Source organism: Lissotriton vulgaris, chromosome 1_1, assembly GCF_964263255.1.
Source record: "Lissotriton vulgaris chromosome 1_1, aLisVul1.2, whole genome shotgun sequence".
NCBI lineage: Eukaryota > Metazoa > Chordata > Amphibia > Caudata > Salamandridae > Lissotriton > Lissotriton vulgaris.
The window spans coordinates 1,638,597,523-1,638,741,701 of NC_141685.1; the positions used below are offsets into that span (position 1 = coordinate 1,638,597,523).

At 48.6% G+C, this 144,179-nt stretch overlaps 1 protein-coding gene across 1 annotated transcript; it reads left to right on the forward strand.

The window, feature by feature from the left end:
* Positions 1-5,950: 5,950 nt before the first annotated feature.
* On the forward strand, positions 5,951-94,057 carry LOC147750970 (transmembrane protein 53-like). Its single transcript, XM_086918871.1, has 4 exons — positions 5,951-6,161; positions 74,513-75,017; positions 90,682-92,723; positions 93,072-94,057. The coding sequence occupies exons 1-3, from the start codon at positions 6,024-6,026 to the stop codon at positions 91,044-91,046; spliced, it is 1,008 nt and encodes a 335-aa protein (XP_086774997.1). The 5' UTR covers positions 5,951-6,023; the 3' UTR covers positions 91,047-92,723; positions 93,072-94,057.
* Positions 94,058-144,179: the final 50,122 nt, after the last annotated feature.

Consider the following 144,179-nt stretch of genomic DNA (forward strand, 5'->3'; position numbering starts at 1 on the left):
CTCACTCCAGTCGCGAGTCCAGACGGTCCAGGTGGGATCGCCGATCCCCCTCAAGAGAGTCCCGATCCTCCTCATCCAGGCGATCGTTCTACACCACCGAGTATGTCAACATCGCTGACAACGATCAGCTCAAGCGATACCCCCGGCTCGACATCATGGTGGGCAACCATGCAGCGAAATTCGTCATGGACAGCGGTGCCTCCCTCAATTATATCTCTGTTGCTGAGCACGAGCGCATGGCTCCCAAGCCTCACCTGCGCTTCGCACCTGTTCGAGTGTACACATGGATGGCGAGAAAACCACTCCCATGCCTGGGGAAGTTCGACACCACTCTCACACATGGCAATATCACCATCCCCGCCGTCATTCACGTCATCAAGGGACCTGATGCCGACTGCCTGCTAAGCCTTCCGACCGCGGAGCGCCTACGCCTCGTCCACATCCTCTTCAACATAAATGACAGCTCCAACTACGCGGTGAAATACCCGGCCCTATTCAAGGGCCTAGGCAAACTAAAAGGCCGGCAAGTACACCTACACATCAACGAGCAAATCAAGCCCACTGCTCAACATCCACGGCGAGTACCGTTTCACCTACAACCTGCGGTGGCTCAAGAGCTGCAAGACCTCCTGGATGCCGACATCATCGAGCGCACCGAAGGACCCACTCCCTGGGTGTCCCCGGTAGTCGTGGTGCCAAAAAAGGGGACTCCCGACAAGGTCCGTCTCTGTGTGGACATGCGCCTGCCGAACACGGCCATCGAAAGGGAAAGGCACCCCGGCCCACACCTGAGCGATATGATTACAGCCCTCAATGGAGCCACGGTCTTTTCCAAACTAGACCTCAACAAGGGCTATCACCAGCTCGAGCTAGATGACAGCTCCCGCTCCATCACCACGTTCGCCACGCACCTCGGTCTCTTCCGGTACAAGCGCCTCAGCTTTGGTGTGTCCTCAGCAGCTGAAATTTTCCAAGAGACAATTCGACTAATCATCCACCACATTCCAAATTCTCTCAACTACAGTGATGACATTCTGGTGTATGGCACGGACCTCCGAGAACACGACATCGCCCTTGACCGCGTCTGCCGAGCTCTGCTAGACGCCAACCTGACTCTTAACAAGGACAAGTGCGAGTTCCATCAATCGACACTGAAATTCTTTGGACACGTCTTCTCATCCAGCGGCATGAAGCCAGATCCAGACAAAGTGGCTGTGCTCAACAATACCAAAAGCCCTGAGGACGTGAACGATCTGCGCTCCTTCCTTGGGATGGCGAGCTACTGTGCTCGCTACATCCGCGACTATGCCACGATAAGTCATCCGCTGAGGCTCCTCACGAAATCCAACCAGCCCTTTGAGTGGACCTCAGACTGCGAGCGCGCCTTCAGAGACATCAAACGGGCGGTTGAGTCGTCTGACTGCCTGTCCTACTTCAACCCCAAACGGAAAACAGAGATCACGGTAGACGCCAGTCCCGTAGGCCTGGGTGCGATCCTGGCCCAATATGACGACGACTCGGACCAACGGAGAATCATCGCCTACGCCAGCCGCAGCCTCACTGACCCGGAAAAGAAATACTCTCAGCCTGAGAAGGAGAGCCTGGCGGTCGTATGGGCGTGCGAGCACTTCCACATCTTCATCTATGGGAAGCACTTCACGCTCATTACTGACCATCAGGCGCTCGTGACGATATACGGAAACCCGAAGAGCAAGATGCCTCCCAGGATTGAGCGATGGGGCCTCCGGCTGCAGGAGTACACCTTTTCAATCATCCACAAACCGGGGAAGGGTGAAAACCCTGCTGACTATATGTCTCGCCACCCCCGAGACTCTCCAGTGTCAACTGCATCTATAGCGGAGGAATACATCCACTTCGTGTCAAGCCATGCTCGCCCTCCAGCTATACCACTGGACACCATCCGCGAAGCAACCACTAAAGACGCCGTTCTGCAAATCGTGATGCAGCGAATACTGTCCAACAGGTGGAGACATCATCCGCAAGACGACGAGGAAAACCCTGATGTTATAAGTGAACTCCAAGCGTTCCGGCACGTCGCCGATGAACTTTCAATTACTGATGATGGCCTTCTCCTAAGAGACCACCGGATAGTCATCCCGACCACCCTCAGACAAGGTGTAGTCGATCTAGCTCATGAAGGTCATCGTGGGGTCGTCTCCACCAAGAGGGCGCTCAGAGAGCGCGTCTGGTTCCCTGCTCTGGACCAATTAGTCGAAACCACTCTGAAGGACTGTCATCCCTGTCAATTAACTGGCCCCAGCACGCCGCCGGCACCGCTCCAAATGACCCCGCTACCGGACGGCGTATGGCAAGAAGTTGCAATGGATTTCTACGGGCCCTTGCAGTCAGGGAAATATGTGATCGCCATTGTGGATGAATATTCCCGGTTTCCAGTGGCTCAATTCATCCCGTCCACAAATGCCACCTGTACTCTCAAAGTACTCGAGGAGGTTTTTTGCAATCTGGGGCGTTCCCAGAATCATCAAAACGGACAATGGGCCCCCGTTCAACGGACACGAATTCAGTGACTTTGCGAAACAGATGGACTTCCAACACCGCAAGGTCACCCCGCTCTGGCCACAGGCCAATGGAACTGTTGAGCGTTTCATGTCCACCATCAAGAAAACCTTCCAACAGGCCACCGCCGAGAAAAAGGACTTGCAAGCAGCACTGAATGAGGTTCTCTGTGCATACCGGACCACGCCCCACTCCACGACGGGTGTCTGCCCTGCCACTCTCATGCTTGGGAGGACACCGAGAACTCGGATCCCAACTTGGGAAGGTGCGCTGAGGAAGCCCCTCTCAGATCATCAGATCAAAGACATGGCTGCCACCGATCGATATCACAAGGAAAAGATGAAGGAACATGCTGATCTCAAACGGAGGGCCCGATCCCCCTCCCTCAAGGAGGGCGACAGAGTCCTTGTCAAACAAGAACAGCGCCAGAAAACTGACTGTTGCTTCAAAGACGAGCCCCTCACAGTCGTGCAGCAGAAAGGCACAATGGTGACCGCGGAGTCAGAGAACAGGCGGGTCACCCGGAACGCATCCCACTTTAAGAAGTGCCCTCCTGAGAGGCGTGACTGCACGCCCGCTGCCTCCGTGCAGGAGAGCCCTAGCCGCCCAGAACCTGGTGCACCAGACTCTGCACCCGACTTGGAACCAGAACCTGTGGTCGAGAACACTGTGTCTACCCCAGTTCGCCCACGACGCCAGGTACAACCTCCAAAGAGACTGATTGTTGAAATGGACTAATTTCATTTTGCTGTTTTGTTAAGAAAGGGGGAGATGTTGTAATGTTGACTGTCTAGTAGTTGGGGTGGGAGGAGCTAGGTGGGCTGAGGGGAAGAGGTGGGGTCAGGAACAGGAAAGGGCAGTTAGTGTAGGGACGGGGACCGAGCTAGAAGTACAATAAAGAGCTCGTGAATAAGAAGGTCGTGTCCACGTGTCTATGTGGGTTGGGACACGACACTCAGGAATGGGAAGAAGCCTACAAAGAGGACGACGACTTGGAAGCCATCAAGGGATATGTAATCCATGGGTGGCCGGAAAAGAGGCACCTCAGGGAGGACCTCAGGAGATTCTGGGAAGTAAGGGAGGAACTGTCGTTGGCAGAGAACCCGATATTCTTATTGCGAGGTGACAAAGTGGTTCCACCACGAGGCATTCTGAATCATCTGATGGCCTTAATGCATGAAGGACACCAGGGCATCACAAAGACTAAGGCCCTTGCTAGACAAGCGTACTGGTGGCCGGCCATCGATGCTCAATTAGAACGATATGTGCGGCAGTGCGAATCTTGTGCCAAGGCGGACAAATCACAGAGCATGCTGTGGCCACCCTTGGGAAGGTTCCCAGTCCCGGATGGTCCTTGGGAAATGTTGTCGGTGGACATTATGGGCCCCATCCTCAATAGTGCAGGTACACAGAAGTACGTCATAGTTCTCATTGATAGATTTTCCAAGTGGCCAGAGGTGGAGGTGACGGAGAACGTTGACACGGAAGCAGTAGTGAATTTCTTGCGCTCCACGTTTGTTAGGGAAGGAATTCCGAAGGTAATCACGAGCGATAATGGACCGCAATTCACCTCAGCCAAATGGGAGGCCTTCATCGCCAGGAATGGGATAGAGGTCAAACACACACCCATCTACCACCCGGCAGGTAACGGCCAGGTAGAGCGTTTCAATTGAGTGATCATGGGCACCATTCAAGCGGCGATCAATGATGGGTTGGACTGGGAGAAAGAACTGGAGAAAATGATCTGGGCCTATCGAATCACCCCAGGGAGCACGGGCTACAGCCCATTTAAAGTTCTAAGAGGAAGAGAAGCATTCACTAGAGACAACTTAGCATGGAGAAACTAGTGGTGCAGAGCAAATGGTCACCTGCAGTGGTCAGAAGAAATCTGGAAAAGGCTCAAGAAACGTACACTACACACTTCAACAAGAAACGCAACGTACAAAGTGCAGTGCTGGAGAAGGGCGATTGGGTAAGGGTAAAACTAGCCGTTCTCAAGAAGAAGGGAGAGAGCAAATTCTCACCGCCCTTGCAGGTACTGGAACCCTACGCACGTTCGGCCTTGCTCAGTGACGGGAAAGTGTGGTCACAGGACAGAATGGCAAGGTGTAGCAATATCATCAAATGGAGTAACGAGGAAGAAGAAGGCGCTGAGTATGTAGGAGAAGAGGGCGAAGAAGGATGTGACAGAAGGCGAAATGAGGAGGTCGAAGAAGGAATGCAGCAAGTGAAAGATAGTGAAGGTGAAGGAGGATCGAACGAGGGAACGAGGAGCTGGTGCAAAGTAGAATGCAGTGAGGAAGTGATTGAAAGAGAGGGAGAAAGTGATGGAGGAAGTCTGAACAGGAAGGAACCGGGAGAAGGTGGTATTGAAGGGGTGAGAACCAGAGCGGGAAGGACTGTAAAGGTACCGGAGAAGTTCAAGGACTTTGATATGAACTGGAAGTAAGGACTTTATGTTACATTGTTTGTATTGGTTAAAAGGGGGGGATATGTGGTAGCGCTCTAGTTGTTCCGTAGCCGGAACAGGAAGGGGAGCGGGAGGAAGCGGAAGGCGGCCATCTTGGTTAGAGGCGCCGACCGCTGGAAGAGAGGTCGCAATTCCCGGCGCTCCGGCAATAAAGAAATTTTCTAACTAATAACGAAGTCTTGGTGTATAAATCCAAATACCACAAAAACACGAACAGGGAGAAAGCCTACAGCAGTGCGCCAATAAGAGACAAGCAAATAAGTGTTGCAATGAGCCAACCAATGGGGGGCCTCTGAGCCCACTGTTTAGACAACAATATGTCTCGCAATAGATCTTTCTCGAGACATAAAAAGGCAATCGGTTGAATAAGCAAGGAAATGAGTCACAAGAGACACTGTAGGCGAGACCTAAAAATGGTTCAGTAGGGGATAACCTTATTGGAAACGTTATGCACAATATCATACTTTTAAATGTATCACAAAAATGCCTTTGACTTCAAGTCATTCTTGAAAACAATCTGACTAATTCGAAATATAAATAATAACTTTAAAAACACACAGTTTCCTACGCATTCCTTAATTAATGCTTAATTTAAAGTGTCCATTAATGCTTAATTTAAAGTGTCCTTCAGCAGACAGGCTTCTCTGGGAGGAGGGCTTCTCTCTGAAACGGGAGCATACATGGCTTGGTTAAGTAACCGTGTGCTAGACTTTCCGGCGAAACGGCTTAAAAACATAAAAATTTGATTTGAAAATACCGTGACGAGGGTGTAGCACAGGGGTCAGACCTCGGACACCTAAGTGGTTACTTTACACTTTGACTATTTCACATTTTGACGCTCCCCAGGCAGCAGCCCTACGCCCCGCCCTCTCCCCCGAGTGGGTCGGGCAGTGGGCGGGCCCTGAAGGGCGTCACCTTCCTCCTCCTCCGTGGCTTCCTCTGTTATTCCCGTCCCGTGCACAAACACGCAGTGTAGTGCCCCTGCTCGTTCCCGGGTTGTGCTTGGACATTGCACATGATCTCTCGGCTGGCGCGGACGGCTTGGTGCCGGGGGATGGCAGGCTTCTTGCCGAGGACACCCCGGGGATATATGGGGGCCCAGGACCCGGGTGTGGTACATCTCTTGCGAGCGCTGAACAGCGGCAGCAACAGGGTGAGTAGCGTGGAACTCGGCGTCTGTTCGTAAATGGGTAAGCCTGGGGCGGTATTTATTGTTTTGTCGCGTACAGTAACCACAATTTCTCTGTCATTTCCTTCTACGGAAGACATGGGGCTTCGACCGTGAATTTCTGAATGATCTTGTCAAAGTGCTGGTTGGCAATGCTTTACGTGGAATGTAAAAGTTGGTGGTCTTTAAAAGGGCCGTGGCCAACAAAGCATAATTACATTTGCCACATATGCGCCCATCGCTCCGCAGAGAGGCCACGATTTGGATGGGCATGCAGTATGTACACCTCTGTGACCCACTGACTGGTACTATGAGAATTGTCAGCTGCCCGAGCGCTCTCAATCGTGCACCATTATATAAACACCCATGCTAACCTGAAATGACTCAGACACGTGTCGACTCAGTACAGTATGCCCTATGCCAGAGTCATGTGTAGCGTGAACAAATATAGGAACACATCTTGGGGAAAAAAGCAAATACTCTTAGGGAAATCAAGAAGAAACAAAACGTGAAATGTGAACGGAACCGGTGATGTGGAGTCCCGCATATTTTTAGGTCTCGCCTTTACCATTCCGCAGGAATGGGAAATGGGGAGAATTCAAGTCGGCAAAATCCACTTCAAACCACGGCTTTCAGCCGCGGTTTTCTTCAAGTTCACGTGAATCACGTGATTAAACATGCACGAGCATCGGCAGCATTTCTCCTGCAGGCTCGCAAAAGGCCCTCCTCCCTCCCCACATCAAAGGCATCAATCACCCTCCCACAGGCTTCCCCAGCGCTGCCCCGCCCCCTGCTTCACAGCCAGGCCATCTGTTCCCTGCCAGACCTCTCACACCTCCGTCACAGCATGCCTGTGTACTTCAAAGGCTTATCACTTCACACGGCCGCCCGCAGTTGGTGTGCAGCCCCCCTCCCAGCACTGCCTTGTTACTCTCGGCAGCCGTGAGTCCCTAAACACTTTTTAGGTCTCGCCTGTCGATGCGCATCGAGCAAGCGAGACTATGGGGGCTCATCGACTCTTTATCTAACTTGCAAGGAATCGTGGCGATTCCTTGCAGTGCCCGTGACTTTTAAGCTCAATGCGCATGCGCATTGAGCTTAAAAGCGCGTGCACGTCCGTCTTTGTTTACCCGCTCCGCCCCCTCCCCTTCCCGCCGTGTCGCATTTCTCCTCCCCTCTCCTCCCTCCGTCTTGTTTATTTTACCCGCTCCGCCCCCTCCCCTTCCCGCCGTGTCGCATTTCTCCTCCCCCCTCCCCTCTCTTCCCTCCGTCTTGTTCTCCCCTGGCATATATTTGCTACTCACGGGCTGTGTTATCCTCTTCCGGTCTGCCTCTCCCCACCTCACCCCCCACCCCACCCCAATCCCCCGCCCCTGCTCGCCTTCCCAGCCCATGCCGTCTTCTTCCAGCCCACAGTCGCCCCTTCAAGGCCGTGTTTCGAAGCTGTGGCCGCCTCTCTCCCGGTGAACGCACTTGGATGTTACGGTGTGACTAGAGCGCCATGAACACATCCCCTCTCTGGCCCATGACGTAAGCTGGATTCCTTGGACCACAGTGTGCTCGTGCTGCTGTCTCCATGTGGCTGTTGCTTAGCGACATGGCAGATTTCGCTTCTCAGCAGACAATAGCAATGGACGTTTGCAGCACCACAGGCAACTTGCAGGGAGGCTCGCGCACTTCAAGGGGTCTCTTTGATGGTTCAAGGTAGGTTTTTATCTGAAACCTCCCGTGTATCTGCTCCCCTAGCATTAGATTGCTTTACTAACCTCTCTCTTGTGGGAAGCTGCACACCGCTTCCAATTCATCACTTTCTTCCTTCCCCAACCCGCATCACGACTCGCAGTGACCACAGTCCCCCAGCACTTGTCTCCATCCCCACACTCTGCACCACCTCTCCTGATCTTCCCACAATGCACTGCCTCTTCTGACCACCCCCACTATGTAACACATCTTCCAATTACCAGTTTCCTACCACCCTCTCTCAGATAAACCTCTCCCAGTCTTCCCACTCTAGTCTCCACCACCTCTCCCATTCTCCCCTCCCACCCATTGTCACCTGTCCTGGTGCATGCCCCTCTCTGCTGAATCCCCCACCTCCCCTCCCTTTTTTGATCACCTCCCACCCAGGCCCACCTCTTCTGATCTCACCTGCATTCTTCAATGCCTCCCTATCATGCCCACCCAGTACCCATTTTCTCTTCGCCCACGCACCACCCAAACCTGCACCGTCTCACAATCATGCCCACCCTGCAGTGTAGCTCCTAGCTTCCCCCGTCCACAGCGCTTTGCTGGCTGAAGAGACCAACCTCTCGGAGGCCAGATAAGTATGTCAAAGTATGGATGTAGCGCGGTTGTTTTAAAATTTCGTGATAGGTAATTACCACTGGCTCACCCTCAACCCCTCACCCTCACTCACCCTCACTCACCCTCAACCCCTCACCCTCACTCACCCTCAACCCCTCACCCTCACTCACCCTCAATCCCTCACCCTCACTCACCCTCACTCACCCTCACTCACCCTCACTCACCCTCACTCACCCTCACTCACCCTCACTCACCCTCACTCACCCACACTCACCCACACTCACCCACACTCACCTCACTCACACTCACCCACCCTCACTCACCCTCACTCACCTTCACCCTCACTCACCCTCACTCACTCACCCTCACCCTCACCCTCACTCACCCTCAACCCCTCACCCTCACTCACCCTCAACCCCTCACCCACCCTCAACCCCTCACCCTCACTCACCCTCAACCCCTCACCCTCAACCCCTCACTCACCCTCAACCCCTCACTCTCACTCACCCTCACTCACTCTCAACCCCTCACTCTCACTCACCCTCACTCACTCTCAACCCCTCACTCTCACTCACCCTCACTCACTCTCAACCCCTCAGCCTCACCCTCACTCACCCTCAACTCCTCACCCTCACTCACCCTCACTCACCCTCAACGCCTCACCCTCAACGCCTCACCCTCAACACCTCACCCTCAACGCCTCACCCTCCCTCACCCTCAACACCTCACCCTCACTCACCCTCACCCTCACTCACCCTCAACACCTCACCCTCACTCACCCTCAACCCCTCACCCTCACCCTCACTCACCCTCAACCCCTCACCCCCTCACCCCCTCACCCTCACTCACCCTCAACCCCTCACCCCCTCACCCTCACTCACCCTCACTCACCCTCAACCCCTCACCCCCTCACCCCCTCACCCCCTCACCCTCACTCACCCTCACTCACTCACCCTCACTCACTCACCCTCACTCACTCACCCTCACTCACTCACCCTCACTCACTCACCCTCACTCACTCACCCTCACTCACTCACCCTCACTCACCCTCACTCACCCTCACCCTCACTCACCCTCACCCTCACTCACCCTCACTCAGCGCAACCACAGCATCTTCACTAAATATATGTAATAAACTTTAAGCTATTGGCAATATAAAATAAAATCCATTTTATTTACTTATTAATTATTGATTGTTTTTTAAAGCCATTGATTTTTTAAATATCAATACATATAAGTCACATATAAGTCCCGTTAATACAAAACATGTTGCTTTACAAATGCTAGAGGTGTCACATTTACAAAAATTATAACTATTGGCTTTGTAAAGAAGAAAGCTATTAATTTAGCTATTTAGAAAAAACAACACATAAATAAAAAACAAAAAAATAAATAACACCTATAGCTCAAACTTTCCTACTGCAAGACCTATTGCATTTCCAATGCAATAGGTCTCGGAGCATTTTAGTTAGAGCTTTTAGAAATGTTTATGGCTTTTTTTTTTTTAATTCTTTAGCATTGGCTACAGGAAACAAAAATGCTAAAGATTTACAAAAAAACCCATAAACAATTCTAAAAGCACTAACTCTAATGCTGCGAGACCTATTGCATTTCTAATGCTTGTTATATTTAATTAGCAGCAGCAGCATTTCTCCTGCGCCAGGCCACATCAAAGGCTCTGTGCCACTTTCACCCACACAGCAACACTTACAGACATGCAACGCCACTCACACCCACGCAAGCCCACTATCATCCACGCAACACCACACTCACCCACGCAACGCCACTCACTCACTCACTCACGCAAAGCCACTCACACCCACGCAGTACCACTTTCACCCACACAGCACCACTTTCAGACACGCAACGCCACTCAAACCCACGCAAGCCCACTATCACCCACGCAATGCCACACTCACCCAAGCAACGCCACTCACCCAAGCAACGCCACTCACCCAAGCAACACAACTCACCCACGCAACACAACTCACCCACGCAACACAACTCACCCACGCAACACAACTCACCCACGCAACACAACTCACCCACGCAATGCCACTCACCCACGCAATGCCACTCATCCACGCAACGCCACTCATCCACGCAACGCCACTCATCCACGCAACGCCACTCATCCACGCAACGCCACTCACCCACGCAACGCCACTCACCCACGCAACGCCACTCACCCACGCAACGCCACTCATCCATGCAACGCCACTCATCCACGCAACGCCACTCATCCACGCAACGCCACTCATCCACGCAACGCCACTCACCCACGCAACGCCACTCACACACGCAATGCCACTCTCTCACCCATGCAATGCCACTCTCTCACACACGCAATGCCACTCACCCACGCAGTGCCACTCACCCACGCAACGCCACTCTCACCCATGCAATGCCACTCTCTCACCCATGCAATGCCACTCTCTCACCCATGCAATGCCACTCTCTCACCCATGCAATGCCACTCTCTCACATACGCAACGGCACTCTCTCACCCATGCAACGCCACTCACCCACGCAACGCCACTCACCCACGCAACGCCACTCACCCACGCAACGCCACTCACCCACACAACGCCACTCACACATGCAACGCCACTCATCCACGCAACGCCACTCATCCACGCAACGCCACTCATCCACGCAACGCCACTCATCCACGCAACGCCACTCATCCACGCAACGCCACTCATCCACGCAACGCCACTCATCCATGCAACGCCACTCATCCATGCAACGCCACTCATCCATGCAACGCCACTCATCCATGCAACGCCACTCATCCATGCAACGCCACTCATCCATGCAACGCCACTCATCCACGCAACGCCACTCATCCACGCAACGCCACTCATCCACGCAACGCCACTCACCCACGCAACGCCACTCACCCACGCAACGCCACTCACACACGCAATGCCACTCTCTCACCCATGCAATGCCACTCTCTCACACACGCAATGCCACTCACCCACGCAGTGCCACTCACCCACGCAACGCCACTCTCACCCATGCAATGCCACTCTCTCACCCATGCAATGCCACTCTCTCACCCATGCAATGCCACTCTCTCACCCATGCAATGCCACTCTCTCACCCATGCAATGCCACTCTCTCACATACGCAACGGCACTCTCTCACCCATGCAACGCCACTCACCCACGCAACGCCACTCACCCACGCAACGCCACTCACCCACGCAACGCCACTCACCCACGCAACGCCACTCACACACCCATGCAATGCCACTCTCTCACCCATGCAATGCCACTCTCTCACACACGCAACGCCACTCACCCACGCAGTGCCACTCACCCACGCAACTCCACTCTCTCACACACGCAACTCCACTCTCTCACCCATGCAATGCCACTCTCACCCATGCAATGCCACTCTCACCCATGCAATGCCACTCACCCATGCAATGCCACTCACCCATGCAACGCCACTCACCCATGCAACGCCACTCTCTCACCCACGCAACGCCACTCTCTCACCCACGCAACGCCACTCTCTCACCCACACAACGCCACTCTCTCACCCACGCAACGCCACTCTCTCACACACGCAACGCCACTCTCACCCATGCAATGCCACTCTCTCACCCATTCAATGCCACTCTCTCACCCATGCAATGCCACTCTCTCACACACGCAACGCCACTCTCTCACACACGCAACGCCACTCCCCCATGCAACGCCACTCACCCATGCAACGCCACTCACCCATGCAACGCCACTCACCCATGCAACGCCACTCACCCACGCCACTCTCTCACCCATGCAACGCCACTCACCCATGCAACGCCACTCACCCATGCAACGCCACTCACCCATGCAACGCCACTCACCCACGCCACTCTCTCACACACGCAATGCCACTCTCACCCATGCAATGCCACTCTCTCACACACGCAACGCCACTCACCCACGCAGTGCCACTCACCCACGCAACTCCACTCTCTCACACACGCAACTCCACTCTCTCACCCATGCAATGCCACTCTCACCCATGCAATGCCACTCTCACCCATGCAATGCCACTCTCACCCATGCAATGCCACTCACCCATGCAATGCCACTCACCCATGCAACGCCACTCACCCATGCAACGCCACTCTCTCACCCACGCAACGCCACTCTCTCACCCACGCAACGCCACTCTCTCACCCACGCAACGCCACTCTCTCACCCACGCAACGCCACTCTCTCACCCACGCAACGCCACTCTCTCACCCACGCAACGCCACTCTCTCACCCACGCAACGCCACTCTCTCACCCATGCAATGCCACTCTCTCACACACGCAACGCCACTCTCACCCATGCAATGCCACTCTCTCACACACGCAACGCCACTCACCCACGCAGTGCCACTCACCCACGCAACGCCACTCTCACACACGCAACTCCACTCTCTCACTCACGCGACGCCACTCTCTCACACACGCAATGCCACTCTCACCCATGCAACGCCACTCACCCACGCAACGCCACTCACCCACGCAACGCCACTCACCCACGCAACGCCACTCACCCACGCAACGCCACTCACCCACGCAACGCCACTCACCCACGCAATGCCACTCTCTCACCCACGCAACGCCGCTCACCCACGCAACGCCGCTCACCCACGCAACGCCGCTCACTCACGCAACGCCGCTCACCCACGCAACGCCGCTCACACACGCAATGCCGCTCACCCATGCAATGCCACTCTCTCACACACGCAACGCCACTCACCCACGCAGTGCCACTCACCCACACACGCAACGCCACTCTCTCACACACGCAACGCCACTCTCTCACACACGCAACGCCACTCTCTCACACACGCAACGCCACTCTCTCACACACGCAACGCCACTCTCTCACACACGCAACGCCACTCTCACCCATGCAATGCCACTCTCTCACCCATGCAATGCCACTCTCTCACACACGCAATGCCACTCACCCATGCAATGCCACTCACCCATGCAATGCCACTCACCCATGCAATGCCACTCACCCATGCAATGCCACTCACCCATGCAATGCCACTCACCCACGCAACGCCACTCACCCACGCAACGCCACTCACACTCAATGCCACTCTCACCCATGCAATGCCACTCTCTCACACACGCAACGCCACTCACCCACGCAGTGCCACTCACCCACGCAACGCCACTCTCTCACACACGCAACACCACTCTCTCTCACACGCAACACCACTCTCTCTCACACGCAACGCCACTCTCACCCATGCAATGCCACTCTCTCATCCATGCAATGCCACTCTCTCACACACGCAACGCCACTCTCACCCATGCAATGCCACTCTCTCATCCATGCAATGCCACTCTCTCACACACGCAACGCCACTCTCTCGCACACGCAACGCCACTCTCTCACACACGCAATGCCACTCACCCATGCAACGCCTCACACCCATGCAACGCCACTCACCCATGCAACGCCACTCACCCACGCAACGCCACTCACCCACGCTACTCTCTCACACACGCAACGCCACTCTCACCCATGCAATGCCACTCTCTCACACACGCAACGCCACTCACCCACGCAGTGCCACTCACCCACGCAACGCCACTCTCTCACACACGCAACTCCACTCTCTCACACATGCAACGCCACTCTCACCCATGCAACGCCACTCTCACCCATGCAACGCCACTCACCCATGCAACGCCACTCACCCATGCAACGCCACTCACCCATGCAACGCCACTCACCCATGCAACGCCACTCACCCATGCAATGCCACTCACCCACGCAACGCCACTCACCCACGCAACGCCACTCACCCACGCAACGCCACTCACCCACGCAACGCCACTCACCCACGCAACGCCACTCACCCATGCAACGCCACTCACCCACGCAACGCCACTCACCCACGCAACGCCACTCACCCACGCAACGCCACTCACCCACGCAACGCCACTCACCCACGCAACGCCACTCACCCACGCAACGCCACTCACCCACGCAACGCCACTCACCCACGCAACCCCACTCACCCACGCAACGCCACTCATCCACGCAACGCCACTCACACACGCAATGCCACTCTCTCACCCATGCAATGCCACTCTCTCACACACGCAATGCCACTCACCCACGCAGTGCCACTCACCCACGCAACGCCACTCTCTCACACACGCAACGCCACTCTCACCCATGCAATGCCACTCTCTCACCCATGCAATGCCACTCTCTCACCCATGCAATGCCACTCTCTCACCCATGCAATGCCACTCTCTCACATACGCAACGGCACTCTCTCACCCATGCAACGCCACTCACCCATGCAACGCCACTCACCCACGCAACGCCACTCACCCACGCAACGCCACTCACCCACGCAACGCCACTCACCCACGCAACGCCACTCACCCACGCAACGCCACTCTCTCACCCATGCAACGCCACTCTCTCACCCATGCAATGCCACTCTCTCACCCACGCAACGCCACTCTCTCACCCACGCAACGCCACTCTCTCACCCACGCAACGCCACTCTCTCACCCACGCAACGCCACTCTCTCACCCACGCAACGCCACTCTCTCACACACGCAACGCCACTCTCACCCATGCAATGCCACTCTCTCACCCATTCAATGCCACTCTCTCACCCATGCAATGCCACTCTCTCACACACGCAACGCCACTCTCTCACACACGCAATGCCACTCACCCATGCAACGCCACTCACCCATGCAACGCCACTCACCCATGCAACGCCACTCACCCACGCCACTCTCTCACCCACGCCACTCTCTCACCCATGCAACGCCACTCACCCATGCAACGCCACTCACCCATGCAACGCCACTCACCCATGCAACGCCACTCACCCACGCCACTCTCTCACACACGCAATGCCACTCTCACCCATGCAATGCCACTCTCACACACGCAACGCCACTCACCCACGCAGTGCCACTCACCCACGCAACTCCACTCTCTCACACACGCAACTCCACTCTCTCACCCATGCAATGCCACTCTCACCCATGCAATGCCACTCTCACCCATGCAATGCCACTCTCACCCATGCAATGCCACTCTCACCCATGCAATGCCACTCTCACCCATGCAACGCCACTCACCCATGCAACGCCACTCTCTCACCCACGCAACGCCACTCTCTCACCCACGCAACGCCACTCTCTCACCCACGCAACGCCACTCTCTCACCCACGCAACGCCACTCTCTCACCCACGCAACGCCACTCTTTCACCCACGCAACGCCACTCTCTCACCCACGCAACGCCACTCTCTCACACACGCAACGCCACTCTCACCCATGCAATGCCACTCTCTCACCCATGCAATGCCACTCTCTCACACACGCAACGCCACTCTCACCCATGCAATGCCACTCACTCACCCACGCAGTGCCACTCACCCACGCAACGCCACTCACCCACGCAGTGCCACTCACCCACGCAACGCCACTCTCTCACACACGCAACTCCACTCTCTCACTCACGCGACGCCACTCTCTCACACACGCAATGCCACTCTCACCCACGCAACGCCACTCACCCACGCAACGCCACTCACCCACGCAACGCCACTCACCCACGCAACGCCGCTCACCCACGCAACGCCGCTCACCCACGCAACGCCGCTCACCCACGCAACGCCGCTCACCCACGCAACGCCGCTCACCCACGCAACGCCACTCACACACGCAATGCCACTCACCCATGCAATGCCACTCTCTCACACACGCAACGCCACTCACCCACGCAGTGCCACTCACCCACACACGCAACGCCACTCTCTCACACACGCAACGCCACTCTCTCACACACGCAACGCCACTCTCTCACACACGCAACGCCACTCTCTCACACACGCAACGCCACTCTCTCACACACGCAACGCCACTCTCACCCATGCAATGCCACTCTCTCACCCATGCAATGCCACTCTCTCACACAAGCAACGCCACTCTCTCACACACGCAATGCCACTCACCCACGCAACGCCACTCACACACGCAATGCCACTCACCCATGCAATGCCACTCTCTCACACACGCAACGCCACTCACCCACGCAGTGCCACTCACCCACACACGCAACGCCACTCTCTCACACACGCAACGCCACTCTCTCACACACGCAACGCCACTCTCTCACACACGCAACGCCACTCTCTCGCACACGCAACGCCACTCTCTCACACACGCAATGCCACTCACCCATGCAACGCCTCACACCCATGCAACGCCACTCACCCATGCAACGCCACTCACCCACGCAACGCCACTCACCCACGCTACTCTCTCACACACGCAACGCCACTCTCACCCATGCAATGCCACTCTCTCACACACGCAACGCCACTCACCCACGCAGTGCCACTCACCCACGCAACGCCACTCTCTCACACACGCAACTCCACTCTCTCACACATGCAACGCCACTCTCACCCATGCAACGCCACTCACCCATGCAACGCCACTCACCCATGCAACGCCACTCACCCATGCAACGCCACTCACCCATGCAACGCCACTCACCCACGCAACGCCACTCACCCACGCAACGCCACTCACCCACGCAACGCCACTCACCCATGCAACGCCACTCACCCATGCAACGCCACTCACCCACGCAACGCCACTCACCCACGCAACGCCACTCACCCACGCAACGCCACTCACCCACGCAACGCCACTCACCCACGCAACGCCACTCACCCACGCAACGCCACTCATCCACGCAACGCCACTCACCCACGCAACGCCACTCACACACGCAATGCCACTCTCTCACCCATGCAATGCCACTCTCTCACACACGCAATGCCACTCACCCACGCAGTGCCACTCACCCACGCAACGCCACTCTCTCACACACGCAACGCCACTCTCACCCATGCAATGCCACTCTCTCACCCATGCAATGCCACTCTCTCACCCATGCAATGCCACTCTCTCACCCATGCAATGCCACTCTCTCACATACGCAACGGCACTCTCTCACCCATGCAACGCCACTCACCCATGCAACGCCACTCACCCACGCAACGCCACTCACCCACGCAACGCCACTCACCCACGCAACGCCACTCACCCACGCAACGCCACTCACCCACGCAACGCCACTCTCTCACCCATGCAATGCCACTCTCTCACCCATGCAATGCCACTCTCTCACCCACGCAACGCCACTCTCTCACCCACGCAACGCCACTCTCTCACCCACGCAACGCCACTCTCTCACCCACGCAACGCCACTCTCTCACCCACGCAACGCCACTCTCTCACCCACGCAACGCCACTCTCTCACCCACGCAACGCCACTCTCTCACCCACGCAACGCCACTCTCTCACCCATTCAATGCCACTCTCTCACCCATGCAATGCCACTCTCTCACACACGCAACGCCACTCTCTCACACACGCAATGCCACTCACCCATGCAACGCCACTCACCCATGCAACGCCACTCACCCATGCAACGCCACTCACCCATGCAACGCCACTCACCCACGCCACTCTCTCACCCACGCCACTCTCTCACCCATGCAACGCCACTCACCCATGCAACGCCACTCACCCATGCAACGCCACTCACCCACGCAACGCCACTCACCCACGCAACGCCACTCACCCACGCAACGCCACTCACCCACGCAACGCCACTCACCCACGCAACGCCACTCACCCACGCAACGCCACTCTCTCACCCATGCAATGCCACTCTCTCACCCACGCAACGCCACTCTCTCACCCACGCAACGCCACTCTCTCACCCACGCAACGCCACTCTCTCACCCACGCAACGCCACTCTCTCACCCACGCAACGCCACTCTCTCACCCACGCAACGCCACTCTCTCACACACGCAACGCCACTCTCTCACCCATTCAATGCCACTCTCTCACCCATGCAATGCCACTCTCTCACACACGCAACGCCACTCTCTCACACACGCAATGCCACTCACCCATGCAACGCCACTCACCCATGCAACGCCACTCACCCATGCAACGCCACTCACCCATGCAACGCCACTCACCCACGCCACTCTCTCACCCACGCCACTCTCTCACCCATGCAACGCCACTCACCCATGCAACGCCACTCACCCATGCAACGCCACTCACCCACGCAACGCCACTCACCCACGCAACGCCACTCACCCACGCAACGCCACTCACCCATGCAACGCCACTCACCCACGCAGTGCCACTCACCCACGCAGTGCCACTCACCCACGCAACGCCACTCTCTCACACACGCAACGCCACTCTCACCCATGCAATGCCACTCTCTCACCCATGCAATGCCACTCTCTCACCCATGCAATGCCACTCTCTCACCCATGCAATGCCACTCTCTCACATACGCAACGGCACTCTCTCACCCATGCAACGCCACTCACCCATGCAACGCCACTCACCCACGCAACGCCACTCACCCACGCAACGCCACTCACCCACGCAACGCCACTCACCCACGCAACGCCACTCTCTCACCCATGCAATGCCACTCTTACACCCATGCAATGCCACTCTCTCACCCACGCAACGCCACTCTCTCACCCACGCAACGCCACTCTCTCACCCACGCAACGCCACTCTCTCACCCACGCAACGCCACTCTCTCACCCACGCAACGCCACTCTCTCACCCACGCAACGCCACTCTCTCACCCACGCAACGCCACTCTCTCACACACGCAACGCCACTCTCTCACCCATTCAATGCCACTCTCTCACCCATGCAATGCCACTCTCTCACCCACGCAACGCCACTCTCTCACACACGCAATGCCACTCACCCATGCAACGCCACTCACCCATGCAACGCCACTCACCCATGCAACGCCACTCACCCATGCAACGCCACTCACCCACGCCACTCTCTCACCCACGCCACTCTCTCACCCATGCAACGCCACTCACCCATGCAACGCCACTCACCCATGCAACGCCACTCACCCACGCAACGCCACTCACCCACGCAACGCCACTCACCCACGCAACGCCACTCACCCACGCAACGCCACTCACCCACGCAACGCCACTCTCTCACCCATGCAATGCCACTCTCTCACCCATGCAATGCCACTCTCTCACCCACGCAACGCCACTCTCTCACCCACGCAACGCCACTCTCTCACCCACGCAACGCCACTCTCTCACCCACGCAACGCCACTCTCTCACCCACGCAACGCCACTCTCTCACCCACGCAACGCCACTCTCTCACCCACGCAACGCCACTCTCTCACACACGCAACGCCACTCTCTCACCCATGCAATGCCACTCTCTCACCCATGCAATGCCACTCTCTCACACACGCAACGCCACTCTCTCACACACGCAATGCCACTCACCCATGCAACGCCACTCACCCATGCAACGCCACTCACCCATGCAACGCCACTCACCCATGCAACGCCACTCACCCACGCCACTCTCTCACCCACGCCACTCTCTCACCCATGCAACGCCACTCACCCATGCAACGCCACTCACCCATGCAACGCCACTCACCCACGCAACGCCACTCACCCATGCAACGCCACTCTCTCACCCACGCCACTCTCTCACCCACGCCACTCTCTCACCCACGCAACGCCACTCTCTCACACACGCAACGCCACTCTCTCACCCATTCAATGCCACTCTCTCACCCATGCAATGCCACTCTCTCACCCACGCAACGCCACTCTCTCACCCACGCAACGCCACTCTCTCACCCACGCAACGCCACTCTCTCACCCACGCAACGCCACTCTCTCACCCACGCAACGCCACTCTCTCACCCACGCAACGCCACTCTCTCACCCACGCAACGCCACTCTCTCACCCACGCAACGCCACTCTCTCACCCATTCAATGCCACTCTCTCACCCATGCAATGCCACTCTCTCACACACGCAACGCCACTCTCTCACACACGCAATGCCACTCACCCATGCAACGCCACTCACCCATGCAACGCCACTCACCCATGCAACGCCACTCACCCATGCAACGCCACTCACCCACGCCACTCTCTCACCCACGCCACTCTCTCACCCATGCAACGCCACTCACCCATGCAACGCCACTCACCCACGCAACGCCACTCACCCACGCAACGCCACTCACCCATGCAACGCCACTCTCTCACCCACGCCACTCTCTCACCCACGCCACTCTCTCACCCACGCAACGCCACTCTCTCACACACGCAACGCCACTCTCTCACCCATTCAATGCCACTCTCTCACCCATGCAATGCCACTCTCTCACACACGCAACGCCACTCTCTCACACACGCAATGCCACTCACCCATGCAACGCCACTCACCCATGCAACGCCACTCACCCATGCAACGCCACTCACCCATGCAACGCCACTCACCCACGCCACTCTCTCACCCACGCCACTCTCTCACCCATGCAACGCCACTCACCCATGCAACGCCACTCACCCATGCAACGCCACTCACCCATGCAACGCCACTCACCCACGCCACTCTCTCACACACGCAATGCCACTCTCACCCATGCAATGCCACTCTCTCACACACGCAACGCCACTCACCCACGCAGTGCCACTCACCCACGCAACTCCACTCTCTCACACACGCAACTCCACTCTCTCACCCATGCAATGCCACTCTCACCCATGCAATGCCACTCTCACCCATGCAATGCCACTCTCACCCATGCAACGCCACTCACCCATGCAACGCCACTCTCTCACCCACGCAACGCCACTCTCTCACCCACGCAACGCCACTCTCTCACCCACGCAACGCCACTCTCTCACCCACGCAACGCCACTCTCTCACCCACGCAACGCCACTCTCTCACCCACGCAACGCCACTCTCTCACCCACGCAACGCCACTCTCTCACCCACGCAACGCCACTCTCTCACCCACGCAACGCCACTCTCTCACCCACGCAACGCCACTCTCTCACACACGCAACGCCACTCTCACCCATGCAATGCCACTCTCTCACCCATGCAATGCCACTCTCTCACACACACGCAACGCCACTCTCACCCATGCAATGCCACTCTCTCACACACGCAACGCCACTCACCCACGCAGTGCCACTCACCCACGCAACGCCACTCACCCACGCAGTGCCACTCACCCACGCAACGCCACTCTCTCACACACGCAACTCCACTCTCTCACTCACGCGACGCCACTCTCTCACACACGCAATGCCACTCTCACCCACGCAACGCCACTCACCCACGCAACGCCACTCACCCACGCAACGCCACTCACCCACGCAACGCCACTCACCCACGCAACGCCACTCACCCACGCAACGCCGCTCACCCACGCAACGCCGCTCACCCACGCAACGCCACTCACACACGCAATGCCACTCACCCATGCAATGCCACTCTCTCACACACGCAACGCCACTCACCCACGCAGTGCCACTCACCCACACACGCAACGCCACTCTCTCACACACGCAACGCCACTCTCTCACACACGCAACGCCACTCTCTCACACACGCAACGCCACTCTCTCACACACGCAACGCCACTCTCTCACACACGCAACGCCACTCTCACCCATGCAATGCCACTCTCTCACCCATGCAATGCCACTCTCTCACACAAGCAACGCCACTCTCTCACACACGCAATGCCACTCACCCATGCAATGCCACTCACCCATGCAATGCCACTCACCCATGCAATGCCACTCACACACGCAACGCCACTCACCCACGCAACGCCACTCACACACTCAATGCCACTCTCACCCATGCAATGCCACTCTCTCACACACGCAACGCCACTCACCCACGCAGTGCCACTCACCCACGCAACGCCACTCTCTCACACATGCAACGCCACTCTCTCACACACGCAACACCACTCTCTCACACACGCAACACCACTCTCTCACCCACGCAACGCCACTCTCACCCATGCAATGCCACTCTCTCATCCATGCAATGCCACTCTCTCACACACGCAACGCCACTCTCTCGCACACGCAACGCCACTCTCTCACACACGCAACACCACTCTCTCACACACGCAACACCACTCTCTCACACACGCAACGCCACTCTCACCCATGCAATGCCACTCTCTCATCCATGCAATGCCACTCTCTCACACACGCAACGCCACTCTCACCCATGCAATGCCACTCTCTCATCCATGCAATGCCACTCTCTCGCACACGCAACGCCACTCTCTCGCACACGCAACGCCACTCTCTCACACACGCAACGCCACTCTCTCACACACGCAATGCCACTCTCTCACACACGCAATGCCACTCACCCATGCAACGCCTCACACCCATGCAACGCCACTCACCCACGCAACGCCACTCACCCACGCTACTCTCTCACACACGCAACGCCACTCTCACCCATGCAATGCCACTCTCTCACACACGCAACGCCACTCACCCACGCAGTGCCACTCACCCACGCAACGCCACTCTCTCACACACGCAACTCCACTCTCTCACACACGCAACGCCACTCTCACCCATGCAACGCCACTCTCACCCATGCAACGCCACTCACCCATGCAATGCCACTCACCCATGCAATGCCACTCACCCATGCAATGCCACTCACCCATGCAATGCCACTCACCCATGCAACGCCACTCACCCATGCAATGCCACTCACCCACGCAACGCCACTCACCCACGCAACGCCACTCACCCACGCAACGCCACTCACCCACGCAACGCCACTCACCCACGCAACGCCACTCACCCACGCAACGCCACTCACCCACGCAACGCCACTCACCCACGCAATGCCACTCACCCACGCAACGCCACTCACCCACGCAACGCCACTCACCCACGCAACGCCACTCACCCACGCAACGCCACTCACCCACGCAACGCCACTCACCCACGCAACGCCACTCACCCACGCAACGCCACTCTCTCACCCACGCAACGCCACTCTCTCACCCACGCAACGCCACTCTCTCACCCACGCAACGCCACTCTCTCACCCACGCAACGCCACTCTCTCACCCACGCAACGCCACTCTCTCACCCACGCAACGCCACTCTCTCACACACGCAATGCCACTCACCCATGCAACGCCACTCACCCATGCAACGCCACTCACCCATGCAACGCCACTCACCCATGCAACGCCACTCACCCATGCAATGCCACTCACCCATGCAATGCCACTCACCCACGCAACGCCACTCACCCACGCAACGCCACTCACCCACGCAACGCCACTCACCCACGCAACGCCACTCACCCACGCAACGCCACTCACCCACGCAACGCCACTCACCCACGCAACGCCACTCACCCACGCAACGCCACTCACCCACACACGCAACTCCACTCTCTCACACACGCAACGCCACTCTCTCACACACGCAACGCCACTCACCCATGCAATGCCACTCACCCATGCAATGCCACTCACCCATGCAATGCCACTCACCCATGCAACGCCACTCACCCATGCAATGCCACTCACCCATGCAACGCCACTCACCCACGCAACGCCACTCACCCACGCAACGCCACTCACCCACGCAACGCCACTCACCCACGCAACGCCACTCACCCACGCAATGCCACTCTCACACACGCAACGCCACTCTCTCACACATGCAATGCCACTCTCTCACACACGCAACGCCACTCTCTCACACACGCAATGCCACTCACCCATGCAACGCCACTCACCCATGCAACGCCACTCACCCATGCAACGCCACTCACCCATGCAACGCCGCTCACCCACGCAACGCCGCTCACCCACGCAACGCCGCTCACCCACGCAACGCCGCTCACCCACGCAACGCCGCTCACACACGCAATGCCACTCACCCATGCAATGCCACTCTCTCACACACGCAACGCCACTCACCCACGCAGTGCCACTCACCCACGCAACTCCACTCTCTCACACACGCAACTCCACTCTCTCACCCATGCAATGCCACTCTCACCCATGCAATGCCACTCTCACCCATGCAATGCCACTCTCACCCATGCAATGCCACTCTCACCCATGCAATGCCACTCTCACCCATGCAATGCCACTCTCACCCATGCAACGCCACTCACCCATGCAACGCCACTCTCTCACCCACGCAACGCCACTCTCTCACCCACGCAACGCCACTCTCTCACCCACGCAACGCCACTCTCTCACCCACGCAACGCCACTCTCTCACCCACGCAACGCCACTCTCTCACCCACGCAACGCCACTCTCTCACCCACGCAACGCCACTCTCTCACCCACGCAACGCCACTCTCTCACACACGCAACGCCACTCTCACCCATGCAAGGCCACTCTCTCACCCATGCAATGCCACTCTCTCACACACGCAACGCCACTCTCACCCATGCAATGCCACTCTCTCACACACGCAACGCCACTCACCCACGCAGTGCCACTCACCCACGCAACGCCACTCACCCACGCAGTGCCACTCACCCACGCAACGCCACTCTCTCACACACGCAACTCCACTCTCTCACTCACGCGACGCCACTCTCTCACACACGCAATGCCACTCTCACCCACGCAACGCCACTCACCCACGCAACGCCACTCACCCACGCAACGCCACTCACCCACGCAACGCCACTCACCCACGCAACGCCGCTCACCCACGCAACGCCGCTCACCCACGCAACGCCGCTCACCCACGCAACGCCACTCACACACGCAATGCCACTCACCCATGCAATGCCACTCTCTCACACACGCAACGCCACTCACCCACGCAGTGCCACTCACCCACACACGCAACGCCACTCTCTCACACACGCAACGCCACTCTCTCACACACGCAACGCCACTCTCTCACACACGCAACGCCACTCTCTCACACACGCAACGCCACTCTCTCACACACGCAACGCCACTCTCACCCATGCAATGCCACTCTCTCACCCATGCAATGCCACTCTCTCACACAAGCAACGCCACTCTCTCACACACGCAATGCCACTCACCCATGCAATGCCACTCACCCATGCAATGCCACTCACCCATGCAATGCCACTCACCCATGCAATGCCACTCACCCATGCAATGCCACTCACCCATGCAATGCCACTCACCCACGCAACGCCACTCACCCACGCAACGCCACTCACACACTCAATGCCACTCTCACCCATGCAATGCCACTCTCTCACACACGCAACGCCACTCACCCACGCAGTGCCACTCACCCACGCAACGCCACTCTCTCACACATGCAACGCCACTCTCTCACACACGCAACACCACTCTCTCACACACGCAACACCACTCTCTCACACATGCAACGCCACTCTCACCCATGCAATGCCACTCTCTCATCCATGCAATGCCACTCTCTCACACACGCAACGCCACTCTCACCCATGCAATGCCACTCTCTCATCCATGCAATGCCACTCTCTCACACACGCAACGCCACTCTCTCGCACACGCAACGCCACTCTCTCACACACGCAATGCCACTCACCCATGCAACGCCACTCACCCACGCAACGCCACTCACCCACGCAACGCCACTCACCCACGCTACTCTCTCACACACGCAACGCCACTCTCACCCATGCAATGCCACTCTCTCACACACGCAACGCCACTCACCCACGCAGTGCCACTCACCCACGCAACGCCACTCTCTCACACACGCAACTCCACTCTCTCACACACGCAACGCCACTCTCACCCATGCAACGCCACTCACCCATGCAACGCCACTCACCCATGCAATGCCACTCACCCATGCAATGCCACTCACCCATGCAATGCCACTCACCCATGCAATGCCACTCACCCATGCAACGCCACTCACCCATGCAATGCCACTCACCCACGCAACGCCACTCACCCACGCAACGCCACTCACCCACGCAACGCCACTCACCCACGCAACGCCACTCACCCACGCAACGCCACTCACCCACGCAACGCCACTCACCCACGCAACGCCACTCACCCACGCAACGCCACTCACCCACGCAACGCCACTCACCCACGCAACGCCACTCACCCACGCAACGCCACTCACCCACGCAACGCCACTCACCCACGCAACGCCACTCACCCACGCAACGCCACTCACCCACGCAACGCCACTCTCTCACACACGCAACTCCACTCTCTCACACACGCAACGCCACTCTCACCCATGCAACGCCACTCACCCATGCAACGCCACTCACCCATGCAATGCCACTCACCCATGCAATGCCACTCACCCATGCAATGCCACTCACCCATGCAATGCCACTCACCCATGCAATGCCACTCACCCATGCAACGCCACTCACCCACGCAACGCCACTCACCCACGCAACGCCACTCACCCACGCAACGCCACTCACCCACGCAACGCCACTCACCCACGCAACGCCACTCACCCACGCAACGCCACTCTCTCACCCACGCAACGCCACTCTCTCACCCACGCAACGCCACTCTCTCACCCACGCAACGCCACTCTCTCACCCACGCAACGCCACTCTCTCACCCACGCAACGCCACTCTCTCACCCACGCAACGCCACTCTCTCACCCACGCAACGCCACTCTCTCACCCACGCAACGCCACTCTCTCACACACGCAACGCCACTCTCTCACACATGCAACGCCACTCTCTCACACATGCAACGCCACTCTCTCACACACGCAACGCCACTCTCTCACACACGCAATGCCACTCACCCATGCAACGCCACTCACCCACGCAACGCCACTCACCCACGCAACGCCACTCACCCATGCAACGCCACTCACCCACGCAACGCCACTCACCCACGCAACGCCACTCACCCACGCAACGCCACTCACCCACGCAACGCCACTCACCCACGCAACGCCACTCACCCACGCAACGCCACTCACCCACGCAACGCCACTCACCCACGCAACGCCACTCACCCACGCAACGCCACTCACCCACGCAACGCCACTCACCCACGCAACTCCACTCTCTCACACACGCAACTCCACTCTCTCACACACGCAACGCCACTCACCCATGCAATGCCACTCACCCATGCAATGCCACTCACCCATGCAACGCCACTCACCCATGCAACGCCACTCACCCATGCAATGCCACTCACCCATGCAATGCCACTCACCCACGCAACGCCACTCACCCACGCAACGCCACTCACCCACGCAACGCCACTCACCCACGCAACGCCACTCACCCACGCAACGCCACTCACCCACGCAACGCCACTCACCCACGCAACGCCACTCACCCACGCAACGCCACTCACCCACGCAACGCCACTCACCCACGCAACGCCACTCACCCACGCAACGCCACTCACCCACGCAACGCCACTCACCCACGCAATGCCACTCTCTCACACACGCAACGCCACTCACCCATGCAACGCCACTCACCCATGCAACGCCACTCACCCATGCAACGCCACTCACCCATGCAACGCCACTCACCCATGCAACGCCACTCACCCACGCAACGCCACTCACACATGCAACGCCACTCTCTCACACACGCAACGCCACTCTCTCACACACGCAATGCCACTCACCCATGCAACGCCACTCACCCATGCAATGCCACTCACCCATGCAACGCCACTCACCCATGCAACGCCACTCACCCACGCAACGCCACTCACCCACGCAACGCCACTCACCCACGCAACGCCACTCACCCACGCAACGCCACTCACCCACGCAACGCCACTCACCCACGCAACGCCACTCACCCACGCAACGCCACTCACCCACGCAACGCCACTCACCCACGCAATGCCACTCTCTCACACATGCAATGCCACTCTCTCACACACGCAACGCCACTCTCTCACACACGCAATGCCACTCACCCATGCAACGCCACTCACCCATGCAACGCCACTCACCCATGCAACGCCACTCACCCATGCAACGCCACTCACCCATGCAACGCCACTCACCCACGCAACGCCACTCTCTCACACACGCAATGCCACTCTCTCACCCATGCAATGCCACTCTCTCACCCATGCAATGCCACTCTCTCACCCATGCAATGCCACTCTCTCACCCACGCAACGCCACTCTCTCACACATGCAACGCCACTCTCTCACACATGCAATGCCACTCTCTCACACACGCAACGCCACTCTCTCACACACGCAATGCCACTCACCCATGCAACGCCACTCACCCATGCAACGCCACTCACCCATGCAACGCCACTCACCCATGCAACGCCACTCACCCATGCAACGCCACTCACCCACGCAACGCCACTCACACATGCAACGCCACTCTCTCACACACGCAACGCCACTCTCTCACCCATGCAACGCCACTCTCTCACCCATGCAACGCCACTCTCTCACCCATGCAACGCCACTCACCCATGCAACGCCACTCACCCATGCAACGCCACTCACCCATGCAACGCCACTCACCCACGCAACGCCACTCACCCACGCAACGCCACTCACCCACGCAACGCCACTCTCTCACCCATGCAATGCCACTCTCTCACACACGCAACGCCACTCTCTCACACACGCAACGCCACTCTCTCACACACGCAACGCCACTCTCTCACACACGCAACGCCACTCTCTCACACACGCAACGCCACTCTCACCCATGCAATGCCACTCTCTCACCCATGCAATGCCACTCTCTCACCCACGCAACGCCACTCTCTCACCCACGCAACGCCACTCTCTCACCCACGCAACGCCACTCTCTCACCCACGCAACGCCACTCTCTCACCCACGCAACGCCACTCTCTCACCCACGCTACGCCACTCTCTCACCCACGCTACGCCACTCTCTCACCCACGCTACGCCACTCTCTCACACACGCAACGCCACTCTCTCACACATGCAATGCCACTCTCTCACACATGCAATGCCACTCTCTCACCCATGCAATGCCACTCTCTCACCCATGCAATGCCACTCTCTCACACACGCAACGCAACTCTCTCACACACGCAACGCCACTCTCTCACACACGCAACGCCACTCACCCACGCAACGCCACTCACCCACGCAACGCCACTCACCCACGCAACGCCACTCACCCACGCAACGCCACTCACCCACGCAACGCCACTCACCCACGCAACGCCACTCACCCACGCAACGCCACTCACCCACGCAACGCCACTCTCTCACCCACGCAACGCCACTCTCTCACCCACGCAACGCCACTCTCTCACCCACGCAACGCCACTCTCTCACACACGCAACGCCACTCTCTCACACACGCAATGCCACTCTCTCACCCATGCAATGCCACTCTCTCACCCATGCAATGCCACTCTCACCCATGCAATGCCACTCTCACCCATGCAATGCCACTCTCTCACCCATGCAATGCCACTCTTTCACCCATGCAATGCCACTCTCTCACCCATGCAATGCCACTCTCTCACCCATGCAACGCCACTCACCCACGCAACGCCACTCACCCACGCAACGCCACTCACCCACGCAACGCCACTCACCCACGCAACGCCACTCACCCACGCAACGCCACTCACCCACGCAACGCCACTCACCCACGCAACGCCACTCACCCACGCAACGCCACTCACCCACGCAACGCCACTCACCCACGCAACGCCACTCACACATGCAACGCCACTCTCTCACACACGCAACGCCACTCTCTCACACACGCAACGCCACTCACCCATGCAACGCCACTCACCCATGCAACGCCACTCACCCATGCAACGCCACTCACCCATGCAACGCCACTCACCCATGCAACGCCACTCACCCATGCAACGCCACTCACCCATGCAACGCCACTCACCCACGCAACGCCACTCACCCACGCAACGCCACTCTCTCACACACGCAATGCCACTCTCTCACCCATGCAATGCCACTCTCTCACCCATGCAATGCCACTCTCTCACACACGCAACGCCACTCTCTCACACACGCAACGCCACTCTCTCACACACGCAACGCCACTCTCTCACACACGCAACGCCACTCTCACCCATGCAATGCCACTCTCTCACACACGCAACGCCACTCACCCATGCAACGCCACTCACCCATGCAACGCCACTCACCCATGCAACGCCACTCTCCCATGCAACGCCACTCTCCCATGCAACGCCACTCTCCCATGCAACGCCACTCTCCCACGCAACGCCACTCTCCCACGCAACGCCACTCTCCCACGCAACGCCACTCTCCCACGCAACGCCACTCACCCACGCAACGCCACTCACCCACGCAACGCCACTCACCCACGCAACGCCACTCACCCACGCAACGCCACTCACCCACGCAACGCCACTCACCCACGCAACGCCACTCACCCACGCAACGCCACTCACCCACGCAACGCCACTCACCCACGCAACGCCACTCACCCACGCAACGCCACTCACCCACGCAACGCCACTCACCCACGCAACGCCACTCACCCACGCAACACCACTCACACATGCAACGCCACTCTCTCACACACGCAACGCCACTCTCACCCATGCAATGCCACTCTCTCACACACGCAATGCCACTCACACACGCAATGCCAATCACCCACGCAACGCCACTCTCACACACACACAACTCCACTCTCTCACACACGCAATGCCACTCTCACCCATCCAATGCCACTCTCACCCATCCAATGCCACTCTCACCCATCCAATGCCACTCACCCATGCAACGCCACTCACCCACGCAACGCCACTCTCTCACACATGCAACGCCACTCTCACCCATGCAATGCCACTCTCTCACACACGCAACGCCACTCACCCACGCAGTGCCACTCACCCACGCAGTGCCACTCACCCACGCAACGCCACTCTCACCCATGCAATGCCACTCTCTCACCCATGCAACGCCACTCTCACCCATGCAACGCCACTCTCACCCATGCAACGCCACTCTCACCCATGCAACGCCACTCTCACCCATGCAACGCCACTCACCCATGCAACGCCACTCACCCATGCAACGCCACTCACCCATGCAACGCCACTCACCCATGCAACGCCACTCACCCATGCAACGCCTCTCACACACGCAACGCCACTCTCTCACACACGCAACGCCACTCTCTCACACACGCAACGCCACTCTCTCACACACGCAACGCCACTCTCTCACACACGCAACGCCACTCTCTCACACACGCAACGCCACTCTCTCACACACGCAACGCCACTCTCTCACACACGCAACGCCACTCTCTCACACACGCAACGCCACTCTCTCACACACGCAACGCCACTCTCTCACACACGCAACGCCACTCTCTCACACACGCAACGCCACTCTCTCACACACGCAACGCCACTCTCTCACACACGCAACGCCACTCTCTCACACACGCAACGCCACTCACCCATGCAACGCCACTCACCCATGCAACGCCACTCACCCATGCAACGCCACTCACCCATGCAACGCCACTCTCACCCATGCAACGCCACTCTCACCCATGCAACGCCACTCACCCACGCAACGCCACTCACCCACGCAACGCCACTCACCCACGCAACGCCACTCACCCACGCAACGCCACTCACCCACGCAACGCCACTCTCTCACTCACGCAACGCCACTCTCTCACTCACGCAACGCCACTCTCACCCATGCAATGCCACTCACACACGCAACGCCACTCACCCATGCAGTGCCACTCACCCACGCAACGCCACTCTCTCACACACGCAACGCCACTCTCTCACACACGCGCAATGCCACTCTCACCCATGCAATGCCACTCACCCACGCAACGCCACTCTCACCCATGCAATGCCACTCTCTCACACACGCAACGCCACTCTCTCACACACGCAACGCCACTCTCTCACACACGCAACGCCACTCTCTCACACACGCAACGCCACTCTCTCACACACGCAACGCCACTCTCTCACACACGCAACGCCACTCTCTCACACACGCAACGCCACTCTCTCACACACGCAACGCCACTCTCTCACACACGCAACGCCACTCACCCACGCAACGTCACTCACCCACGCAACGCCACTCACCCACGCAACGCCACTCACCCACGCAACGCCACTCACCCACGCAACGCCACTCACCCACGCAACGCCACTCACCCATGCAACGCCACTCACCCATGCAACGCCACTCACCCATGCAACGCCACTCACCCATGCAACGCCACTCACCCATGCAACGCCACTCACCCATGCAACGCCACTCACCCACGCAACGCCACTCACCCACGCAACGCCACTCACCCACGCAACGCCACTCTCTCACACACGCAATGCCACTCTCTCACCCATGCAATGCCACTCTCTCACCCATGCAATGCCACTCTCTCACCCACGCAACGCCACTCTCTCACACACGCAACGCCACTCTCTCACACACGCAACGCCACTCTCTCACACACGCAACGCCACTCTCTCACACACGCAACGCCACTCTCTCACACACGCAACGCCACTCTCTCACACACGCAACGCCACTCTCACCCATGCAATGCCACTCTCTCACACACGCAACGCCACTCACCCATGCAACGCCACTCTCCCATGCAACGCCACTCTCCCATGCAACGCCACTCTCCCATGCAACGCCACTCTCCCATGCAACGCCACTCTCCCATGCAACGCCACTCTCCCATGCAACGCCACTCTCCCATGCAACGCCACTCTCCCATGCAACGCCACTCACCCACGCAACGCCACTCACCCACGCAACGCCACTCACCCACGCAACGCCACTCACCCACGCAACGCCACTCACCCACGCAACGCCACTCTCTCACACACGCAACGCCACTCTCTCACACACGCAACGCCACTCTCTCACACACGCAACGCCACTCTCTCACACACGCAACGCCACTCTCTCACACACGCAACGCCACTCTCTCACACACGCAACGCCACTCTCTCACACGCAACGCCACTCTCTCACACACGCAACGCCACTCTCTCACACACGCAACGCCACTCTCTCACACACGCAACGCCACTCACCCATGCAACGCCACTCACCCATGCAACGCCACTCACCCATGCAACGCCACTCACCCATGCAACGCCACTCACCCATGCAACGCCACTCACCCATGCAACGCCACTCTCTCACACACGCAACGCCACTCTCTCACACACGCAACGCCACTCTCACCCATCCAATGCCACTCTCACCCACGCAACGCCACTCACCCACGCAACGCCACTCACCCACGCAACGCCACTCACCCACGCAACGCCACTCACCCACGCAACGCCACTCACCCACGCAACGCCACTCTCTCACACACGCGCAACGCCACTCTCACCCATGCAATGCCACTCACCCACGCAACGCCACTCTCACCCATGCAATGCCACTCTCTCACACACGCAACGCCACTCTCTCACACACGCAACGCCACTCTCTCACACACGCAACGCCACTCTCTCACACACGCAACGCCACTCTCTCACACACGCAACGCCACTCACCCACGCAACGCCACTCACCCACGCAATGCCACTCACCCACGCAATGCCACTCACCCACGCAACGCCACTCACCCACGCAACGCCACTCTCTCACACACGCAACGCCACTCTCACCAATGCAATGCCACTCTCTCACACACGCAACGCCACTCACCCACGCAGTGCCACTCTCTCACACACGCAACGCCACTCACCCACGCAGTGCCACTCACCCACGCAACGCCACTCACCCACGCAACGCCACTCACCCACGCAACGCCACTCACCCACGCAACGCCACTCACCCACGCAACGCCACTCACCCACGCAACGCCACTCACCCACGCAACGCCACTCTCTCACACACGCAACGCCACTCTCACCAATGCAATGCCACTCTCTCACCCACGCAGCGCCACTCACCCACGCAGCGCCACTCACCCACGCAGCGCCACTCACCCACGCAGCGCCACTCACCCACGCAACGCCACTCACCCACGCAACGCCACTCTCTCACACACGCAACGCCACTCTCACCAATGCAATGCCACTCTCTCACACACGCAACGCCACTCACCCACGCAGTGCCACTCACCCACGCAACGCCACTCTCTTACACACGCAACTCCACTCTCTCACACACGCAACGCCACTCTCTCACACATGCAATGCCACTCTCACCCATGCAACGCCACTCACCCATGCAACGCCACTCACCCATGCAACGCCACTCACCCATGCAACGCCACTCACCCATGCAACGCCACTCACCCATGCAACGCCACTCACCCATGCAACGCCACTCACCCACGCAACGCCACTCTCTCACACACGCAACGCCACTCTCACCCACGCAACGCCACTCACACATGCAACGCCACTCACCCATGCAGTGCCACTCTCACCCACGCAACGCCACTCTCTCACACACGCAACGCCACTCTCACCCATGCAATGCCACTCTCTCACACACGCGCAACGCCACTCTCACCCATGCAATGCCACTCACCCACGCAACGCAACTCTCAAAGCCACTCACACACACGCAGTGCCACTTTCACCCACACAACGCCACTCACTCAAAGCCACTCACACAGACGCAGTGCCACTCTCACCCACACAACGCCACTCTCACCCATGCAATGCCACTCACCCACGCAACGCCACTAACCCACGCAAACGCAACTCACTCAAAGCCACTCACACACACTCAGTGCCACTTTCACCCACACAACGCCACTCACACCCACGCAAGCCCACTCTCACACATGCAACGCCACTCTCACCCATGCAATGCCACTCACCCACGCAACGCCACTCACCCACGCAACGCCACTCACACATGCAACAACACTCACCCACGCAACGCAACTCACTCAAAGCCACTCACACACACACACGCAGTGCCACTTTCACCCACACTGTGCAGTGCACAATAGGTCTCGCAGTAGGAAAGTTGGAGCTATTGGTTTTGTTAATGACAAAGCCCTTTATGTTTTTAAAATGAAAAAAATAAATAAAAGGCATTGTTATTTGCAATTGTAATAGCTCCAACTTTCCTACTGCGAGACCTGTTGGCAACGCCAGTGCTTGTTTTTACAGCCATTGTTGAGAAATTGATAAGTCTTTTGCCAGTAAAGTACATGAGTGTACAGATGGGTTCAGACTAGTTTAGAAGTTAGAACTGTCCGGAGCCGACTCTCCTAAAGCTCTGCTGCTTAGTGCTTTGGGAGTCTAAGCACTATATTGAGGGATCTGTAAGTCGGGTGCTGCTGTACATAGAGATAATAGTATCGCTAGTGCTGTATGCAGAAGCGTATGTGTTTGGGCCAAATAAAGGCTCTTGGATATTGGAGTGCCTATTCACAGTGAGCAGATGGAGCATTACAGAGGAGGACCCCAGTACCAGCCCTACACAAGCTGGATCAGCTGCGTATGGTTAGGATACATAGCAGCTGGATGTTGAACTTATGTAGACAGCCATATAGGGCATCACGAGACATCTATGTCACCTGCAAATGGAAACATATGCACATTTTCACACAGAATGGTTGGGGAATGAGAGCAATACTGTTTTAGTGCTCAACGAATGGACGAGCCAGATACATAAACTTATTGGTGGGGCGCAAGTCACATGAGACCATTTTGAATGTAACTTGTGTAGAACTGCAGGTAGGACTAGAGCGCAGCAAGTCTTCCTATCCTTTTGGGAAAGCTATGCAACTTTATCAATTTTGAGACTGCACAATGCTTTTAACCTCGTTGCCAAATCCATGCTCGTACCCCCTCTGCACATACACCGCTCTCCTCCTCTCTCTGTTCCATGCCTCATCTAGTCACACAACAACAACAATTTATTTATTTTGGAACTCCTACGGAGGTCCACAAAAACACACTAACAAATTACAAAAAAACATTGCACACAGTACAAAATTCCTTCATTATACATTACTATAACATGATATCAAACGTAACGTGAAATGTGCAAATAGTGCTATAATACGTAAAACAATCACATAACCGGCCAATAAAATTTCTTATATACATACTAAGTAATGTGCAAACGATGCAATGAATACATGGAACAATTAAATAGCCAACCAGTTGATATTAAATCGAAACCAGAGTACTACTGTTAGACAAGATTCTAATAAATAGGCAAAATTGTTGGTATATCTTAAAACAAACCATTTCATTCGGGGGTGACAAAACCAGAGAACGTGCGTCCTGAGCAGAGTGAATATTAAATTTGATATATACTGGTTTTAAAAACACTCGCCTGGCACTGTGCAGTTTTGAGCATACAAATAAGACATGATTAAGATCTTGAATTTGCAACTGGCACAGTTCACAAATTGTCTTCTCTCTAGGTGTTTTATCCCAGTGACGTCTCTTAAGGGCAGCAGGTTAAATCTCAGTAGGAATATCAGCCTTCTAATCCCATGAGGGATATTCCAAGTTAAATAAGGCTGTGGTTTATTCCCCAATGTACTCCCACTGACCGCCAAGTTACTGGGCCTGGATTTACTTAAAGTAATGTCTCTGGCTAAACTGATAGGAGATCTAAATTTCTTTAAGAACTGTTTCAGACCAGATTTAGACATTGGAGAAGCAGGAGTTAAACTAAGACCAAAACTGTCAATTGCACATAAAAAGGACCTAAAAAATGTGGATTGAGCTTTTAGATTGCAAAAGATTTCTATTCTCAGGGCAGCCCTAAGAGTACCCTCTTCCCCCAAGAAGAGAGAGTTACCCCACCTAAGAACTGCTGCCAGCGCTAGAATAAAGGACGAGACAAATCCAAATTCGAGGCGCAAAACATGTGGAGAAGCCAAAGAATTTAAGTTACAGATTTGGTGCATAATTCGTCCTTCTGCCTGATCAAACGTATGCCAATGATTCATCTCCACCACCTCGGCAGCAAATATTAATGAGGGTGGGATTTTAACCTTAAAAACAGATAAGACATGGCTAAAATGGCGTCTCCCGCAAGTTTTATAGAATCTATTTAATGCACTTGCCTGGGAGACTACTTTACTAACACAATGTTTAGTATGTTCTAAGTCTCGACCTGTTTTAGAAAAAGTCACCTAAGTACACATATGAATCAACTAATTCCATTTTTTCAGAACCGAGCATCCATCTTAAACATCACTTTATTCTGAGCCCCTTCTTACGAAAAACCAAAATCTTGCTTTTTGCGATGTTAATTTTTAAAAAATGGACCTCTGTATATTTGTTTGAAAACTCCAGACGGCTTTGCAGGCCAATAGGTGTTAAATCGACTATGGCAACATCGTCTGCATACAATAAAGACCCAACTGACATTCGACCAATTTTGCGGGCATCCCCTCTCGCAAAGTTCAAAGCGCCAGGGAGATCAGCGATGTACAGTGAAAATAAAAGTGGTGCACAGACAACCCTGCTTAAGCCCATTATGGGTTCTGATTTTGCATGTTAACCCCCGCGAGCCTCCCATTAGAACCTGGCACCAGGTGTCAGTATGCAATTCCATGATCAGACCCAAGGGAACTTTCTTGTTTTAGTACTGTAACTCACCCTGTTCCCTTGTGGTCTAAGGGTAGCTCTCTAATTGTTTAATAATGTATGCAGCATGCACTGCAAATCTTTGAAGAACTTGAAGTACCTGGCAGGAGCATTGTATGAAGGAGAAGATCTTTTGTTACAAATGGAGTAGCAAGCTTGTTTTGTACTGGTTATTGCTCGTGGTGGGATAAAGGCTTCTGCTGTGACATCTGGAGCTTATTTGCTATCATGAAGGCACATCTGGATGAGAGCTTCCATCCTCGTCCACTCTGGGGAAAATCTCCCCATGGCCAGTTCCTACGTATTAGAAGAAACTGCAGCCGCCCTGTGAACTACCTAAAACAGTCCTCCTACCTTGCCACCAAACTGAGCGAAAGAAGATACCCTGAGAGAAGCATCGTACTACGAAAGAAAGAGCACAGAACCGAAACCCGGAGGCACTACTGGAGGACAACCGAAAAGAGGACAATACCATCCCCCTCACGTGTGACCACATACAACCCTGCCCCAAATAGAGTGGCCAAAATAATCCGCAAAAAACGGCGCATTCTGAACACAGGCACACTAAAATGGGACCAACCACTGTTCTTATATAGAAGAGTGGGCAGCCTGAAGAACCAACTAGTGTCCACCCGCCCCAGAGAACCCCTTACCCCTGAGGACAGCACTGTCCTTAACGCATTTGGTATACCCAACATAGTGGGGCATTACCCATGTGGGAATTGTTGCGTCTGCCACCTAAACAGAGCCTCAAAAGCTCTCCATCTCGAGGAGGGCAAAACATGGCGCCTAAGGAAGCATAGAAACTGCAACTCAACACATGTGGTGTTCCTCATCGAAAGCCCCTGTAAACTTCATTACATCGGGATGACAAGCAGAAAAACCAAGACTAGGATTGGCGAACATCGCAGCAGCAACGGTGCAAGAGAAATACCACAAGGGTGAAAGAACATTTCATCAAGAGAGGACACACAACCAACGACCTCAGATGGACCGTGATCGAGAAAATTGGAGTTAATAACAGGACAGATGGCAACCTCCTACTCCAGAAAAACTAGGCTGGATCTATTGCTTGTCCATGCACATATCAGGGCTCAACGATAACATCCCTTGGAACGCGCTCAGCAAACACTGAAAAAATGCAGCATCCTCTTACCACATGTGCAAACCGCTCACCCATGACATGAGACAGGGTACCTAAGAAAATGCACACACCCTTATTCGATGATGACGTCACTAAACCCTTACTTAGACAGGACAACTGAGAACATCTTAAAAGGCACACACAGCGCCATGGCGTCTCATCTTTATCCCAAAGTTAGTGCCGCCAACATCACCGCCTGAGTGACGCGCATCATTTTGGGTTACCACCGAGACACGAGTGCCACTTCACATATGGGTAATCATGCACCTCCATTCAAGGTACTTAACTGGGGCCATTACGTCTCTTGAAAACATGGAGCCAATTAGGAGCATACTAGCTCCTCATAACCATATACCCCTGCCACTCTTAAATGTCTGACCTGATTATCACACCTACTTTGGACTCATAATTCAGGTCAAAAGTAGTCGCTAGGCACCTTTGGCACTCCAAATACATTGAAGCCGACGGAGTAGCACACAGGAAAGGCTTGTCATAGTCACCATTTAGACCGGACACAGGCCTGCCAGTGGGTCTTTAGGCGGTGGTGCGTTAATTAATTTCCTAAAAAATTTTAATGGCCCGGATCTCAGAGCTTCCGATGAATACAATTTAAGTCTATGGACACATCATTTCACTGAATACAAACTTTATTTACACAATGTCCTCCAGACATCCACTGACTATCTCACAGTCTCTTCAGTTTTTACCACACAAGGTTGCTAGTCACGATGACGCGCACATGAGTACGCCAGTTGCCATGGCGCGCACGCACTCAAATCATTTGCGACACCTGGCTGAAACAGGAAGTACTTAAACTGGCTCTGAGATACCTGCCTGCATCTACGGAATCCCGGCACCAGGTATGAGGAGTGGGCCAGTGGCCTTGACGAATGTGTGACTATAGTTCCGCCCCGCCCCCCATTTCATGTTGCTCACTCAGAAAATCTCATTGTAAGTATTGTACCCTTTTCTTTTTTCATGTTATTAAAACCACAAACATACTGATAACTCGACGCAATTTGATCAAGGCACAGTAGTGCATAATAATCAGCATTAAATAACAGCCACTTTCTCACAAGCGTCACTATCCGTTTCACTACCGCAAATTTGCCGCATAGTGTATGGACACAGTGCTCATCTAGTCACATTACTACTGTGTAAATATGAGAAGCGATAATTACTTAATGTCTGTTTGTTGTTCTTTTCCCACCGGATTTTGAGCAAATAGAGGAACATTTCCTCCCTCATTTAAACGCACCTTAGCGTGTGCGACACATATCTGGTCAAACAAACCACACCTGACCACCACTAACTCACCGTACACATAGGGCCTGACGAAAGCCAGCATACACAGCAGTCTTGCTGAAACATGTAGACCTCATACTTATGTTTACAGGAGATCTAGCTTCCACTAATAAGCTAGTTATCATTGATATTTACCTATTGTACCAGGGGAAGTTAACTAGCCCACATTATTCCTCTCTCTCCCGTTTGATTATTACATCTGGGTGAGCTACTGACACACAGATTCTGCAGGCAAGGCAGCTCTTTTAAAGATTCACTTCATAGTCTTTATACTTTTAGAAAACCAGTTGGAACAATTGACCGCATAAGTAATCAAAAGACATATCATACTTTACCTTTTATAAAGAAAAGTCTTCTGGTTCTTCCTCCTCCAGTGGTTGGGAATCCAGCAAGAATTTCAGCTCATCAAGTCCTGCAGGAGAAAATATTTGTAACCCAGAAAATGTAAGAAGAATAGTGCGCCCCAAACCTGTTTTATTCACAATAAAGAGCAGAATTTCTGACTACTGCAGAATTATGGAGGTAGGAGATCCAGTGGGCGGGTGTACGCAAGGCTTTGTAGCTTAATAGAAAGCAGAAGTCTTAGACCGTTGGGTGTTGAGGGTGGTTTTAGTAGGCTTTATTCTAGACTTTGTTTAGCGCCTCCAAGTTTGAGGTACATTCCTACTAGTGTTCCCAGAAACATGGATAATGCCCAGGCTGAAAGTGACAAGGCTTTCATACAGAAACAAGCATTTACAATGCAATGGTTTCGCCTTTGGAAAAGTTAGAGCTATTGGCATTGTAAATGACAACATTTGTATTTATGTGTTGGTTTTGAAAACGGATAAATAAATGGCATTGTCATTTACATTGCCATTAGCTTAATCTCTAGCAAATCTGAGACCTATTGTACCCTACGGACAAGCTCAGCAGACAGCAATTACTACCACACACACACCCAGAGACACACACACACACACTCTCAGAGCCCCCCCCCCACACACACACACCCCCCCCAGAGCCACACACATGCACCCAGAGTGCCACATACACACACCCAGAGTGCCACATACACACACCCAGAGTGCCACATACACACACCCAGAGTGCCACATACACACACCCAGAGTGCCACATACACACACCCAGAGTGCCACATACACACACCCAGAGTGCCACATACACACACCCAGAGTGCCACATACACACACCCACCTAGAGCCCCCCCCCACACACACCCAGAGTCCCCCCCCCACACACACCCAGAGCCGCCCGCCACACACACACACACACCCAGAGCCACACACACACCCAGAGCCACACACACACCCAGAGCCACACACACACCCAGAGCCACACACACACCCAGAGCCACACACACACACCCACCCAGAGCCACACACCCATCCAGAGCCACACCCACCCACCCAGAGCCACACACCCATCCAGAGCTACACACACACACCCACCCAGAGCTACACACACACCCACCCAGAGCTACACACACACACACACACCCAGAGCTACACACACTCCCACCCAGAGCTACACACACACCCACCCAGAGCTACACACACACCCACCCAGAGCTACACACACACCCACCCAGAGCTACACACACACCCACCCAGAGCTACACACACACCCACCCAGAGCTACACACACACCCACCCAGAGCTACACACACACCCACCCAGAGCTACACACACACCCACCCAGAGCTACACACACACCCACCCAGAGCTACACACACACACACCCAGAGCTACACACACACCCACCCAGAGCTACACACACCCACCTAGAGCTACACACACACCCACCTAGAGCTACACACACACCCACCTAGAGCTACACACACACCCACCCAGAGCCACACACACCCACCCAGAGCCACACACACCCACCCAGAGCCACACACACCCACCCAGAGCCACACACACCCACCCAGAGCCACACACACCCACCCAGAGCCACACACACTCACCCAGAGCCACACACACCCACCCAGAGCCACACACACCCACCCAGAGCCACACACACCCACCCAGAGCCACACACACCCACCCAGAGCCACACACACACCCAGAGCCACACACACCCAGAGCCACACACACACACACACACACACACAGATCCAGAGCCACACACACACACAGATCCAGAGCCACACACACACACCCAGATCCAGAGCCACACACACACACCCAGATCCAGAGCCACACACACACACCCAGATCCAGAGCCACACACCCAGAGCCACACAGACACACACCCAGAGCCACACAGACACACACCCAGAGCCACACAGACACACACCCAGAGCCACACAGACACACACCCAGAGCCACACAGACACACACCCAGAGCCACACAGACACACACCCAGAGCCACACACCCACCCAGAGCTACACACACACCCACCCAGAGCTACACACACACCCACCCAGAGCTACACACACACCCACCCAGAGCTACACACACACCCACCCAGAGCTACACACACACCCACCCAGAGCTACACACACCCACCCAGAGCTACACACACACACCCACCCAGAGCTACACACACACACACACACACACCCACCCAGAGCTACACACACACCCACCCAGAGCTACACACACACCCACCCAGAGCTACACACACACCCACCCAGAGCTACACACACACCCACCCAGAGCTACACACACACACACCCACCCAGAGCTACACACACACACACACACACACCCAGAGCTACACACACACCCACCCAGAGCTACACACACACCCACCCAGAGCTACACACACACCCACCCAGAGCTACACACACTCCCGCCCAGAGCTACACACACACCCGCCCAGAGCCACACACACACTGTGGGCAGGGAAGCAAGCACAGCGAGGGGGCAGGGAAGCAAGCACAGCGAGGGGGCAGGGAAGCAAGCACAGCGAGGGGGCAGGGAAGCAAGCACAGCGAGGGGGCAGGGAAGCAAGCACAGCCAGGTTGCAGGGGAGCAAGTACAGCCGGGGGGAAGGGGAACAAGCACAGCCGGGGGGCAGGGAAGCAAGCACAGCTGGGGGGCAGGGAAGCAAGCACAGCCGGGGGGCAGGGAAGCAAGCACAGCCGGGGGGCAGGGAAGCAAGCACAGCCCGGGGGGCAGGGAAGCAAGCACAGCCCGGGGGCAGGGAAGCAAGCACAGCCCGGGGGCAGGGAAGCAAGCACAGCCCGGGGGCAGGGAAGCAAGCACAGCCCGGGGGCAGGGAAGCAAGCACAGCCCGGGGGCAGGGAAGCAAGCACAGCCCGGGGGCAGGGAAGCAAGCACAGCCCGGGGGCAGGGAAGCAAGCACACCGGGGGCAGGGAAGCAAGCACAGCCAGGGGGCAGGGAAGTAAGCACAGCCAGGTGGGGCTGGAGACACGGACAGCGGGAGGGGCGGCGGGAATGGGCCCACGGACAGCTGGAGGGGGGGTGGGAACGGGCACACGGACAGCGGGAGGGGGGCGGGAACGGGCACACTGACAGCAGGAGGGGAGGGGAGCACTCACCAGGACTTCCGGCGGCGGATGGCCTTGAGGAATGACCCTAAAGAAAAAATCATAATAAACCACTGCAGCAATGACGTTCTAGAAGGGGCGGAGAGGGAAAAAATGTACGGAACGCCCACGAATCGCCTCGGACAATGACGGACATATCTCTCTTCCAATGGCTAGACTCCATTTATGGAGCTAGCCAATGGAAGAGAGAGGCGGGGCAAAGCCAACAACTAACATAAGATTTCGCCTGCGAGAACGCTGCTGCGCAGCGGACGCCAGGCAAAACCTAAAAAAGAGCAGAGATTCACATGCTGATGGTAGAAGAGGGAAGGGGCATCTATTCTACTCAGTTTCCAGGTGACAAGCTTACTAGAGACTAACATCCAGCACTGGATATAAAGAATGTCAACAGCTGGGCTTGGGCATCTCATTTCAAGTTGGATTGTCTGCAGAGAATAATATCCATGGACCTCCCAGGTGAAATCATAGCAACCATCGATCTGCTGAATGCCGTTCGCCATACTGCAACGCATCAGATCCATCACAAATACCTGCAGTTCGCAGTAGAACATCCTCATTTCCAGTCTTGTGTCCAGCAATTCTTCCTCAAATCAGGCTCCATGATCCTATTTGTACTAAAAGAGAGTACTTGTATATCTATGTGAATTGCCTAGAGGAGAACGGCAGAGTTCCAAACCAGATGGTATCTTTTAAAGGTTGATCGGGCATGTTTAAAGTGCAACTTGTTCTTGCTCGGCTCCCTCCGGCGTTTTTTAGGAGCCCCTCTGCACAGAAACCCCAACGATCACCATATTTTTCAGACTGATACTGGAGGTAAGTGTGCATAGTCTAATGTAACAGCTCAAATAAAACAAGCATTTGCAATGCAATAGGTCTCGCAGTTGTGAGTTTGAGCCATTGGTATTGTAAACGGAACTGCCTTTTTATTTATGTGTTGGTTTTTAAAACATAAATAAAAGGCATTGTTAATTACAATGCCAATAGGTTAAACTCTTGCAAATGCGAGACCTATTGCATTGCAAATGCTTGTTTATCTTCAAAGAGCAGCACAGTACTCCTAATTACAGCAAAGGCACCACAGAACTAACTAAGTATTTGAACGAATATGTGTATGTGCCTGAGGAGCAGTGAACCCCCTCACTTAAGCAGCTAAAGTGTCGAGGACTGGCCGTCGGGCCCCATGGTAGGAGATTTGGGTACCATTAAAACATTAGCTAGTTGTTTATGGGCGTTTTCTGTCTGCAACTCTGCAGACAAAAAGCTCATAAATATTACTGTTTGGGGATGCCATGACAGAGAGGCGTGGGAGGTGGCGTGGCATGTACAGGGAAGGAAACATACATAAAAAAATGTTTTTAAATGACAAGAGAACATTGGGAAAACACAGAGAGGCTGAACAAATACAAAAATGTTTACGTTGGATCTAGTCTTATTCCTACGCTGGATATTCCAGCTTAATAAGATTTTGCTTCAGCCATGCAGGTGGAGAAACCTTTTTAAGAATCTGAGAATAGCAACACCTGTTTGTAACTGTTGGAAAACACATAAGTACAGAGAATACAGTCTCTTAGCTGTACCCAACAAAGGTTGTAAAATCAAATCTCGAAATGCCAACAAAACTATTCAGAAGCAACATTTATCATTCCATCTAAGTATTACAATTCCTATCACGGTCCATTAGGTTAATAATGTGTTTTATTTATTATCACTAAAATTATTATCCCCGTTTTTTTTGGCAGAGAACACGGCCACTGGAATTATGCCATTTTGCGGTTGTGGTGTTTTCTGCATAACTAAGGTCCATCAACTGCTGGATTTGTGCATATTAACAAAAATAAACTAGCACTAAGGGAGGCTGACACCGGGGGACAGTCTGAGGCCTGGCGTGCATGCTCAAGGAAGGATGACTCTTATTACGAGTGGGGAGCTGGAGTGAGAGCCCTGGGAAGGGGGGTGGGAGGGTGTGTGGGAGATGAAGGGCTGTTAAGGTCAGTTGGGGTGGGGAGCCTAACGATTGTCGGAGCCTTCGCTTTGACTTAGTGCAGGTGGGTACACAGGCTCTGGCTGATCGGGGGACGGGGCAGTGAATGCTTGCCATGAGTGGGGAATGTGTGGCATTGGGAGCCTGAGATGTGAGGAGACCCCGTGGATGGCGACGCCAGTTAGCTGGCTGTGAAAAGACGGACAGTGCCACTGTTCGTATGTAACTGCCACAGTCTATTAACGCGGGGATCTCATAATGTGCAGTCGGGCCGGCATTTAGGAGGTTTGGAAATGGGGTTGTTGCGGGGGAGGTGGAAGGGAGCTTACCTTCCATGTATAAAGTGCACAATGGCTATTCGATTAAACATGTGCACCTCATATCAGCGCACCGGGGCCTCGCGGGTGAGGGAGAGCCGCCGCAGGTGTTGGGACACACAGGCCTGTGGTGCACATGCCGACCATAAAGATGAGGCAGAGGCCCGAGGAGCACCGCCACGAAGTCCGGCATGTTGGCGATGGGGGCGGGCACGGTCCTTGAGACTCCACCATCGCTCCGACGACAGGAAGCTCAAGAGCCGAGGAGGAGAGCTGCCGCCTCCCGGGTCTGGCCATCCCCGACCCACCTCCTGGCCCTCGGCGTGCCGCTCCAGAGACGGGCTTGGTATGGAGGCTGTGGACGATGCAGGAAACCAATGCAAACTACAAAGAAATATACGTACGGTGTGGTGAAATATGCATGCACCAGCAACATATAACAAGACGGCGTGAGCGTGCACATGTTATGTTATGTTATTTGTGTCTTTTATAGCGCTCGGCTACTCAAAAGAGTGTCCCGGCACATGGGCTGGCCAGGCGCCCGGCCAGGCGCCCTTGCGAAAGTGAAAGCGTGGCAGAGCGCGAGAGGAGACGTGCGCGTTCACAGCGCATGTCTCCTAAAGCGCGCGGTCACAGCCATTGTCTGCAATGGGTTTGGTAAGCTCGTGAACCTCTCCTGTCTTCACTTCGCGAGCTACCCATCGACAATAAGTCTCGCTACGCGAGCAGCGCATGCGCTGCATCGGTAGCGAGACCTAACAGGCAGTCGTTTATTATTACAATGAGACAGCACGCCGGGCCCTCGCCCACAGATAAGCTACAACAGAGTTGTCAAACATTACAAGATTCATGTGTAAATAGACCAGCATTTACAATGCAATAGGTCTCACATTTATGGGAGTTTGAGCTATTTGGCATTGTAAACCATAACTTTTCCCCATGAAGGCAATGGCCACCAGTTTTCCTGCTATCATGACTCTAGAAAAATCTCTCTGTCAATCTTAATATAATTTCGCCACATCTTGTTCTACTCTCTCCCATTCCTCTGAATGGTGACAAGCACTTGAGCCCAGAAACTCGCCCAAAGCCAGGCTATATGTCTTACAGGTGGACACAACCATGGACACTACTACCGGCTGAAATATCCTCTGTCTCCCACTGTCCATAACTCTGGTAGCATTCAAGTCTTGCCCCGGTCTACCTCCGTGGCCAATCCATGTAACCTCTCCCACTGTGAACGAGCCAAAGCATCCGCAATGTCATTGTCCTCACCTGGTTCATGCCTGACTGTAAACAAAATATACTGCAGCAAACATTCAAGAACAAACACCCTCCGCATCTTGAGAACCTGAGTTTTCTTTGCAGAGTGCCTGTTAACTACTTGTACCACAGCCATATTATATTTTCTAAAAAGTACCTCTGTGCTCTAACAACCTGCCCCACAAACTTAGAAATGGTATACTCCACCCCCCTTGTTTCCAGCAATACTGCCCTTCCTCCGCACACCAGCGACCGTTTCAGTGCGAACCAAAGCCTATTGCACCCAAGGTATCAAAGTAGAGCTGAACATCCCAGTCAAAATCCTGCTGTGCATTAATTGGGATGCCATGAAAAAGGCCCAGAAAGAAATGCCACATCCGTAAATCCTTCTTCACCCCGGCAGACAACCTGACATGATGGTGCCGGAGGGACCACCCCGAAAGTTCTAAACCCAATCTTCTACAAAAGGTCCTGCGAGCCCGTACTACCCTACATGCAAGATTCAGGTGTCCCAGGAGCACCTGTACCTCTCGTACCATGATTTTAGTTTTGTCCAACAAAACTTGCACGCCCACCTTTTTTCTCTAATTAAAGGCAAGCTACCATCGCCTCTGAATCCAGGTCAATTCCGAAAAAGGAAATGCTTGCCACCGGTCGCAATACTTTTTTCTGGTGTGAGTTGAACCCCCACATCCTCCATGAGCTCCTGAAAAGTTACCAGCAACCGCTGGCAGTTGGTGAAACCAGAATCTGTGACCAAGAAAAAATCAAGATTGTGTGTCACATTGACTTGTCCCATACCCTGCTTCAAACACATTGCACAAAAGTGCTGAAACACTCAAAAAGAGCACAGTGAATAGAGCACCCCTTTGGGAGAGCCTTCTCAATATACCAAACCCATAAAATTGAATACCTAGCAACTGAAAATCATCTGGGTGTACATGTAGTAAGTAGAATGCTGATTTAATGTCACATCTTGCCATGTGAGATCCTGACCCTACTTGTTCGATCATGGCCATAACCACATCTACCGAGGATTAAGACACAGGTGCCAAACCCTCCCCAGTGAAATCATTTATTGATTGACCTGTAGGCCATGACTGGTGTTGAATGAGTCTGAATGTCCTTTCTCCTTCTTATGCACTACTTTTATCAGAGAGACTATAAAGTCCTCCATTGCCCATGTGTCAAATGGACTGGCCATTCTCCCTTCCTGCACTTCATTCCGTAACTTCTCCTACACTACTTGTGGAAGTGCTTGAACTGACCTAAAATTTGGCAGTTTGGCTGTTACTGAAGGTCTGTATTTATCCCCCCCCCACACACACACACACACACACACACACACACTTTGCTTCTGGGTCCCAGGCTATAAGTATATACTATATATTAGAATAATGCTACACTTCTGTCTGGGTATTTCTTACAATATTACTGGCATATTTCAGAAACTCAGCTGTCCCTTTTTTTTGTGGCAATTTTCTACTGTCCTGGGCACACGGTGTCTTGTTAGCTCATACTCCTTTTTTGAGCCTACTTTGGCTTGGCGTTCCCTATGCAGGAGTTTAAACACTTCTATGTAGTTTTCATACCCTGAGTTGCTTTTTCTCCTTTCTTTCTGCATCATCTGCCTTTCTGTTATCCACTTGCTTTTCCCCCTCCACCCCCCACCTGTTGCCGTGATTGTAGCACTCACTAGCCTTGGGGTCGACCCCTTGCACTTATTTCCTTCCCCACAGGTAACCTCCGTCTTTTGTGGTGCCTCCTTCTGTTGCCTCTTCACATCTGTCCCCATCCCAGTGTTCCTGATTTATCTACCCTTCTGCAATCGCACCTTTTCTAATTCACACTCTCCCCCAGCATCCCCTCCTGTTGACACCACCCCTGTCCCTGCCACCTCGGTTGTGTATTTGCTCTTACCTAATAATAATAATAATAATAATAATAGGGGCATTTATAGAGCGCTGAGTTACGCACACCGGCGTGTCACCGCACTGACGATGAGAGAGGCGGAAAACAGGGAAATGAAACTGCCAGGCAGGCCACTATCTAACATAGAGGTAGGTTTTTAATTTAGCTCGAAACCTCGTTTCTGCTGGTTCCAAGCGTAGGTTGACTGGGAGTTTGTTCCAGTGGTTTGGCGCTAAATACCTAAAGGATCTGCCTCCCATGCGAGCTTTCTTCACCTTGGGGATCCTCAGCAGTCCCCCATCCGTAGATCTAAGCGCTCGGGCAGGTTCATAGGCTTCAATTAATCTCTGCAGAGGTCGAGGTGCCCTGCCATTCAAAATCCGATGACAGGTGCAGAGAGCCTTGTACTCAACTCTGCTCCTCACAGGAAGCCAATGTAGCTTCTGCAGGGCCATCTTCGAGGGCGCCCTTTTGGGCAGCCTAAGGATCAAACGTGCTGCCGCATTCTGCAGCACTTGAAGGCGACCAACACTTTTACCCGGTGCCCCCAGATACAGCAGGTTCGCATAGTCCAGCCTTGCGGTCACCAATGCATGTACCAGGGTTTGACGAGCTTCCATCGGCAGTAGGTCAAGGACTTTCCTCAGCCTTTTCAAGACCCCGAAACACACGCCGACCACACAGTTGATCTGGGGCCCAAAAATAAGACCCGCGTCGAACCATACTCCTATATTTTTTGCCTCCTGACAAGGGGTGGGGGTCGGTCCTAGACAGGATGGCCACCAGGCCGATGACCAGGCAGACTGGGCTCTCCCTACCACAAGCACCTCTGTCTTGCTGCTGTTAAGTTTCAAACAATTCATGGCCATCCAATCGGCAAGATCTTTCATGCACGATCGGAAGCCATCTGCAGCAAGACAAGGGCGCATGCGACAGGGAGATGACCAGTTGTGTATCATCGGCGTAAGATACCATTTGGAGGCCATGACTCTCCACAATAGAGGCAACAGGCGCTACATACAAGTTAAAAAGGGTCGGACTCAGGGACGAGCCCTGAGGCACGTCCTGGCCCAAAAGTACCCCTTTGGAGTAGCAGTGGCCCTGCCTCACTTGGAAGCTTCCTGACCGCAAGGTTGCCACCCGCTCTGAAGCCTGCCGCATTGCCAGTGGATGTTGCCTCTGCTCCCCTTGCAAGTCAGTTGACCAGCCTGATGCCGTCCATGGAACCTGTAAAACAGCACTAGAGATGGGATTAGACTGGCCCACCTTCCACATGTTAGTCATGTGTCCCCTTGGCTGTGCTGACACTCCTGGCCTCTCCACTTCAATAATCTTGCCTTCCTTGCGGCTGTGACCTCCGTAATCCAATTCAACCTCCTCTTGCCATGCGGCTCCTTCAGAAAGCGTCCCATACCTGCCACACCTCGGAGCACCTGTTTTCCTACCATAGGGCTACCTTCATGAACACACAGAGGGGCCGTACCATACCTCTTGGCATCTCCGTCAATGCGAATGTTACTCGTGGTGTCCCCGATCCAAAGATGCACCACTCCACTCCTGTGTTCTCCATGGCAAGGCCTCCCTGAACCGTCTTGTGCCATATGATGTTGGCTTCCACAACGTGGTCCAGCTGACCGTTTTGGGACAGGCTACTGACACAAAGCCGTGCTAACCAGTAATAATTTTATGGATGACCAACGACAAACCTAAGAGCACCAAGAAAATGCTAGATACATATTTTTCTACGCTAAGGGCTGCCACAGTGTACACCTACCATGAGATTGTGGATGGCAGTCCTGAAATGGCGTACTATATACCCCTTGGGCTACATCTTTTACCAGATGTAGCCCAAGAAACACATCCCTCTAGACTGCACCTCCATTTTCCCCAATCCCCCAAGGGAATAAACCTGCCTTTGGTCCGCTGTCCCCCAAAGCTTGTTATTGATGAGGGGCTGGGAAAGACTGCACTTAATGTTCCTTTTAAAACCGCCTAGAATACAGAAAGCCAAGAGGAGCTGAAATCTTCGTGTTTTTTTTTGTCCTGTATGTATTGTACAGCCAGCATGGAGTCTTGGGAGTCTCATTGAGTGCATGCTTCGTTGTGCATATCACTTTGACTGCTCTAGGGAACAGTGTCTGTGTTGTGTGATCTCTGTATTGTGCAATGCCTGCACTTGTTGTTGGGAGAAGTCTGTTCTTGAACCGTGGTCTCTGTTTCATACGGTCCCCCAGTCTGTTATTAATAGCTGTCAGCCCTTTTGTTATCTCGGTTTGTATTGCGCTGTCTCTTGAGCCTGTCCTGGGAAGCGGCCTCTCCATGTTCCATGTGTTATGAAATGGTGTCCCTCTTTATTGTGCAGTCCGTAAGCTTATTGGGGGCAGTCTCTCCTTCAGATGCGATCTCATGCTATATTGTACTCTTTCTTAAACTAGACCGGAGAGGAGCATCTTGGACCAGTGATGTAACTCTAACTTGTGCAGTCTTTAACCCCAATCTGGATAACAATATCTCCTTGAGTTGCAAAAAAATCACAGACTGCGTCAAAGTGTCTCTAAGCCTGTCCTGGGAGCAGTCCCTCAAGGGGAGCAGTATTACCTTGAGGTGGGCTCTCTCTCTCTGTATTGTACTGTTTTCTAGACTGTCTGTCTTGGAGAGCAGCCCACCTTGTGGTCTCACTTTAGCTCTTGCAATCCTTGAGCCTGTTGTGGGGAACAGCCCCTCCTTCAGTTGTGTGTTATCTCATTTTATATTAAGCTGTCACTCGCACTGTTCTTGGTTGCAAGATTTGGGCAGCAACAACAATATAAGAAAAAAATAAAGCTGCCTGCACCAAGACTTTGCAATGCAATAAATAGGTCTCACATTTGTGAGAGTTTGAGCTATTGGCATTGTAAATGGCAATGCCTTTTATGTGTTTTGAAAACCGACAAACAGTGCTTATACACGCACTTTGTACTTATAGACCTTGGTAATGAGAAGCAAAGCTGGCAGTAAAAGAGGCACAGTTACTGCCAGCCTTGCTTCTGGTAACAAATAAAAGCAGTAATCGTGAAGATAATGACCCAATGTATGCCATGACCCCAAATATTGCGGAGAAGTCATGGGTCAGAATTATTTACATGTTTGAAATCTATCTGGGTGAGGTATCCTATCTGTGCACCTTAAGTGTTTATTTATTTATAAAGTTTTATGCTTGAGCCTGACGGATTTCCTGTTTGTGAAGTCAAATTGTGCACATCATGCTCTTTGCACAGGTGACAAATGGGTTTCTGTATGCCATGTAACAAAGCCCTGGTACCCAGCCTCTTTGTACTTAGGGTTCTCCCAGTTTTCCACCGGCCCCTAAAGCCATGTGGCTCTGCAGAGGTAGGCATGACCAGCCCTGTGCCCTAACACAAGCTGTGTATGCGAGTCCTCTACTAGCACTGGACCATAGCCCCTTTATGCAGCTGATGGCTTTCACACCCTTGTACCAACTGTTGTTGCTGCTTCCCACCCGTGCGGACGTGAAGAGCGCACTCCTCTGTCTTTATGTGCCACACTAGACCGTCGTAGACCGCACCACATGCTTTTCCATGACCTGAGATGCCGCAGAGCGCATTCCTAGTTAGGTTTGAGCTCACCCCGCTGAGCTCGTGAAGGAGGGGCGCTCTCTATTGGTGGTCATGTGCTACTCTCTGGGGAGCGGATGTGAGAAATCCGCTCGAAGTCCGCGTGACACTGTTCAGTGATTCCCGAGTATGTGACAGCCAAGGCACACAGGAGTGTTGCAGTCAGCCAGGGGACCAAGCAGGACTGACGTCCTCTTCTACTCCAGGATAGACTGCAATAGTGAATGAAAGCGCTATCCGCTATTACCAGGCTATGCATGTCGAATATAAGACCCTGTGAGGATTCAGTAGCGATGCGTTGTAACCTGTAATGCATGGCACTTAGCAGGGCTGTACTAACAAAGTTTGAACTGGAATCCTTCTATCCTCGGTTTGAGCATGTTTTTTATTTATTCTGGATAGTAATTGCGCTGAATCCTCCTCACTCATCACGAGATGCAGCTGGCATTGGCGGGGGCACTTCTACACTTGACAAAGGTTACTGAGAACAAGGGCAGCTAAATGTTCACTCCTTCAAACACTTGATGGCTGTCTCTTCGTTGAACTTTGCTCACTGCCACTGACCTCTCTTCTTCAGTAAAGAAAGTCCCTGACATGTTGGCTGTGCCATGTGTGCTCTTTTCTTTCGGTAGTATCTTGGTGCTGAGTCACAGACACGTGTTGGTTTATTTCTGGGTGCTGTGGTCTAAGCTAAAAAGCACTGCATGCTGATGCCACAGACACTGCTAAAGAATTGCCATTGAGTTATAAAACCTAAGCAGAAGGGTATGATGGAGAGTGAAACTGCTAATCCTAGGTAGGCTATTCTTCTGTCTGTCAAACTCCTAGGGCACAACCGGCGTCTGCTGTTCCTCCTGTTAATACATTCATATATAAGCTGGAGAATGATTGCCATGTAGGAGCACCAGGGTGCATACACTGTGCCGTCTTCCTGTGCTTTCTGGTAGATGAAGAGCTAGTTTGTACGAAATCTATCCCACAGCACCTATCCACGTCGAAACAGTGCTCACCGTGCCTTCCGTGCCGAGCTGGGGTGGGCTGGGGGTCCACATCTGAGGGATGGATACTTGGGCGACCTGTAACCAGAAACATTGCAAGCACGGCACAAGCTTTGCAATAAGTAATGTATGGCTAGGAGGTCCCCTTGCACCCCATCTGTGCAAGCTGCAACTCTGAAGAACAAGGATGACATGCCACAATGGAACCAGCATTGGCATAGCCAATAGGTCTCGCCTTTGGGACCTTATGTGTTTAGCCAGAGCTTTTAGCTACGTTGTAGAGCATTGTAGCTGCTGTGCATCATGTTGAAAAGTTATAACAAAAAGTGCTAAGCATTTTTGTTACCTTTTATACAAACCAAGACAACATTATACACAACTGAACAACCTGATTCAAAAAAGATTTTAACATAAATGTCTTCTAGTTTTTTTGTACTTGCACTGCTGGCAATTACTTACTGCCTGTTGTCATGCTTGTTTGTTATCATTTTTTTTGTTATTGTGGAGCGGGACATAAATAATGGGGGAGTGGAGGTTGTAAAACAGTAATTTAATTAGAACACGAGTAGCGGACGGACACTAGGGGAGAATCAACAGATGCCAGATACCAAAGGCAGACTGACGTGATGCTTAGGTGGTGCGCTGATACAAAATGGTGGTGGTGAGTGATGTTTGGTGCTGTGGTGATGCCACTATATGGTGTGCATTGGGGGTACGTTGTGGATTGTGGAGTAGTGGAGTTGAAATATGTTTGGTGTGTAATTATTTGGTGTGTATTGGAAATGTGTGGAGTTCAATTATGTGGCCTGAAACTGTGGTGTTGAGTGAAATTATGCTTGGTGAGGAGTACATTTATGTTGACTGGTGGTATGTGGCATAGAGTGCATTTATGGGGAGTATATTTATGTTGCATTGAGTGGAGTGCAATTATGTGACGTGTAATTATGTGGCACTGAGTGGTATTATGTGGACTGTATTTATCTGGCATTGAATAGAGTGTAATTATGTGACCTGTAATTGAGTGGTATTATATGGAGTGTATTTATGTTGCATTGAGTAGAGTGTAAATATGTGTTGTGTAATTATGTGCCACTGAGTGGTATTATGTGGGGTGTATTTATGTTGCATTGACTAGAGTAATTATGTTGCATGTAATTATGTGGTACTGAGTGGTATGAGGAGTGTATTTATGTTGCGTTGAGTAGAGTGTAATTAGGTGGCATGTAATTATGTGGCACAGTGGTATTATGTGGACTGTATTTATGTGGCATTGAATAGAGTGTAATTGTGACATGTAATTATGTGGTATTGAGTGGTATTTGGGGTGTATTCATGTTGCATTGAGTAGAGTGTAATTACATGGTGTGTAATTATGTTGTACTGTGTGGTATTATGTGAAGTGTATTTATGTTACATTGAGTAGAGTGTAATTCTGTGGCACTGAGCGGTATTATGTGGAGTGTATGTTGCATTGATTGCAGTATAATTATGTAGCATATAATTATGTGGCACTGAGTGGGATTATGTGGGGTGTATTTATGTTGCATTGAGTAGAGTGCAGTGCTTCACGGTGAGAACTCCAATACAGGCTCGAAGTGGCAAAGAAATGAAAGAGTGAGGGGGATGGGTGGGGAGAATAGAGACCGTATTGAAACACAGAGGCAGAAAGATAATTATTACCATCATCATCATTTTACTGCAGCCAGATGAAGCAGAAATACACGGTAACAGAGGAGCTCATGAGCCTGGAAATCATCAGGATGATCGCTCAGAAGAAGCAGCGACGGAACAAAGGGACAGCAGTTAATGAATCTATGGACGGTCCATCCAAAAAAACAAAACTACCTAAAGCATTTGGTGCAGCATGGCTTTTGTGGTGTGCAGGAAGAAGAAAGTCTAACGTATGTGGATTTTCCAGGGTAGCGGAAGTCAGACAAGGAGAAGTGTGGCGAAGGGAGGCACAGGAAGAAACACCTTGTGACCACAACGCACCATGGGTTGCAGGAAGGTTCTGGTGGGGGTGAAGGATGGTGGGAGACAGATTGAGTGGTGACAGGATGGTGCCTAGAAACATAAAAACACCATAACAAGAACCTGTGACTGCTGTCATACCGTTATAGATTGGTGTGCAGGCTAAATGGAGAAGGAGATGAATGGCAGCAGAAGACAATGAAAATGTTACAGCCTCCTAACATGTGGCTTAAAGCTGGCTGACTGAATAAGTGTATGTGTAGGATGCAAGGTGATGGGATAAAGCGAGGAACTTATGGGGGTACAGAAAAAAGAAATCCTGTGACCCTCGACGAAATATAGCATCCGAAACAAAAACAACAATTGATTGTATCAGAAAGTGGGTTGGAGAAAAGAAACCGCCCAGAGGTCTAGCTCGGTGTCTTAACTGCAACACTCTCTGCAAGCCAGAAGCGTGGTGTGTGAGTGGTCGCCAACTTTTATGGGAACATTTGAAATGAGTAAAACCACAGAAAGACATGTTATGTGAACTGAAACACAACTTTAGAAACTTAAAATAATATACCAGCTAAAGTGAGAAAACATCCTGATGAAACAACCCAAGTTAAAGCGGCCGTGAAGTGAAAGCAGCTGCATGCGTGTGTGAAATCTGACAGATTGCACACTGCGAGCCGTAGGCCTTTTCACATGCACAAGCGTGTGAAAAGTCCAGAGCGATTCCAAGAGGTCGTTTTACTAGCTAAAAAACCTAAAAAGTGCAGGGGCCCAGCACCTGAATTTCTGGTTTACTATTAACCCAGCTAAGGGTACAGCTCTGACCAATCATACTTGGAGTATCACAGCTATTTAAGAGGCCAAAATATTGTAAGACTCCATCCCTTTTAGCCTCTGCCTCTTCAAATGCTCTAGCCCACCATGCTGCACTTAAACAAGCTCTGCCAAGTGCCACACATCAGAAGTTGGACAAACTCATTTCATTGTGCTAGTCCGCATCACCACACTGAAATAGAAAGCCATGCATTCATAGCACTTCAGTATCAAGCCGGAGCGCTGAGAAGTGCACGGTTAGAAACTGAAAGCCAGGTTGCAGCGCGCGTTCTGCACTGCTTGCAGAGGCTTGGGGGCAGCTGCCAGCTCGCTTAGGCAGACTGAGAGCAGAGGGCCGCTACAATATAACAATGTTTATTGAAGTCCCCCGACACCGGCAATGCCTTCAGGTTCACTATGTGACACTTGTCATGTGATGGCACATCAGTCAGTTTTGAAAATATGGTCAGTGGCTAATCTCGAGAGCCTTGCTCTCTTCACACATTGGCGGGCCGGTGCGGTTTGGTCTTGTATCCCCACAAAGCAGGCCCGGAGAACCAGTTGGGGATTATCCACACGCCCCCCTGCACGCAGTCAGGTAATGGGTGCCTCAGGGGATGAAGGGGTCTGCACTAAGCACCTAACCCCACAAAGGGCATGCTGCCCCGACGGCGCCTCACAGAAGATAAACATCAGTGATCTGCAGTGTCACAGGAAGTAAGAGAAGCCCCTCTGCTCAACTCGACCCCCCCCCTCACCCCTCCACCAACGTCCCCACTTCCATGGTTCCCATCCGCATAGAACTACCCAGGGAACACCCCCTGCATAAAAGGCTACCGCAGGTGAGTGCGGCCAACACAAGCTGGAAGCTGATCCCTGGGGAACAGTCACCAGTGATTACAGCCTCTCTTAGTGCCTGCCAAGCAGAGCGAGTCCGGCGCCTAGCACCAGCTTGATACCTGGTTCTGGTAATGAGGGCAGGGCTAATCGTGCTGGTCCAACTTTCAGCTTGGACGGCAGCTGTGCCACTTAAGAACCTGGTGTTTGTAGTAGTTCTGTGACCGCTGTAGCCTGCTGGTGTGATCTGGTGCTGTGGGGTGGGGCAGTTAGTGGCACGCCAACCGGGGGTGGACACCACTCAGCTGCGCTCCTCAGTAATAATTCTTATTATGGTTGATTAAGCAGTATTGTCTTTGAAATAAACATCAACCTGCCTGACTGGAATGTGTGCGCCTCACACTCCTGAGCCTTGCCAATGCCTGTGCTGCTGTCTGTGGCGGCTTGCAAGTACTAGGTTAGTGCCCTTCCATTTCTGGTGCTTTGCAGTAATTTTAAGATCTTCTTAGAGTTTCTATTTGCTGGAATGGGTGTAATTTCTGATATTTATTTCCTTTTTTCATCTTTATAGCCTGATTTAGCTTGCGAGAAAGTGTCACTTATAGTCGTTGTAATGTCACTGTCATTGAAATGTCACTCATAATTACACTGAAATTATGAAAATGTCACCCAGCAATCTAAAACCATTGCAGCTATGCTAAACCCCTGCATGACCATCAACTTCTCCTGCAATCTGAGAAAGAAAACTGACTGTGTAAGTGCTCATTAGATTGCACAACATTGATTCGAGGCCGTAGGTATGGTCAGTGGCGTCACTAGGGGGGTGCGGGGGGTGCGGACCGCACCGGGTGACACCATCCACATGGGGTGACACCATCTGTGCTCTGCAGCGCTGCAGACTCGCCTCTGCTCTGCTTTATAATCAGAAGGAAGGAACCGGGGCCCTGAGGCACGAGGAGGCAATACAAACAGGTACACCCAGGAGCACAGTCAGACAGGTGAACAATGGAAGGGAACTGGAGCCTGTGATTGCACGTCCCTTCTCGAGCCGGGAGCTTTAGCAGGGCCTCGCAGAGAAATTATACAGCCTAGCGCTCAGATGTGAACTCTGCTAGCGCTATGACGGGCGGCGTTGACAACAACTCATATATGCCACTGATGTTTCAGGTATTACGGAATTACACTTGTTGGCACATAGAATATGAAATGATACATTGTACCATTAGGCACCCTTTGCCAAGGTGTATGCAAAGAGCAAATCGAATCTGTTTTGCGCACGTTCTGCTAATAATCAAGGTACACAAGTTATTTTGTACCGGTGCCTGTTTTTGCAAAAAATGAAAACGGAGGAAACAGAGTATGAAATTAATGCACATAATGTGCATTACTTTTGTGAAATTCGTAGAGCTCCCTAGTTCAGATTTTTTGGCAATTTCAAGAAATTAAACAAAATGATGCTGCACAAACGTAGTTCTGTCTTTCAGATTTGAAGACTGGAAAGTTTAAGTGCTTCCTTTCTGGTTAAACACAGCCAAAATCATGCTCCATCAGCTTGCTCAATTTAACTATTCGAGGATTTCTTTAGTTCTGGGCTGTTTGTTTGATTCCCTAGTATGGAGGAGACAATAAAAATGGTGCAAAATGCATTTGTTCTAACTCTGAAGAGTCCTCTTCTGAGCAGTGTGTGCAGGGGCGCTGACTGTCATGCCTTCCTTGGAGAGGACAGTGGGACAAAAAGGATGCCTAGGGCCTTCGCCCATCCTAGGCAGCGGCATAGCTGGGGGGGGGGAGGGAGGGGGCAGGGCGGTCACCGTCAGCCCCAGGCGGCTCTATTTTGGAGGCGGCGGCAGCACAGTGCACACATTACGTGCAATTATTAGTGCACTGTGCAAACGCACTGCGCACCTGCTTACAACAAATACTGCAGTGCATGCCAGGCACACACCACCTACTTGCATAGTGGTGATGGTGAGATGCGCGGCGGCGGCGGCGTACCCAGTTTGTGGGTCCTAGGGCCGTCAATCTTATAGCGCTACCAATGACAGCCCTGGACCAGCCCCCACGCTGTGCTCCACTGATGCGCGCCACCACCACACGCTTAGAGTGAGTGGAAACAGTCTCGGCAGTGGGGTGGTGCTGGGCGATTTGCAGAACCCCCTACGTTACGGGCCCAGCCACCACCACAATGGAGTCTAAAGAAAGGGTAAGATGTCACTGTGAGTTGAGCAAGAGTTTGGGCACACTCTTTAAAACTTTTCTACAGCAATATGTATACCATGTGGATGGTAATTTATCGGACTTCAGTACCTTTCATAGGATAGAACCGCCATTTCAGAATGGCAGGTTGCGTGACTGGAAAAATGCCTACGTGATGCAGATTGATACTCTTGAACTGGACTCCTCGTTTTTGTGGCAAATTATTTTGTATAAACATAATGTTTTTCTCTCAGCAAATATTAGTATTAGTATTTCTCAGTATGGTGCACATACATGGGGCAATAAGATTCCTCCCCTCTTGCACACAACATCTGTCTAGAGTGTGTGGGAAGTTCTCTCTCGCGCGCATGGTACCCCTGCCCGCCTCCAAGTTTCTGTCCTGGCGCGCTGTGGGGTTCGTTGAAGTTGGGGAGGGGGGCATCCTGGCTCTTTCCAGGATTCTGGTGGCTTAAGCCCTCTGCGCCTTCCCACCCCTCTCTCTCTCTTTGCCCTCTGTAATGTGTGTGGTTTTTTTCTGCACGCAAATACTCAGACAGGGCACCCATTGACTTGCAATTTTTGCAGCACTCCGTGCGATTAGACTATTAGCAGAGTGATTAGAAAAGAAACAGTTTTAGATGGATATTGGTTTCCACAAACAACGGTTGCCAAGTGTGTGTTTGTGTTCCGCCCGCAGGAAGGGCAGCGCTTTGAAACTCAGGACTTTTTTGCAATGGCTATTTACTATATTTTTTTTGTTCTCAGTGGGGCACTATGGGCCCTAGTGCAAGCAGGAGGAAATGTGACCACCACCTCCGCTTGCGAGAGCAAAATATAGTGACAATTGACGTGAGATTGGGCACTTTCCACCCCAGGGCCACTGCACCTGCTGTACTAAGAACAACTACGTACCTATTTGCTTTGTCAGTCTCAAGGTACTGTATTAGGAGCTTTCTCAACATTTTAACGTGGCAGTTAGTTTCGCCCAGAGTGTGCCGTGTTGTCAAGCCAGACTGTGTCATCATATTGTCAAGTGTGTTGCTGCCGTGTTGTTCAGTGCAGTATTTTTCAGTCTAGTCTCACGCCTGCCTGTGCAGTGTGGTGCTGTTTTTCTAGTGCCACATAACATGGGGTGCAGTCTAGGTTATGGTTTAGCGAGGGTTCTTGAGGCCTACTGTGGGTCCTCATTACTTAGTTTTGTACCACACTGTTTAGTCTGGTGCCATATTGACCAGTGTTGCGCCATCGGGGTATCCAGAGTGGTGCCATTTTGTCTAGTGTGGTGTCATGTTGCTAAGCTGGTGTCATATCATCCATTGCTGGGCCATTGCGGTTTGTGTGGTGACATTTTTTGTCTATTGTGGTGTCCTTCTCTCTAGTGTGATTCTGTGCTGTTCATTGTGATGCCATGTTAAACAAAGTTGTGCCATGTTGGGTAATATGGTGCCATTACGTTTTCCACTGTGGCTTCATACTTTCTAGTGTAATGTCCATGTTGTGTTGTGCGTAATGGCTCCATGTTTTAAGTTGTCCAAAGCAATGCTATATTTTGGATCTCTGGTGTTGACCTTGGTGGTATGCTGCCAGGTTGTCTAGTGTTGTGTTGTGTTGTCCTGTGGTCCCGTTATTTGCCAACTGTGTCCACTGGCGGACTCAGAGCGGAGGATGTCCATGCGGTAAGTCGTGAGGGGGTGACACCATGAGTTACCCGCACCGGGTGACACCGACCCTAGTGACGCCACTGGGTATGGTCATAGCTCTGGTCCTTATTTGCAGACGGATACTCAGCTTTGCTTGTTTTCTTTCATATAGTCTATTGGACCCTTTTAGTAGTGAACTTCCCCCTGCTTACCTTCCTATCTGTTACTAGACAGAAGCCTGAATATAACACGCATCTCTATAGTTACTATGGTACCGGACCTGGCCTCCTCATGGGGTTGCACTTTCGCACTTCTTTGCCAGAGTTCCGAACACCGGAACAGACTACAACCGCACTGTCATTAAAACTGAGGTCCCAGACACTGGCCACCGGGCAGAAATTCAGCACCATTAAAACAGCAGGCTGCAGACCCTGGTAGCAGGTTGACACTGTAAATGTAGCACTATTAGACATTCACAAACGCCTCCCCCCCCCAAATGGCGAGCACATGTTCAAATCAATTTACCAGCATCAACTGGAGAAAACAAATGTGACTGATGCATTTCCCACGACTTAATTGAGATAATCAATACCAGATAGCGACCATTGCTGTCAGACACTGTAGGATGTTAATTATTAGTGAGTTCAGGAGCCCTTTTCCCAAAAGAAGGACACACACAATGTATTTAAAAAAATCTTTATTACATATTAAGGTTTGGATAATGCAAGGGTAATCCGTTAGCCTAATTAACTCTGGGTAAATCATATCTAGGAAAAAAAATGGTTCACGAAGGCCTCATTCATATATGAATTTATTAATAATATTATCTCCAAAAATCTCAACCTATATGTACATGTGAAAATACATGTATTACAAACGCAGCAATAGTACAGTGCTCAAATTAAACACACAATGACGTGTGTGGGGAAAAAACACAGCAAATGCGTTTATACAAGAAAGTGTGCATGAAAAACCCACCAGCTACATGGATCAGATGGAAAAAGGAATTGCTAGTTCCAAGCACCATGTGGAATATTGTAGCCAATGGCAAATTTGCTTGCATATGTCAATGACGTTTCGACCTTGTGAGTCCATGAAAGGTCATCATCAGGAAAGAAGGAAGTGAAGGGATCCTGCAGTGGTACAGATGGTCACCTAATTAATAATCGTAGGCAAAAATTCGAGCAAACGTTTGAAAAGATAGTGAGTACACAAATTGCTCATTGCGTTAGTAGTGAAGGGCCTCAGACCATTGTCCTGTTCACGAAGTCTTGATCCATAAAGACTAATTTCTGATTGGTTGCATCATAACGTGTGAGTTAAACTTTTCATTTTAAGCCCTAAAAGTCCAGAATCGTGCCAGGTTTTCAGGATATTTACTTGCAATGATCTGAATGACTTTCGTTTACATCTTGGTTATACTGAACCTGCTCCTGTATCCGGCCCTTTCTGTGCCCGACATTGGACACCACTGCTGTGAATCCTTGCTAATTATGAACGCTGGACAAAGAGGTTGTTTTCAGTGCCTGGTGGACAAAGAGAAAAGCCACCAGGCACTGAAAACAACCTGTTTTCCCCAACTAATCCGATCTTCTAAAAATGGACCTTGTGCGTGTGTAACATGATAGGTTTGGACTGGGGAGGGGGTGGCGGAAGAGGTTGCTGTGTCTTAACATTCTTCAACCAAGAACTGAACGAGCAAGATTCCTCGGTCAGCCAGTAAGATCTTGTCTAACCCTGGTGGGTTATGTCACTGCTGAGTAGGAGGTGAAAACCAAGACCGATGCGAAGTCTAAACGAACACACTCCCATGTTATTTTTATGAGTCTCGGGATTTTTTTTTTAGGTCATTAGTCAAAGGTAGACTGAAAATCGGAGCATTAGGTTGTGAAGGCATGTCTTCTGAAAAGGGTCCTATTCTTGAAGAACCTGCTCGGTAAACCTCATTCACGTATTTAACATCTAAGTAGGTTTTGTCTTTTTAGATGTTTGTATAGCACAGGATCTTCAATTTCTTAGCTTAGTGATTTTTCTGGCTGACAGATCGTGGTGGGTTTACGTAGGAGGGGTCCCTATAAAGATTGAATGCCAGGCCTTTGAGATTCCACAGGCCGAGAGGCTTGCCAGGATGTGATTTAGATGTTTGTCCCCGCAGTGGGGCTATCTTCCTTGGGGAGAGTATTGGTATGGATACATCTTGCGATCTTTCAGGTTAGGTAAAGGAAATGTGATGTATGTCCCGAGTTGTCGTTGAGAAGTGTTCCACAGTGGAGGCGCACCTTGCAGTCCTCTACAGGGTCAGTTAGAATAGCCATAGACCCAGATTTATGAGTCTAGACCTTAGTAACACTGTTTGAATTTTTGCATTTCAGTTTGATACAGATGGGTGCACGTGAGTATTTGTAGCGTGGTGTTTTGACCTTCAACTTTATTTATTGTCTTGTGGTTCTTTCGGAGTTAAAGTCTTGGTGAACGGTAGCTAATTCCATTGTCTTGTACATGGGATATGTGTTCTCTTGAGAGAAGTCTGGCTCTGAAGAGGTTTATCTTCTGGTTTTATTTGTCTTTTGTTTGCTACTCCTCTTTGCTTCCACTCAGAGAAGACTTACCTTTGGCCGTGTTCCAGTTAGTTATGTGTGTGTGTCTCTCTCTTTTACTCCTAGATGTTTATTCTGAGAATTGCAGGCGTCTTATTCTGCTGTTTTTCTTGCTCACTATAGCTGGGGTCAGTGCTGGCCTAGGATTTCCTTAGGCACTCACTTTTTAAGGAGCTGGTGCACCAGGACTGTTTTGTTTCCTGAAAAAATATCTCTGTTCCCAAGTAGAGACCGAGTTGGTCTTGTTCCCTAATTTCTGAATCACACCTCTCCTCCACACTCTGAGCAGGCCTATCCCTTTCTGTGGGGCATGATGAATAGGAGAGGACACCATATTTTGCAGGGATTCATGAACCAGGTGTTTTCTCTAAATATTTGAACGATATCCACATATATCTCTAATTTGGTGGTGCCTAGAGCGAACAAAGTCCTATTTGGTGAGTATACCGAAAACATGATACACACAGTACTAAAGAAGCCATTGCGAATGGATGTTCAGATACTAACGAAAAAGAATGTACCGTAAAGTTGTTAACTAAGGAACTGAAAAGCACATGTATTTCCCGGACCAGAATACATGGAACTGAGCGGAAACACTTATGCATTTGTTACGACAAATGTACATTAGTAGAAGTGAATGTGAATTTATCAGTCCTGTTTGGTAGTGAGCGACACTGGAGGCTGCGAGCGTCACTCCCGAGTGACTTGGCCAGACACTTGAATGTGAAGATTCTCCAGCTGTGCCAAGCCATTTTCAATTAGTAATTGTTGGGATGGAAAGTCCCTATCATGGTATTAAATGTGAACTCTTACCCTGAGTGCCCCAGCTGCGCTGATGTATGGATTCTTGGTAACAAATGTTTGATTGTAGGCGAACACATATCATGTATGTGCACCATGATCCATGTCTTACTCACGGATTGCGGTCTGGTTAGACCTAGAGGGGCGCACCACACCTCTGCCCTCCTAGTAGTGCAGGGCTACCATTCCTACTAGGAGCAGACTAGCATAAGCATGGTGGTGGCAGCATTCTGTGTAAGTGATCAAGTAATCTAGCCAGGGCACCTGGCCCACTCATAAAAAGTTCAGCCGCTGTGTGTTTGGCTCAACCTTGGTGCACTTCAGGAAAGAAATGGGGGAGACCACCCGTGCATGTTGAAGTGCACCACGCCGATATGTTTGCGAGCCGGTGTGTGCTACAGTACACAAAGTCAGTGAATACATGTAAAAGTGCATTGGGCTGGTGCGTACGTGTCTGGGAAGTGGCATAGTATGTGTAGGGCTAAACGCTTGCTCACTTGCAGTGCTAAAGATGAACGAGTACCTGTGGGTCTAATACTGGGAATAGCCGGGCTTGCTGGAGGAACATGCAGTTCCTACCCCGAGACGGATTTGTGGATTGCTGCATTCCTGAGAGGTGGCTGGGACACACTGGAGGAAGGAACAACTAGGCCCTTCAATACTCTGCAAAAGGGCTCTTTGATTCAGAAAGAGGTCACTGAACAAAGTGGCCTAGGCACATCTCAGTAAGGAGATGGGGCCGATAACGTAATAATAAAGACTAGGGCTGGGCCCTTTGTAACCTTTTGAGCCTGAGACTCCCAAATTGTCAAACTGAAGCTGTACATCGGCGTAAAGAAACTTCGCACAAGCTCTGCTTGCTGTGACCAAGACTGGAGACTAAGGGTCTGCCAGTCTTTCTTGATGGATGAGGGACTTCACCCAGGAGAATCAAGAACACTATCCTGAAGCCTGGAGTACCTGCTCTTGCCAGACCTAAGAGCAGAGAACCCTGTGAGGAGCAGCTGCCTGAAAGGAGCACGGTCTAGTGGGAATCTTGCCTAGTGGAATACCTGGAGCAGAGTGTGAGATTTGGGCCTACTGCTCGGATTGGGCTGTCTGTCCGTGTGCACCATTGCATCGATCAGGCCATGTGTGTACTCTGCAAATCCAGTGTGCCAGTTGGGGGCCACAGTGAAGAATAAAAGTAATTGCCCTTGGGGCCACGCTGTGACCATAGGAGGCCCGTCACCCACTTTATATTGCACTCAACCCCTGCTTGGCGATGGTGTGGATTGAGGGTCGTCATCCCAGTCAGGCACTAGGTCAACAAGAGGGCAGTCGCCCGGTAAAGCGCTGTAGCTTGAAGGGGCCTTGGCCTGTGTGCGATTATATGCACCCCCGTGAGTCCAGAGGGGGCCGTGGTGAAGGAAAGGGACATTACCCTGAAGTACCAAGCAGCTGCGAAGAAGGAGCGGGCTGTGACTTGAAGAGGAGTTACAACAACCCAAATCTAGGGCTCACCCAAGACCTGCTGTTGGACTCCGAGAAGCTCTTATAGCATGGCCAGAGGAGTGTCATGGATGTCTGCCCCCTCGACTGCAGTTTCCTGACTTCAGTTCACTGCTGGGCTGCCGATGTGCACCGAGAGAACCACTACCCCAACAAGAGGGAGTAAGACTAAACAATGGGTCTCCGAGGGACCTTGCTCTGACTGATGTACGAAGACATGGGGGACACTTTGACTTTAACAAGTCATAGAACTTTTAAGAACTTAACTCCTTAATGGAACCTAGCTTGTACCTTGCCTCATGTAAAAGGGGTATAACCATTGTCCTTGTAATGAGAAGTGGGACTTGAGAGTGGACCCGGGTAATGCCTGTGTGTCTGTCTTAAGAAAACTATGTAGATTATTTTTGGTGTGCCGTATTGGACTTTGTGTTAGCAGATGAATGCTCCTAATTGCCATAAACGCAGGTATTGGACTGGACAATCATTTAGAGGGTTTGCTGAATGTATGTTGAGTTGTGATCCTGTGTTCGCCCTTCACTTAACACTTCCAGAGATGCCTCAGACTACTCGACCCCCCCCCCCCCCCCCCTCCACTACCATTGAGAGTCAAGTGCTGAATGGTTATTTGGCCCTTTTGTTCAGAGCCCATAGTAGGCCGGACCCTGGGACATCAGGAGTGAAAGGCCTCAGCTGGGCTTGTTAATAATGCTTGTTTGCACTGTGGCCCTCTGAAACGGCATCTGACCTTGTCACCTGCAGAATATTTATTTTTAAATCCTCATCAGACCCCTTCAACCTTCTTAAACATCTTGGTTACATGTATATCAAAAATGCCTTGCTCGATTCAATTTATAATCGTGACCATATGTAAAACAGCTTGCTCCACTATAGTTTTTTTTTTCTTCAACTTATGGCTGCCTCGCCTTTTGTCTTGAATGTGAATGCGCAGTATGGAGGCTAGTAAACAAAAATAAAATAAATAAATAAGTGCAGCTGCTATACTAAAAGCGGACTGCTTCGCTTAACTAAATAAAGAAACACGATAGTTATAGAGGACCACCATTAGTAAATAAAATAAAAGCGCGTGGCGTGCTGCAACTAAGTGTGTGGAATAGGGGCTATTAAAAGAGCCAGTCGTTATGGGAGGGAGGTAACAAATGGAGACAAGATGGTACCAAGGAGGGACTAACAAGCCTAATCACGACTAGGAAGCCAGCCTTTACGAAGGACAATGGCACAAGCCAATTGAAAATATGAGCCGAGAGTGGGTGGGGCTTCAAAGCCATACTCCAATACTGCATGCATCGCAGCAGCGAATGCGCTTCTCAGGCTCGACCTAAAATGGGGGTACGCCTTTTTATTCCAATCTCTGTTATCAACCGGGTAAGTGGAAATGAATTTGACAGCACTGAAAATAGTTACTTATTTCAAACAATCGGTCTTATTGTTTGTAGTGATAATCCAGCTGTCAACCCTAATATGACTATAAAAGTTAATCATTAAAGCTCCGGGAAGCTGCAGCCGTGAACAGATTGTGCCAGCCAATACATGGAAGCCATGTTCTAAGAAATAAAGTGCTCTGTGTCCTTCAGACATCTGGATATGTAATTACTGCAAGGAACCCTCTGACCTCGGTGTTTAACCTTTATAGAGAAATTCCGACTTTGACCAGTGGTATGAGTGGAAACTGCTCGAGATGATTATTGCGCCAAACAAAGCGTAGATCCCTTTGCAGCTACATATAAGGGGTAGAATACACCATTTAGGGCGCGATTGCACCAAGAGCAATCACACCGTATCTGCATTGCCCGGAGGTGAGCCAACCTGACTTCAGTGCACCAGCTTCATTTGTAAAATACAGGGCCTTCGTCAGGAGGGCACTGCATCTTGCACCACCCACTGCCAGTACTACTAACCTTCACACCCTACAAGTATGATAATGCAAGCAATTTCAGGCACCAAATATATAAGAAACAACTTTTGTTGTGTTCATCTCTTATTTAGGCAAACCGCGCCACTGTCTGGACGACTATCAAAGATGCTGGCGTTGATAATTAAGTGCATGTGCCCAGCACTGGAAACCACCGCGGTAGAATCGGGCCGTGCAATAATCTTTTTTGACCCCCCCCACCCCGCAATGACCTCTACCTCGGAATCCCTCACTACCACCAGGCAAAAGTGTCCCTCATCGCTCCATAGCCCCTCTCTCAAATACATTCCATTAGTTTTAAAGCGCTGATAAAGGCTGGCTTTACTAATCCATATAAAATACAGATCTGTTCTTTGCAGCAGGTATATTAACCCTCAGTGCGACTGCAAAACTGCCACTGGACAAAACTCCAGTCTCTCTACCAGGAAAATTAATCACGAGTTATGCCATTTTTATTGCTGCCTTAAAGCTGAATGCACAAGGAACTCTGCAGAAGGTGCCCCCCCCCCCCCCCCCCCCCCCAGGTCAGTGCCCCACCTCCAGATCAGTGCCCAGTGCGGCTGCACCAATCGCACCGGCCTAGAACCTGCCCTGGTAGAAGTCCATAAAAAAGAACGAAATCTCTAACTTTTTTTTATCGACCTTTCACATGCAATGTAAAAGATAATCCATATTCCTTAATGATAAAAAATGCATGTTAAATTAATTTGTGGGAAATGCCTTATTCCAGTAGGCTGAGTTGGTTAATGCAATCACTTTAGAAGTTTGTGGGTGTAATCGGAGGGTCACTGTTTTGAATTCTGGTTGGTGCACTGGTTCATTAGTGACTTATATTTACAGTGCCATAAGGTCCGAAGCGGGGAAGTATGCACTGTAAATTTGTTTTTAATACGTTTTTAAACCAATCTAAAACACACCGTGTAAAGAACATTTAATATTTAAGTGCTTACAGAGCTTTCAAAGTTAATTTTTGGTAATTTGCAATCAAAGTGTACCTAGTGCAATCTTTTTTAAAAATATATATATATATATTTTTTTTAATGGATTTCCATTAAAAGGGCGCCTTCCTGAACCTGTAACATATTTCAATATCTCTTTAATAGAATACATCTTTACAAAATAAGATTCTAACAGAAATATATAATAAAGGGGCACTGGCAGATGAAGCACAAACACCGCACTTCCTCATCTTGAAGCTTCTAATCCTGCAATCAGTAAAGTCTTCCGCTCCCAAGCAGCATTTAGATTTGCCAATAAACCAAATGCATACATTTTGTATTTTTTCAGGTAGGAGGCATCAGGCCAGATGTATCAATATCGGGAATAGCGATTACCTAATTGTTGTTCTCTACAAATCGTAATTAGGAAACCGCTAGTCAACATAATTTCATTTAGCGATTTCCTATTGGGTCACATATCGGTCTATCTCCTGAATATTAATGAGGTAGGCCGCAATTTGCAAGCCATTACGAATGGCTAAATTCACAGGGATGGTGGCCTGCGGGGGGCAGCACACCGCCACGTCAGTGATTGCTTTTAAATAAAGCGATAATTTTTTTAAATGCAGGCCGTTTTCCTTAAAGGAAACGGGATGCGTTTTAAAAAAGAAAAATTAAAAGTTTTCTTTTCATGTTTTGCGAGTAGGCAGTGGTCTTACAAAAATTAAAGAAAAGAAAATCTCACTTAATTGCTGGTCACCACCTCTCCTCCGTCCTCTTTCTGTATTCTCCAGAAAGCACAGGCTCCCTGACTCCCTTAGCCAATCAAGACACTGCTGTCACCAACAGTGGCGCCCAGACAAGGAGTGGGAGCCTTTGCATGTTCCCCAACCTGCCTTGCTATACGGCCGGGTGGAGAACAGGATAAGTGCGCATGATGGGTTGGCCGGCCCAAGAAGGATTTTTCAAGGAGAGAAGAATCTTAATTATTTCGTTACTTTTTTTTAATAGATTTTGATCTTGATCTGCTGAATACAGAAATGCTGTGTGACGTATTAAGCTGCAGTGCAAATACAGAATTTCACTGTACTTTTGTACATTGTGACTTGTCTGTCTTAGCAAAGATGAAATGCCCTGCTCATTGGTGCATTTGTGAGTGCAAAGGGCTTGCATAAAAATGGTCCTCTGTATCAAAACTGCAGTTTATGCTACGAACTGCTGACACCAAGTGGCCATATAACAAAATTTGAGGTCTTAAAAATATTTGATCATCCAATATGGGTTTTTCTTTTGGGAATTATGCACTAAGCAATGATCAAGTATCGGAGACTGATCTCAACTTATGTGTTTTTAAAAGCTCTGTGACGCAGACAGAGCTGGCTGTGTCTTAGTCCTTTTTAAAAAAAAAAAAAAAAGAATTTGACTATTATTAATGCCCAAAATGTATTCTGCTGTACAACATGGCTAAAAGACATAAGCAAAGCCAATAGATTTCTCATGGGCGAGACCTACTGGCTTTGGCATTGCTTGTTTTTCAAAACGAATCGCTCGTCTGTGGATTCAGCGCTGTATAATGTGTAAACTGCCACTAGAAAGGATCGATTCAAGAGAAGAGTGTTGGAAAAGCGCACAGATGAATGGGGCAGGTCCAAGTTGTGTGAAGTGTCTGATTTCAGATCAGCGGTATATAGATGCTTGTAACATACAACTGAAGGGAGCAGCTTACCATGAAGGCTGGGGCTACAGCCTAGGGTTGTCTTGTGCTCCTAGGTCCTTGTAGGAGCACGGGTCCCCCAACTCTACCTCAGTACAGACTGCAGATACGTGCATCTTTTAGGATGCCCTGTGTATAAATGCGGTCTAGGGGCTGCAGGCTTGAGTGCTTCGATACACAGTATTTTAACCCCTCCACTGCTATGCCCCCCCGCCCCCCACAGTGCCTAAGCCTTTCTGTGGCTAATTGGGGTAGTTTGTACTTACGCCTTCATAACATTTTGTCCACATAGGCTGTCCCATCCAATTTGCGTCCTTTTTTCCAATATCCTGGGGAGTCTAAAGGGTTTGTGAATTTCCTTGGCGGGGACTGAGAAATTAGCCAAAATATAGCTGCATTTTTTGGGGGTGGAAACAATGGGAAAAAAGTGCAGCAGAAAAAAGCGTATGTTTTTCCCCTGCAAATGGTATCCACAAAGGTTTTGCGGGTTAAAAATCGCCATCTTTCCAGCTTTCAGGAGCAGGCAGGCTTGAATAAAAAAACATTTTTTTTAACACAGTTTTTGACATTTTACTAGGAGACTGCGCATTTTTTTTCCAATTTTTGTGCTTTCAACCTCCTTTCAGTTTGTGGTGTAAACTGGTGTGAAACCCATGGTGGATCCCGGAAAGCTTTACATTTCTGAAGACTAGACACAATTCTGAATTCGGCAGTAGGTCACTTGTGTAGATCCTTGAAGGTTTTCCTATAGAAAGTAACAGTTGTAAACAAATATTGAAATAGAGTTGAAAATAACAGCCATTTATATCTGTTTTCTTCTGTAACTTCTTACTGGGGCAGATTTTTGAAAGCAATACACCATTACGTCCGCTGGACCTTTCTGGTTGTGGGGATATATGGAGATTGTAGGTTCTCCTAGAAGCCAACTGAGCTGCTCCTTAAAATGTTTTTAGGTTGTGCCTGGTCAGCGCATGCGCTGCTCTGCGAGGCATGATGTGTTCGAGTAGGGACTCGAAACCCAGCCCACTCTCCGCCTATACTTTTCATTGACTTGTGTCATTGTCCTTTATAAATGCCGGCCTCTGATTTGTCAAAAGGCTTGTTAGTCCCTCCTTGGTACTGCCTTGTCTTCATTTGTAACCTCCCATGAGGAGTGGCCCTTTTGCTTCTGTTGGTACACAAGATGCTTTATTTGGTCTGTAAGCACCATTTTCTTTAATGAGTTTTGTCGACTTCCGGCATGACGTGCTTTCCTGCAACATTCAGCGCGCCATGTGCGCCTTCACTTTCCAAGCCGCCGGGACAATGGTGGCCTTTTCTTTGCAATTTAATCGGCCTCGCATTGACAAGAGTGTGAGCTATTGGCATTTAAAATGACAATGCCTTTTATTTGTGTTAATTTTCAGAAAGGATAAATAAAAGACATTTTCATTACAATGCCAATAGCTTAAACTCGTGCAAATGCAAGACCTATTGATTTGCAAATGCTTGTTTTTATTGTGTACCGACTTTACAGCAAATCATATGATAAATTATAACGAATGAAAAAAGGGAATGAAGAAAAACCTCTATTTCTGAAATGTACACTAGAGACTGAGTTTAGGAGCAGTAGTTATTTATATATCTCTGAATGTATGGGTACCCATACTGTCGTGTTTCTGAGGGCATTTTTTTAAATTTCTTCTGTGTTACATAAGGGCATAAAGGTTGAGATTTAATTGGTAATAACAAATGTTCTACTATTCTTTATTCCCACATGATCCCAATAAAAATTGTACTTACTTGTGTGGCAGGACCTTGTGCCTGAAACACAAAACACCCCATACTGCCACTTGGCGAGATCACATTTCATCCAGGAGAATGCATGTTTGTTTGCATGGTGGCTAGCTGTGGATTTTGGGCCCTTGCTCAACAGGCAGCTAGGGAAACCTATCAAACAAGCATATGTTTTGAAAGCCTGATACCCGGGGTGTCCAGGGAGGGATGATTTACATGGCTCTAACCAGTTTTTTGTACTTTTGTGAATCCCCGGCAAAGCTCAATGTTTACCTTTCTGTGAGGGAAAGTCATAGCATCTGCAGGCAGCCACAAATTTCCTACCACCTAGCATTATTTTAAGTCTCCAGAGAAAAACGTGCCTCACTTGTGTCGGTAGGCCAAGTGCCTGCTACACTAAAGGGCGTCAAACCCAACATGGGCACATTAGAATTTTCCACTGAAAAACAATGTGTTTTTTGTAATGTGGGTAGCTCTGGATTTTGGGCCGGACTCAGCCAGGGCCTAGGGAAACCTACCTAACCAGCAACTTTTTGAAAACTAGACACCCAGGGGAGTCCAGGGTAGGGTGACCTGTGTGGCTCTCGGCAGATTTGTTTACCCAGAATCCTCCACAAAACTCAAATGTTGCCAAAAAACCCAACTTTTCCTTGAATATCTGTGAGTAAAAGTCCTGGAATCTGCAGACAGTCCTACCACCCAGTGTGTCCATCCCCCCCCCCCACCCCCAAGTCTCCTGAGAAGAACAATGAATCACTTATGTGGTTGGGTCAAGTGGCCGCGACCAGAAATGGCCCAAAACATAATGGGGACATCAAAGTTATCTATCACAAAATGACCTGGTTATGCAAGGGACGCACCTGCATCTTTGGTCCTGGGCCTGGCAGCCATCTAGGGAAACCTATCAAACCAATACATTTCTGAAAACTAGCCACCTGGGGAAATCCAGGGATGTGTGGCTTGCGCCCCTAGAATCCTCTTCAAACCTCAAATTTAGCTAAAGAGTCAAATTCTCATAGTTTTTCTGTGTAGGAAACTTGTGGGATCACCGGGCCAGCTCAAATTTCCTTTTACAAGTGTTTCCCAGGTCTCCCGGTTAAATGCGACCTTACTTGTGTGGTTGGGCAAATGCCCGCGAAAGGGAAGGGCCCAAACTGCATTGTGGGGACATCAACATTATTTATCACATTTCTGTGTGGGAACATTAGGGGATAATCGAGCCGGCACAAATCTCCTACAACCCAGAGTGTCCCCACCACCACTTGTCCAGATAAAAACGCTACCCCACTTGTGTGCCTGGACCTAGTGCCCGCTACTGGCGTAGATCGCACAAGGGTCAAATGTAGTCCTCAATAGAAGGCTGAGAATAAATCGTGGACAAGCTGAAACTCCATCAACTTATTGTGTTTACTTTGTCATTGGGATTATTAATGTTGTACTGTTTTATAGATTAAAAGTGCCATTTGTGAGTTATTTTTGTTCCAGAATAGACTAATTCTACCAGTCATGAAATGATGCATGAATTAATATAGGAATGGCTTTAAATAGTTTCAGGTATGTTGAACTGAGGAACTTGATAGTTCAACATATTCCTGAACTCTATATAAAATACTTTCAATTGTTTATTGGAAAACTTGACTCTGACAGAGTATAGATTTGGTAAAATTAGTGTTTACAAAGATTGTACTGCTTGGGTGAGTACATGCTGTATGCATGACTCTGGGCCCTACCTGTTCATCTGTGTGGTAGACCGCTCCAGTTCAGTGACTTCACATATTTCTCTTCATTTATTTCAGCCACATTTTCTTCAAATGAAGTACACCACAGATGCTTCATTGCCTCTTGCCGGAAGCATAGACATAAAAAAGATTTCCAGCACCATCAGCCTCTACAGCAAGAGCAGTGTGGGAGCAGAACCCCACAGACCTAGTGAGACCACCCGGCCTCTTCTCCTCCTCCTTCCTTGGCTGGGGTCAAAGTCGAACGCCATCATTCGCTATTGCCAGCTGTACCTTGAGCCTGGATTTGATGTGCTGGTGGTAGAGAGCAGTGTGAGGCACTTCCTGTGGCCTCGTCATGGAATGGCCTATGCTGCAGAGATTGTGGAGCTCCTGAAGAACGAGAAGGCATTCTCTTCTCGTCCACTTTATGTGCATGCTTTCTCTATTGGGGCCTACACGTTCACCATGATGCTGCTTCATATGGGGCAGCACAGGCAACAGTACAGGGGGACCATGCAGAGGATAAAGGGACAAGTTTACGACAGCCTAGTCATCGGGAGTGTTGAGAGGATGGCGATCGGTAAGTGTTCATTTGCCCCAAATTCACTTCCCTCATCCCCAGAGACTGTTTATATTCTAGATCCGCTAAGGTGCACAACATTTATAACTGCACCTATTTCCCCACAAGTACCAGGCCTTCTTGTGTACAGTGGAGGGAATCTGTCATGCGATCCATCACCACTCAAATCCAACCCAAAAAAGGCTAGTGTGCTGATGGAGGATTGTCGGGAGATCCTCATTTCAGGGTTGGTGTGAGTTTGGGGAGAATATGTAATTGATCTTTTCAGAACTGACATCTCGTATTTAACCTGGCGCGCTGAGTTTCAAATTCATTGTGGATGTGATGATGGAAGGCAAAAGACCTTTAAAGGAGCCCTATGTCTTCATCATCTTCCAAGGATGAAGTCTTATTCCGTCTAGAAGAAGCATATCAGAAGATCCTCCCTCTCCCTCAGGAAACATTCTTGCTCTGCTGCGGAAGTGCAGGAATTGATTGAGACCACTGTAGATAAAGCAATGGCTGAAAAATTCAAGCATGTGCCCAGGTTGGCCAAGGGTTCTAGGACACCTGTTCCTGATTCTCCTGAGGATTCTTTCTCCTTCTGAGTTACATATCCCAATAAAACAGCACAGAAATATAGCAGAAAAGAGGAGATGGCGGACATTTTGTTTATTATTATTATTATTATTATGTTTCTTATATAGCGCCTGAATCGACCCCCGAAGGGGTATCTCCGCGCTTGCCTTGGGAACCCGTCCTGGCTTTTCCCTGTGAGATAGTCCCTACAGGGCTATCTCAAGGTGAAAGCCAGGCATCCCGCCGCGGGGGGCCGTTGTGGAGATTAAGCAAGCTTAATGCCCAGAGTTGCAGAGTGTGAACCCATGATTAGGTCAGGTACCGAAGCGAGAATTATCGAGTCCATGGACATTTGAGCTCAAGACCCTGCCACGTCGGGAATTGAACCCTGGTCCCGGGTCTGACCTCTGCTTCAGGGTCTGCCTGCTCTAACCAGTGCACCACACATAAGAGATTATTTGGGATCTCTTCCCATTTCCTTTTACTTAGGCTGTTGGAAGATGAAGGATATATCCCTAGGGAAATTGTATTAGCTCCATCTTGCTACAGGTAGATGCAATTTGCTACTTTATTAAGTAGAGCCTCGATTAATACTGAAAGTTACAATAAGATCAAGGAAGCAGTGGTTTAGCATTCACTGCACATCAAAGAAACAGTACTGGGTTAGTCACTGATGCAGCTGAAAGTGATTCATGAGTCGATCAATCACGGTTTGTAAAGCGCAGCTACTCCCCCGTGAGGGTCTCATGGTGCTGTGCTGGAGGGAGGATGGAGCGGATCAGACTAAGTGCTAAGTTCATCCAAAGAGCCAGGCCTTGAGGTCCTTCCTGAATTAGGTTAGCAAGGGTGATTTCCTGGAGTGAATGGGTGGGGTGTTCCATGTCTTGGTGGCGAGGTAGAAGAAGGACATTCCTCCGGTTCTGGTCTTGCGGATTTGTGGGACGGTCGCCAGGGAAAGCTGGGCGGAGCTGAGTTGTCTGTTTGGTTCATTGAACAGGTGCTGCCATGATATCCTGTACCACACCTAGTTAAGGGTAACAATATAGCCTTTTTCCAGAAGACCTTGGCCAATAACCATGAGAAACAATGTATATCCGAGCACTAAGGTCAGTTAGCACTGTAGTGAAATGCTCCACAAGTATAAGAACAAACTGGCAGTTTATGAAAGCCTCTGACTAGTGACTGCGCGCCATACTCCGAATAGGTGCTTGCCTTCAGAGCTACATTCTCAAATGTGACTGCAGAGTCTACATTTTTATCGGCCTGATCAAAAGGGCACAAACTTCAGGATTGTGAGAAAGTATGAATATCGGAGTACTCTGATCAGTTAGTGCTGTAGTTAAGTAGTCCACAAGTATAGAGTCCCTTTTAGATTTTTTTTTAATGTGGTTTAATCTTGAAATGGCATATTTCGTCAAGTAAATATGTAAAAACCTGTGCATCATACAGCCAATGTGTTTTGTGCTATGGACCTATTCAAGGCTCATGTGGAAAAAAGTTCAGAGCAAGCAGTTAAGTCGTTATGTAAATTATAGTATGAGAGATGTAGTTGTCTTAACCTGTTTAGTCCTATGGGTTTTTTCAAGGCTGCAATCTAATGGAATTACAATTTCAATTATTTGAAGTGTTTTTCCATAACCATATAAATTACATCATGGTCAGAGTCATGTTAGTCACATTTATGCTCATTAAGTTAAAAGATTAGTGTGAGATTATCTTATTTGGAGACCGCCTGGTAGGGAGCATCATCCATGGTAAATAAGTGTTAATGTTTATTCAGGATTTTATACATCTGTTTGAGGTTACTGTAGGTTGTGATTAGGGGGGTAAATCGGTTATTCATTCTCTTAGATTTTTTTTTTAAAGAGAGTTCATAGATTTCTGTGTGATTTTCTGTTTGGCAGAGTTCAATGTTTCACGTGGGTTGCCCTTAACTAGAAAATAATAACACTCAAAAGAGGCAAAACACTACGAGAAATGATATGCTACATTTTTCTTGATATACAATAGACCGATCAAACCCACTAAGGGTTACCCAAACTACCTGAATGTTTTTTACAAATGTTGCCATTGATTAATTTGATCCAGTGGTTTCCAGTGCTCGGCAACGGCACTTAATTCTTAACACCAGCACTCGGGAGTCTGCCACACATAAAAACTTACTACTACCTGCTGCCCAAGCCATTCGTATAGTTTTGGGGGGCCTAAAAAAGTCCCAATTGTCACACTTGTAGGAGTGTGACGGTTAGTAGTTGTGTAGGTACTATAATTGGCAGCATGGCAGGGACAATGTGTGGTGCAAGCTGCAGAGGCCTCCTGACGAGAGCTCTGGCACTTTTTTACTTTTTTTTTTTTACACAAATTAAACAATGAATGTGGTTATTGAAATGCATGCCTCTTAAAACAGTACAAAAACACCTCGTTCCAGAACAATACCAATAAAGTGTTTCACATCCAACATTTCATCAACTGAAATACTGAATATGTTGTTTATCTGATTGTATGCCAATGTAATCTTATTTATGTTGGTAGTGCTATCCGTCCCGTTAAATACAAGAGCACATCAGGCCCATTAGAAACAGGGATTTTAACTATCCCCTGTGCATACACTATTCATTGCATCACAATCTCATTGAGACAAAATAATTCTAGTTTGATGCAATTGCCCACATAAGAGGTTGCAATTGAATTTTAATACTACAAAAACTCAAGGGAAACTAGATTACTAAACTGAGACCAGTAGATAATTGTATTAATTATGATCGGGAACTGCACTTCCCAGCAGATTGATGATTTCCAGACAACACGCATCTTTATATGTATTGCGCCATTGAATGATTGTAACTGTAATACAGCCCTTTTGATCTCAACATTTATATTACACTGCTCCATTACTCGTTTCAATTCCAGTATATAGCGACAAGACATATATACTCCTAAGTAATGACCTCTTTCTATGCTACTTTTCACCCGATCACGGGGGCCAAGCATAGCCATAGACCAGTATATAATACGGACTGGTAACGATATTTGTCTAACTTTGTTTATTTCGAAATTACTAAATTTTTAAATACAGAGCTGTATACAAATTTATCTCTATATTTAAAACTATTGGAAGATATAATCACAATATGATTGATTAAATCCCTAGTCCTTCTGGGGTGCTTTATAGCTAAAATTAAGCTTTCTCTTATTTTCATAAACTCCTTTTCAACTTTGAATCACCTGCACCACACAACTATCAATACATATATTTTCATTACAATATGACCACCATACCATTAGTTTCACCACCAATTCATACTAGAGCAGCTGTCCGTTTTCTGTTTTTATCACTCAACGTCTGGTCCATTTTCTCTTTTTTTATCCCCATGTTATCTTGACGTCTGTGATAGAGACAACTCTCCTTTACTTGGAGCCTTAGGCCATACAGCTGTTCCCATTTCCATATTTGTTTTTTCAAGCTTCAATTTTATTTGAAGTAACTCTCAAAGCTCGATTCGGATAAGTTTATATATCTGCTTTTTTACAGATACAAAGTTTTACCATAGCTATTCAAATTACTTTGGTGCATTTAAAAACATCCCTACATAGAGGAAACCATACATATTTCTTGTGAACCCTTGCAGCAGCGAATCTCATTGCACCATATGTATGGAACTACTTAAATACTGGGTAGTACTTTTTAGTTTCCTTTCTGGGACCTTTGTTAACTTAATACCTGCAATGGAACTTCCAAGGCTTTGGAGCCAATAGGGAGTATAATTCAGGAGTTTTTCTGATGGTTGAGAACAAGATGTGATGGATCTGTGGAGATTTAGCAGCTATAATCTTTGTGGGTCCATGGTCCAGTTCCACCTCCAAAAGATTTATGAAGTTCATCCTGGCAAATTGGTATCCATGTTCACAGAACTTGAAGAGGAGAATCTCAATACCTCATCAGACAAAACTAGGTTTAACTTGGTGAATAAAATCTTAAAATTTTTGTAATGGAAATTGCTCTTTCCCCTCCCACTCCAGTAATCACTACGATGGATGCCAGTCTGTCTGGGTGGGGTGCATGGTTGGGAGTGCGCCAGGTCCATGGATGTTCGTCCCTTCATTAAAGTTGTAGGTCTTTCAACTGGAGTGAGTTGTAAGCTGTGTGGCAGGCCCTGAAGTTCTTTTTATCACAGACTAAAGGAAAATCCGTCTTGGTTAGGACGGACAATATAACAACAAAAGCATGTTATGTTACATCATCTTATAACGCGCACAGCTACTCCAAGGAGTGTTCCGGTATGGGTCCTAGAGGGGTTACCTAACTGTCACTAGGGGGAGAGGTAGGTTTTTAAAAGTTTCTTGAAGGTTAACGGGTCTTCAGTATTGTGCAAGAGAAATGGAAGAGCATTCCAAGCCTGAGCAGCCTTAACGGCCAGGGAGCAGCCACCCATCTTGTCGCTACATGAAGCGGGGCACTGTAGCTAGGAGAAGACCTGATGAGCGCAGTTGTCTCCGTGGAACGTAGAAGGAGAACCGCTTCAGCAAATAAGGGGTACCCTGACCATGAAGGGCACGATATATCAACAAGAAGGAAGGAGCGAAATCTCCCACCCTTCTCAAGATGTTGGACTAAATTTTTCTTTCGCCATGGGAAGATTTTGGCAATATCAGCCATTCATATCCCAGGAGTCTCCAACTCAGTAATGGACAACTTAAGCAAAGAGATTTTATTTTCTGTTGACTTTCCGTACATCAGAGAGTGTTTTCCAAAATAGTATGCTGTGGTGGGCATCTGGTGTAAATCTCTATCCGACGGTTCAGATTTTTTGTTCAGGGCAGAAGGAAGAAAAACATTTGGGTGATGGATGTGCTTTTATGCAGGTGACTTCAAGATCTTTTTTATACCTCTCCCTGCTTTCCCCTGATTCAAGCATTTCTCGTTTGAGTGAAGAGGGAGGAATTGAGAGTGATCTAGATAGCTCCAGCATGGCCCCACTGCAACTGGTTTCCTCTTACTACCCTAAGGGGAGCAGAAAAGTGGAGATTGCCTATGACTCCAACTCCTCTCCTATTTCCAACCATGAGACAAGAGCCTTTGGGGAAACTCCAGTCAACGACTTGGAAATTGAGGATAGATCCCAGAAACAGGGGTTTGCCGGATAGACTAGCTGTTACTGTTTAAGCGTCTATGAGAACATCTACCCTTAGGTATTTGCCATGCACTGAAGGAGGTTCAGTTCATGGTGTAGTAAGAAGGTCTGGATCCCAGTACTGTGGATCTGCTACAGATGTTAGAGTTTCTTCAGAATGGGTCCAAGATCCAATGGACTACTATTAGATCCGGGCATTTTAAAGGTCGTAGAAGAACCTTTTTGATAAGGATTGACCAATGTCTCACCTTTTTAAGGGGTTGGTTAAACATTTTCTGGTCCCTCCTAGTTTTTACCATCTTGTAATCTCTTGCTGGTTTTAGAGTCCTTTAAGGATTCCCCACTCGAGCCTCTAGAATCGATGGATTTGAAAACTTTGACACTCAAACCTTCTTTCTGGTAGCTATCATGTCTACTAGGAGACTGTGAATTGGGAGCTTTATCATTCATACATCATTTTTTTTACAGGATTTTTCAAGATAGAGTTGCCCTTAGGTCAGTACCATATTTCATGCAGAAGATTAATTAGGCTTTTCACAGGTAGCAGGATTTACTCCTACCAGAGTTTTACACCTACTGTAGATCCAGAGTCCAGACTTCATAATCTGTATGTGATAATTGTTATCCTGATGCATTGGCAAAGGGTCGTTTCTCTCCATGCCGCTGGAGGCAAGCTATCCTGGCTGATGATGGCTGAAAGACCGAAACCGGTCCTGGGATGCTTGTTTCCAGTCCAGTGAGGACCTGGCCTAGCAGTTCGGGCTGGACGCAGGGTCAAGACTGATTAGCATATGGCTGGGTCCAAACTGGAATGGCATGGTGAGCAAAAAAACAATGGATTTAGGCCCAGATCTCTGTACTGGGGTAAATGTATGATATTGTTCTGCTTTCTGTCCATCAATTGTACTTTTGGCGTTTCTCTTAGGATAGCAGATTCAGTTTTTGTTAACGATGGTTCAGCTAGAAAGGGGAAAAACGATCACATCCTCTTTAAGCAGGTGAGTTAGATCATTTATATTACTGGCCTATAAAGCAGCAGGACAGGCGTCCTCATTAGGCGATCAGGGAAAATCTACTTGGGGAAATGGACTCCTCTATAGCTTAGTTGCAGGCCATGTTCCTTGTGGGTTTTGAGCACCTTACGCTTTCCAGGCACCTTTTTCCAGGGTTCACAACACATTACCGTCACCCAGCTGATTATTTTAAAAGAATGCAGTAGCGTGGACCGAAGCTTTCTCTCTGTGCACATGGAGCAAGAAAATGCCAACTTTCTGAAAGTGAATTTGCTTTACTAGATACGAAATAATTCACAATATCACACGAATCCCGACTAGTCGATTCAACATACAAATGTACACAGTGTTATGCAATTAAAAAAAAAACAATCCTTTACATACGGGTGTATTATTTTTCAGTAGAAAAATGTATATTCAAATGAATTAAATTTAAGGGTACAATGTACTATATAAACAAGAGTAACAGAGGTTGACAGTCTTCCAGAAAAAAACATCTACTGGTCACTAGTGTATACATATTTATAAAATCTATTTCAAACCAATAGTTCTGCCAACATATTAAGCAAAGAATTACAAGCAAAATTGTTATGGATGAAAATGGGTATGTTGGTCAACCTTTCGGTCTTCTTGCGCTATGTGTCTATTTGATCATCTCCAGCACTAAGGTATGCTTATGTAGAGAGAGAGAACCCTTCAAGAATGTCAAAAGTGAATATACTGAGTAATTATCCAAAGCCAATTACATAATTTATGTTGTCAGTCTCTCGGCACAAAAGTAATTATGGCAGAGCGTATTGAAACACGTGTCTACCATGAATGCCGTCAAGGATTGGCACAGAAAACATTGTTTATGATAAGCTGCACTGTAATCAATCAGCGTCCTAACGTGGAGAAGGCTCAGCTCACCATGTTAGGACTCTGACTTTTGACATCCTTCTTGAAGCGTCCTCTCTCTACATAACGATACCTTTGTCCTGAAGATGGTCTTATAGACACCTAGCAAAAGACCAATATACCCATTTTCATCCATAACAATGTCACTCTTCCATAGACCTCATTCTGGGTATGCCGACACTGAGATCTTCACAGATAAGTGCTGCTGGTGCACGTCAGTTTTGCTGCGTGAATTTTGCTGGTTTTACCTGTTTTGCAATATTCCACCATCTAGTGATTGGGTCTGGAATAGTTTCCTTGTAGTCTCTCCTCTTCTTTATGTAGCAGTAGTCGACAAGTTAGGCTTCAGCTCCTCCTTGAGTGATGTCTGGCGTATCCCCTGGAAATCCTTTGACACAGTTGCCATCTTAAAATTATTTTTTCTACCATTGGGTCTGGAAGCCTAAGGGAAAGCTCTAGAATCATGGAAGAAGACAGTGTGCAGAGGAAATAGTTTTCACTTCAAAAACTACCGCTGAGTTAAGTTATCTACAACAAAAGGTAAAAGAAGGTAAAGCACAAAAAGGACACCGCAAACTACAGAGAAATACCAAAGATTGAGGACTGATGCACAGAGACTGCGTGGTCGGAGAGTGAGAGAGACAAGAAGCATACCCCTTTAGGTGTTGCCTTAGTGGCACCACAAGTAGACCCAGAAAGATGTGCACAAGGTCTGTAACCTCTGCCTTCCAAAGGACCGCAGTTCGGAGGACTGTGTGCGTGTGTAGAATTCTTGCCGAAGACCATCAGGGCAAGGCAGAAACAAAATTGGGCATGCTACACCATGGCATCACTGCAGAGAAAGCTCTGACTATTTAGCAAGGAAGAGGGCATCCTAGAGGAGACAGCGGAGGCCCAAGTAGAGGTACCTCATCACCACCTTGAGAGAAAGCCGGCCTCAAGGTGGTGATGAGGTGCTTGCTGGAAATGGGCGCAAAAAGGTGCTGAGGGAGGAGCCCAGACTGAAGGTAAACTCTCAGGATCATGACATGATTGAGCCAAAAGTTTTAGACTTGAGAAAAACGGTAGTACCATCGAGATCCTTGTCACCAGAGGGCAAAGCCAAGCTCAAGAGCCTCACAGGTCCAAGGCAAGGCACACCGTTGGAGGCAAACCCTCTAAACCGGCTTTGATCTCTAAAGAGGATCAAAAGCATAGACCGGGTGCACACAGGCACCAAAAAGCTGCTCAACACTAGCGCCAGAGTTTAGCACACCACAGGCAGTGAAGCACTCGACTTCAACACCGAAAAGCTATTATTTATTATTCAAAGTTTTATATAGCGCGAACAAGATCTTTGCAGATATCAGAGCGCTTTACAGAAACAAAGGGTGGGGGCGACAAGAGGGTGATTAAACAAACTATTGGACGCAATATAATAGTCAGTAGTAAGTGAGTAGCAAAATAGGATAGCAATCATTTAGAAAATATAATAGCAATAAACAATCAGGTAACCAATAGTACAAAAGGCGTGCAATGTCTTTGATCCAGCAACATTAGAGTTCAGGTGAACTTAGCCATAAGGATGGCTTTTACCTCTTTCTTAAAAAATGCAGTGTAGGAGATAAGCCTGGTTTCAGGGGGGAGTGCATTCCAGATCCTGGGTGCCATTCCTGAGAAGGAGTGTTTGTATGTTTTTTCCTTCCGGAATCTTAGAGGTTTCAGGAGGAGATTTTTTGTGCTTCTATTGGATCTCGAGCCTCCTGATATAGTCCGCTTTTGAGTGAGGTAGTTGGGTGACTTGTGGTGAACGGCCAGGTGTGTCATACAGGCAATTTTCAGCTGTATTCTGGCTTCAAAGGGCAGCCAGTTCAGGGATTTAAAGTCAGGGGATATATGCGAATGCTTTCTTGAGCCAGTGATAAGTCTCGCGGCAGCGTTCAAGGAGGCTCTTAGGGGTGCGGTTGTTGATAGGGGGAGTCCGCTGAGAGCCACAATTCCGTAGTCTATGCAAGGGATGACTAGGGCTTGTACAGCAGTTTGGATGTCCTTAGCTGGGAGGAAGGGTTTAAGTTTCCTCATTGAAACACACTGAAGAAGCTGTCAAGCTCGACCCTGAAAGGAAGTTGCTCGAGATGGAGCGTGTATAAAATTAAAAGGCATCTTAAGGCTGAACTTGATGCGCTAATCTAAAAGAAAAGGGAATTCAATGATTCTCTCCAGGGGTACAGAATTCCTGTAAAACAAGTTCAAGTTCAGGAATTTGTTTTGCGCACTACTCACCCAGAGGGTCTCAAGGCGCTTGAGGGAGGGTGGGTGCATTACTTATCGAATAGCCAGGTTTTTAGTTGCTTTCTGAAGGAGAGGTGGTTCTGTGTAAGTCGGAGGTGAGTGGGGAGAGAATTCCAGGTTTTGGCCGCTAAGTAGGAGAAAGATCTTCCTCCCATGGTGGATCGGTGGATGCGCGGAATTGCGGCGAGGGCTTGATTGGATGATCGTAGTTGGCGGGTGGGTGTGTAGAAGGACAGTCGTGTGTTGAGGCATTCGGGTCCTAGGTCGTAGAGGGCCTTGTTTGCATGGGTGAGGAGACGGAACGTTATTCTCTTGTTGACGGGGAGCCAGTGGAGATCCTTCAGGTGACCGGAAATGTGAGCATGACGGGGAATGTCCAGTATGAGTCTGGCTGAGGCGTTTTGGATGCGTTGGAGTTTTTTCTGTAGTTTGGCTGTGGTCCCGGCGTAAAGGGTATTTCCATAATCCAATCGGCTGGTGACCAGTGCATGTGTGACTGTCTTTCTTGTTTCGGTGGGGATCCAGCGGAAGATTTTTTTGACCATGCGTAGGATGTTGAAGCATGAAGATGAGACGGCGTTGACTTGTCTGGTCATCGAGAGGGAGGAGTCTAGGATGAAGCCCAGGTTACGTGCGTGATCTGTAGGTATGGGTGCTGTACCCAGGGCCGGTGGCCACCATGAGTCGTCCCAGGCAGAGGGGGATGATCCTAAGTTGAGGACTTCCGTTTTGTCCGAGTTAAGTTTTAAACGGCTGTTCTTCATCCATTCGGCTACTTCTTTCATTCCTTCGTGTAGATTGGTTTTGGCGGTGTTTGGGTCTTTGGTGAGGGAGAGGATCAGCTGGGTGTCGTCTGCATAGGAGATGATGTTGAGGTTGTGTTGTCGCGCGATGGATGCGAGGGGACTCATGTATACATTGAAGAGGGTGGGGCTGAGTGAGATCCTTGTGGTACACCACAGATGACTTCGGTGGCCTCTGATTTGAATGGGGGGAGGTGAACTCTCTGGATTCTTCCGGCGAGGAACGAGATGATCCAATCCAAAGCTTTTCCTTGTATTCCGACGTTGTTGAGGCGTTGTATGAGTGTGCTATGACATACTGTGTCGAAGGCGGCGGAGAGGTCGAGTAGGATGAGGGCAACTGTTTCTCCGGTGTCCAGTAGCGTTCGGATGTCGTCTGTAGCTGCGATGAGGGCGGTTTCGGTGCTGTGTTTGGCTCGGAAGCCGGATTGTGAAGGGTCGAGGGAATTGTTGGATTCAAGGAAGGTGGCGAGCTGACTATTGACTGCTTTCTCAATGACTTTGGCAGGGAATGGGAGGAGTGAGATGGGGCGGTAGTTCTTAAGTTCAGAGGGGTCTGCTGTGGGTTTCTTCAGAAGGGCGCTGAGTTCGGCATGTTTCCAGCTTTCCAGGAAGGTAGCGGAGTTGAAGAAACAGTTGATGACATCGCGGAGATGGGGTCTGCTTTGTTGAAGATGTGGTGGGGACATGGGTCGGTTGGCGATCCTGAGTGAGTGGAGTTCATCAGGCGGATGGTGTCTTCAGTGGTGATTGGGTTCCAGGCGAAAAGGTTGTGAGAGTGCTGTTTTGGTTCGGAGGTGGGTGGAGTGGGCTGTTCATCGGACTGGTTTTCAAAGCTGTTATGTATGTTGGCGATTTTGTTGTGGAAGAAAGAGGATAAAGAGTCGCAGAGGTCCTGGGAGGGAGTGATGTCGTTGGTGCCGGCGGTGGGGTTGGTAAATTCTTTGACGATGTTGAATAGTTCCTTGCTGTTGTGGGCGTTGTTGTCGAGTCGATCCTTGAATGCTGATTTCTTGGTGGATCGGATCAATTGGTGGTGTTTGCGGGTGGCGTCCTTGAAGGTGGTCAGGTTGTCAGAGGTTGGGTTTTTTCTCCAGGTTTTCTCGAGGGTACGACATAACTTCTTGGATTTCTTAAGGTCATCGTTGAACCAGGGGGCCTTTTTGCTACCTTGTTTGATCTGATGGTTTTTCAAGGGTGCTAATACGTCAGCGCTGTGGGTGATCCATTGTGTGAGTTTGGTGGCAGCTTGGTTTGGGTCCGATGATATGGCAGGAGGGTTTTGGCTTAGCGATGCGAGGAGTTGGTCGGTGGTGATTTTGTTCCAGTTTCTTCGAGGAATAGGTTGTGGGTCGTGGTCTTTTTGTAGCTGAAGTGAAAGCAGTTGTGGTCTGTCCAATGGAGAGCTGTGGTGTGATCGAAGGCGATGTGTTTGCTGGAGGTGAATATAGGGTCGAGCGTGTGTCCGGCAAGGTGGGTGGGGGTGTCAACAAGTTGTTTGAGTCCGAGATTGGCCAGGTTGTCCAGAAGGGTGGTGGTGTTGCTGTCGTTTTTCTTTTCCAGGTGGAAGTTGAGGTCTCCCAGTAGAATGTAGTTCTCGCGGGTGAGGGCATGTGGGCTGATGAAGTCGGTGATGTCTTCGTTGAATTGTGTGCGGGTTCCTGGTGGTCTGTAGATGAGGGTTCCTCTAAGTGTGCTCCTGGGGTCGGTGTGGATCTGGAAATGAAGGTGTTCGGCGGTCGCTAGGTTATCGTCAGAGCAGTTTGTGATTCGGATGGTGTTCTTATGGACGATGGCGATGCCTCCTCCTGTTTGGTTGGTGCGGTCTTTTCGGATGATCTTGTAAGCGTCCGGGATGGCTATGGCGATGTCGGGCGCTGATGAAGCGTTCATCCAGGTTTCTGTAAGGAAGGCGACATCCGGCGATGCAGTGTCGAGTAGGTACCAGAGTTCAGTGGCGTGTCTGTGGACCGAGCGGGTGTTCAGCAAGATGCACTTCAGGTGGTTGGAGTTGGAGCTGTGTTTGGAGGTAGTGGATTTGGTGTGGGTCCTGGTGCAGGCGAAGTTGCAGGAGTGACAGTGGAAAGGACCATGGGTGTGTCCTGGGGCAGCTTCGCAGCATTGTTGTGTTCGTCCAGGGTTAAGGGCAAAGAGGGTAGCGGCGTCAAACGTTATGCGGGAGGAGTGGGTTTTGCGAGGACCAGGGGGTCTGGCGCTGGGCGCGGTCCAGGCGCGGACGGGCGTAGACGGGCCTACCTTTGGCGCGCCTTCGGTGCGCATGGGGCGCGTCCACGCTGCGCGTAGGTCCATCTGTCATGAATGGATATTGGAGGGGGCATAGGGAGGGAGGGGCAGCTGGGAGGCGGGAGCGAGGTGGAGGGACGGGCTGGAGGCACAACCACCAAATGGCAGAGACAACAAGGCAAACAGGACGAGACTGTGCCCATAGCTGCATTTTCACATCGTGCCCCAATCAGGCACAAATTAAACTAAGGAAGCTATGCGGGCAATGCGAGCAGTGGAGCGCTATGATAGTACACAGGCACAATTCACAATTAAGCACAAATATTATTATAGGCAATGCGAGCGCTTGAGCAAAATTAAGTGCTACAAAACTGAGCAGGCAATTAAGCGCTACAAAACTGAGCAGGCAACAATTAAATGTGAGTCAGGCTGGTCAGAATTGTTTTTGGCAGCAGTGGGGAGCAAGGCGCTACGATACCAAGAGGAGATACCAGGGAGGAGCGACCGCTACTGCAGAGGTCAGGCTGGTCACACGCACAAGCAGAAGAACCGGCGGAGTTGGAAAACTCCCTTCTCTCCAGACACCCCAGGAAGAAATGCAAAGGGACTTTTTTTGTATTAGAGGAAGAACTCTTGCAAATGGGAGAGACAATGGATGAATGACAGGACATTATGCAGACTACCAATTAAAGGGCTAGTATCCTATCAATCCAAACTGTCACCTCTGTATGACATCACTGCATACAACGCAGTCATCAATAGAGCTGCCTGTATTGATGGGGTTCAGTTACAAGTGGAGCAGACAGGGGCATGCTTCTCCCTTGAAACTCTAGTACAAGACTAGAAAAGGACCCAGTCCCTTCCAATGCTACCCAGTATGCTTGACCAGAGCGGAGAGGTGTGCAAAGAACCAGCTGTATCCAAGGTCGTACGACCAAGGGTGGAGAAGAAGTAATTTCTCTTGGAAAGACCCCTGATTCTTCAAGGGGAATTTGCCAGTTGACTCTCTCATTGTGGCAACCGCACACAAGAGAGCAAACACCCCAGCATCTATGGGACTACCCTTGACAGGGAAAGCAAGAGAGTTGACATGGGAGAAAAATGGAGCGGTCCGCAGCAACTCAGTGCCGGGCAGCCAACTCGAATGCCATGCTAAACAGGTACGCCCACAAGCGGTGGGATGAGATGGAGGCGCTCATGGTACACCATCTAGAGGAGTACCAATAGAGGGCAAATGAGGTGCTACCTGTGTGTAAGACCATCGCCAATACATGCCTAAAATCTGCATTCAGCGCCACAGACACTGCCAGTAGGCAACTCTGCATGGCCACCACCTTACTCTGACATCTATATCTCGGGATTTAAACAGGAGGTCCAGTCTGCTATAATTAACATATCCTCACAAGGGACAGCCTGTCTGGAGAGGCGGTTGACCAGGTGCTACACTGCATGAAAAAAGACAGCGAAACAGCGACGCCATGGGAATCCTGCAGTGTAAGGGAGCATTCTGCCTTGCGTAGTAAGGAACACGCGCATTGCTTTGTTTGCCGGTGCCGTACCTCCCTTGCGGCTCGCACAGTCTTTGATTTTTAATGCATCTAAGGTACCATATACTAAAACAAACTCATGCATTGAGTCCTATGGTCTAAACCTGCTTAATCTTTGAAAAGTGATATTTTGACTTGTGTATGTTGGAATTTTGTTGTTTTTGTCTTGTTTTATTTAGTGTGTGTGTGTGTGTGTGTGAATATATATATATATATATATATATATATATATACACACACAAATATTTTACACATTGCCTAGATAAGTCTGACTGCTCTTGCCAAGCTACCATGGGAGTGAGCAGGGGTTATTTTAGCTATGTAACTTAGTTACCTTTTCATGAGTGATTGTCCCTTTCTTGTACAGGGTACAAACCGATACCTAATAGAGACCCCATTTCTAACCCTCCTAATTTTAGGAATTGAAGTGAGGGATGGACAAAGGGGTACTGTCCTAATTACTTCCCCCTCATTGAATAACTCTGAGTTCTACTCCCTTGGTTTAATTCATACTTGCCTCTTTCGAGGCAGGACAGCCAAGTTTTTTTTGTCTATGCTTGTAAACAAACAGAAGGAGTGGCGGGAGGAGGAAGATATTGTATCTTTGATTTTGAGTGGTGATTGGTATGAAGAGGCAAGATAGCTTCATATTTTTATTATGAGTTCAAATGAGGGAGCAGGACTCTGAGTAATGCAATTACCGGTTAGTAATTGGAGCATTTTATTCTCTCTAGGTCTGGTGGACCCTGAGGTTTCACAACAGACACTTTTAGAGCAAAGACATTATCATAAATGGGCTGATGGCAGTTAAGAGTGGACAGAATTTTTCAGAGCACATTCTCAGGGTAGAATGCTGTAGAGAAATTGCAGTTTGGGGGCTTGATGTATTGTTGGTGCCATGCTGGGAAAATATGCTTCTTTTCTCGCTCTTTAGTTTCTGATTCTAGAGGGGGAGGCGGATTTAGTAGAATGATTGGGGAAGGGGTGCTTACTTTGAATCACCTCAGCCTAACCCCTTTGGCTCTGCTCTCTGGTGCAGTCTTTAGCAGATAAATAGGTAAAGCCCGTTAGAAAGACACTCTTTGTTCTTTCTCTCCTCAAGAACTGTATGTATTCTAGCTCAGTACACTGCCCCTGTCCCGAGGTCAAGACCTATTTGATGGACTGGCATTAATAGCTTTTTTATTTATTTTTTGTAGGTGTGGCTAAAATGATCTCCTCGCATTGGCAGCCAGTGGTCAAGAGCAGTATCCTGCTGTACTTCAGCCTTCTGAAGAGATACACGGTTGACTACTACAATGATGCCATCAATGTGTTCAGGCAGGACCCGCCGACCTGCCCAGCTCTCCTCTTCTACTGCGAAGATGACCCTCTGAGTGACCATGTACTTGTTGCTCAGCTCATTGAGACATGGCGGAAGCGGGGGATCAAGGTGGTTGGGAAGGGCTGGAAGAATTCCAAGCATGCAGGCCACCTACGAAGGCACCCCCAAGAGTACCGGGACACTTTGAACAACTTCCTCCAGCAGCAGCACACAGACACTCCTTTTAAATCCAAACTATAGCATGCGTTGGGCTCTGTGGGTGGTCAAGAGCCACATTTATTTTGATTTTTTTTACAGCTAATACACTTAAAGGAAAAGAGTAAGTGTTTTTTTTAACTTTACTGAAGGCTGAAGTGGTCAAACTCCAGTTTGAAGACATCACTTTCGTAATGAGATGTCTCCTACCAGGGCAGTGTAACGGATTTAACCTGCTAGGAAGTATACCGTGACAAGAATTGGGGCCTGATATATGGCTTGGTGGTCCTGTCCATTGTGGCAAAGGGAGCAGGGCTGCTAAATCTAGAGGCATTTCCATGTCACTCCATCCAGTTAGCTCCTGTGTGTGTTTGTGTTGTGGGAGCTCCTTCAGGGGGAAAACTGTTGCAGAAATTCTGAGAAGTAACTGTGGCATGGCAAAACCTCTGTCGCCTTTGTTTCTCGGAAGGAAAGAGTCCCAAAATAAAGGTCCATTCACAGGACTTGAAAATCACCTTCCCCCTCACACATGCTGCGAGCTGTCTTCCAGTGCATTGGTGACATTGAATAAAAAAAATTCAGTAGCAGCACTAGACAGAATGACTGCTGATCACAATGTGCAGAGAACACTCTTAAATGGGCAGCCCCTCTGACGTCAGTCTAGTTACCTCTTGTGCTGCCAAAATGGTGGCAGAGCCATTGGCAACTCTACCATTGGAAACACCACCTTCCCGTACACTCTAAATGAGGCAGTGGCATGTGGACGGGGGAATTTTGTTCGATAAATCCTGTAACTGGGTATGATTGCAGGATATCTTGGGCTACATATAGTCTAATAAAAATGTTGTGTCCCAAATATCGTCTACAAAAGTATTCGCCCACTGGAGTTAATAATAGAAAGTTTACACAGAATGGGATGATATATTTGTAATCGATGCTTAGAACACAATATTCATGTCATACAATTGTTTTGTCAATGATATACTGACATACAAGCCTGTTATCATCCACCTTAGAATGAGGTCTAAGCCTTCACTGAAGTGTCATCCAGGACCACTGGAATTATACGACCGGAGAAAAACAAAATAAGCAGCGAGAAAAGGCAAAATATGCAGCATTATGCACATTGTGTAATAGTATTAGTTTATTTTTTTTTATAATTATTACACATGGTAATACTTTCTGGCCCAAGGATTCGCTAATTAGTACCAGTTCAGTACCCGGATTCAGTAATAAGCAACTGAAAGTTGACCAGTCAACCTTTGAGAAGGGCCTTTCACCATGCGGAAAGACAGATCACAGCTTTTAAGTAACCTATACATCGTTTGAGCTACAAACATTTTTAGATTAAAATCTGCAATGTATGCAGCATATGATGGATTATGGGCAGATCCATAATTATGCTGAAAACAAGACCGGATTGCATAATCCCAGTGTCCCTGGTTTCACCTCATGACTCGCAGACCCCTAAATAAGCCTTCGGACCGGCTATATGAACATATGAGCATTCCTCACCAGCAAATCACAGGTTGCACATTTCTATTAAATGATTTATATTTTTAATCATGCTGAATTTGTCTACCTCATAAGACTTGACAACCAATGGAACCTCACCTGGAAGATAACCTTTGATGAAAATAGGAATAACTGTTGACCACTTCACCAAGTAAGCTGCCTTTTTACCTACACTGAAGCCCATGCTAGACACAGTAGGATAACTGGGCCCAGGTTATAGTGTAGCTGATTTTGCTATTACAGATACCTGTTCAGTTTTCTTAACCCCTTCCCCGCGGGGCCAATTCCCCCGCTGTGCAGGGGGGAGGGCGTGCGGGGGGGGGGCGTGCGTGGCGCCACGTTGCTGGTGAGGAACTGAGCTCGTCACGCTGCACAGTGGAGCTGTGCTCAGGACGAGCTGAGCTCGTCACAACTCCGCCCACTTAATGGAACGCCCAGCACAGCAGGGGAATTATCCCGCATGGGTGTTCCACGGCGGTTATGACGAGCTCAGCTCGTCATGAGCACAGCTCCACTGTGCCTCATGACGAGCTCAGCTCGTCATGAGCGCCGAAGGTGTTAACACTTAGAATGGGGGGCACACTCGCTTCCCAGTACGTTCTGGTTCTTCTGTGCACAGTCAGTCTAAACTGCAGAAATTACCTATATCCGCCGCAATTTGAATGAAGAGTAGATTGAGATGAAGCCTTTGAAACATGTCTTCTGGAGACTCTTTAGAGTGGTAGAGGGTGATCTCATTCGTTGGATTCGTCACTGGTGAAAATTAAGTTTATTTTCAGAACTTTGTTCAGGTACACTAGGATATGTTTACTTTTTTCCTGGATACCATGATTGAGTGCATATGGAAGAGCTTGCTTGGGTACGGGCTACCCAAGACTTACTGAGCAGCCCCACAAAGACTTCTAATGTGGAAGTAGGCTGACCTTAAGAGGAAGGTACTTGTAGTGTGAAGGTGGATGCCAGCTTCTGTTGTGCCTAAAACACCTTCAAACCCCTCAGTTGTTGCAATACAGCTTGCACCATTAATAGGTACCTAAAAGATCTTATTGGGTGAACTGGAAGCAAAGGACGATGCTGTTTAATGTCTTGCCACTTAGTATTTAGTGTATTTTGAGACCCAATACCACTTTCTTGGAATACTTTTTATATTCAACCTCTCTGTGTTTAAAGGATTGTCTTGGCATCTTTTTTCTTCTTGTACCCCACCGGACAACGTTAACCAGATTTTTGCCAGTGATTTGTATGTGGTTACACAGCATATGCTGCTGTCTTCAAAACATCCAATGTAAAATCATCATTGCGGAGGTTAGCTGGGTCATCAGCAAGCAGCGGAGGCGGCTACCAGAATACAGCCATAAGTTGTTCTCTGAGTCGATGCTGGGTTACAGTAATCTTGGGAGAATGGTCATACCTTCAAAGAAGGCCTGCTGACTCGTTCAGGAATTGATCCCGTATGAATCTATAGAGAAGATACTGTGGAAACAAACACATTCTGTATACCTCATTGAATAAAATGCATTAAACAGCCATTGTCTTCAAAACTTTGATGCACAATTTTACCTTGAATGCGATGGATGTCAAAGGAGGGCCTTCGCTAAGGCATCTTAAGCTGTAGACTTCTAGACATTTGAGAGTTTTGATTTGCTCAAATTAAAATGACAAAATATTTAATCATTTGTTGTTACGCTTACCATTGCACTTGTTTGTGAACAGTTTTACAGATAGCACGAAATTCCCACTGAGAAATTGTACATTATAGAGTTCAATGTTGTATGCTCTGATTGTGACTCGGAAATGAAAAGAGAAGCAAGTTTCAAATCATTCCAATGGAACAAACAAAATGTTGAGCCTATGTGTGTTTTCGTCTAAATTTTACAGACTCGTAAAGGAAATCTATAGACTGGCTGTATATGATTTCAACTTTTTAATAGATGAACTTCTTCACATGCCCCTGTTTGCACCGATACGTGGGCATGACAACAAGAAAGGTCAAACAGAGGGTATGTGAACATAAGAGCAACATTAGGTGCAAAAAAACCACAACCAAGATGAGCGATCATTTTTTACAAGCGAACCATACCACCAATGACCTAAGATGGACTGTCATCGAGCAGCTAACTGAGGGCCCCAACATTGCTGAAAGACTCTTTGAGAAGGAGCAGCGATGGGTGTACCGGCTGGGCACCCACCTAAATGGTCTCAATGATGACATACCATGGGGTTCAATTCGAAAGTAACATCCCTCTCGGAATCTTTCTGAATATCTATTGAGCGTGCCTACGGATTTAGATCTCTTATCCATAATCAATTCTCCATGTGTATCTCATTGTGTATTGATAGGCTAAGAACAGGCATCCTCTAATGTTTAAACATCAGACCAAGAACAGGCATCCTCTAATGATTAATCATGAGCCTATCCCTTCCCAGAACTACCAGTTCGTGAGCCATTGCTCATATCTGACATATGATATTCTGTAATCAATGCTGACCTTTCCTTAGTTTGCCTGGTTTACTGCTTTGACCAGACTATTGAACTGACCCCATGCTTCACTTTTGCCCAATCCTCTGCGTAATAGTCAACATGGGCATATCATCTAATGCCATACCTTCAGGTTGTTTATTCGATAATAGTCAATAAAGTTTCTCGTTTTTTAGTTCTGACATCGTAACGTGCGTGTTGGCGCTCTAGTTTTGTAATGGTGATGCCGGTCTGTTGACATCGGCCGGTCACTCCCATTGGTTATCCCCATGCATGCGTGTTTTTGGCCACGCCCAGACCCGGAAACGCGAGCGCTGCTGACTCAGCTCTCGCTACATATACCGTCCCTTCACTCAAGGTCCCGATCGTCGAGGCTCGGTTTAGAGGGCTGTTCAGGTTTACAAATGGGTGCCTGTGGGCGTGAGTGTTTCCTTGGCTACTTTACCAACACAAGCTAAGTACTTTTGAGGCTTCTGTAACAGTTTGTCCCGTTGTTTGTTTTTCCTCTTGCAGGATGTGCCAAATACGCCATCACCCCCCTCCAGCGGTCTATGGGGTGACATGTGATCTCCTTTTAAGTGAGAACCATTGCGTCAGTACTCCGTAATCTTTGGGTATAGTGGTCACTGGCTCTTGGCCCATTGATCGGTTAGTTCCATACAGTGAATGCGCTTTGTGTTCCTATAGGGCTTACTACCGAAGCTCCCGTTTCCCATAGTGTCACGTATCTCCCTCGCGGCGCATGGAATCATACACGCGCACCGGTGGGCAAGAATTGTGTGTGCCCTTTGACACGGACACTACATGTGACCGGCAGTACACTGATAATGCTATCATGTATTATAGTTTAATATACACCCACAGGCGGAGCCACTTATCTTTGCAACTAGTTGAGTGTTGTGCACCTGCCAGTCCACATGAGCACAAGTCACCATATTTACAATGATTACTTTCAGATCAAGAACTAATTGTTTGTTTGTCTTTCTGTGTATGTCTGTACCCTTTGCTTCTTCAGGTGCATTTAATTTTTGAAGTCTCTAATCCAGAGACTAGAAGGGTGTGTGCCTCCCGGTTTTTTGTTCGGTGAAGCCCCCTGTACATTGCACTTTCACAGACATTTTTTACTTTCACGTCCCTTGGTAGGGTGGGCCTTAGCGTGCCCATACCGCCGGGGTTTACTCACCTTAGGTCCTGACGAATGCCAGGTTAATTACACCAACATTGGCAGAAACATGTTGACCATCCACCATCACGTAATGATATTGGAAACAGACCATCCAATTTAGTTTGCCGTGTTTACCAACACATTTTTTAATATGCCCTTGGTGATCAGTCATTAAATCAATTTTTGATACATGCAAGGCATTTTTAATTCACCACATCACTTTTTTCACGTAACTCATCACCTAGCCTTCACATCTTCACATTACCCGCTCCGCAGTAAATCTGGCGTTGAAGCACACTGGGGTGACATTCGGTCACACCCAGTGGGACCCGATGATGAAGCATGTCACCGACCAGGTCGGTGAGTGAGGGCTTTTTAAACAAACCTAATTGGTGTTGTTTATCTCTTGTGCTCGATTACTTGTGTGTTTCCAACCAAGTAACACTCTTTTGTTGTTATTTTTCTTCTTTTGAATAGCTCAAACCGGGCTGGGCCTCATATTCCAGGCAGATGGGACAATGCAAACCTTGCCTTGGGATGAATAACTGTGGAAGAGAGTTTGCTGTTAACAAAAGTTATCCAGATCCCCACACCCCTACCCATGGAACCAAGTAACCTGTAGCACAATGTTGTTTGGTGGCCTTAAACATCAATTTCCCAACAGATAGGTGATCTTGAGCAGAGTCATTCACAAAATGGGTCACTTAACATCTGCGTGAATCTGCCACATGGATGCTAGCTTTGTAGGGGTTGGAAACCTCCATGTCTGTGACAGCACCCCAAGAATTGAAGATCCATGAGGCTTGGCTGCCTCACTACCTGCGGCCCTCTTGGTGGCTATTAACATCAGCAGCTGTAGTGTTCTGCTAGTAAGAATGATGTCAGTAGCCAGCACTGAAGTCCAATTACTAAAATTGTGTAATTTCTTGTGGAGCCATCACAATTGGAGCAGTAAAGCACAGGGGTTCTGCTCCATTACCCCACCATAATATGCAGAGTAAGATTCCTCATTCCTGCTTGTATTCGTGCAGCCGCTGGTGTACACGGTTGCATCTCAAATTCTGCAAAATAAAATTACGTCTTAAATGTAAACCTGACTCTAAAATATGACTAAGTGCTGCACAAATTTGAAGTAAACAATACATAAATAAATATCCTAACTGTGATAAACAGGGCTAAAATGTAAGAACAAATATTATTCTTAAATGCAACCAAATAGCCAGATACATTTCCTAAGGATGAAAATTACGTCCTTTAAGAAAACCGCACTGAACTTATAAAGCCAGAGCAGAGGTCTGAAATGCTTGCCCGGAAGTAGACGTTTGACTTTTCATTAAAAAAAATAATAATAATTACTGACACTTGGTTATTAAGATAAATAGGGAGTCAATTAAAAACCTTCTTTTATTTAAAATGCAGTCCACTTTCACTAAATGATTCTTGTTTCAAAGGACAGCCAGAAACAACCTGCACCTACATGGCCCTTGTAAGGGCAGGGTGCACTTAAAATGCCCGGCCAGAACTGTACTATCCATAACAGCAAGATAGGTCACAGCCTTGGACTACAATGTGGAATAGTATTCAGAAATAAAGAAGTGCTCCTGACACATCAAGAAAAACTGACACTGAGCTGATTTGCCCTGGTGAAGGGACAAGTATTGTTTCCCATTTGAGACACCAATTGTTTGGTGCTATATACAACATTACAGACCATATCTGCTTTTTTCTTTGAAACTTTTCAAGTGCTTACCAGTCAATTGTTGGTCAGTCTTACTCAAACCGGAAATTAAACCGAATTCCCCAACCCCATCCATTCATATTGATCTGTTTCATCTGCATACTTTCGAAGATTCAGGAGCCACCCTCCAGTGACAGCAATCTGAAATCCTCCTAAAGGAACTAGTCACCCCAACTCGGCCCAAGCACCCGAGGAGTGGTCCTATCCACTCTTCACAATACCAGAGGGTCATAGACCTGGTATTCTTTCGCCATGAGCCCATAAGCAACAAGCTGACTTGTGGTCTCCAATCCCTTCTCACTTTAAGGGATCGCAACAGCCCTCGGCTGGCCTGCAGCCTCAAGAATACCCGTTGTAGGCTTGAAGTGCTTGTGCTTGCCCGGGCAAAATTTCCATTACACTGATGTAAACTCACATAATTTCAGTAAATTTGTGTTTTGTTTGTTACACAAATTTCTCAAATTACGCTATTACACAATGTCTTTCAATTACCCACAATTTGCAGTAAAACGTTTGAGAACACGAGCAGCTGCTATTTGTGAAGCTTGTGTTGTTGCACTACTTTGTTTTTGCGCGAAGTGTTTTCTCATGTGAAAATGGATTAGAGGAGACATTTTGCGCTAAGCATAGCACCAAATGCTGGATTTGCACGCGCATTCTTAGTCTAGCCTCCGACAGAGGAGCTTCAGTCTCCCACTTAGCAGGGCTTTCAGGTGATGGAGCCCAGTCCTCGCTATGTCCTGAACGGAGGAGGTAATTAAAATCCACTATTGATCAAAGAGGGGTGGATCCTTGCAAAAGAACTAACCTGTGGTAGAAGAGAAGGACTGAACAGTAGCAGAGTGTGAGGTGATATATAAAACAGCAAGCATTAGCAATGTCAGTAGGTCTGGATTAAAGGAATGTTGTATGGTAATGTCAAGCATTACAAGTAAATCGCATGGGAATGGATATGTATTTGTGTGGAAGCGAAAAACTGTGGAATAATATTGGTAACGGTTAAATGGTCAGATGACAGTTGAACTTTCAAGCCAGACCTAAACATCCATGCAGGTTAATGACTCCCCAACTCCTATCTGTGCTGCTGCCACAGGAAAAAAATTATTTCAAGGAGGTTGACAATAATTGATTTGTTGTAACCGTGATGATTTGTCTCAGAATAAGGATCCGTAAAGGCAAGTTTTGTTGTTTTCTTGATTGAGGCTCAGCCTTGCTGAAGAGCCAGGCCCTGTGTTGTTAGACAGCCACAGGGAAAACAGCCTCCATTTTCTAGTTATCTAAGGCACTTTAATAGCTTTAAAATATCATGAATGTGCCCCTAATAGTTCAATCTCAGGCAGTTAGATAAATAAATAAGTTCACAGCTGCGTGGAGGGCAAGCACTTTTTTGGGGAAGCGCACCTCTTTTACCCAATCAAAACCGTGCTCCTGGCTCCAAACATGCGAGCGGAGCCAGAGCCCCTTTCGAGAGTTCCTCACATAATTTTCTAGTGACAGCTGTGCTGTCAAGCCGGAACATAAACGGGTAATAACCTTTGCCTCTATTTCCCTTTATTCTCCCTTGAACAGCTATCTGAGCGGGTAGAACTAGAGAAGGGAACTGATTTCACTAATATACCTGTAAACTAGTGATTAGATCTGGTTGGGCCCTTGAATGTTTCTGGACACTGTCCCCATAGAGCAGTAATCTTAACTGGTTTCGACTCTAAGCTAGAAAGGACAATCTGAAGCCTAAAACTACCACCTAGTCCATCTTGCTCTCATTATCACCTAAGGTCCCACACATAATAATGGCGCAATCGATGTTCAGGTTACTCAAGCCTTAAAGTTGTTGAGAAGAGCATTTAGAGTAATAGGTTGTCATTTACATCCAAAAATCCCCATTTTGCTGGTCACAGAAAAACATGACCTTGATTATTGGGGCGACCTCTACCCCATACCCTGACTAATTATTGTAAAAGATTATGTTGGTGGAAATGCACTACGGCAAAATTACCATTAACACATACATTTGCCCTTCCTGAATTTGCAAGATACACCACCTATTCCTCTGATGTATGTGTAGTCATGCACCCACTTACCTGCCCAAGCATAGTGTTGTAACTTGCCCTTTTAATTAATTGTTCTTTTATAAGAATGCTAACCATGTCAGCATCGGAACGCATTGACCTCAGTAGGAGAGTCTGAGCTGTAGTGTCCGGCTGCTGACATGGACTGTCTGGTGGGTGTATAATAAAACCTTCTTCCTTTTATTACATTGGATAAGATACCGGACCAAAGGCCCCAACTTTTCACTATGTCTGATAGGCCCAACGAGATTCTGAACCACGGGTCCTGGACAGATTTCATGGGGACTCCAACTACTTAATACAGTATAAATCTACATGTGACAGTGCATTCAAGAATGAAAAATAACAAGCATTTGCAATGCAATAGGTCTCGCGTTAGGAAAGTTTGAGGTATTGGTCTTGTAAATGACACATTTTTTATTTATGTGTTGGTTTTGAAAATAGCGAAATGAATAGCTTTGTCATTTACAATGCCAATACTTTTATCTTTTGCAAATGTGACACCTATAGCATTTGTAATGCGACATGTTTTGTATTTACGTGACTTAGATGTATTGATATTACAAATAACAATGGCTTTTCATTTTTTAAAATAATACTTAAATAAAAGTTTTGTAATTTATAATGGCAATAGTTTAAACTTTTGTAATTAACTTTTGTGAAGATTATGTTCAGTGTATTTTATTGTGACGAAAATCCAAGAACAGAAGAGAAATATTAACATCTTTTTGTGACATTTGTAATAAAGCTTGAAACATTCAGAGAACATATTTGAACTAGTTGTTGTTGAATGGTTGCACAGATTGATGCTGTGGTGGCGCTGAGTGATGCTGTGGCGTTCAGTGATGCTGTAGTGGTGCATAGTGATGTTGTGGTGCCCCTGAGTGCTGCGGTGGTGGTGCTGAGTGATGCTGTGGTGATGCGATCGATAGAGTGAGGGTGATATATAGATAGTGAGGGTGATATATAGATAGAGTGAGGGCAATAGATAGAGTGAGGGTGATGTATAGATAGAGTAAGGGCGATAGTTAGAGTGAGGGCGATAGAGTGATGGCGATAGAGTGAGGGCAATAGAGTGAGGGCAATAGATAGATAGATAGAGTGAGGGCAATAGATAGAGTTGGGAGAGGGGAGATGGAGGGGAGAGAGGGGAGAGAGGGGAGTGAGGAGGGAGGGGAGTGAGGAGTGAGGAGAGAGAGGGGGGGAGAGAGGGATTGGAGAGTGAGGAGAGGGGAGAGTGAGGAGAGGGGAGAGTGAAAAGAGTGGAGAGGGAAGAGAGGTGAGAGTGAGGAGAGAGGTGAGAGTGAGGAGAGAGGGGAGAATGAGGAGAGAGGGAGTGGAGGGAGGGGAGAGTAAAAAGAGGGGGGAGGGGAGAGTGAGGAGAGAGGGGAGAGCAAGGAAAGAGGGGAGGGGTGAGAGAGAGGGGAGGGTAGAGGAGAGAGGTGAGAGGGGAGAGGGGGGAGGTAGAGAGGAGAAGAGTGAGGAAAGGGGAGAGTGAGGAGAGGGGGGGAGGTAGAGAGGAGGAGAGAGAGGAGAGTGGTGAAAGGGGAGAGTGGTGAGGGGGGAGAGTGATGAGAGTGGATAGAGTGGTGAGAGGAGAGAGTGGGGGAGTGAGGAGAGGGGAGAGGTAAAGCAGAGAGGGGAGAGGTAGAGGGGAGAGGTAGAGAAGAGAGGGGGGAGAGAGGAGGGGGAGGAGAGTGAGGAGGGGGAGAGAGGGAGGGGAGAGAGGGAGGGGAGAGTGGAGAGGGGGAGAGTGGTGAGAGGGGAGAGGGAGGGAGTGGAGAGTGAGGAGAGGGGAGAGTGGTGAGAGGAGAGTGGTGTGAGAGGAGAGAGTGAGGAGAGGGGAGATTGAGGTGAGAGGGGGAGGCGAGAGTGGTGAGAGACGGAAGAGTGGTGAGAGGGAAGAGTGAGGAGAGGGGAGAGATGAAAGGGGAGAAGAGAGGAGAGGGGAGAGATGAAAGGGGAGAAGAGAGGAGAGGGGAGAAAAGAGGAGAGTGGGGACATTGAGGAGAGGGGAGAGTGAGGAGAGGGGAGAGTGAGGAGAGGGGAGAGGGAGTGGAGAGAGAGAGGGAGGGGAGAGGGGGAGTGAGGAAAGAGGGGGGAGGGGAGAGTAATGAGAGAGGGAAGAGGGGAGGGGAGAAAGGGGGGGGATTTCTGAAGTGACTGATAGCCGAGAAGGCCAGTCAGCAGAGAAGAAGAGCGTGTGGTCTTGGAAGAGGGAAGGAAGCGGAGAGAGGGAGGGAAGAAGACGTGCTGGGGGAAGAGGGCCCAGGAGGTCTTGTAAAACTCGAGCTGCAGTACCAGTGGGGGAGGGACAGCAACACTGAAATGTTGTTTTTCAACAAAGCATTTGGGAGCAAACCTGGCGGGCTCGAGCAGGGGCATGGAGAGGGCATTTTAGAAGGAGTGATGCCTAGGTGAATTATTCAAATTGTTACGCAGCAGGAGGTGGTGCCGGACGGACGTAGAGTCAACAAAAAACAAGCATTTACAATGCAACGGTCTCGCCTTTGCTAAAGTTAGAGCTATTGGCATTGTAAATGACAAATTTTTTATTTATGTGTTGGTTTTGAAAACAGATAAATAAATGGCATTGTCATTTACAATGCCAATAGCTTAATCTCTCACAAATGCCACACACACAGCCCCACACACACAAACAGAGCCCCCCTATAAACACAAAGCCCCCAGACACACACACAGCCACACACACAGAGCCACACACACACCAGAGCCCCCCTCCACACACACAGAGCCCCCCCCCACACACACAGAGCCCCCCCCACACACACACAGACCCCCCCCCCACACACAGAGCCCCACACACACACAGAGCCCCCCCCCTCCAGTTACAAACAGCTCTCTAACGGTTGCATCACTCCACCGCGGCAGATTACCATTCAGTGATGCGTTCAGGTGTAGATATGAAGATTCAGTACCGGCCGCCCGACACGTTTAAGCCAATTTACGGGTGAGGTCTCTCTGGTGGGATGTTTGACAAATTTAAATGCACACAACAGTCCCGGTTGCAAAATTATTTGTAACTCTGAAACAATGCCCCTTATTTGGGTATTCACAGTAATCCACGTAGAGCGGACAATTTGTGCAAGTACTGAGGACATGTGTGTCCATAAACCAGAAAATGCAAGGAGCTTCTTATCAGAGTTTTCACAGCCAACTAAACTAAAAAAGCCATCTTAATTCCCAGAAAAATATTGTGACGCCAAGACTAGTCTTATTGAAATAGAGAATTATTAAATCACCCCAGCACCCACAGATCCCCATCGACACTGCCAGATCGGGTGATAGCCGCACAACAAATCACGATCACCCCCCCCAACACCCACAGACGGTAACATCACAGACAGAGCCACACACGCCACCACCACACTCACTCACAGGCAGTATCATCTCAGGCAGAGCAGGCGTTCAACGCACAGACGACCAGCAAAAACTACCCAGCACTTCTTGAAAACTTCATCGCAGCTACCGGGGGCGCTACAGGCGAGAAAACCAGCAAACACCTATAATAAATACCGACGTCGCTGCTGGGGCTGCTGACGTGTGTGGGGGTTGGGGAAAGGGGGGGGTGAGGTGGAGACAGATTTGGCACAAGAAATTACCCAACTCGACCCCACAGCCTATGCATAATTATGCTACAACCGTAACAGCTACCAACGGGAGAACAAAAGAAAAAGTTGCTCGTAAAACCATCAAACAAACACACACATATAAATAATGGAGTTAAAGAGACAGGTTACTGCTTGTCAGCAAGTGCCGTGCAAGGATCTGGAAAACCACCCGCGGAAACAGTGACAGGTACAATGAAGTACGCCCGGCGCAAACAATAACATAATCAAACAGTACACAAAACAGATCCACACTCAGCATGGGCCGTAGGGCGCACTGCTCGAGCGCACGCTGATACGACATATTTCCCATATTTTCCTAATTCTTGGGGTTTTCCAAAGGAAAAAAAAGCAGGTGTAGAATCCAAAAGACGTGCAAGCTCACCGGTGCAATGCACACGTCTTTAGGCCAGAGGTAGGACACAGACAAAGCTATTATTTACTTGACAGTCCTTAAAATAATCTATTCCACATCCTTAAAACAAATGCGGTAGGAGTTTGTTCTTCCCCCACCCCCCATAATGGCACCCCACCCCAGAGCCTCTCCTTCCACCGGTGTCCTTAGTGCAGGGACACCAATGTGTAAAAAGCGTCCAAGGGTTAGGACCTCAGCAGTTTCGACCACTGGACTCCCAAGCACCCTGGTGTCTAGTGAGAGGGGAGCCACAGGGTACCTGCTATGGGCACCCGTCCTGACTCACCTTCCATCTTTCTAGTTCTTGTAGGGATGGGGGAATGAAGGGGAGTAAATGGGGGAATGAAGGGGAGGGGCTTGGCCACCAAACTGTTCACCTACATAAAGCCATTTGGCCTTCTTCCATCCCCCACCACTTATCTCCTGGGTGCTAAAAAAAGCAGGGTTAGTGTGGGGTAATTTCGATCCCGCCAATGTCAAGTACTTCTGCGGTACCAGCACATCAGAAGCAATTTTCTGCCTTTTCAACCTGCCCCACCAGTGCACTCGAAGGGTTAAATTAAGTTTGAGGGGTGGTTGGTCTTAACCCAAAACATAATATTTACAGCTTTAAAATCAGTGTATTGCATTAACCACACGTGTCCAATGAAGGTCCGTAAAGCTATAATTATCTGAATGATTTAATTGGGTCTTTGCCCTCGAACATCGAGCAGAGAACAGGAAGTGAAAATGGATAACACAGAGAAGAAACAAGATACAGAGGAACAAGAGCCATCCCAAAGACAACCAAGAGATAAAAACATTCCACATAAAACGTAAATGGGGCAGTAAAGAGGGAACAACATGTCACTATAAGTAAGTGGAAAATATGAACGTCGCTGCGCCGCACCCCTCAAAGAACACAAGAAAAACAATGCGAGGTCTGCCTCCGTTCCGCGCCTCGGGGACAGCGGGGTGAGGGAAATGGCTGTTCATGCCACAATGTCTCATTCCTGCCGCCTTCCCGTATCCTGCGACGGCAGGACGCGCTCGGAGGCGCCTGAACGAGAAGGCAGCCATTACCAGTATCGCTGTGAAGCAAGCAATGCAGCTGCTCACGTGTGGTAAACCTCCCCTGTACAAGGGAAGACTAACCCTCGCCTCCATTTGAAACAAAATGCATATTAATGGCAGCTTCTAAAAGCCCCCAGGGTGGGGGTGCCTGGCGTAGGTCCAGGAGATAGCTGGATACGATACTTGAAAACAATTCATCTAAATTAAACGTGCAAATAGTCAATGGCCCTCTTGAAAAATCGAGGGGGATCGGACACGCCAAGACCTGCAGTTGACAATCCTGGTCTTCACCGAGTCCAGCGTTACCCCCCGCTCTAGGGGCCACACCCACTCCCGTCCATGGCGGAATCAGCCGCACCCAAGAGCATGCATTCTACCGAAGTCCATGGAAAGGGCACGGAGGGTTGTCATAAGGTACCACTGCCTCAGACTGGTCGACGAGGGAAAACAGCTCATTGTAAATAATCCAGCAGCCTTCGAGGGGTCCAGGATGCCTTGGAAAGGAGACCTCCATGTCAGCTTCAAAGGAAGGAGAGCGCAAGTGGCGGCCTTGGTAGTAGGGCACCGATAAGGGGAACGGGTGGTGTGATGTCTCGGGCTGGCTGTACGTGCGAAAGGTAGAGTCAGGAGGTGGAGATCTTTTGTGTCAATACATTTCAGTGAATAAACAAAACCAAAAGTCAACAGAAAAATTAACAAGTCAGGTCCCGGGCCGGCAGCCAATCACAGCGCGGCCCGGGGAATGACGTCACGGGGGTATCCGGGCCGGCAGCCAATCACAGCGCGGCCCGGGGAATGACATCACGGGGGTGTCCCGGTTCGGCAGCCAATCACAGCCCGGCCCGGGACACACGGCAACAAGGGGCGGGACTTAAAAAAAGAGTCCGAAACGCCCCCGAATCGCGTTTCACGGGGAAAGCGTGATTGACAGCCAATCTCTTCCAATGGCTAGCCTCCATTTATGGAGCTAGCCAATGGAAGACAGAGGCGGGAGAAGCCCCATACTGTAGGATCATAAGATTTCGCCCTGGGCGGAGCACCTGCTTCACAGGTGCTACGGCCAGTGCGAAACCTAAAAAACTAGTTGGAATGAAGTGACTGATAGCCGAGAAGGCCGGTCATCAGGGAAGAAGAGCGTGTGGTCTTGGAAGAGGGAGTGGGGCATTCCAATGAAGTGTGGTGAGAGGCGTGGGGGCGGGGGAGGGGTAGCAGGGGACCAAGTTCACAAAAAAAGTAACCTCCACAATTCAAGTGTCCTCTAACCCCTGCGTAGGGTAGAGAAAATATGCATCATAATCTTTGTGAAAAATGAATGAAAGAAAATGAAACTACTGGCAAGTATAGTGTATTTCAACACCATGCTATGTGAAATATTCCTTAAAAGGAGAAATATGCCGTAGCTGCCACAATAATAACCCAATGTTCCACAGGAGTAGTTAAGCACGACCCTACAAATATAATATGTAAATGTAAAACCGTTCTCCCAATATTAAAAAATTGCTCACTATTCATGCATATCAAAAGAAATCTTACCAACAATAACAAGAAGATAAAGTGTTGTAGCATCGATAATAGGCTCAGGAGATGGAGAATACTGCCAAGTAAATATAATAATAAATATAATAAAAAGGAGTCAGTAAAAAAAACAGTCATGGAATTCGGTATGAGATACGAGTGAAATATTTATGAATGACAGATGACGACTTGTCTAACAAGTCGGCAGCTCTGGCACTTACTCCACATCCTCTCCTTCGAAGAAACAGTGGTGGAAACCCATATTGTTGGTTACAGAGCTAACCTAAATGGGGAAGAATAATACAGAGTCCAAGAGAACTCCTTCGTTTATGACTGAATTAGAAGTAACGCGAAGTGCTCCCGGAGATGGGCCCTTTGAGCAGCATGACAAGTGTAGTGCTGCTTAAAGCACAGTCAGCAGCCATCCATTTCGCATGTTGGCGGCAGCTAAGCGCCTTGCTTCTGGTTTTTGTTTCTTTGTGGATAAACGCTGCTAACTCTACAACGCAAAGGTGTCTGGTAAAACGCGAGTTTTCAAAGGTAGCATTGATTCGCATTAAATGAACCTCTTGATCATGGAATTCAACTGTGGAACCGATTACGGCCTTTCTGGGACAGCCGTGGGCGTCTGCAAACAGGGGGGATTCCTGCCCCCTACGGCACAGAAGCCGCAGCAGGCCAGCAACCGAACCACCAATGTCAACGCGCTAAGAGCCGCCCATTAAACTGGCATTCGCATCCGCGCACACATTATGGATAGCTTTGATCGACTCTCGGGGTGCTATAAATCACATCGCTAGTAAAACCACGGAGTTTGGTCCTGGGACAGGGGGCAGCTGGACCCAAATTACAGTGAATAGAACAGAAATGCTAGCCCTCCTACTTATTTGGTCTTGCCTTAAGTTTATGAGACAACAAACAAAAATCAACGTTTCTTTGTTTGTATGGGTAATTTTATTTAACCCTTTTGTTCATTATTTTTAGTAAGATTTATCTTTTTCATAGGCAAGAAGAACACTTTATATACACCTATATACAAATACAAAACATTTATACATATTTACAACAACTATACAAATAGCATATTGAATCAAACAGTTATCCACAAACTTCTCGTATGAAAAATATATAGCAATTCCGTGTTCACAAATAGTTAATCTTTGTGACGTAATCAAAAAACCGCTACTAGACCCAAAAGGTGGAAAAGAAATAATGCGACAGAAATCAGAAATTAATTCACAGTTAGTTCCACCAGTAAAGACTGAACCCATCAAGGGCAAATATTTTGAACTGTCTGTCTGTCGTTTGCCTTGCCAACGCGTTTCGAATCTGTCAGAGCTTACAGATTCTTCTCAGGGCTCTCTCAGTGTTTTGAATCTAAACAAAAGAATAAAACGAAGCTTGTTTCAGTGTTTGTGACTTATTTGTAATGGCCCCCCTAAATAAGCTGGACTGTGCTGAACTGGTTACCTTTATACAGAATGCGGTCGGCTCTCGTGATTCAGTTGTACACGAAGGGCTGTACGCCGCATGAAGTCAGTACATTAGAAGAATGGTTCTGTAAAAAATAAATCAAAAACTTACAACGCCATCTGGAGCAGTGCCAAGCGACTACTACAGACCTGAAGCTGCACGCTCATACCTTAGTCGAGTGTGGCAAAAGATGCTATCTTAGGTCCTCTGTTTGCTCATTCTATCCTTTCCATGTGACCTGTAAAGCATAAGGGTCACGCTCAGTATTGAAATTAGTTGTGGTGCAAAGACGCTCGTGAGGTGTTGCGGGATAATGTGAAGCCACCTACCTAGATTCTTGGTAGTGAGCACGGGGCGTCGATCGCCATGCCGTGTGCTCGTTGTCCTAATCTCACTCGGATTCAATCCGGGGCGGGGGTGCGTGTCCTCGCTGTTGTTAACAGTTGCGCGGCTTGCTCGCGCTAAAAAACATAAAAGGTCCCTTAGATCCTGACCAAAGCAGACTTGATACAGTTTAGGTGTACTAAAGTCTCACGCATAAGGAGCCTCTCTCACGCTCACCTTTCTTCCTCAGGAGCGAACCAGGAAATGCAAACACAGGAACAGCCTGGTGGCTGTGCCGGGCTCCTACATCATAGCGAGCCTGGAGCTAAGCATTCTGGATGTTGTGGTTTCCAAAATTTTTGGGCATGAACTTATTACAATCTTGAGATTTCTGAAAGCGTGTTCAACCCCATTTGGGTGCTGTTGAACTTGAGTATCAAGTAGGCCTCTTTTTTTAAAAGGATCTGTTCTATATTGATACCCGTTTTTGGTTGATTAATGTTAAATAACACGGTCCAAGTGAAATCATTTTCCCCGTGTTGTTTTTCGGAGAAATGTTGGACGAGGGGCGCAGTTAGTACTTTCTTTTTTATGCGCGACCTGTGTTGGGTCATGCGTGTGTTGACCTGCTGATTGGTCTTCCCAATATAGATTTTTTGGCAGGCGCAAATTATGGCATAGACAACATTTTTTGTTTTACAGTTGGTGAAACTGGTATGAGACCAAGACGTGTTGGAATGTTGAAAGGTGGTGCCCTCAATGGTTGTATCGCACGCGATACAATTCCCACACCTATGGTGTCCCTCGATGGGTTTAAGACCCCATTTTGACAACAAGTCACTTTTAGGTTTGGCTAATCTGATGTCCGCACGGACTAGTTGTTGGCCAATATTCTGATTTCTTCTGAAAGCGAATATTGGACGAGGAATGGGTGTCTCTAATTGTTCCAGCAAGTGCCAATGTTTCAATACCATTTGGCGTATGTTATGAGTTTCAGCACAGAATGTCGTCACGCACACTAGATTCTCAAGATCACGTTTTACTTTTGTTTCAAGAAGGCACTCCCTCGGTGTACAACGTGCTCTTTTAAAAGAGTGCTTAAGAAGCTTTTTGGGGTAACCTCGTTGCGTCAGTTCTTCACAAAATTTTGATCCATATTGCTCAAAGTGTGTCAGCTCCGAACAATTTCTCCTGATTCGCAGGAGTTGTCCATATGGCAAGTTTGCCCTCAGGTTTCTGGGATGTGAGCTCCCGTAGTGGAGTATGGTATTCCTGTCCGTTGCTTTCTTGAAGAGTGAGGACTTCAAGACACCGTCAACATCTCTCACTTCCACATCAAGGAATGTCATTTTGATATTACTTGAGTCAATTGAAAATTTTATGTCCTTATGTCTATTATTGAGCCACTGGTGAAAGTCACCCAACTCGGCATGGCTCCCCTGCCACAGGTGCCACACGTCGTCGATGTAACGATACCAGTGCACAATATGGTGCGAGAAAGGGTTATCTGCCTCCACAAATTTTTTCTCGTATTCGGCCATGTATAGAACGGCCATTTCTGGGGCATAAGGGCACCCCATAGCGGTGCCCTTGATTTGCATAAATCGATTTCTTCTAGTTCTTTAGCACACAATCTCTGCGCTGTTTCTATGGTATGGACCATAAGGTCCCTGCTGCACTTCGTATTTATGCAGCTGAAGCCCTTCTTGTAGTCCGCATCCTCAGTAAATATCACCGGTACATTCTTAACTTGAAGTCCCCAAGGGATGGTCCCACCCCTTAGGTGCTTCAGAAGAAAGTATCCGTGAAGTTCGGTGCGAATGTGTTTTTTACGAAGCCTGGTCAATTTGTCTGTTTCCTTGGGGACTTCAAGTTAAGAATGTACCGGTGATATTTACTGAGGATGCGGACTACAAGAAGGGCTTCAGCTGCATAAATACGAAGTGCAGCAGGGACCTTATGGTCCATACCATAGAAACAGCGCAGAGATTGTGTGCTAAAGAACTAGAAGAAATCGATGAACTGACTAAGGCCATAGCAGAAAGCCAAGTGATTCCAGACTCTAAGGCATTGCTAGAGAAATTGGATAAAGAAATACAAACTTTTCAGGATAATACCATCAATAATAAAACAGCTCAGTTCGAAAGGGATTCCAAATCCTTCACACTTGAGAGAGCTTATCCATTCCTCAAAGACGATTATTACTCCCAAACCGAATCTCGGGGGGCCCTGACAAATTTTCAAGGACGATCCAGAAACAGATTCAAAACATTCTCTGAAACTTCATCTTCAGGGTCTTCTGGATCTGAAGCGAGAGGGAATTCTAATAAGAAACAAACTCCTTTTTTAGAGAAAGGCCAACAACAAAAGGTGCGATTCAAACCGGCATGGGAGATGCGAACCAGGAGAAATTACTACAAAACGTAGGGGGTTCCTCCACCATAGTGAATTTATCAACTAGGACTTTGACAAAGGAGGAAGAATCTGTCCTTAACTTAGGACTCAAATTCGTTCCATCCAAACAAACAGATTTCACCAAGATTAAACTGGAGGCAATAGAATTTTGCCGCAAAATCCGACTTAAAGTCTTTTTTGCTAACCAACCTCCTAGTATCAGTATGGAAACGACAGGCCTCAGGAACAAGTCCACTTTTGTACCCAACCAGAATATTCCTAAACAGGTACACGCATTTGAACAAATTTTGTTATCCTCAATCAACAAACTAGAGAGTAAGCATAAATTCGTGAAGCAAAACATCACGAAGGGACAACGACTGGCCCTTAAAAGTCTGAAAGAAGATCATTCTCTGATCATAAAACAGGCCGACAAAGGCGGGGCAGTGGTGTTATGGCCCCGAGAACAATATCTCGCGGAAGGGGCACTGCAGGTAAACAACCAAGAATGGTATAGAAAACTGCAGGAGGACCCACTACAACAGATTCAGTCTGCAATCACAGAAATTGTCCAAATGGGTAGAGAAAGTGGTTTCCTGGGGCCCAAAGAAAGTGATTTTTTGGTAAAGAAATACCCAAGAACTCCTGTGGCATATTTCTTACCAAAGATTCATAAGAATCTGTCCAATCCACCGGGACGACCAATCGTGTCTGGTTGTGACTCATGTCTTGAGCCCTTGTCGAAATATATAGATTTCTTCCTGAAGCCCTTTGTGGCCAATGTGAGGTCCTATTTAAGAGACACTACTGATTTTCTGGTTAAGGTTGAAGGGACCCCATTCGATCAAACGTCACAATTCATGGTAACCATGGATGTGACGTCCCTATATACCCAGATACCACAAGATGAAGCACTGGAGGTCTTGGCACTCTATCTAGACTTAAGGGAAAGACCACACAGAGTCCCAACATCCTTCATTTTGCGATTGGCCGAAATAACCCTCAAAAGAAATTATTTCCGCTTCAACGATGATTTCTTTATGCAAATCAAGGGCACCGCTATGGGGTGCCCTTATGCCCTAGAAATGGCCGTTCTATACATGGCCGAATACGAGAAAAAATTTGTGGAGGCAGATAACCCTTTCTCGCACCATATTGTGCACTGGTATCGTTACATCGACGACGTGTGGCTCCTGTGGCAGGGGAGCCATGCCGAGTTGGGTGACTTTCACCAGTGGCTCAATAATAGACATAAGGACATAAAATTTTCAATTGACTCAAGTAATATCAAAATGACATTCCTTGATGTGGAAGTGAGAGATGTTGACGGTGTCTTGAAGTCCTCACTCTTCAAGAAAGCAACGGACAGGAATACCATACTCCACTACGGGAGCTCACATCCCAGAAACCTGAGGGCAAACTTGCCATATGGACAACTCCTGCGAATCAGGAGAAATTGTTCGGAGCTGACACACTTTGAGCAATATGGATCAAAATTTTGTGAAGAACTAACGCAACGAGGTTACCCCAAAAAGCTTCTTAAGCACTCTTTTAAAAGAGCACGTTGTACACCGAGGGAGTGCCTTCTTGAAACAAAAGTAAAACGTGATCTTGAGAATCTAGTGTGCGTGACGACATTCTGTGCTGAAACTCATAACATACGCCAAATGGTATTGAAACATTGGCACTTGCTGGAACAATTAGAGACACCCATTCCTCGTCCAATATTCGCTTTCAGAAGAAATCAGAATATTGGCCAACAACTAGTCCGTGCGGACATCAGATTAGCCAAACCTAAAAGTGACTTGTTGTCAAAATGGGGTCTTAAACCCATCGAGGGACACCATAGGTGTGGGAATTGTATCGCGTGCGATACAACCATTGAGGGCACCACCTTTCAACATTCCAACACGTCTTGGTCTCATACCAGTTTCACCAACTGTAAAACAAAAAATGTTGTCTATGCCATAATTTGCGCCTGCCAAAAAATCTATATTGGGAAGACCAATCAGCAGGTCAACACACGCATGACCCAACACAGGTCGCGCATAAAAAAGAAAGTACTAACTGCGCCCTTCGTCCAACATTTCTCCGAAAAACAACACGGGGAAAATGATTTCACTTGGACCGTGTTATTTAACATTAATCAACCAAAAACGGGTATCAATATAGAACAGATCCTTTTAAAAAAGAGGCCTACTTGATACTCAAGTTCAACAGCACCCAAACGGGGTTGAACACGCTTTCAGAAATCTCAAGATTGTAATAAGTTCATGCCCAAAAATTTTGGAAACCACAACATCCAGAATGCTTAGCTCCAGGCTCGCTATGATGTAGGAGCCCGGCACAGCCACCAGGCTGGTCCTGTGTTTGCATTTCCTGGTTCGCTCCTGAGGAAGAAAGGTGAGCGTGAGAGAGGCTCCTTATGCGTGAGACTTTAGTACACCTAAACTGTATCAAGTCTGCTTTGGTCAGGATCTAAGGGACCTTTTATGTTTTTTAGCGCGAGCAAGCCACGCAACTGTTAACAACAGCGAGGACACGCACCCCCGCCACGGATTGAATCCGAGTGAGATTAGGACAACGAGCACACAGCATGGCGATCGACGCCCCGTGCTCACTACCAAGAATCTAGGTAGGTGGCTTCACATTATCCCGCAACACCTCACGAGCGTCTTTGCACCACAACTAATTTCAATACTGAGCGTGACCCTTATGCTTTACAGGTCACATGGAAAGGATAGAATGAGCAAACAGAGGACCTAAGATAGCATCTTTTGCCACACTCGACTAAGGTATGAGCGTGCAGCTTCAGGTCTGTAGTAGTCGCTTGGCACTGCTCCAGATGGCGTTGTAAGTTTTTGATTTATTTTTTACAGAACAATTCTTCTAATGTACTGACTTCATGCGGCGTACAGCCCTTCGTGTACAACTGAATCACGAGAGCCGACCGCATTCTGTATAAAGGTAACCAGTTCAGCACAGTCCAGCTTATTTAGGGGGGCCATTACAAATAAGTCACAAACACTGAAACAAGCTTCGTTTTATTCTTTTGTTTAGATTCAAAACACTGAGAGAGCCCTGAGGAGAATCTGTAAGCTCTGACAGATTCGAAACGCGTTGGCAAGGCAAACGACAGACAGACAGTTCAAAATATTTGCCCTTGATGGGTTCAGTCTTTACTGGTGGAACTAACTGTGAATTAATTTCTGATTTCTGTCGCATTATTTCTTTTCCACCTTTTGGGTCTAGTAGCGGTTTTTTGATTACGTCACAAAGATTAACTATTTGTGAACACGGAATTGCTATATATTTTTCATACGAGAAGTTTGTGGATAACTGTTTGATTCAATATGCTATTTGTATAGTTGTTGTAAATATGTATAAATGTTTTGTATTTGTATATAGGTGTATATAAAGTGTTCTTCTTGCCTATGAAAAAGATAAATCTTACTAAAAATAATGAACAAAAGGGTTAAATAAAATTACCCATACAAACAAAGAAACGTTGATTTTTGTTTGTTGTCTCATAAACTTAAGGCGAGACCAAATAAGTAGGAGGGCTAGCATTTCTGTTCTATTCACTATAAATCACATCGCAGCACTTTTCCCTGTGCACATCTGAGGTCATGCCCTCGCCCTCCGACCCTAAACGCAGTTTTGATAGCAGGATTGGTTTTAAAGCGTGCATGAAAGGCAGCGGTGTCAGATGTGTAGGTCTTTACTCGTTTATGTAAGCTAGAGAGTGTGCTCATCCTTTTAGGATCTGGTGAAGGGCACAGAGCGACGGGCGGGGGTGGCCCGATAGGTCAGAGATGCAACACTCAGCGGAGGCGGGGGTCACTATGTGGTGGTGTGTGACAGGCCAGGGCGTTTTCAATTTTTTTCCATCGCATGAGAAGACGGACTAAAAGTGGACGCGTCACACCAATGGAAATACGTCGAAGTCAGCCATTTTTTGACACAGCAGCATAGAAGAGTATGCATGTACACGCTTATCCACGCTGAGAAGCACTAGCAACGCCAACAGGTCTGAACTCTGGGTACCTCCAGTGTCCGTTTCCTGTCTGTGGTTCCGGACCAACTCTGGGGAAGGCTTTATTCTAACAATGCTGCACTTGGTGTAATGCATTGTATTGATGTGGTTATTGTGTCCGACTGGAACTGTCCTTAAACAAGTAAAGGAGAGGAATGAGAGGGTAAGAGCTGTTTGTTAAAATAATGGTTTTCAGCAAGTGAGGGGGAGCGAGACAGAGATGAAGACGAGGAAAGAGAGAGGGGGAGGGGCAGCGGCAGAGCAGGAGAAGTGGACACTGACTGTTGTTGATAGAAAGAAGAGGAAACGAAACGAGAGATGGCCTGGCGGCCGTCAAAGTGAACGCGGTGGGCAGTGAATAAATTAGGGAAGGAGAAATGCCTGAGGCACAGCGCACACTGGGGGATGCCTGTGGGAGGGAGGCTGGTAGCTTTGATGTGCACGCGCTTTTTAGGTCATTGCGCTTGCGCATTGAGCTTGTTTTTCACGGGCACAGCATCAAATCGCCCGATGGTTAAGCTCTGGTTAAGCCCCAATATCTTTCGCAAGCTCAATGCGCAAGCGCATTGACAGGCGAGACCTAAAAACAATTGGATAGACTAAATCAGATTCCCTTGGTTATTCCGCGTTTGTAGTGGCCACTGGGGATCAAACTTTGTGCAGCATTTCTAGCCCCTTAGTTAAAGTACCATCTCAAAATGGTTGTAATTGCAGGATTTGTAACGAGGTCACAAGTAAGCGTATCAGCAAAGCAAACAGGCAGGTCAGGCGATGACGTGGTCTTCACTCCGCCTGGAATGTTGCACAAACAACTGCAACACAGTTCACAGAATCCCAGTGCTTTTAATTGTGGAAGACCCTAACTAACACACTGATGCAGCGCCATCTTTCACTCTTAATGAAAAAATATTGAAAAGCAGGGCTTTTCAGCAAAGTATTGCAAGGGGCCCAGAGAATTCTGAAAACACTAACCTCACTCTTACCACCACCACAGAAGCACTAGTTGTTGGTAACCGTTGCCCTTGTCTGCTTGTGGTGGTACGAACTATCTCTTGTGCATTTCTTTTCAACAATGATCTGCACTCTGAAGCTACCATTCGTGTTTTGTTTGGTACAACCGTAACAACACAAAATCCTTAGTAAAATAACATCTCCTTATTGTTCTTCTATCTGACAATTTTAAGGGACAAAGTATCCCCGAAATGCACATTATAAGGATATTGCAGGCCACTGAAGTGTTTGTTCTGATACCGTACAGAAGCATGAACGCTCCAACCGAGTGATGTTACAACTTTTAAGGTCGCTGAACACCCAGGTAACCTGCAATATCCTTTTCATGTACATTTGGTGATTCTTTTTCCCTTGTAGGTGTGGGTTTGGTACCAGTGCATGCTTTTGCAAAATAACTTAAAACCCAATATCAGCCTTCTGCTATTAACTCCAGACCCTAAGTCTGCACCCATCAGCAAGCACTAATACCCAGTTATTTATATATGTGCTTTGAATGTTCCACACCTAAAGTGGATGTCTACACAAATCAGTTGTCATCCTGAGCAAGGATTTTCTCCTGAGAAAACAACAATCCAAGTAGGTAGATTTTTACCTTGTGTTGTCTAGGCTTGGCCTATGCCAGTCTCTGCTCAGTTCATTGTTCTGTTTGACATTCAAGTATCACTCTTGTGCACACTATATCATGTTATAGTTGTAGCCTCTTTGACGACGGCCAAGTGCCTCCATATGCTAAAGTAATCCCTGTAACTGATATCTTGCATTATTTATACTACAACATTGCCCCTTTGATGGCTGTTCTGTAATCATGTGCCTATTTAGAACTAACCCTGCAGTCAGGAAGATCTACCTCAGGTGCAAACCCAACTGATGGAATGAATGAGCAGGAATATAATGAAATATAAGTACAACTCCTAGACCTGATGGTTTACTTTTTATTAACTTTTTTTATTTAGAGAAAAAGTCAGGTAGAACAGGACGAGTTGTGTTACAGACCAGACACGGGAACTTGTACCAGGAACCAGTGGAGAGTTCCAGAATGTGTATGTCAATGCTTGTGACCACAGGGGCAGAAACTGTTGACCTGATGCAGGGGATAAAAAGGCTGTGAGCACACGAGTGTCGTGGAAAGGTAGAAAAGTCTATGTTGCTGTCATTCAACATCTATCTGTTACATCCCATTGGAGCTGGAAAATACACCTCAGACTTTGGTATTGGGGGCACCTGTATTCCTCCCATTTTCAGAGCTTATTGGGTGTCCTCTGGATATACACAAAAAAGTGGACATGAATAGGTGGGCAACTCAGATGATAAGGAGGACATATAAGAAGTTGGTATGGTGTTGAATGATGCTGCAGGTAGGTTCACAGGATAAGGACTCCAGGCTTTATACCTCTATTTCATTCCTGTATTTGGGCTGAAGTCGGCCTGATCTGGATACTCTCCTCTGTACACAATGTAACAGGAAGGAATGGCGCTCCAGTCTCTCCCTAGATCGTACTTTCTCTAGCGCCTCTTTTGTTTGTTTGAAAAATAATAAGAAGCATTTACAATGCAATGGTTTTGCCTTTGTTAAAGTTAGAGCTATTGGCATTGCTCTTGACATTTTTATTTATGTTTTTTTTAACATAAATAAATGCCATTGTCATTTACAATGCCACTAGCTTTATCTCTCGCAAATGACACACACAAACACACACAGAGCCCCCCACACACACACCCACACAGAGCCCCCCACACACACAGCCACACAAAGCCCCCCACACACACAGCCACACAAAGCTCCCACACACACAGCCCTCCACACACCCACACAGAGCCTTCCACACACACCCACACAGCACAAGCAGGCAACAGGGGCATACGGAGGCACAAGCAGGCAACAGGAGCACACGGAGGCACAAGCAGGCAACAGGGGCACACGGAGGCACAAGCAGGCAACAGGGGCACACGGAGGCACAAGCAGGCAACAGGGGCACACGGAGGCACCAGCAGGCAACAGGGGCACACGGAGACACAAGCAGGCAACAGGGGCACGAAAACTGAGGCACAAGCAGGCAACAGGGGCACGAAAACTGAGGCACAAGCAGGCAACAGGGGCACACGGAGGCACAAGCAGGCAACAGGGTCACGAAAACAAGCACAAGCAGGCAAAAGGATCACAAGCAGGAATTGTAATTTAGACTGGGCTGAAGTGGAGAACGGTCAGTAGGGAAGTAGTGCGGCTGGTGCAGTGGTGTGCTGCAAACTTGAGCTGCAGTGAACTGTGAACTTTCATAACTGGAAGGTCCTAACCAAGTATTTGGAGGAAGTAGGATTCCTTTTCATCAACAAGGGTTCTATGCATTAGTTTGAGGGCAACCACTCTGAATTCCTGATTCAATAATGAACCTACAAAAAAAAGAAACTGCTTAGAAGGCAGGCAGGCACTGCATCCCGACCAGGATTTCTAAGCAGATCACAGCACAGCTTCTACTAATGCAACCTGACTCTGCTTTACAATACAAGCCAGCACAACACTCCTTCATTGACTCCAGCAATGGATCTACTATGAGCTCTGTCAGCCTGACCCATCTGAATCCTAGTTCTCATTTCAAAATTAGGATCCAAGACAGATTTGTGCCAATGCATCATTATAATCACTTGGCCCAGTGAAAGAAATGATATTTTCCAAAAGTGCCGTAAACACAGACAATGCACTCAACCACATAAACACAAATCAGTCTACATTTTAAGACAATTGCTACTCTGGAAGTGGGAACTAGTACAGGGATCCTAAGCAGAGCTCAGTGCACACGTGATACCTCTACTGTTTATGATCACAACTGAGGCAGATGAAAGCTCAAAGTTTCTACTTGATTCACATAACACCAAGAGCACACACAATAAGGTCTACACAAAAGAAGATGGCTGGAAAGTGTATGCTGTATCTTTGGCTCCTAGGATTTGCACCTAGTGGCCCTCAGATGACAATCTTCGCTTGTATGTCAACAGATTATTCACTCACTAAACCAAAGAAAGCACCATCAACTAAAAGCCATGTATAACATTTTACTGCAGCGACAGGTTAAAGCTCTGCAGTTAGTACATTCCCACCAACCTTACTGAGTGCCGAAACAACAGTGGAAATCTCGCTCAGATCCACAGTGAACATAACTAACGGGCCCGCACTATTTAGTGACCCTTGTCCCCAGAATTGTTCATCCTATGCTCCTGGCTCAAACACACTACTCCACAGGATACCAGTCTTTCGATGCAATGATACAATATGAATTTCAAGGCTTTCACTTAGCCTACTTACCCTGAAGCTGGTGTATCACGGATCACGGATGCAGCATTGGCAAGAACAAAACCTTCACAGCAGAACTTACCTTCATTTGGAATAAAGATGGATAATGTTCCTAAACAGAGGGGAAATATATTTCGCCACTATTCTGCAAGTGGTTTTACATTCAGGGTCAGAGCATGACAGGAATGAGTGAAAATTGAAAGAGGCATTCAAATCACATTCCATTTACTCAATTTGCTCACAAGTCTCTTTTCTAGACGCATCCCTCAGCATCTTTCTCCCTTTGGCACTATGCTGGAACTGATCTCCCAGTGAGAGATTAAATGCCACTAGGATTACATGCATCAGTCTTTTGCCTCTGTATCTGTCATTATGCCTACGTGTCTTTGACTAAGCCACCAAGCGCTCTCTCAATGCGCCTTTATTATGACTTGCATCATGCCTTGGTTTCCTTGTGCTAACACACGCATATATCTCACAATGCACCTACACGCATTACACACTTGTATCCGAGCAGCAGTGAGTCATCCACTCAGCCATGACAAAGCACTTCTACCCTAACCTGCTACATGAGCGTATTTCAGTACTGAGTCATATCAGCCTCCCTCAATACGATTCCGATTTGCAGAGTAAACTTATCTTGAAGTTCAGAGGTAGAGTTTACAAAATGCACACCAGTCCGAGTACTTGCACTAACCAGCACTCCTACAACGCACATCTAATCTGCACCGTATAAAGCTCTACCACTACGGAAACTCTCACAATACTCCTCGGTCCTGTCTAACAGTGTGCACTGGAAACGTATTACGAAGATTTCGATTAAGCGCTTACGCTGACATTGCACTTTATGATTTGACATTGACTCTGATGTATTGGTACAGATACACTATTTTAAAATACACTAAACATTTTCTCAATGGAAACTTAAATCATTCTGCTCTGTGGTCGCCACCAAACTGTCGCAAGAGTTAATTCTTTGGCCACTGCCCTAACCCCTCGCCTTATTAAAGCGCTGAAATAAATACGGGTGTCTGTAAAAAATGATTGATATCGCCGTCTCCTTCCACAAAAAAGCTAGCTTCTATTTTAATATTAACATGAGCGCCTAAGCCCTCAGTCATAACTTCTATCATTCGGTTGCACTGAGCATCTCCTGCACATGGAACTGCTGATCTAGACAAAACTTAAAAATGTAACGTATTTAACGGGACATCACAACCGTACACCTCAGTATCTTTTGGTGAAAATGAGGACCACCGCCGCGGGAGATGAGCCTTCAGAAGCGGAGCCTCCCCTCCAGCGCGACAGCCCTCCACCCCTGCGGTCATCCCCTCACCTTCCCTCAGTACCGGTTTCCTCCCTCCTCCGACCCTTGACACTCACCTCCGCGGTGTGAGATGTGTCTGCAGCAGAAGCTCTGCTTCTTTCTCCAGTGCAGGAGCCCCGGGCACTTCAGCAGCAGCACCGAGGTCAGCACATTCCCGCCAATAGTGGAAAGCAAGTACAAGGCTCTCCACTCCTCCTCCGGATGACGTGGCGGAGACTCGGTCGGCTGGGCCAATCCCAGCGCGGCCCTGGCTGGAGGCACACAGCTGCTTCCTTCGGGCCGGCTTCTCGCTGCGGGCAGCTACCAGGGTAAAGCTTTGTGTGCCCTACTTGATAGTCCACCCAAAGCCACAGGTCAGTAAACCCTTGTTTTGACACTAGCACTACAGGACAAGGTCACAGACTGTGAGATCTCTCAATGATCACCAGGCACATCTTGGTAATTCCGCCTTAATGCTTCCCTGAACACCGTCCGACATTATGTACACTATGTCTCTCACTGGCAGATTCCTGTGTTTATGGAGGGGGGCGCTAGAGTGCGCACAACAGAATGGCCGCACATACGTGAGGCTCCTGAGGGTCGGAACAGATATCCTTCATTATCCTGCTGATAACCAAGGTGCTATCGGATAAAACTTAGCCAAGCAGTACCTCACGGCCCGGAGCGAGCTCAGAGAAAGTTTGAGGCTGTTTGCTTGAAAATTGCGGCAACGGGGACTACAGAGAGTTCTGACCGAGGCCTGAGCTAGGGAGAGCCGGAAGGACACAGCGGGGAAGACCGCTGCGAAAGTTAGGAGATGGACGAGCGTCAGCAGGCCTCACGTGTGTAGTGTGAGGTGGGAGAGGCCGCATAGGCATAACTAAGGAACCGGCGGACGCGCAGGACTGAACGGATTGCCCTCGCTGGGGTGTAACAACCCCCGGGAAGACTATGCCCCATGGTGTACCCTTGCAAATAGAGACTGATGCTAGCTGACCCTGCGCACCACCTCGGAGCAGCGAGAACGGTAGCCAGTGCTGAGACGGGAAGGCGACCCTGCTTATCGAGGTGTCACACTGAAGGTATGGCAAACTGCACGACACGGGGTCGCACTCACAGCGGGGTACAGGAGAGGAGGCTGGCGGTGCATTCTGTTATCACGGAGGAAGAATCTCGGAAACTCATTACTATTGAGAGGCGTGGGGCTTCGCTGCAGCTCTTCCTCACCCGGTCCTGCTTCTTGGGGCCGGGTGCTCTCACGGGCGGCGGCGGGGCTCCTCTTCGACCATGGAGCCCTGCCGGTGGGTGCAGCTGCTTCTCCTTGTCCACGCTGGGGGGGGGCGGGACTTCCGGGTCGCCCCCTCAGCTTCCGGTTCGTCGCGGGCAGCGCGGCGGCCCGTCTCAGCTACTGCAGGCGGGGAGTGAATTCACCGAGGAGTGGGCTCCCTCGAGGTGAAAATAAACAATACCGGCAAGGTCCCTGGGCGCCTGCCAGGGGACAATTTAATTACAAAAAAGCGAGGTGAGCACTCGCTATGGCAGAAAAGCGCTATGAGCAGAAAGGCGGGTGCCGGCTCAATGCCGGACCAGATTCGGGGGCGTGCCTGAGGACAGGCTTTCGGCTGACGTAGCCAAAAGCCAAAAAATCTCGGGAACGCCCCCGAATCTGGTCCGGCATTGACGGACAGGCCCGTCTTCCAATGGCTAGCCTCCATTTATGGAGCTAGCCAATGAAAGACGGGGGCGTATTCCAAGCCACATATACTATACTCATTAGCTTTTTCCTAGCACATGCGTACTTCGTACGCATTGGCTAGGCAAAACCTAAAAAGGGGTGCCCTCGTCACTCGGCAAATTCTACAGCAGCACACAGCGAATGGGGAAGAAAGAAGGGAATAAATTCCAATATATGGCTAGGAAGAGTTTTTTTCTTACATTTTCTCAGTTCAACCGAAATTCCTCTGTTAACAGAAAAATCTGTGATCTGCAGTGTGAGAACCATGTTGAACTAGTTGCTTAAATATGAAGTAACCCCCGAAACCCACCCTCCAAGCTACATACGATCTGGGTTTTTTAGCAGAAGCCCCAGTTAACCTATTTCTAGACTAATGCCCTGTATTTTATGAGCCCCCCCTCTCACAAACATTGAGGGCTTAAGCTTATTACGATTGGTTTCCTGTGTTTTCTTTAGCTTATCGCAGAGGCGGGTAATCTCTCGAGGTTGGTAATTTCTTGTCGGTGGAAGCAAAGGCCAGTACTACTGAGACAACTCAGACGAGTATAGAACAGGTACAGAAGAGCAATGTAACAAAGGAGCAACAACAGAGCTGAAGAATAAATTCAGTGTTCCTGATAGAGGAGTCCATGTTTGAACTCCGTCCAGGTTCAGCGTCTTTACTAAAGTTATCCAGCTCATCTCACAACGCTCACATTAAGCCCAAATAACATTTATGGCTGGACACATCAAAAAATCCTGAATAAATTTAGCAAAATTCACACCCTTTTGCATCCTGCATGTTCCTCTTACAAGCCCCAACGTGCAGTGAGTGAAAAGCAGTTGATGGAGACAGCTCAGTAAAACATGCATCCCGATGGAGTGCTTTGGGAAAAAGAAAAAAGAGCCCCCGAAAAGCAAGCTTCTGTGGAAGAAACGACGACGCCAATGAGAGAGGTGGTAAATAGGCTGTGCTCCATGGGAGGAACAGACCTGGCAGAGGGGAAAAAACAAATCGAGCCGGCGAATAGAAAGACAGCAACTGTGAGAGACAAAATAGAAAAGCAATAGTCAGGATGCATTCCTAGGTCAATTTTCAGAATGTATTCAATATTTATTTAACCAGACCACTGTGCTGTCTGATTGACTACGTCAATAGTTGGGTGAGGTGCCAGACAGGATCTTTCTTTTCTATGCTTTTCACTTCTAAAAGCAATAGAGAAGTGAGGGCAAACTCTGTGTTTTTGTAATGTCTTAAAATGAGAAATATCAAGGAGTATGCAAGAAAACTTGAAAGGATAATAATGATCAGAAATAAATTGACCAATGACAACAAGAAAGTAACCAATGACAAGAACAAAGCTTTTTGTCACGTTGTAAAACTGGGGAATTAAAAAGGGGAGAGCAATATAAAGATCAGGCCCAGGAGCCGCTCGCACATAAACACCTTAAGCACAGCATTTGGAGTGCATAGCACTGTTCACAAGTTCAGGTTGAAAAGAAGAGTGTTCGTAATTGCTTCAGATTGGTGAATGGTACTTTGAAAACGTGGTGAGAAATTCCTCTGCCTGGTATCATGTCTGTGGTTCTCGCATTACTACAGGGCATTGAGTGGGTGTCAGTACAACAAAAGTCTGTGGGTCTCAACCATCAGCTCAACAGACTTCAGTCTTCCATTCTGTGCAAAATGAGGGGAATGCTATGAAAGAACATTGGAAAGAGAATTAGAAAAACCATGTGTGTGGAAGAGGACTGGGGACATCTAGTAAAAGGGCAGGTAAAACAGTGCAGTAGGTCTCCGTAGACCCCCAGCCACCTACAGCATTCGCTAAAGAGACCTTGAAGGTTGGATAGAATGACTAAATGCTGCCAGACTCTACACCACATTCAGACATTTGTGTGGAAGGACTGCAAACTTCACGTGAAAATCTTAGCCGCACAAGGACTGCCCTGAAGGAACTGCAACAGGCAATCCTGACATCTTCCAGTCTCTCTGCTTTGGATATGAGATGAAAATATGTAAACCGGTTGCCTGCAAGCGGCTAGATATTAAATCAAGGGCAGGCGCGGTTCGTCCATTGGGGCGTGGGGGCGTAGCCTCCTCTGCCCGAAGCCGCCCGCAGCTCCCTCGGCGTTGTGACAACCATGTCAATTAATCAACATGACGTCAGACCGCCCGGCGGTCTGGCGTCATGTTGATTGATTGACATGATTGTACAGGCGGCAACACAAGTGCGCATGAGTGGGGACGGAGGGTGAATTTTTGCCCACGCATGCGCACTTGTGTTTTTGCGCCGTTGCGCATGCCCATTAGGAGCCCTAATGGGCGTGCTGCGGGCGAGAAGGTACCTGTGTCCCTGGCGCCTGGATTGGCCGGGGACACTGTGAGCCTGTTACGTGTGGGGAGCAGAGCCCAGAGGTGACGGGGACCGGCAGCAAGGTAAGAGTGTGTGTTTTTCTTTTATTTTAAAGTGTTTGGTGCAAGAGTGCGTGCATGCATGAATGTTTGGTGAAGAGTGTTGCGAATGGATGTGTTTGTGTGTATGCGTGTGTGAATACATTTCTTTGAGTGTTGTGTATGTGGGTGGGGGGGGGGGGTCGCCGCCGGCCTGAGTGGCCTGGGGCCCGCACTCGCAAATCAGTTTGCCCCTCACCACTTTAAAATGTCACCCGCCGCCCCTGATCAAGGGCTAGAATTACATCAGTAGTGACCGTATATAGCAGTGTCTTACAGCTACTGTGCCCTGCTACCCTGTGATACATTTGCCTCAATCCTTAGGCAGATCTTCCTGGCCTCCCTGCGTACAAGAACCTTGCTCAATGTGACTTTTCTGCCTATATCATCTATCTTTTTTTTATAATTGCTCCTCTCTCCAAGTGATTTTATTGAGGATTGCTAAATGAAGAGATAAAGACCTCCATAAATGCTTTTGTTTGGGTCAAAACCTCAAGTACCTTTTGTTTTGGACTGATAGCTCATAGAAAAATATAAACTAAACTTTGAGTTGTGTGACTAATTATTGATTATTCAGCCAAAACATGTACATTATTTTAAAGTATTTATGGTCATTCTTGTGTTTGTTACTCATGTCACTTACATGAACACTGTTCCATCACTTTTATTCCGCTGTTTCGAGCACCCCACTTAAGATGCTGGGTTTGTTGAATACTGATGTAATTGAAGCACAGAATTAATTTCATGTTTTTGCCTCATTTTGTACATTGCTTTTTTCATTGGCTGGCATCGAAATCTAGTTTACATTTGAACTTATCCGCTTTAGTGAGTGACTCTCTGTGACTGTCTCAGGCAATAAAGCATTCTCATGTAGGCAAGTATCTAAAATAACACCCCAAGTAAAGTACAAATGGTTCCAAAGGATCAATTTTTTTGGTTCATAGTAATTGAGTGCCCATATTTTTAGAAACGAATCAAGTCAGGCAGCAAAGGGAGAACCTAGACAGAAATGTAAAATGATCCAAGACTGTATGTACGTAGGAGGCTATCTTTATGTCGATGACTCGGGTAAATTAGAAAAGCGTAGGAGATCCACAGATCTCAGGATCGTAAAACATGCAGGAAGATAAAGCGAGAGAAGAGCAGAATATGTCATGAGAAATCAGGAGTGTTAGCTGGTGCCCTGAATTCTTTGCTTCTATACATGAAAGCAGTGAGTAGAGATTTAAGCCTGATGGACAGGAGAAAGAGGACTGGAGGGCTTTTACTGAGTGATATCCTCATTACTCATTTAATCTCGGAAAGAAAGGGAACTTGTGAACAAGAACAGATGTACTAGTGGTACCTTAAGGAAGGCACCAGATTCATCTCTGCTGAATCAAGTAGTGGCAGGGGAGGAGGGGGTCAGGGTTATGGTATCATCCCGAAAGTTACTGGACTGTCCCTGACCGTGCCCTTAACCAGGAGCAAATCACACAAGAAACATCTGCGAGCAAAACTGCAAGAATGACAACAAGCTGAACTGCAATGATGTCTTCAGCTGGTGTGACTGTACATTCCAAAGACGATTTCAAATCCGGTTAGCTGCGAACATAGACCACTAAGCCTTCTGACTGCGACTCGTCTGACCCAAACAAATTAACAGACAAGAGGTTCTACCCCATCATATGATTGAAAAGACAGGCCCCAAAAAAATCCCTGAAGGTGAATTGGCAGACGCAACCATCAGGTTAAGCAAATCTCCATATTCCCCAGTATTATGAGTGTCTCCTAAGCCCATCACCGTGAACCTTCAAAACTTCAGCAGAATAACAATGTTGTCTTGACGTCATGACAAAGGGACTCTGTCATGTAGCAGGGCTTTTAATGTGAGCAAGAGGTCCATCTGCAAGAGCCAGAGCGATTAATCATGCACAAATGACCTATGTGTTCCACTTTTGAAAAAGACATTTTTTTCAGGTAATTCACAGGCATATGTTGAAGTATTATTATCAGGTCTTAGGTTGCACAGGGCACTACGACATACATGGAATATGGTATGTCGTAGTTTTCAAGTTTATTTATGCTCAGCCAATTAAAGCCATTGCAAATTGATAAAAATTTATATAAAACAGACAGAGCTAGGTGTAGTGCCAGACATAATAAACAGTTCAGTGAGAATTTAAAATTATTGTTACAAGTAAATGTCACGTGTGAAAATTGCGTGACTGCAATAACAAAGTGTCAGACAGTGCTGTAGCACAAGATGTACAATCATTTAAAATGGCAATACATCATTATTAAAAAGCAACTAATTCTGCACGGTGTCAAAATATCATCTTAGTGATATTAGTATGTAATACTGGTAGCTGGTTTCAGACATTAAATCTAGTTTACAGGTTAATAGATATGTGTGTTTAATTTAAACCTCTGTCACTGCCGTTGCACCCGTTGTGGTGTAACTTAAAGTATTGTTGAATCACTAAAAGTAAGCACATTCCACAAAGACACGATTTTACCCAGGTCCTCCTTGAGATTTTAGTATAAAGTGCTGGTGTCTAGCTCCTAACATTCAGATGGTGGTGCGCGCTTTATGGTGAGCGCTCGTGTTTCGTTATCAGTGTATCAGTGTTTCGTGCATTTGTGCTTAATCAAGAGTACAAATGAGAGATGATAGTTTGCATGCAACAGTTCTTAAACATAGAGATGCATATAGAAAAGGGGGAGGTGAGTAACAGTTTATGTTCCAGGAGTAACTAGTGAAGTGAAGGCTCATAGCAATTTGTTGGCTTTGCTAAGGAATTTGACCAGGCCGCAAATAGCTTGAGGATGAGAATCGTTGCCCAGGAAATCTGCTGCTGCTTGAATTGTTCTGGACCCTTGTTTAATCCATGTTTGGGGAAGGGATTTCCTGCGGTCATCGATTATGGCTGGGCAAATACAGAGAAGATGAGATAAGCTCTCCAGAGATTGACCACATAGCCGACACTCTTTGGACACTGGGCGCATCGACCATGGTGGCAAAAGATCCAGCCGTGTGAAATTTCCCATCCTAATGAGGCATTACTTGATTTTGTAATACACCGAAAAAGTGTTTGTGAGATATTTTTAAGTCTTTCTTTTGTAGCTTCATCGTATGAGATGAGCATGCTTTCAGAACATAAGGATCTGGCAGTCTTGTACAAATTATGCCTTTTTTAGTTGCTCTGTATAACACATTTAAAAAATATTGGTGTGGAAGGTTTTGGTTCCAAAGAGCCGTGGCTGTTTTAAAATTCAGTACATCATGAAACGCGACAGGCCATGGATTTTGAGAGACTTCATAGTTCATTATGGATACCTCCTGCCAAGTTAGATTTTTCCGCATTCCTACTTTGGCAGCACGCGTAGCATGTAAGAATTTGAGTGCAGGCCTTTTGGGCCAGGACTGGATCTCATAACATGAATTTTAATCTGAGCTGCTGCAGAATGGTTTGGGAGTTTAAATAATGCTCTAATCACTTGACTCTGAGATTTGTTCAGAAAAGTGCCCAGTTTCCTGGGGAAGCCAGATGCCAGCGTGGGGATTAGTTTGGCTTTTAGTATTTTCAGCAAAAGTTCTAAAGTGGGTTTCTTAGTGTGTTTGAAAATGGATTGAAGAGCAAAATATAGCGATGCAGCCTCTGGTTTAAGAGAATTCTCATGGGTTAAATGCCCTCCCTTATCATCTAGCCAGCATTCCAGGTACTTGTATCTGGAGGCTCTGGCCAGATGGTGTTTGTTGAGGTACCATGTTCTGAGTTTGTTCTTTTTCCATCCGAATATCACAACGGTGGTCTTCTCGAAATTCATTGTCATGCCGTTTGTGGTGCTATGTGCAAATAAAACGGCTTAGTAACCCCTAGCTGTTTGGCTAAGGAGATCAACATCAACGTAAAGAATAGAGGTGATGTGATGAGTCCCAGATTTGGCGGGTCACTGACTTCCAAATCAAGGTCAGGGACCAAGTCGCTCATCAATAAGTTAAAGAGGGCTGAGGCCAAAGCACCCTTGTTTGACTCCTTGCTCTATCCTGATCTTGTTGGAGGCTGTGGAATTATTGTCGAGTATGACTCTGGCCCATATGTTGGAATAGAGTAAATGGATGCCTCGGAGTAGCTGTGGGGGGATGGCTCAAATTTTGATTTTTGACCAGAGAAGTTCCCGTTAAACGTGATCAAAGGCATTGCTGTAATCTACAAAACAGTTGTAGAGGAGTTGTTTTTTCCGTATCTGTTTTGACACAATCATCCTGATTGCTACTAGTTTATCAGTGGTGCCCAACATGGGCCTGAATCCGGTTTGGTTAAATGAGATCAGGTGTTTTGAGCTAGCCCATGCTTCTAGGTCTTCTAGTAATAGGGAAGCAAATTTTTTGATTGTGACATCTAGGAGAGCAATAAGACGATAGCTCTCAGGATTCACAACTGGGCCTTTTTTTATAAATAGGGTGCATGAGTGATCCTAGTCAAGAAGGGGAGGGGGGATAATGTCTTTGATGAGACAGGTTCTAAAAAACCTTTCCAACAGTTGCAACCAAAATTACATATTCCGTTTGTAAATTGAGTTGAGGATACCATTTGGTCTGGGGGCACCATCTGCTCTGCTTTTTTTAAATTAAGATGGTAATCCTTTTAGTCATGATGGTTGGTGCTAGGTGGTGTGCTTGCTTTTAACGTCCGCCAAGATTTTTGTAGTTTGGCCAGTTTTAGGGTGCAAATCTTGGATGTTTGAGGAAGTGGATTTAGTTTGGTACAGAGTGCTGATATGGTGAAACCAGCTGTCTGTAGTACCATTGTTTCCGGCGCTTTCGTTGTTTAATTATGATCCAGAAGGCTTTAGAATTTTTTGTTCGACATGTCAAGAATAACTCTAGCTGTAATGCTTCCCTGTGCCTCTTTTTTGCTTGCCAGAGGGAACGTTTATAAATCCCTCTAAACATATTAATTTCTTCCAGAGAGACAGTGTTTAATTCAGTTGTTAGCAGTCTGATCTTTTTTAAAGCGCATTTCAAGATTGTGAGGTCTTTTGTAAACCATGGTCATATTAGAATAGATCTTGGGTGGCCTGAGCCCCGGTCAGGTTGCTGAATGTGGATAAGGGCTAGAACGAGTTGGGGAACAAATGGTTCTCAGTCTTCTGTTGTGTGACATTGTGGCGAAATCTGATTGTGGGATGTAGTTTTCCATATCGAATTTCGAGGAAGTGCCCATCGACCATTTGATAAACTTCCAGTTTTGATGCAGGTTTCTCAAGTCGATCATCTCTAATGTCATGAGGCCCTCGTTCTGATAGTCTAAGGACAGCTACTGGAGCATGTGGTCGCTTTCACAGCGTATTTGGATGGCGAAGTATTTTACATGATTTGTCCGTGAAATTAAACCAAACGTGTAGTCTAGTACCATCTGGCTGTGGCGTGTTTCAGGTGCCTAGTGGGCTGGCTGGTCATCAGGATAGCGACCAATTAAGGCGTGCAGATACATGTCCTCTAGAACTGCTAGCAGAGCTTGTCCTGTGGAATGAGTTCTTTGAGGTGGCTTGATCGGCAAGGGTATTAGCCGCTGTGGGTCCGCTAATGCAGAAGTAGGGGTTCGAAAGGGATTATCAATTAAATGTTGGTTAAAATCGCCAGTTAACAGTAATTGGTCGTTTGGATGGGCTAGTCTGATACCTGCGATTAGGAGCTCCAAGGCTTTGATGTTTTTCTTCTTTTTTCTGGGCTGCTCGATGAATGCACACATTTAATAGTATTAGGCTTGATGGAGTGGAAGTTTGTGCCTAACGCAACAAGCTCTATGTATGAACCTCGAGCACACTTGTAATAATACTAAAAAACCTTGTTCGTCATTAATATTCCCCTTTTTCCAGTACACGTGGGTGTCCTAGAGATGCTTGCCTATGTGTTTACTAACAGTAACACCGCTTGCATATTCTAAAATGGCCGCTTAGCAGATATTCAATCTGCGCATGCGTCGGTCATACCCATGTGATGTGACGCACTCGCAGATTTGGAGGGAAAGAGTCCGCTCATGCGCATTGTAGCTGACCTGCCCGCTTGTTCTAACCATGCTCTGCGCTTGCTGATGCAGCTTCGCATTGCTGTCTATTGTTGCACTAATCATTAAACGCTATAGATATTATACAGTAAGGGGTGCAGTGTAGGAAAACATGGTGTACAGTGTGTTCTGTTTTGCTGTGATATTAATTTGTTTTCGCTTACTTTTCATGTACCACGTATACATTGGCTTGGGTATGGGAGTCCGACTCCATCTTGAATCTCGTTCCGACCCTGTAACGTGATGAGGGAAAACCCACACTGCGCAGAAGCGAATCACAGCCAGCTGGCTCCTGAAGCAAGATGCGCATGGGAAACCTACCTAGATGTGGACATTCACCTTGAGAACTTGCAACATTGTATCAATTGATGTAGTAAACCATTGTTTCTCTATATTTCTATGCCTGGGAACCTGTACACAGGAGGGCGGGTATTAAATATTAATATTAATTATGGGAACGCAGAATTTGGGGAGGTAAAGGTGACCTAACCATTTCTCCTGACCAATCACAAGTTGAGACCCTAATTTTGCAACATTTGTGGGTGGTCTGGGAACCCCAGAAGAGTATAACTAGCCTAGTCAGTTAGGGAGAAATTGTCCGACTTGTCCGAGTAGCAGACCTGTCACTGACCCCACGACTCTATAGGTGATTGATGCAGAGAGCTGCGGAGCCCTCTGTCAGAATTTTCCACAAACTCCAAGGGGTGGAAATAGACTTAAGTGCTGGCGAAGCACTTTGGCTGGGGGATCGAGAACCCAATCGGGGTTATTGGCAGATTCCTGGCAGTAAGGGGGTAACGCAGGCGTTGCTTCCAAAGCTGTGGGGGTTGGTCGTGCACTTTTGGTGAGCCCAGTCCTGACCCAGAACCTGAGGGGTATCCTGTCCTGGTTTTCCGTGAGCTGCTACCTGCTCACCTACTGGTATCCTAATTCCTTGAGGGTCCTTGTCCTCGTCCTTCCCGAAACTGACCCGTGGCCAGGGTTAGTCTTTATTCTCGCCTAGGGAAATATTACCTGTGGGTGTCCGTCATTCTATCCCTTTCCTTTGCTCTTAATAAAGCCTCTATGCACATGATTTTGCTCTGATCTTTCGTCTAATGCATTTGCAAACTGTTTAATAGTATGTTCCTATTTTTTCCCTTCCCTTAGGAGATATTTGAACTGTTTTCCTTGAATTATTAATGCGTGGTGAACTTTAGAAATTGCAATAAGACTTTAGCTAGACAGAATAGGAGTAGGGATGCATTACTCGTAGGCTATATAAATTCACTGATTTGTGTGGTTTGAACTTGTCGTCCCTAGGTTAAGTCTAAATTTATAGCATGTTCCTTGTTACCCTTACCCTTTAGAAATTCCGTTTTCCCTTGAATGGTGTTGGCCTTGTTGCATAGCTACTTCATCTTCTTGATATTGCTTACTGATGTCCTTATCAGCATCTGTCTCATAATTCTGTCTCTTTGAAATTATTTTATATAAAAACCCTTGAAATACCTAAGGTGTCTGTGGTCATTCTAAAAGTACGTCAAATGTTGATTGAATAAATAAAGTGTTGTAGACTGAAACCTAATCACCTATCCTCGTGCTCCTGGTCCATCAGGAGGAGTAAATACCTGTGGTAAGTCAGGTATCTTGTTAGAAGTGTCACAGGAGACACACCCACAAGACTGATAGTAGCGTGTAAAATCACCTGACTTGTAAATTGGGGTATTCTGAACGCGTACATGGGCCCAAGTGCGTCATAATCTGGCAGTCTGTATGGCCGGGTGACCTGCGCGCTCTATCAGTTTTCTGGCAGCAAGAGGATGGTTAGGACTAGTTAGGATAGGTAGATAGGAGAGTTACTATTGAACCGTGAGAAATAAAATGTGCTGCTAAAATATTATTATATGCTGCTATAATATTACTAACAAATCGTGAGTAAATGCTTTATGTTGTGGGGATCCCCGGGGAACAGAAATAGCAGGTGGTGAGTAGAATCCACTTGGCTGTAAGGTCACTGGCAAAGGGAGAGATTAGTGTATGGTTAGGCAGAACTGGAAGCGCTAATCAGGGTTTTCTTCTTTTATTATCTGAAGTGTGTATGTTAGCTATCAGGACCGTGGTGAAACTCCTGTTGTGATATCACCTAGTAAGGGTCACAGGCGGCAGGAGTAATAGGTTCTTGGAGCTTGTGTGGCAGCAAAGGAGAGCATTGGTGAAAATTTGACTTGGTATAAATCCCGGAAAGAAGTGGATTAGTCAAAAGAGTAGCAGGTTCTCTATTTTGCTTGTGTGAAAAGGATAGGCGGAAGGGATCTATCCGTTGTGAATGAAAAGTAGACAGAAGTGGTTTACTTGCAGTAAGAGAAAGACTCTTTTTCTTTCTAGGACCCTTTGGTATAGTGGCAGTCGTTTTACTTTGTTAGCAAATATCTGTACGCGCACTTTAAGAAAAATTCAAAGTTTCCGTTACCTTGTGAAGGAGGGAGTCGGTCGCAAGACTGCGCTGACGTCACTCCGTGCCGCGCTGGTATTGGAGGAGCCGGCGAATACAAGGCGAAGATAGAGTTGTAAGGGAGGGGTGAGCGCCGCAGAGTGAGACCGCGTTTCACGAAGGGGCCGCGCATCCATTGGTCAACAGATTTTGAAATCTCTGTGCTGATTGGTTGACGGGAGCTGAAAGACGTATTTGCATTGGAAGCACAAAAAGTAAACAAAAATTTTCCAAACCGAGCTTGTAGGTTGTGTCGAGAGGTGTATGTGGTATCCTGAATTTTTGCCTGATCCTAGAAATTTAGTGTGTCATAGGGAATTAATGAGAAGAGGTAGACCTCACAATATGTACGGAGTCAAGAGAAAAATGTCCCTTGCAGAAAAGATAAGGAACTATTTCAAAAAAGATAAGCCCATTCGAACTAGGGAAGGAGTAATCATTCCACCTCCTAATACTCCCGCCTCATACATGATGTTTAAAAAAGGGTACCATACCTGTGTGTGGTTAGAGAATTGGGTCAAATACACAGAAGAGGATAGAGTCCTAGCTTTTCCCCTCGATGGTACATTCAATGGTAGAATCTTGTTTAATCTAAGAACCCGAATGGATGAATTACACCCCCGACCCAGACTGACACAGTATGAAGCTTTAGAGGAGTGGGAGATTGAGGCTCTAGAACGAGACAGACCCCGAATGGAGAAGGGAGTGACCAAATGGTATCCTAAGTTACTCAAGGAGACCAAGGAACAAAAGATGAGACGGTGGAGACAAAATATGATGGTTGAAGGGCTGTTCCCGATGTTTGGGGTAGTTGAGCAAACAGGGGGGAAAAAGACAGAGAAGAGTCGACCCCTAATAGCCATGGGGGACTCGGAAGATGAATATCTGGAGGATTTGTTAATGAAAAATCCGCCACCTTATGCCGAAGCTTCAGGATCCTTAAGTTCGAAAAATCCTTTTCTCCACCAGAATAGGAGTAGGAGGGCGAGCGAGACAGACCTAGCTGGTATCTGCAGTAAATCTAGCAATAGTGATGACTTTTGCAGACCTAGTACAGCAGTCCCAAATTATCGACCTTTTGGTGAGGATAGATCGGGGCCAGCTGTTCCCACCGCTCCGAGTATTTACCCTCCTTTAGTTCCTCAAGTATTGCATGGTAACTCATCAGAAAGGGTCCTGCAAGAAAGAGAGAGAGAGGCTCTGATTAAACAACGGAATGAACTGATTCAAACGATAGCTCAGATACATCCCAGCCCGGATGCTCTGACGATACCTGTAACCATTGGTCCCGCTATACCCCTTTATGGGGATAGGCAGACTAGTCCTAAAGCTCCGATCCTTACTCCAATGTCAGTTCCCCCACAAAAAGAACCACTTGTGATCGATGACCAGGCAAGCGAGTGTGAGTCTGTAGTCTCTCTAATGGATCTGCCCATAAGAGAGCCCAGTACCAGTGGGTCTAGGTCAGGGAGTCAGACCAAAGCCAAAGAAGTCCTCATAGAAACTACGTCAGGAATTCGGAGTGCAACGGTGGTGACTCCGGAGGAACTGGATAGATGGACTAAGGAAATGAGTCAAGAACCTTCCGTGTCCAAACCTTTGGACATTTTCCGATTAAGGATAGAAATAGAGGAGTTAATGGCAGGGAATGTGGGGTTAGACAGGCTAAACACCCTTAGTGAAGAAGAGCTGCTGTTTATCAGTAAAAACCTTACCCGAAACACTAGAGTACTCCATGAAAAATTATTGGATGCGGCTGCAGACATGGGAATTGATGTGAGTCGATCCAAAGTCTTAAAGAAACCATACAGGGCAGAATTTTCAGACAAGGATTTAGAAAATATGAATGTGTCTGGAAAAAGAACACAGATAAAGGAGTTACTGAGTGTGTTGCAGAAATGGGGTGATCTGGACAAGTGGAAAACTAGGTGGACTAAGAAAAAGGAAGAGAGTAGGACAAAGTCCCAAACTTCTGAGTTTGTGCTAAAAGAAGTCGGTCAAGCAGAAAAACTGTGTCCCATGAGGGAAGTGCCAGGAGGAAAATATGTACATGTCCCATGGTCCCGACATGACATTGTGTCATTCACAAATGATTTCCCAAAGCTAAGGGAGAAGCCCGTAGAATGGTATAGGCAGGTAGAGCGATTTGTGAAGGTCCAGAAGTGCCTGTTGAAAGATCTAGATGGATTCTTTGACATTGTAGTTCCGGTAGATTTATGGCCCGATTGCAAAATAGAGATTGATTGGCCCAGTGAGGAATTCCCAAGAGACCCACATACCGGAGCCCCTTCTGCAGATGTGATGAGAAAGTATGACCAGGTCATACAATTCCTAAAGAAAAAGGTGCCAGCAAAGGAAACTGATTGCACCCGAATTGATAGAACTACCCAGGACCATAACGAAACAGTCCATTCATATTATGAGAGGCTATTGCAGGTATTCAAGACCTACAGTGGCATCGATAATATTGAAATGAAAGACATGACTCATTTTATTTATCGATTCGTGCTAGGGCTGAAACCAGAAATATCCCAGTGGATTAGAGATAATAAAATCTGTTGGCAGGGAAAGCCTATAGATGATGTCCTCAAGTACGCTAAGTACTGTGAGGATGAAATGGAGAATAAGAAAAAGGCCCTGAAGGAGAAAGTGATGTGGGCACAGGTTAAATTGGCTGAGCAACAAGAAAAACAGTTGAGTAAAATGAATAGCAATGCTCCAAACAATAACTCGGGAGGGGGAGGGAAGCCTCGAGTTAAGATGAGTAAAGAAGAGGCTAAGAAGAAATTCCCCTGTCACGGGTGCGGGCAGATAGGGCATTGGAGAGACGAGTGTCCCCATTTGCAAGCTGGTAACGCCCCCATCAATGGTTTAAATCCACAGGTGCCGAAAGAGGGGCCACGAAAGAATCAGCAACAGGTAAATCTACCTCCTTTACCTAGAGCTCCTAGACCTAATTATAAGAATCAGGTCCCACAGAATGAGAGGGCTGAAGTGTGGGAAGGACAGAACGAGAGAAATCAGGCAACCTCACAGTTCTTATTGAATGATACATTCCTCTGTGATGAGCAATACTGACGGGGCCTGAGAGGGGAGGAAGGGGAGTGCGTGCTTGGCGCATCCCTACCGGTAGACCAGTCAGGGCCATACATTGAAGGAAAGGTTGAAGGAAAAGATGTCACCTTTCTGTTGGACACTGGTGCTACCCGTTCGACTGTGAGAACAGCGGATGTTCCTAACCTACCCCTCTCGGGAGAAGCAATCCAAGTAGTAGGCGTATCAAACCAGATAATTAGCACTCCCGTAACTGAACCTATGGAGATTTCTATAGGGAATTTCAAAGAAATGCACAGATTCGTGGTTTGTGATTCCAGTCCTGTAAATTTACTGGGACGTGACTTATTGTGCAAGATGAATTGTACCATCTTTTGCACGCCAAGAGGTGTTGAGATTCAGACCCCAGATGAGGATGGCCTGTACAAGCTAATGCTGTTAAGGCCTAATACCGAAGCCAAGCCCATAACAATTCTTGATTTACCTGAAGAACTCCAGCAAAAGGTGATACCAGAAGTATGGGATTTCACCGGGAAAGATGTAGGGTTAATGGCAAATGTGGACCCAGTCAGAATAGCCATCAAACCTAATGCTGCCTACCCAAAAACAAAACAGTATCAAATAAGTGCAGAAGTGAAAGCTGGAGTTGCAATTGAAATAAACAGATTGTTAGAGGCAAACATAATTGAAGAGGTGTTGAGCAGTCCTTGTAACTCACCCATAATTGGAATTAAAAAGCCTAGTGGAAAGTACAGGGTAGTGCAGGACTTGCGAAAGATAAACCAGATTGTTGTACCTTGTTGTCCCATTGTGCCAAACCCTGCTGTGATCCTGTATCAGAATCCCTGGAATGCGGAGTGGTTTTCTGTCATAGACTTGTGTCATGCATTCTTCTCCATTCCATTGCATCCAGAAAGCAAGTTTCTTTTCTCTTTTGAGTTTGACAGTCACATCTATGTCTGGAATCGTGTCCCCCAAGGGTACACAGAAAGCCCCTCCATCTTTAATCAGATCTTAAAAAGATGTCTTGAATCATTGGTACTGCCGAAGAAGTCTGTCCTGGTCCAGTACATAGACGACCTATTGGTGGCGTCTGAAACTCAAAGCGACTGTGTTACTGATACAATTGCTTTGCTGAATCATCTAGGCAGAGGTGGACACAAAGTATCCCCTGACAAATTGCAGTTCTGTCAGACTTCAGTAAAGTATCTCGGACACCAGATCGAGAAAGGTATCCGAAGAGTCACCTCAGAGAGAATTAGAATAATTTGAGATATGGAATTACCCAGAACCCAGAAGGAAGTCAGAATGTTCCTAGGAGTTGTGGGTTACTGCAGACAGTGGATTGTGGGATTTGCTGTTCTAGCCAAACCTCTGATAAAAATGACAAAGAAAGGGGCAGACGATCCAGTCACTTGGGATGATGAAAGCATGACTGCCTGGGTAAAATTGCGAAACTGTCTGTGCTCTGCTCCTGCATTGGGAATGCCTGACTGTTCCAAGAACCTTGAGTTATTCTGTGATACACGAGACAATTGTGCACTTTCAGTCTTGACCCAAGAGCATGGTCTGACTAGACGTCCTGTGGCCTACTTTTCAGCCACACTGGACCCAGTGGCTGCTGGGCTTCCAAGGTGCCTGAAAGCAGTGGCTGCCACATGCACCAGTCTGGAACAGAGGGAGAACATTGTCATGGGACATCCTGTAATGGTTTATGTTCCTCATTCAGTTGTGATTCTGTTAACCCGAACCAAGACTCAGCATCTCACTCCTAGTCGGCTGACTAAGTATGAGAGAATTCTTATTGGTGCAGAAAACGTAATAATTTCAAGATGTAACATCTTGAACCCGGCAACACTATTGCCCCTTGCCCAAGATACAGGAGAGGAAGGTGAATTCGAACATAATTGCATTGATCTGACTGAGTTTAGTACTAAACCTCGTCCTGACATAAAAGAATTGGCCCTTATCAGTGCTGACATGGTGATGTTTGTGGATGGCTCTTGCCTGAGGCATGAGAGTGCTGCCTATGCTGTAGTCACTCTGGAAACAACCATAGAAGCATCCTATTTGAGTGAAGTCAAATCTGCCCAAGTGGCTGAGCTCATAGCATTGGCCAGAGCTTGCAAACATGGGAAGGGCAAACGAGTAACCGTATATACTGACAGCCAATACGGATATGGGGTTGTGCATGACTTCGGCCAACTATGGCTGCAAAGAGAATTCATGACTTCCTCAGGTACCCCCATCAGAAATGGAAAAGTGGTGCAAACCCTATTGGAAGCCATCCAATTGCCCAAAGAATTGGCAGTGGTCAAATGTGCTGCTCACCAATCTGAAAAGGATGAAATGGCAGCTGGAAACAGGTATGCTGACCAAATTGCGCAGTACTGTGCACGCTACAAAATGTCCCTAAAAATCCAATTATGGGGCGGAAACAGCTGCCAACTTATGATGTTTGAGAATGTATCTTCTTGGACGGAACTGAGAGAGTTGCAACAGGCTGCATCCGAGGAGGAAAAACTAAGATGGGTGACTGAGGAATGTCAACTCAGAAGAAGGGATGGTATCATAGTGAGTAAGGATGGTGTGCCTGTGTTGCCAGACTGTATGGCTGATCCAATGGTTCGGATGATTCATGGAGACACTCATGTTGGAAGAGATGGAATGTGCCGTGTGTTTGATAAAGTGTTCTACAATTCGAAATTCAGGAATATCGCGGAAAAGCTCTGCCAGAGGTGCGTGGTGTGTCAGCAGTTCAATGCAGGAAAGAGGACTGTGGTAGAACAGAGCACCATTGGAAGGTCAGAAGGCCCCTTTGTCAGATTACAGGCAGATTTCATACAATTGCCCATGTGTAGAGGATACAGATATGTCCTAGTGATAGTTTGCCTATTCTCAAAATGGGTGGAAGCTTACCCAGCCAAAAGGAATGATGCCATTACTGTGGCAAAATTGTTACTCAGAGAGCTGATCCCTAGATTTGGTTTCCCAGAGACTATTGAAACAGACCAGGGTGGGCATTTTACTGGGGATGTCCTGAAGGAACTCTATGCAGCATTCAAAATTGAGTCTAAACTACATTGTGCATATCATCCAGAGGCTTCTGGAATAGTGGAACAAATAAATGGCACTATCAAATCAAGATTGGCAAAAATGTGTGATACCACTAAATTGAACTGGATAGAAGCCTTGCCACTTGTCTTGATGGGATTAAGGAGCATCCCGAACAGGAAAACAGGCCTGAGTCCCCATGAGGTACTAATGGGAAGAGTGATGCGACAGGCATGGGTACCTGGACACAAACTGCTGAGTATTTCTGATGATTTGGTGCTAGAATACTGCAGGCAGCTGGGTGACCAAGTGCGTTCTATCTCTCACCAGATTGGAGAGACTGCTGATGAATGGCCAACCACTCCAGTCCATAAAATCAGACCTGGAGATTGGGTGGTGTTGAAGAAACACACCCGGAAGAGTTGCCTTGGACCAAAGTGGGGGAAAAAGAGGCAAGTGATCCTTGTAACTACCACAGCTGTAAAGTGTGCTGGAGTGCCGAAGTGGATTCATGCCAGCCACACTAAGAAGGTAGCCCAGGAGGAGATGGCTGAAGCTGAGGGTGAAGCAGCTGAAGAGACTCCAGACGAGGGTCCAGATCTAGCTGAAGATATACAACCCAGCACCAGCCAAGACGAGTGGTTTCCAGCAGATGACCTGATTCTTGATCCAATAAGAACCAGAAAATATTCCTACTTAGATAGAGAGTGGGATAGTGAGGGTGAGACAGGACAAGAAGAAGAAGGTCAGGTCAACGAGAATCACATCAGACCTGATCAGGAAATAGGCCAAGTAGGGACAGACCAAGTCATCGACACTCCTCCAGAGACTCCAGAAGCTGGAAAGGGACAGATAGTGGTTAAAGTTGAAGTTCATGCGGAAGAAAATCAAGGGGAAGAAGTGCATGAACAGGAACAGATAGGAACAGACGAACGTGTTCAGGAACCAGAGCCCAAGCTGGTTGAAGATCAAGATCAAGTACAGACTATACCTGAACAAGGCCAGTTTAGAAACCAGGCAGAAGAAACTGACGAAAGACCTGGACCTAGTCAGACAGGAGAGGAAAAAGACATTGCCAATACAATAGTGCCACACCAAAGTGAAAACGGGGGAATTCCCGAGGACGGACAAGTATCCTCGACCACTAAGAGGCCTAGAAAACAGGCGAAACCAAGATATATAAAGAGACTGAAACTAAGACTGAAAACTGTAGAAGAAAAATTAGAAGACAGAAAAAAGGCTGCAAGTGAAAGACAAAAAGACGAGGCTCAACAAAATAGACGCAGTATCAGGTTCAAGAAAGCCAACAAGAACTATCGAAGTCCTGAATGGACCTATTTGGTGTTGGAAGAAGTTGACGACCCTGAAGAAAGTGACCGCAGTGATCACGATTCTGTTGAGGATCACAGCTCTGAGGTAGACGACCCACCCTGAAAGGTGATACTGTGTTATCCTCTTGAACCGAAACAAAGAGGGGTTAAAAAGTCCCAGAAACCAAAATGTCTGATTCAAGTGTAAATGGGAGACCAAAAGGGAACTGTTGCAAAACTTGCTGTAAAATATGCCTATGCAGTATAGCAATAGTTATAGTAATCTGGATAGGACTAACAGTCATTATACCTTTTATGATAAGTAAAGACCCTAACCTGTACCCTACTAAACCAATGAACCAAGATCCAGTAGTTGTACATACTGAAGAGACTCCACGAAGTGTAGAAAGACATGACAACTCAGTTAGCCTAAGACAAACACAACATGACTTAGAAGCACCAGATGAGGATGGACTGCATTTTCACCACATGAGAAATAGATCACATTTAAATGTCTTTGCAAATCTTTTAGTGCATTACGTAGAAGCTATGGAAATAGAAGATTGTTATGTCTGCATGAAGCTACCTACTTCTGTAGCTGAAGGCGTGACTTATCACCATTTGCCCTTGACTTATGGGATTTCCTGTAGTATATTAGCAAGCTTGTTTTATAGAAGCACATTACAGTACTACTATTCAAGCACTGATGTGATTTTTTCTGAGCTACCTGTTCGAGGGAACTTAAACGTTGTGCATATTAAAAGCGAGGTAACTAGATACATGGGAGAATACTTCCTGACTATAGGTGACATAGACTTACATGAAGCTTGAAGAGATAATTTGGCTTGCTCATTACATGAGCAGGAAAAGATGTTTTTAAAAATGGCAGAAAAGAGAAGGGAGAGTTTCCAAAGAAAGGCTAATGATAAGAAACAGAAAACTCCTAAGTGGGCTGAGAACATGGAGGGCACCTCAGGTGGTGATGCGAATCCTGCGATGTTGTTGGATTTTGAACGAAAGGGGAAACTTTGTCTTCATAGAGAAAAGACTATTTATTATAACAATGTATTCATCGGTTCCAGCGAATGCGACCATAATTACAAGGTAATTGGAGGTTGGGGTTTCAAAAATGGGTCAGAACCTGTGTTTCCCGGAATTTATTATATATGTGGGAACAAGGCTTATTTCAAATTACCGGATCACTGGTATGGAAGCTGCTACTTTGGCATTGTCTTCCCGAAAATATACCATGTGAATAACGCTGCTGGAAGCAATGAAGACACTAATGGCTTAGTGCGTAGTAAGCGTGAGAGTGTAGGAGAAATTATAGGTGATATTTTTAGTGCACTGATACCTGGAATGGGGGTAGTTCTGAATACTCACCGTATCTGCAAATTGTCTACAGTAGTGGATCGGTTATCAACTGACACTGCTGCTGGATTCCTGCTGGTCAATACTGAAATGGTTGCGATCAGATCAATGGTTTTGCAAAATCGTCTTGCTCTTGATACCTTATTGGCAAAAGAGGGCGGAGTCTGTAGAATGCTGAAGGCGCAACATTGTTGCACTTACATTTCAGATAAAAGCGTGGAAATTAAAAAATATGTGCAAAATATAACTAATTTGGAAAAAGAACTTAAACCATTGGAGGTTGACAGTGCCTGGAAGAGACTGACTGATGGTCTCTCTTCTGTAGGTAGTTGGTTTACTAGTGTAGGCCGTAGTCTAGTAGGTAAAATACTGATGCCAATAGCTGGAATAAGTTTGATTGTGTTTATTATATTAATTTGCTGTAAATGCCAGAAATGCAGAAAAAGGTACACTGTAAATAGGAGGGGAGTGAGGCGAAATGTGGATGAACTCGAATTAGAAGAATTAAGGAGTCAGATCTATAAAAAAGCTAGAGAATCCCACCCAAATAAAGCTGCAGACAAACGACATAATAATAAGTTTGTGGATATTGAAATGAGTGAGATGTAAAATGAAAGTTGGCATCTGTTTCCCATTAATAGTGATGATAGTAAATATCATCAAAGAGGGGATTGATGGAGTGGAAGTTTGTGCCTAACGCAACAAGCTCTATGTATGAACCTCGAGCACACTTGTAATAATACTAAAAAACCTTGTTCGTCATTAATATTCCCCTTTTTCCAGTACACGCGGGTGTCCTAGAGATGCTTGCCTATGTGTTTACTAACAGTAACACCGCTTGCATATTCTAAAATGGCCGCTTAGCAGATATTCAATCTGCGCATGCGTGGGTCATACCCATGTGATGTGACGCACTCGCAGATTTGGAGGGAAAGAGTCCGCTCATGAGCATTGTAGCTGACCTGCCCGCTTGTTCTAACCATGCTCTGCGCTTGCTGATGCAGCTTCGCATTGCTGTCTATTGTTGCACTAATCATTAAACGCTATAGATATTATACAGTAAGGGGTGCAGTGTAGGAAAACATGGTGTACAGTGTGTTCTGTTTTGCTGTGATATTAATTTGTTTTCGCTTACTTTTCATGTACCACGTATACATTGGCCTGGGTATGGGAGTCAGACTCCATCTTGAATCTCGTTCCGACCCTGTCACGTGATGAGGGAAAACCTACACTGCGCAGAAGCGAATCACAGCCAGCTGGCTCCTGAAGCAAGATGCGCATGGGAAACCTACCTAGATGTGGACATTCACCTTGAGAACTTGCAACATTGTATCAATTGATGTAGTAAACCATTGTTTCTCTATATTCCTATGCCTGGGAACCTGTACACAGGAGGGCGGGTATTAAATATTAATATTAATTATGGGAACGCAGAATTTGGGGAGGTGAAGGTGACCTAACCATTTCTCCTGACCAATCACAAGTTGAGACCCTAATTTTGCAACATTTGTGGGTGGTCTGGGAACCCCAGAAGAGTATAACTAGTCTAGTCAGTTAGGGAGAAATTGTCCGACTTGTCCGAGTAGCAGACCTGTCACTGACCCCACGACTCTATAGGTGATGATGCAGAGAGCTGCGGAGCCCTCTGTCTGAATTTTCCACAAACTCCAAGGGGTGGAAATAGACTTAAGTGCTGGCGAAGCACTTTGGCTGGGGGATCGAGAACCCAATCGGGGTTATTGGCAGATTCCTGGCAGTAAGGGGGTAACGCAGGGGGTAACGCAGGCGTTGCTTCCAAAGCTGTGGGGGTTGGTCGTGCCCTTTTGGTGAGCCCAGTCCTGACCCAGAACCTGAGGGGTATCCTGTCCTGGTTTTCCGTGAGCTGTTACCTGCTCACCTACTGCTATCCTAAGTATCCTAATTCCTTGAGGGTCCTTGCCCTCGTCCTTCCCGAAACTGACCCGTGGCCAGGGTTAGTCTTCATTCTCGTCTAGGGAAATATTACCTGTGCGTGTCCGTCATTCTATCCCTTTCCTTTGCTCTCAATAAAGCCTCTATGCACATGATTTTGCTCTGATCTTTCATCTGATGCATTTGCAAACTGTTTAATAGTATGTTCCTATTTTTCCCTTCCCTTAGGAGATATTTGAACTGTTTTCCTTGAATTATTAATGCGTGGTGAACTTTAGAAATTGCAATAAGACTTTAGCTAGACAGAATAGGAGTAGGGATGCATTACTCGTAGGCTATATAAATTCACTGATTTGTGTGGTTTGAACTTGTCGT

Excerpts from the sequence above, each read along its gene's own strand:
- LOC147750970 (XM_086918871.1), top strand. The coding sequence starts at position 6,024 with ATGATCTCTCGGCTGGCGCGGACGGCTTGGTGCCGGGGGATGGCAGGC. Across the intron at positions 6,162-74,512 it reads TGAACAGCGGCAGCAACAGG|CCACATTTTCTTCAAATGAA; the intron begins GTGAGTAGCGTG and ends CATTTATTTCAG. Across the intron at positions 75,018-90,681 it reads TGTTGAGAGGATGGCGATCG|GTGTGGCTAAAATGATCTCC; the intron begins GTAAGTGTTCAT and ends TATTTTTTGTAG.